This window comes from Mobula hypostoma, chromosome 7 (genome assembly GCF_963921235.1).
Source record: "Mobula hypostoma chromosome 7, sMobHyp1.1, whole genome shotgun sequence".
NCBI classification, from domain to species: domain Eukaryota; kingdom Metazoa; phylum Chordata; class Chondrichthyes; order Myliobatiformes; family Myliobatidae; genus Mobula; species Mobula hypostoma.
Genome location: NC_086103.1, coordinates 145,521,761 through 145,643,127, shown reverse-complemented (window position 1 = coordinate 145,643,127; position 121,367 = coordinate 145,521,761). Strand labels below are relative to the sequence as shown.

Below are 121,367 nucleotides of genomic sequence, written 5' to 3'. Positions count from 1 at the left end.
CTTCCTTCCTAACTCCATGTAGTCTTTTTTCAGGACCTCTTCCCTTTTCCTACCTATGTCATCAGTACCAATATATATAACCATATAATCACGACCTCTGGCTGTTCTCCCTCCCACTGCAGGGAGGCAATCTTGCATGTGATCTGAAACATCCTGGACCCTGGCACCTGGGAGGCAAACTACCATCTGATTTTCTTTCCTGCATCCACAGAATCACCTGTCTGACCCCCTAACTATAGAGTCATCTATCACTACTGCCTTCCTCTTCCTTTCCCTACCCTTTTGAGCCACAGGGCCAGACTCTGTGCCAGAGGTGCAGCCACCGTCACTTCCCCCAGGTAGGCTGTCCCCCCAACAGTACTCAAACAGGAGTACTTATTTTCAAGGGGTACAGCCACAGGGGTACTCTCTAGTACCTGACTCTTCTGCTTCCCCCTCCTGACTGTGACCCACTTGTCTGTCTCCCATGGCCCCGGTGTGACCACCTGCCTGTAACTCCTGTCTATCACCTCCTCGCTCTCCCTGACCAGGCGAAGGTCATCAAGTTGCATATCTAGTTCCCTAACTTGGTCCCCAGGGAGCTGCAGCTCGACACACCTGGTGCAGATATGGCCGTCTGAGAGGCTGGGAGACTCCAGGACTTCCCACATCCGACAACGAGCACAGAAAACTGGCCACACACACATACTTCCTCCTTTCCGCAAATAACAGAGGTAAACCTACCTCACCTCGTCCCGTTACTGCCTAAGCCCGTTGAGCCAAAGCCCTATCACTCTGCTGTCTCTCACTCCGCTGCCCACTGGATATGGCGGTCTTCTTTTTTTGTGGCCACCTAGATCTCCAGGACAAAATGTACCTCATTATTGGTGACTTTAATAGCCATTGCACCAACTGGGGATACGAAGATGACGATGCAAATGGAGAAGTTGTATCATGGGCTCTAAACAACAGCCTTGAGCTACTATACGAGCCAAACGACACCCCTACCTTCACAAGTGCCAGATGTAGAAAAGGATACAACCTAGACCTTGCCTTTGTTACCTTGGCAAGCTCCAACTCTTCACACGAACAGTCCTCCAACATATACCCAAATCCCAACACCGTCCAGTCCAGGTAGAATCCCTTCCAGTTCTGAGACCTGTACCATCAAAGTACCTACCAAGATTTAACCTGAGAAGAGCAAATGGGACATCTTTTGCAAAATCCCTTGATCACTTATCGATACCATACCACCAGAACCTGATCATTATGATGAATTTGTCCGACTAATCTGGAAAGTAGCACAGCAGAACATACCTAGAGGCTGCAGAATCAAATATATTCAGGGATTGACTAGTGATATCAAGCAAAGTTATGATGAGTATGTCAACTTATACGACCAAGACCCATTTGGTCAAGACACAATTGAAATGGGAGAGTCAGTTCCATCCCTACTGAGCCAAAAGAGACAACAGCATTGGCAGGAACTGATAGAAAATACAGACATGACCAAGAACAGTAAGAAGGCATGGGCAACTGTTCATAAACTCAACTCAGACAATAGCCCACCACAGAGAATTGCTGCAGTAACACCCATTCAGGTTGCCCACCAACTAATACTAAATGGTCGACCAAATAACAAGGAACAGAGACAAAAGAAAAAGCAACATCAGGAGATGGAGTCAGCTCTCTCAAACGGGAATAACAACTTCCCACCTCTCACTCTAGAAGAATTAAAGGATGAAGTATCACAGCTAAAATCCAACAAAGCTGCTGGCATAGATGGGATTCTTAATGAATTCCTTAAACATCTTGGACCTAAAGCACTCCACTGGCTTCTGTCCCTTTTTAACTGTTGCCTAAGAGCATTAAAAGTACCTAAAAAGTGGAGAAGAGCCAAAGTTGTTGCTCTCCTAAAACCCAATAAAGAACCCAACATTGCTAAAAATTACAGACCGATTTCTTTGCTCTGCACCTTCTATAAACTCTACGAGAGACTCATACTGAAAAGAATATCCCCCTTAGTCAAAGATCTTCTAGCACCAGACCAAGCCGGGTTCAGGCCAGGCCGCTCTTGCTGTGGTCAAGTCCTGAACTTAACTCAGTATTTCTTTGAAATGCAACAAATTACAGGGGCAGTATTTGTTGACTTAACAGCAGCATACGACACTGTGAATCACAGAGGCCTTCTACTGAAATTATCTAAAATGTTAAAGAATAAAACCACAGCCAAAGTAATAAGAAGCCTCCTAGAAAATCGCAGATTTTATGTAGAAATGAATGGAATTAAGAGTAGGTGCCATCCGCAAAAGAACAGAATACCACAGTGATCAATCCTGGCATCTCTACTATTTAACGTTTACATAAATGACCAACCAACCTTTCCTAAAACATGCAGGTTTATCTATGCAGACAACCAATGCATAGCCACACAAGTTAACTCCTTCCAAGAAGTTGAAGTATGACTTACAGCAGTCCTCGAAGCAATAAAGCAGTATTATGAAAAATGGACTCTGAACCCAAATTCATCAAAAACTCAAGGGTGTGAGGAATCGAGAAGCAGCTTGGAAACTTAAATCTTCTGGTGTGGGAAGGAGCTCGAACACCATCTGACTCCAATTTACCTGAGCATGACACTGGAGAGGACACTGTCATTTGCCACCCACATCCAAAAACTCTGAGGGAAAGTTGACTCTCACAATTCTCTCTTGGAAAAATTAGCAGGCACAAAATGGGGAGCTAATGCTCACACACTTAGATTAACTGCCCTAGCACTCTGCTATGCACCTGCAGAATACTGTGCACCTGTGTGGGGCAGATCAGCCCATGCAAAGAAAATAGACCCATTGCTTAATGAAGCCTGCTGAATAATCACGGGCACACTGCGCCCCACACCCACTAACATCATTTACAGACTTGCAGGCATTGCTCCCCCAGAGATCTGAAGACATACTACAACAAAAATTGAAAAAGGTAAACAGAACTCGGATCCACGGCACCCACTACACCATCATGTGCCAGTTTCCAACCATCTAAAATCGAGGAAAAGCTTTGCTACAGTGGAGGAACTACCGCACGGAACATCCCCCCAACATACAGGTATTGACCTCTGGCAACAAACAGAAGCCAGAACCCCACCAAACAATACAGTGCAAGACCCCACAGCAATGTTGCCAGATGAGGCACTGCTTGACAGACGGAAGTGGTGCACTCTCAACAGAGCGAGAGCGGGAGTTTGTAGGATGGGAGACAATATGGTGAAGTAGGGTTTAAAAGACCAGCAAATCCTGTGAGTTTGGTGGAAGGGTGCAGAACATTGAACACGTTCTGCGCAACTGCCCACTCTCACCTGATTTAGCTGACACTGACCTGCTCAACATCAACCAAACAACACTAAAGTGGCTGGCTGTCGGGTGTGACAAGCTATGATGATGATCTGCTCTCATGGAAACTGATCATCAACTCATCCTTTTGGGAAAGGATCTCAGAATTTCTAAGTGGTGTGACTTTCCGGTTCTTTAGGAATTTGTTGAGATTTCTCTTCCATAGAAGGCATATCCCTAGATCTATAACACATAAACTATTTCTCTATTCTGGTGACATTACATTTCACGTCAAAGTCTAAAATTTTCAAGTATTTCCTGCCGGTGCAAATCCTCTTTTTTCTCCTCTCCATTATACTATCAACTACAATAAATACATGACTGATAGTAACCATGATAACAATACTGAATTTCCCCACCTTTAATGCTTCTTTTGCTTTCTCACAACAGTATAACGCTACAGCTGGAGAAAAACTTATGATGGTTTTGAACAGTGGAACAAATACAGTAATGACACTTGAAGTTTCTTTTCCTCAGTCCTTACACTGTATTTAGTTTGGTGCACTCTGTTCAGTTGCACAAATACAAACATTTCTAAATCTTATGATATAAATGAGATGGTGTTCAATTTCTTGTGAAAACTAGAAGCAACAGCATTTGTAAACCTCTGTACTGAAATTTCAAATCCAAATGCAGTACTATAATCAGAAACTTTAATAAGTCTTAGTGCTAGTTCTGTAAAGTAAAAATCTTAAATATCAACATTTTAATGGCTTTCCATAATGTTAAAAATAGTCTTGCAGTTAGAACTGAACTAGGATTAATTTTACAGAACTGAAATAATATTGAAATTTTCTGTAGGACAATTATTTGATCCTCAAGCATTTTAAAGGCATTCTCCAAAACTGGAAAATGTACTGTAGTTTTGACACACTAATAACCCAGTCAAATTTATTTTTTCTTAAAAAGAAAATAGTACATAGCCAATTTCCACAAGTCCATTGTTATGTTACTATAGTCAGGGAGTGGTACCAGCATCCAAATCATAGAAGTAGGTTTTTGTAGAAATATACAGCAAAACAAAACTTGCAGAAGTTGCTTTATTTTAACAAAATTAACAATTTCCCCCCAAATACAAGACTTCACAACAATTTTCAAATACGTTGTCACATATGTGACCATTTAACTACAGTTTTGGAACAAACATACATAAATAACTTGGAAGTCACAAAGAAAATTATTTTGAAAACAAAACTGGCCTTGAAAAGTTACAGAAAAGTGAATACCAAGTTAAGTCTGCACGAAGCAGCTCCTCATGCACATACATGGTGAAATTCAAGACATCAATGACATTCACTTGCAATCTCATCCAACTCAACATATCTCACTTCCTCCCTTACTAATAAAGGCATACAATTGGAGTATCCTTTAACATTACAAAAATAGACATTATATATTAAAGGAAAGTCACCACTACCAAAGCTCTCACCCAAAGTACCTTGATAACTCAAACTTACTTTCAAAAATATAATCTTCACTGTGAAAACTCATTGATATCAGATTCCTTCTGGAAAATGAGGAATTTCTGATTAAAGCTCACCTGGTCAAATATAAACATTCTATTTGTTGGTAGTTTTCTATCTACAGCTATTAAAAAAAAACATATTTGGGACACAGAACCATGAGTCATGCCTATTTTAAGAAATATGTGCCCCTGTTCAAACTGATAATTCTCTATCTTTTGCCTCGTTTGTTGCCAGCTGGTGGTTTCTTCAACTGAAGTAGCTGTCCCCCAGGATTACTGCTAAGGCCTGATGTTGAAGGATTGGATGCACCAAAGGTCAGGCCAGCAGACGCTGTGATCCCAGGATTATTGAAGTTAAATCCAGATGTGGTTGAGCTGCCAAAGCCTTGCACATGAAAAAGACCAAAAATAACTCATGAACTTTCTTCTATCCATTCTGTTTTTTCAAAATGCAGTCATTTGTTAAGCAGCAAAAGCAAATCACTGTGTTGAATGGACTCTTGGTTTAGGACTACAAATTAGTGAGACTCTTTTAACAAGAAGAAAGACAGATATATTTTCTTTCTACATTCAATGCACAGAATATAAGAATTAATTATAAGAACATAAGAACACTACAGAGTTTAAATCTCTAAAATGGCATTTTTGAACTGCAAACAGGATTCATAAATTGTGTAGTTTTCAAAACAATATCATATAGCTTTAAATGATCCAATCTTGTCCAGTTTAATTATATGAATCAAATATTTTTAGCAGAAGATCGCAAACTGGACATGTCCCAACACGGTAAATTTAGAACCAAAACTCAAGATTGAATTTCCAATCATTTATTTACAAATAAAAGCTGAGGAATTTAAATGCATTCATCCTTTTTTTTTCAAATCCACCCAAAATATAAATAGGTTAAATATGTATTAAAATGGTAAGAAAACAAATATTTTGTACCATTTCAAGCATTATATTTCAAAAGTAATATTTAACTATGCAAATAAATGTTCTGTTTCATCAGGTTATGTATGAATATAATTAATGGATGGCACTGGTACTGCAAAATAATATTTTCAAGTACTATGATGATAATGCTTGGGAAGAGAGCTAACTAACAGACAATCAAATTGCACACTATTCTAGGAATCATTATATCAATTTATAAAAATAAATATCAAAATATACACAATGGCAGTTTCCCAAATAAAAATAATTGTATTTTAAAAAATGAAAATTAAAACCAGCAAATAATCAGTGACATTTCTGTAAAAGAGATGGCTCACAAGACATTTAGTAGTATTTAGCCATGACACTGAGGTTGAAGTATTTGATGCATTTGAGTTGTGTATCATTCTTACAAAACAAGCATACCTGCATGTTAATTTTCACATTTCATTGCTCATGCCGTTCATGCAAGCCTCCTCAAAATGAGACCAATAAGCACAACAGGTAGTAAGAAATAAAATTATGCAAAAAACATCCTAATTAAAATCAAAACATTAGTAGTATCTAGTCAGCTTCAGATAAACTGTATCCATTAACAAAGAGAGCTAAGCCACAAAGATCTGATAGGATCGCTTTACGGATGCCAAAGATGCTGCTGCATCTTCCCAGAATATTAAACATATCCTGCCCCCCTCAGATCACCACCTTCTCAATCCAACTGTTTATTCAGATCAGACATCCCAAATTTGCGCACTGGGATAATGCTATTACTATATCTATATGAAAGGGCAGCATAGTGAATGCAACATCCACATATTGAGGAGGTGACAACTAGCTAAGGTTCCCTCCGCAGAATACTTGAATCTGTGAATCTCAGAATCAAAAGAGATTGCTGGGTGTTTCACATGTTAATAAAAGCCACATGGACTAAAGTCCACAGAAATGAAGAGACGATGAGATCATAAGAGATAGGAGCAGAATTAGTCAATTCAGCTGATTGAGTCTGCTCCACCATTTCATCATAGTGGATATCCCTCAACCCCAATCTCCTGCCTTCTCCCCATAACCTTTGACACCCTGACTAATCCAGAACCTATCAAACTCCACGTTAAATATACTCAATGACTTCCATGGCAAAGAATTCAACAGATTCACCACCTCTTGGCTAAAGAAATTCCACCACATCTCTGTTCTAAATCCAGATCACTCTATTTTGAGATTGTGCCCTCTAGTCCTAGACTCACCCACTATAGGAAACATGCTCTCCACATCCATTCTATCTAGGCCTTTCAATATTTGATAGTTTTCAATGAGATTTTCACTATTTCTTCTAAATTCCAGCAAGTACAGGCCCAGAGCCTTCAAACACTCCTCGTGCATTAACCCTTGCATTCCAGAATAATTTTCGTGAACCTCCTCTGACCCTCTCTAATGACAACACGTCTTTTCTTAGATAAGGGGCCCAAAACTGCTCACAATCCTCCAAGTGCGGTCTGACCAATGTATTATAAACCCTCAACATTACATCCTTGCTCTTATATTAGAGTGCTCTTGAAATGAATGCTAACATTGCATTTCCCTTCCCTACCATTGACTCAATCTGCAAGTTAACCTTTTGGGAATCCTGCACAAGGACTCCCAAGTCCCTTTGCAGCTCTAATTTTTGAATTTTCTCCCTATTTGGAAAATAGTCTATGCCTTTATTTCTTCTACCAAAGTGTATGACCATACACTTCCCTACACTATATTCCATATGCTGCTTATTTGCCCATTCTCTGAAACTCCCTGCTGTAATACTAGCTGCCCCTCCACCTATCTTTGTATATTCTGCTAATTTAGCCACAAAGTCATCAGTTACATCATCCAAATCATTGACATATAATGTGAAAAGAAGAGGTCCCAATACTGACCCTGTGGAACACTACTTGTCACTGCAACAAACCAGAAAAGGACCCCTTTATTCCCACTCTTCAAAGTTCAAAATTCGAAGTTCAAAGTAAATTTATTATCAAAGTGCATGTGTGCCAGCATATACAACCTGGAGATTTCTTTACTTGCGGGCATACTCAATAAATCCAAGAACCATAACAGAATCAAATAAAGATCATACCCAACAGCGCAGACAAACAACTAATGTAGAAAAGACAAAAACTGTGCAAATATAAGAGTACTTCAAGCTTTAAGTTACGTTGCTAGGTGTTCTTAGGCTAGCCTCTCTTCTGCTTTCCCCTGAGGATTTCACGTTAGCGCTTGCCTGGTGATGTTGGTACATGGTGTGTCCTATCCATCTCCATCTTCTTTCCCTTAATTCTTCTGCTGCTAGCTGGTATGTTCTCGGCCATAGATTGGTGTTGCTGATGACTTCTGGCCAGTGGGTCTGGCAGATTTTCTCAGACTGCTATTAATATAGGGCTGCAATTTCCTAATTATAATCTTTGTTCTCCTCCAAGTCTCTGCCCCATACAGAAGAACTGACTTCACAATGGAGTTGAACAGCCTCATCTTAGTGCCCTGTGACAGTTCCCTGGAAGGCCAGATGCTCTTGAAATGGATGAAGGTTACCCTAACTTTGCCGATCCTTGACACCCAGATCGGTTCCACCCTGTCAGTGACACTGCTAGGTAATATTAATAATAATAATAAGTACTTTATTGATCCAGAGTCAGAAATTATTTTGTTATGGCAGCATTTAAAAACACACCTAGCAATAATAATAAATACAATACCATTAACGAATAAAGTACAGAATAATAATATACACAATAACAATTTACCAATGTGCAATAATAATGTACGAAATAATAAAACAGAGACAATTGTATTATAATGTGTGTTCTCCTGACACACAGAGATGAAGTGTTGTATATGCTTATTGCATTTGGTAAGAAGGATTTTCTGTGACGATTCTTGTGACAAAGGAGCTGAATGAGTCTGTTCGGAAGGATGCTCTCGCTGCTTATGCAATAGGTCATGGAGAGGATGTGCCAGATTGTCCATAATGGATAACAGTTTGTTTAGTGGCCTCCTCTCCACCACTAACTCAAAAGAGTCTGGGTTGTAGCCAAGGATGGATGCAACCTTTTTGATGAGTTTAGTTAGTTTTTTTTTGCATCACCAGCACCGATGCTGTTCCCCAAATATAAAGCTGCAAAGAAGACTGCACTTGCTACAACAGACTAGTAAAAGATCTCCAACATCCTGCATCTTGGTAGGTGAAGACTTCTATCTCCTCAAGTGGACGTCCCTTGAGAATGACTGGGTCAATACAGGTTGAGTTGCTCTTGAAGTCTTTAGTTTTCTCATTGTGGATGGTAAGGCCCACTTGTGATGCTGTAGTTGCCAGGTGTGTTGCCTTTTCTTGCATCTGCCTGTGGATATGGAACAGGACAGATATATCATCACAAAATCCTGGGTGTCCAGATGTTTCCATTGGGTTTGACTGGCTCCCATTCCTTTTCTGTGCTGTAGTTATCTTGATGATCCAGTCTATGACCAGAAAGAACAGGAAAGGGGACATCAGGCAACCTTGTCTGACTCCTTTCTTCACCTTAAAATTGCTGGTGAGCTGCCCACCATAGGTGACTCTGTAGGACCTTCCCTTGTATGAGTTCTTGATCTGACCATCTTGCTTGGTACTCCATAGTGCCACAGGGATTCTCTACCAAGTCTCTGTGTACACTATCAAAAGCTTTTTCATAATTGATGAAGGTGATGTATAGAGATGAATTCCACTCAAATGATTGCTCAACTATAATGTGCAGTGTGGTTATTTTGTCAGTTACATGATCTGTTCTTGCAGAAGCCTCCTTGTTCATCTCTTAATTTAGCATCAACATCCTTCATTATAAGACCACCACAGAAAACATCCCATCCAGACGCATCACAGTTTTGTGTGGTAATTACTCTGCCCAAGACCATAAGGAGTTGCAAAGAGTTGAGCACACAGCTCAATCTATCCCAAATCAAGCCTCCCCTCCATGGATTCTGTCCACTCTTCCCCAACTCAGGAAAGCAGCCAACATAATTCAAAGACTCCCCCAACCCCTTTTATCGAATAGAAGATACAAAAGTTTGAAAGCACGCAGCACCATATCTGTATGGATAGCCTCCAACTAGAGAGCATGAATGATTCCTCTAACTTCCAATAATTTTCCTCCTTCCTCTTCTTCCATTCCCACTCTTGGTCCCCTCTTACCACTTCTCCTCACTTGCCTATCAACGGTGCCCATCCTCCTTCCCTTTCTCCCATGATCCACACTCCTCTCCTATCAGATTTCTTCTTTTCCATCCATCACCGCCCAGCTTATTACTTCATCTCCCCAACCCAACCCACCTGGCTTCATTTATCACCTACTAACATGTCCTCCTTTCTCTCACACACCCCCACCTTCTTATTCTGGCCTCTTCTCCTCCCCCACTTCATTTCCAGTTCTGATGAAGGGTCTCAGCCCAAAATGTTAACTGTTTATTCCTTTCCATAGATTCTACCTGACCCGCTGAGATCCTCCATCATTTTGTGTGTGTTGCCACCACGCTCAAGTAAATCTTCTATCTCATTATGATAAGACTCTTGAACAGACCTCTTGGATGGTAGAATGAGAGATCAGGAACTCATTTTTACCTTGTCATGGCCCTTGCACCTTATTTGTCTACGTGCACTACAGGTTCTTTGTAACAGGAACGGTGACACTATATTCTGCATTCTATTATTGCCTTTCCACCACCCAGCAGTATTAATGGTTCAGAATTATCTGAATGGATAGCATGTAAAACAAAGTTTACCCAGTGTCCCTTGGTTAAATAAAGCAAATAGGAATTATGAATGCAAATTCAATTTCCTTCAATTGGTCTTAAAATCTGTTTTTTGAATATGATTAATAATTGCCAAATAAACAAAAAATTTTAAACATGCAGGGATACTCCTGTTGTGCTGCAGTACTTCTAAAACCACCTGATTTAACTCAAGTTGAGCATCTACAATGCTTTGCTTCTATATGGGGGAAAAAACTGGTCATAAATAAGAATTTATTGAATTTCATAAGGGGCCCTAATGTTAAAACTGTCATAAATAGTTCCGTTTCCTAAATTCTAAGGGTGTAATCTTACGGCTCATGAAACTAAGGTTTAATTTTGTGCCAATAGGCAAAGTGCCTAGGAAAATGTTTTCCATTAAAAAGTGTATGATCTTAACCACAAACACAATGTCAAATATTGTGTTCCCACCCCATAAAAAAGTACTGTTTTAACAATAAGTTATATTCACTGAGATATGGCTCTGAAAGTCTGAAGCACTCCAATGAATGGTCCACATAGAACACAAATGTTTCCACAGCATGTTCTGTACCTCAAAAGAGACATCTCTAGTGCCAGAAATTATGCTGTACACTTAATAACATCTGACAAATAGTGAAAGTGAAATCAAAATTATTTAATAAATGGAGCTAATTTGACAAATGTATCTGAAAAATAGTGTATTTTTTTTTAGCCTAAAGGTATGTGGCTAAAATATTCCTTAGGTACGTGATCAAGAATAATGTGCAGATAAAGCAAATAAAACATGAAAATTGCAGAATAATATATGAAACCCAAACAGGTGCTAATGCATAAAATTCTATAGATGAAAACAATAGACAACAGGTGCAGGAGTAGGCCATTCAGCCCTTTGAGCCAGCACCACCATTCACTGTGATCATGACTGATCATCCACAATCAGTACCTTTTTCCTGCCTTCTCCCCATATCCCTTCACTCCTCTATCTTTAAGAGCTCTATCTAACTCTTTTTCGAAAGAATCCAGAGAATTGGCCTCCACTGCCTTCTGAGGCAGAGTATTCCACAGAACCACAACCCTCCGTGTGAAAAAGTTTTTCCTCAACTCCGTTCTAAATTGTCTACCCCTTACTCTTAAACTATGGCCTCTGGTTCTGGACTCCCCCAACATTGGGAACATGTTTCCTGCCTCCAGCGAACATGTTTCTTGCCTCGAGCGTGTCCAATTCCTTAATAATCATAGAAACATAGAAAATAGATGCAGGAGTAGGCCATTTGGCCCTTCGAGCCTGCACCGCCATTTATTATGATCATGGCTGATCATCCAACAACTCAGAACCCCGCCCCAGCCTTCCCTCCATACCCCCTGACCCCCGTAGCCACAAGGGCCATATCTAACTCCCTCTTAAATATAGCCAATGAACTGGCCTCAACAGTTTCCTGTGGCAGAGAATTCCACAGATTCACCACTCTCTGTCTGAAGAAGTTTTTCCTAATCTCGGTCCTAAAAGGCTTCCCCTCTATCCTCAAACTGTGACCCCTCGTTCTGGACTTCCCCAACATCGGGAACAATCTTCCTGCATCTAGCCTGTCCAATCCCTTTAGGATCTTATACGTTTCAATCAGATCCCCCCTCAATCTTCTAAATTCCAACGAGTACAAGCCCAATTCATCCAGTCTTTCTTCATATGAAAGTCCTGCCATCCCAGGAATCAATCTGGTGAACCTTCTTTGTACTCCCTCTATGGCAAAGATGTCTTTCCTCAGATTAGGGGACCAAAACTGCACACAATACTCCAGGTGTGGTCTCACCAAGCCCTTGTACAACTGCAGTAGTACCTCCCTGCTCCTGTACTCGAATCCTCTCGCTATAAATGCCAGCATACCATTTGCCTTTTTCACCGCCTGCTGTACCTGCATGCCCACTTTCAATGACTGGTGTATAATGACACCCAGGTCTCGTTGCACCTCCCCTTTTCCTAATCGGCCACCATTCAGATAATAATCTGTTTTCCTATTTTTGCCACCAAAGTGGATAACTTCACATTTATCCACATTAAATTGCACCTGCCATGAATTTGCCCACTCACCCAACCTATCCAAGTCACCCTGCATCCTCCTCACTGCTAACACTGCCACCCAGCTTCGTGTCATCCGCAAACTTGGAGATGCTGCATTTAATTCCCTCATCCAAGTCATTAATATATATTGTAAACAACTGGGGTCCCAGCACTGAGCCTTGCGGTACCCCACTAGTCACCGCCTGCCATTCTGAAAAGGTCCCGTTTATTCCCACTCTTTGCTTCCTGTCTGCTAACCAATTCTCCACCCACACCAATACCTTACCCCCAATACCGTGTGCTTTAAGTTTGCACACTAATTTCCTGTGTGGGACCTTGTCAAAAGCCTTTTGAAAATCCAAATATACCACATCCACTGGTTCTCCCCTATCCACTCTACTAGTTACATCCTCAAAAAATTCTATGAGATTTGTCAGACATGATTTTCCTTTCACAAATCCATGCTGACTTTGTCCGATCATTTCACCGCTTTCCAAATGTGCTGTTATCACATCCTTGATAACTGACTCCAACAGTTTCCCCACCACCGACGTTAGGCTAACCGGTCTATAATTCCCCGGTTTCTCTCTCCCTCCTTTTTTAAAAAGTGGGGTTACATTAGCCACCCTCCAATCCTCAGGAACTAGTCCAGAATCTAACGAGTTTTGAAAAATTATCACTAATACATCCACTATTTCTTGGGCTACTTCTTTGAGCACTCTAGGATGCAGACCATCTGGCCCTGGGGATTTATCTGCCTTCAATCCCTTCAATTTACCTAACACCACTTCCCTACTAACATGTATTTCGCTCAGTTCCTCCATCTCACTGGACCCTCTGTCCCTTACTATTTCTGGAAGATTATTTATGTCCTCCTTAGTGAAGACAGAACCAAAGTAATTATTCAATTGGTCTGCCATGTCCTTGCTCCCCATAATCAATTCACCTGTTTCTGTCTGCAGGGGACCTACATTTGTCTTTACCAGTCTTTTCCTTTTTACATATCTATAAAAGCTTTTACAGTCCATTTTTATGTTCCCTGCCAGTTTTCTCTCATAATCTTTTTTCCCCTTCCTAATTAAGCCCTTTGTCCTCCTCTGCTGAACTCTGAATTTCTCCCAGTCCTCAGGTGAGCCACTTTCTCTGGCTAATTTGTATGCTTCTTCTTTGGAATTGATACTATCCCTAATTTCTCTTGTCAGCCACGGGTGCACTACCTTCCTTGATTTATTCTTTTGCCAAACTGGGATGAACAATTGTTGTATTTCATCCATGCAACCTTTAAATGCTTGCCATTGCATATCCACCGTCAATCCTTTAAGTGTCATTTGCCAGTCTATCTTAGCTAATTCACGTCTCATACCTTCAAAGTTACCCCTCTTTAAGTTCAGAACCTTTGTTTCTGAATTAACTATGTCACTCTCTATCTTAATGAAGAATTCCACCATATTATGGTCACTCTTACACAAGGGGCCTCTCACGACAAGATCGCTAATTAACCCTTCCTCATTGCTCAAAACCCAGTCCAGAATAGCCTGCTCTCTAGGTGGTTCCTCGACATGTTGGTTCAAAAAACCATCCCGCATACATTCCAAGAAATCCTCTTCATCAGCACCTTTACCAATTTGGTTCACCCAGTCTACATGTAGATTGAAGTCACCCATTATAACTGCCGTTCCTTTATTGCACACATTTCTAATTTCCTGTTTAATACCATCTCCGACCTCACTACTACTGTTAGGTGGCCTGTACACAACTCCCACCAGCGTCTTCTGCCCCTTGGTGTTATGCAGCTCTACCCATATCGATTCCACATCTTCCCGGCTTATGTCCTTCCTTTCCATTGCGTTAATCTCTTCTTTAACCAGCAACGCCACCCCACCTCCCCTTCCTTCATGTCTATCCCTCCTGAATATTGAATATCCCTGAACGTTGAGCTCCCATCCCTGGTCACCCTGGAGCCATGTCTCTGTGATCCCAAATATATCATAATCATTAATAACAATCTGCACTTTCAATTCATCCACCTTATTACGAATGCTCCTTGCATTGACACATAAAGCCTTCAGGCGCTCTTTTACAACTCTCTTAGCCCTTATACAATTATGTTGAAAAGTGGCCCTTTTTAATGCTTGCCCTGGATTTGTCGGCCTGCCACTTTTACTCTTCTCCTTTGTACTTTTTGCTTCCACCCTCACTTTACACCCCTCTGTCTCTCTGCACTGGTTCCCATCCCTCTGTTGTGAACTAACCTCCTCACGCCTAGCCTCTTTAATTTGATTCCCACCCTCCAACCATTCTAGTTTAAAGTCACCTCAGTAGCCCCCGCTAATCTCCCTGCCAGGATATTGGTCCCCCTGGGATTCAAGTGTAACCCGTCCTTTTTGTACAGGGCACGCCTGCGCCAAAAGAGGTCCCAATGATCCAAAAACTTGAATCCCTGCCCCCTGCTCCAATCCCTCAGCCACGCATTTATCCTCCACCTCATCGCATTCCTACTCTCACTGTCGCGTGGCACAGGCAGTAATCCCGAGATTACTACCTTTGCGGTCCTTTTTCTCAACTCCCTTCCTAGCTCCCTATATTCTCCTTTCGGGACCTCATCCCTTTTCCTACCTATGTCATTGGTACCTATATGTACCACGACCTCTGGCTCCTCACCCTCCCACTTCAGGATATCTTGGACACGATCAGAAATATCCCGGACCCTGGCAACAGGGAGGCATACTACCATCCGGGTCTCTGGACTGCGTCCACAGAATCGCCTATCTGACCCCCTTACTATCGAGTCCCCTATCACAACTGCCCTCCTCTTCCTTGCCCTACCCTTCTGAGCTACAGGGCCAGACTCTGTGCCAGAGGCACGGCCACTGTCGCTTCCCCCGGGTAAGCTGTCCCCCCCAACAGTACTCAAACAGGAGTACCTGTTGTTAAGGGGCACAGCCACCAGGGTACTCCCCATCACCTGACTTTTCCCCTCCCCCCTCCTAACCATGACCCACTTGTCTGCCTCCCGTGGCCCCGGTGTGACCACCTGCCTTCCACTCCTCTCTATCACCTCCTCACTCTCCCTGACCAGACGAAGGTCATCGAGCTGCAGCTCCAGTTCCATAACGCGGTCCCTTAGGAGCTGCATCTTGATGCACTTGGCGCAGATGTAGACGTCCGGGAGGCTTGGAGACTCCAGGGCCTCCCACATCCGACACCGAGAACAGCAAACTGCCCTCTCACTCATAATGCCCCTCTCCTCAAATAACAACAGAAAATGAATGTCAAACCTTCCTCGCCTCGCCCGCTTCCACCTAAGCCTGTTGAGCCGAAGCCCTTAGGTCTTCACTCTGCTCCCGGCTCACTCCGCCACCCGCAAACTACGCTGCCCGCTCTATGAGGCTTTGTTCCTTTTAAATCTGCCGCGCTGCACAGCCCGACGTCACACGCCTGCGCAGTCCCGCCTCTCAGAAAGCCGTTGGAGAAAAAAAAATAACGAAAATTTCAAAAATGTCTTTCTCAGCACTCCCACTCAGACTCTCAGACTCCTTCTTCGAATCAAACCCGAAGCAGGATGTCTGCCCTTTTAAATCTGCCGCGCTGCACTGCCCGACGTCACACGCCTGCGCAGTCCCGCCTCTCAGAAAGCCGTTGGAGAAAAAAAAACGAAAATTTCAAAAATTGTCTTTCTTGGCACTCCCACTCAGACTCTCAGACTCCTTCTTCGAATCTTGTATGTTTCAATCAGATCTCCTCTCATCCTTCTAAATTCCAGTGTATACAACCCCAGTCGCTCCAATCTTTCAAGATATGACAGTCCCGCCATCCCGGGAATTAACCTCGTGAATCTACGCTGCACTCCTTCAATAGCTAGAATGTCTTCCTCAAATTTGGAGACCAAAACTATACATAGTATTCCAGATGTGGTCTCACCAGAGCCCTGTACAACTGCAGAAGGACCTCTTTGCTCCTATACTCAATTCCCCTTGTTATGAAGGCCAGCATGCCATTAGCTTTCTTCACTGCATGCTGTACCTACATGCTTACTTTCAGTGACTGATGAACAAGGATACCTAGATCTTGTTGTACTCCCCCTTTCCTAACTTGACACCATTCAGATAGTAATCTACATTCCTTTTCTTGCCACCAAAGTGGATAACCTCACATTTATCTACATTAAACTGCATCTGCCCACTCACCCAACCTGTCCAAGTCACCCTGCATTCTCATAACATCCTCCTCACATTTCACACTGCCACCCAGCTTTGTGTCATCTGCAAATGTGCTAAAGTTACTTTTAATCCCTTCATCTAAATCATTAATGTATATTGTAAATAGCTGCGGTCCCAGCACCGAGCCTTGCGGTACCCCACTAGTCACTGTCTGCCATTCGGAAAAGGACTCATTAATCCCTACTCTTTGTTTTCTGTCTGCCAATCAATTTTCTATCCATATCAGTACCCTACCCCCAAAACCATTTGCTCTAATTTTGCACACTAACCTCCTATGTGGGACTTATCAAAGGCTTTCTGAAAGTCCAGGTACACTACATCCACTGGCTTTCCCATGTCCGTTTTCATAGTTACATTCTCAAAAAATTCCAGAAGATTAGTCAAGCATGATTTCCCCTTCGTAAGTCCATGCTGACTCAGACCTGTCCTGCCACTGCTATCCAAATATGCCGCTATTACATCTTTTATAATTGATTCCAGCATCTTCCCCACCACTAACTGGTCTATAATTGCCTGTTTTCTCTCTCCCTCCTTTCTTAAAAAGTGGGATAACATTAGCTACCCTTCAATTCACAGGAACTGATCCTGAATCTATAGAACATTGGAAAATTATTACCAATGCGTCCACGATTTCTAGAGCCACCTCCTTAAGTACCCTGGGATGCAGACCATCAGGCACTGGGGATTTATCAACCTTCAGTCTCATCAGTTTACCCAACACCATTTTGTGCCTGATGCAAATTTCCTTCAGTTCCTCTGTTACCTTAGGTCCTCTGGCCACTATTACATCTGGGAGATTGTTTATGTCTTCCCTAGTGAAGACATATCCAAAGTACCTGTTCAGCTTGTCTGCCATTTCCTTGTTCCTCATAATAATTTCACCTGTTTCTGTCTTCAAGGGCCCAACTTTGGTCTTAACTAATTTTTTCGTCTTCACATACCAAAAGAAGCTTTTACTATTCTCCTTTATATTTTTGGCTGACTTACCTTCGTACCTCATCTTTCTCCCCGTATTGTATTTTTAGTTATCTTCCGTTGCTCCTTAAAAGTCTCCCAATCCTCTGGCTTCCCACTCATCCTTGCTATGTTATACTTTTATTTTTATACTGTCCTTGACCTCCCTTGTCATCCACGGTCGCCCCTTACTCCCCTTACAGAAAAAAGGTCTGGTGAAGTAATAAGAAAAAGTGAATCTGGTAAAATATAAAGGGCCACAGATCACTCATATAAACATCAACATAAAGCAGTACACAATTTTCTTATGTGTTCTCTTTATCTCCCCCTCTTACTCTTCCTTCGACACCACTAGCATCACACGTTGTACTTATAATTAGCACTTACTTAATGCACTATTTTTCACTACTTTTCTTGGCTTTTATTGGAGCTACCAAGTAACTTTATCCTAAAAATACACAGAAATTTTAACGGTTCTTGATTCTTCATTGTCTAACAGCTTTAATTTAGTTCTCATTAATTAGAAGCAGCCATAATGATGATTTTGTGTCAAGATAAGCTTTTTTTTTGTAAATTATTTCCAATCTTAAATGGGAGCATACAAGAAGAAAGCAAATAGTTAAAAATGGAATTTAAGGAATTACCACCATTTGTATTTTGAATAGTTGGTAGCTGAGTTATAGAAGAGCAATATAGGTACTTCTGACATTTGACAACTTCATTGTTTCAACATTTGTCATTTGATTCAGACTTGTACAAGGGGTGATTAATAAGTTCGTGGCCTAAGGTAGAATGAGCCAATTTTAGAAAACCTAGCACATTTATTTTCCCAGCAACAGACATCAAAGTTGCTGGTGAACGCAGCAGGCCAGGCAGCATCTGTAGGAAGAGGTGCAGTCGACGTTTCAGGCCGAGACCCTTCGTCAGGACTAACTGAAGGAAGAGTGAGTAAGGGATTTGAAAGTTGGAGGGGGAGGGGGAGATCCAAAATGATAGGAGAAGACAGGAGGAGGAGGGATAGAGCCAAGAGCTGGACAGGTGATAGGCAAAAGGGGATACGAGAGGATCATGGGACAGGGGGTCCGGGAAGAAAGACGGGGGGGGGGTGACCCAGAGGATGGGCAAGAGGTATATTCAGAGGGACAGAGGGAGAAAAAGGAGAGTGAGAGAAAGAATGTGTGCATAAAAATAAGTAACAGATGGGGTACGAGGGGGAGGTGGGGCCTTAGCGGAAGTTAGAGAAGTCGATGTTCATGCCATCAGGTTGGAGGCTACCCAGACGGAATATAAGGTGTTGGTCCTCCAATCTGAGTGTGGCTTCATCCTAAACCCAGAATATTCATGCTTAGATTGCCAAAAGCCATAGCTTAACCACTGTTCAACAATACAATAAAACAAGGAAGAAATTCAAGGAGGCTTCAGGGTAGTCATGCTGGTTTAGCAAATGTAAGTTACCATTGGTCTTTTGGTTAAGATGTTGGAGTTCTTATCACTCCTCCTCCCCCTCTTAATAACATCTTGAAAGATGTTCTAAGTTTAAAAAAAGGCAGAAAATGCACGAAGTCCATGGATTCTTAAACAGTGAGTACCGGGTGATAATACTAACAATAAATTTTTAAAAAGCAGAAAAGACGAGCTACATTGGAAAGATAGACACATTTGATCATGCAACAGATATACAGGTTATGTATACTGAATAAATTGAGCAGTACTTTGAAGTAAATAGAATAGCCAATGAGAAATAAGCGCCAGCTTTGCTGCGTGTAATCGGTGAAAGAGCATACAGTGTGCTTACAAGTTTGACTGCTCCAACAGATCAGCCGAAATGAGCTTTGCTAATATCATGAAAGTAATGCAGGAATATTTAGAACCTAAAGCATTGTTGATTGCAGAATTTTTCAGGTTCCATAAGCAGAATGATTTTGTGTCAAGATAAGTTTTTTTTTTGTAAATTATTTCCCATAAGCAGAATCAAAAAGAAGGGGAGTCCATTTCAGTGTATGTTGCTGAACTGAATAGATTGTCTGACCACTGTCAGTTCAGTAATAGGCTTAAAGATGCACTAAGAGATTGTTAAGATAAGAAAGCATTAAAAAACAGCTCCTAACTGAAGCACAACTCACATTTAAAAGACCAGTTTAAGTTGCTGTATCAATGGAAACAACAGAGATGCAATTGAGTTGCAGTCAGGAATGAGTGAGCATTAACAAAAATTGCAACCTCCAAACAGAAACCTGCCTGGCCAATCAAATTGTGTTACCCTTACGGAGGGGCTCACATGCACTGGACCAAAGGAGGTTTAAAGCAGAAACTTGCAGAAAATGCAACAAAGTAGGACACATACAAAAAGCATGTTCAGCAGACTGCACAGGGAAGAGAAAAAAAGAAAAAGTTGCAGTTTCAAAAACTTCTGGTTTAAGATGCTGCTACCGAACATATGCAACAACTCACTGGTAGTTCAAAAGGAAAGAAAATAGACTAAAACACTACTAACAACTTATATGAAGTCAATTGTGACTGAGGTGCAAGGTTGGAACACCCAGAGTGCCAAGCGATTTGGTGAAATCAAGAGTGGCTTCGGGCTGGGTGGCAAAATCTGGGCCTGGAGCAAGTTGTTGGCCAGCATGGTCTAGGCCCAGTGTATTTCGTCACAGCGGTACCTATACGCTATTTTGACAACTTAAATGCTGACCAAGATATACTGGAAAGACAGGGTGTCAGAATTTTGTTCACTCTTCTCTCCATGAGGCTATGAAGACTGCCCTGGCTGCTATGCTCTGCTAATATGATGACTAATACCGAGGCTTTGGGCCTACTCTGGGTTTCAGATTTAAGGACTCATTTTGGTTTGGAATGGTTGTTGTTTTTATTGTTTGCATGATTTGTTGTTTATTTTCCCCTTTCCCTTGCACGTCGGGTGTTGGTCTTTATTTTTTTTAATTGGGCTCTTTGGATTTCTTGCTTTGTGGCTACCTGTAAGCAAACAAATCATGGATGTATAATTTATACATTCTTTGATAATAACGGTACTTTGAAACTTTGAAAAAGAGCACTAATCCGCATGCTGTTGATGAAAATTCTGATAATGATGAGAGTGACACAGAACTCGGTAACCTTGAGAGTTACAATATGAAAACTAACTAGAAACAAGTAATATGGCTCAGACAGAAATGACAGTGTTATGTAACCCATAACTGGGTTGCCAAACCAGCAGAAATGGACCACTAGTTGGAGTCTGGATTACTAGAAACTAATAAAGTTTTATTAAAGAAATAAGTAACACAGTACTCTAATCGTAAGGATATAAATGCAACAGGTTAGCAATGATAAAACACACATGTACACAGAACTAGGGTAATAGGAATCTACCAAGCTCTATTGCAGTCTAGGGGTAAAAGTCTCAAGTGACGCAGAGTTCAGTTCAGCTTAGTACAGTTCGCAGTAATCGCTGTTGTGCCGTTGGGGAGAGAGAGAGAGAGAGGGAGAGAGATGCAAATTTTGATTCAAGCAGATCTTTATGTTCTTCGCAGTTGGCTTTCGGGCAGACCCTTTTATGTCTTCTATCCCGCTGTGGTCACCGTGACCCCTCCGTTCCGGATACAACCGTTCTTCCACGGTGAACCCAGCACCCAGGCAAGGGCGGACACACACACCAGGTTCCCGCCGATCGTACCTTTTCACCCTGTGAGTCTATGGTCGGTTCCCTCCAACCAGACCTCCAAACTCCTACCAACTTGTGGGGGCACACCGCTCTTCCAGGGTCTCGTTATCTCATGAGCTCGTGGTGTGTGTCGTGCCTTAGCGAACCTGTTCTTTTTATCCCCCCTGCTGGGGTATCGCCTGTCCATCAAACTTCAAACAGTTCAGGTTCAAAGCAACTGGTCTGTCAATATTCTGAATTGTGTCTCTTTTTGTTAATCTCTCTCCTCTCTCATTAACATTTTGAACGTTCCTCCATTGTCTCCCTTATCTCTCTCTCTCTCTCATTAGCATCAATCTTCTGATAACTTGGTTTTTCGTCACAACAGCAAATCAATTAAAATGGAATTGGGCACTGGCTCAGTTGTTTTACAGAATGCCACAGAATGACATTTCAAAGATATTGCCTGCAGATATCTAACTAAGAAATTATAATGGAGAAAAGATAACTCCTGTGGGAATGATATTCATAAGTGAAACACAACAGCCAACAGGCCACTTTGGGCCTGTATGTGGTAAAAACAGGAGGGACTGCATTGTAGGGCTTATTGCTGAGACAACCACAACTTGATTGGAGATCCATCCACCATTTGCATGCCACAACCCCTGCAACAGAGAGTCAGCTGAAAGCAAACTAAGAAAAGTGCTGGATGGTCCCACTGCAATGTTCAAGGATGGTATTGGTAAACTCAAACATATCAAGGATGAGATCATGTTAAATAAAAATGCCACAACCACATTTTGCAAAGGCCATCCGTGATAGAGTAGCCAGTGAGCTAGATCGCATGGAGGCTGAAGGAATTCTTTCCAAGACTGACTGGAGCCCATGGGCAATGCCAGTGGTTCCAGAAGCCAAGAAGAATCGGCTGTTAGGATCTGTGTTGATTTTAAGGTCATCATCAACCCAGTACTGAAGTAGATCAATATCTTCTGCCCAGGATACAGGATATCTTTGCAAAACTTACTAGAGGAAAGTACTTCAGCAAAGTGGACTTAGCTGAGCCCAATCTACAGATACAAATGGAAGAATCATCCAAAGTGTTTCTCACCATAAGCCTTATCGCTATAATAGGCTTATTTTTGAAGTAGCGTCTGCATCTGCACTCTGGCAGAAAGCTATGGACTAGGTGCTGCAAGGCTGCCCAGGCATTCAGTGTTACCGAGAAGCAATTTTAGGATGACAAAGAACAACTCCAAACTCCTAAGACAGTGTTAAAAAGATTAGAAGATTATGGGCTCAGAGCATGATGCAACAAGTGTGAATTCTTTAAACCCAACATCACTTGGAAGGCGAGTGAGAGTTTCAGTGCTGAACACCTGCCTTTTCATCGCTGCCAGAGGAGGAGTCTGTGAGCAGCCTATTGGTGTGGCTCGCTGTGGCAGGTGGGTAGGCCCGTCTGCTTCATGTGGTATCCCTCTCTTTCGATGAATGGCAGTGATATCGTAGGATGGTATCATGGTTCTGCATTTATGGATTGGACTATTGCATTTATGTACTGGGCTTTTTCAGACATGGTTTCTATATTGTGTTTTTTTTTAATCGCTCGTTCCTTTTCTGTTTTGTTGTACAAGGGAAGGGTGTTTGGGGGCTAACGGTCTTTTGGGGGGGTCAATAGTTCTGTTCCGTTTTGTGCAGGGGGAGTTGATGATTGGGATGCCATTTTTTTTGTATGGGAGGTTTGATGTTCTCTCTGAACGTCTTTCATGTTTTTTGTTTGTTTCGTGGCTATCTGGAGAATACAAATTTCAGAGTTGTATATGGATACATGCTTTGATAATAAATAAATCTCTGAACTTACTGTGGTCACACCATTGGTGCACAAGGATTACACAAACGTGCTGAGAAAATTCAATCAGTGGTGGATACCCCAAGGCCAAAGAACGTGCCACAGTTGAGGTCCTTTTAAGAATTTGTCATTACTATAACAATTGTTAGAGAAGGAAGGTGTTCAGAGCTGTCAGAACCTCAGAATCAACGGTCACAATTCTCCCCTGCCAAGCAGAGTGACCTCCCTTGTCAGGGGTAAGAAATCCTCCATAGCAATTAAATCTTTAAATTGGACAATTTAAAATTTACTATGTTGTGTGTGTCTATATAGTAGTTGTACTATGTAGTCTACTATATATATGTGTGTGTATATACAAGTTGAGATGTATTCTATATTGAGTTGAAATTTATAGTTGAGTGTTACATATTTAATATTTGAGTAATTTTTTAAATATATTGTTTGATTAAGCATTTTTTGTTACTTACATAAATCATTACCGTTTATTTGTACGAAATACATGAATGACATATGTCATGTCATTATGCCACAAGTGTACACCTACTAAAGAAAACAAAGTAGACAAATTGCTCCCGTGTTTTTCTTTTGATATGTTTTGTAACTCCAAACTAAACACAATACAATTCAAAATGCAGAGTAAAATTGCAGATGAACATCAGAGGAGAATCTCAGGTATTTATTTTGACATCTTTCATTAAAACACCTGTAAATCTAAATGCTTTCTGTTATGCCAGGTAAGAATCAGTTATCTGAAATCACTTCTTTACCAGCACAACCACTTACAGAAACAAAATTACAAACAAACCTGCACTGAGGCTTCCTGAGGGTTTAGTGGCTGATCCGAATCCAAATGAGCTGTTGCCTGAAGTATTACTTCCAAAGCCAGAAGTACTTCCAAATCCTACAAGAATAAGTACTGCACACTTAATATACAGTGTGCTATAAATTTTTATAGCCTTAAAAAAATCCATCATACAACTAAATGGGAATCAACTCTGCTTCAAGATTCCATTAAAAATTGCAGCCACAAACAAACAACATCTTTCATCGCAAAATTTCCAGTAAAATGAAAAAAAAGAGGATAAGTAAGTAATCTGCTACACCACAACATTCACTAAAATGTAGGTCAAAACGAACTAGGTATTTGATTGCCTTAATGAAGCATTTGTACCTTTGAGAATTACAACATGAGCTCTACTGAAACAGAGAAGAGTAAGTGAGAGAGAACAATACAAATTTAATAAACTTAATCTATCAAAAAGATTAAGTTATGATAGCACAACATAGCAGGAATTCTAACTGGAAAGAATAATTTTATTTTTAAATTTATACTCCATTTTCACTTTTAATGTTGTCAGACAATGTGATGATGAATTAAGAACAGAAAATGTAATTAAGTATTTTTTCTCAATGTGATGACTTTTTTCTATCATGGATTTGAGTGGGTGCAAAAATGCAAATAACTTTGAAACAGAATTTGGCACATCATATAAATACTGTGAAAGATTACCCTCTCCAAGTACTCTTTCATAAAAGACCACTAAACAATATTCTTTCTCAAAACAAACAATTATCAAAATTTAGATCATATGAAAGCCCTGGGTAGACATGAGGAATTAGTTTGATATGAATCACTGGTAATTGCTATTCAGCTTCCAAGGAAATATCAATTAACATAATATGATGCCCATATTTAAATAGGGAGATAAAAAGATCCAGACATTCAAACATCCATTAGTCCTATTTTCACTTGGTGTTAAATAATGGAAATAATAAGCACTGAACTAGGGAAGGGGAAGAAGAGGAGGAGGATGAGGATGAGGAGAAGGAGAAGGAGGAGGAGAAGAAGAAGAATTTCATTTAATGAAAAGCCAGAAAGATTTTCCTTGACCAACCCATTCTGAAGAATAACTACCAAAAGTGGATAGTGGAAAGCTATACAGCTATGTTACACTTTACCTGCCTGAGGTTTTGGGCACATGCTACAGAAAAAGACTACTATGACCATACAAAAATGCTGGGCAGTAACAGGCTAACTAATCCATTCCAGCTCATGCATCTAGCTACACGATTCAGATAATGGTCAAGATTAAACTTCAAAACGGAACTTGCTGACTGAAGTGCTGCGCACATTGTTAAAGTACTCATGGAGTAGAGAAACCAAAAATGACTCCATGCCAACAATTCAAAAAGGATAATTTATATTTGTGCTGGTGACACCTCTTATCATCTCTTAAACTATTCTGATAGTATTTATAGCTAATTTAACTACCAACACATATATTAATATTCAGAGATAACAATCTGGCTAACAATCCAAAGCACATTCAGGCAGCAAAATAAGTTGACTATGCAAAGTCATGCTCATAAGTTCATTAGAAGATTACAATTGCAAACTTAAAATAATAGGTTATCTCATAACATAGATATTAGGAACAATTATTTTGCTATTAATAATTCTTCCCATGAAAAGAAGAAAAACAAAAAGGATGAACATCTTGTATGGTCAGGGGTATTTTTACTATAGCATTAATTGAAAATACTATGTCAGCCAGAGAATTGGAAGTGGGTCTACGGCTCACAACAAGTAATAAAGCAACAGAGTTAATTTAATCAAGACATAACACTGTAGATGCTGGAAATCTAATTTGTAAAACAAAATCAGAAAATGCAGGATACTGTCATCTAGCAACTAGGTCTGACAGAACTTAATTGACTTGTAAATATTAACTATTTTGACTCCACAAATACTGCCTGTGCTGCGAAGCATTTCTAGCAATTTGTGTTTTTATTTCAATTTACTCAAGAATCTATTTAAAAAATGAAGCAAACATTATCTACAGTAACTTCCACCAATGAGAACAATAATTTCTCCAAAAATAAATTCAATGAGTGGAGAACAGTTATATATAAATTCTGTTTAAAAAACTCATGCTTGAGTAAGGATTCACTTTATCATTCATCTTGGTGGAAATAGCATTAGCACTCAATGCAGAGTATTTATTGACAATAATGTGTCAGGCAAAGAATTGGAGATAGGGCACAATTGGCAGCAATATGTCAATTCTGTAGCTTTTACTCAGCTCTAATGAAAGGTCTCTCTATACATATTGCCTGAGAGCTTTAGTAAGAAATCTGAGAGTGAAACTATTGGTGCTTGGCATCATTATAGCATGGAACTGAAAGAAACTTCTGGGATATAGATATGCATAATTGATTGCAGTAATACAGAAGACACTATCATAGAAAATTAAAGTAAGAATACAGAACAGTCTATTTCAAGAACAGAAGAAACACACTACAACAACCTCTCCTGGTAAAGCCAGGATTACTTCTCCAAAGAAAAGAAAGTTGCTCAAAATAGTTTGAACAAAAATTAGAGTCAGTCAGCATTTGCTGTAGTGTGGTCACCAAATAGAGTGAGGAAGGCTGACTACAGCACGTCATCATATGTAGTTTTTAATAAAAGTTTACCACTGATATTCACAACTATATTATATGATTATCTGGTGATCTGAATACGAATTAAACAACCTGAATAATAACGTAGAAAATCAAATTACCGACATTGCATTTAAGGGTTTTTAATTGAAAGTAGATTGAATATCAACAGTTAGATAAATAGGAAAATTGCCACAGAATAATTATGAGAACGGTTGAGCATGCCAGTGCTTTTCTCTTTGATGTGATGGAGGACGAAAGGTATATAAGATTATGAGAGGCACCAGAGGGGGTTTTGTGAGTGGAGGAAAGTTTAGCGCAGATCTCAGAGGTAGTTTTTCTTCCACATAAAGTGATAAGTGCTTGGAATGCACTGCTGGGAGTGATAGAGGCTGGTACAATAGGGACATTTAAGAGACCCTAAAGGCTGATTTATACTTGTGCTTATGGGTTACGCCGTAGGCCTGATTTATACTTTTGCGTAGCCCTACGCTGTAGCAAGCATACGTAGTTGTGTCTGCGTCGCTCTGCAATTCACCGCCAAAACGCTAGTTGACGGTGTGGTTTCTATGTCACTGTGTAAAGTTTCTTCGTGAGAGACATGGACGAGAAAATGTATTTCAAATATTTTCGGATGTCGGCAGGTAGATTTGACGATTTGGTTCATCGTCTCCAACCATTTATTTCACATCAGTGTACAGACATGGCGGAGGAAAGCAACCCGAAATGCGTATGAGGAAATGCGATGCTACCAAGCAGAAAATCACAGTTGCTGCGGTCTGCGTTGCCGCGACGCATGAGTTACATTTTTGGGGAGGTGCACGTTACCCTACAGTGTAGGGTACGCAGTACCTACAGCGTACATTTGACACACAAGTATAAATCTGCCTTTAGACAGGTACATGACGTTTTCATGAGCTATATAGGAAGGAAGGGTTAGATTGATCAGTTTATACAGGATGGCACAGTATCTGCCCACACTGTGCTGTATTGTTCTATATCCTAACAATCTAATTCTGTATACAATTTACTGTTCTCAAAGTTCAGGAATCTTGAATTATCAGTTTCCTAGAGAAATGCATGATAACAAATGAAACAAGGTTTAATGCTTAATAAATCTGAAATTAATATTTTATTACACCTTGCAAATGTTCTGTACGCCTATAGATGGCTCACATATGAAATGAATTTTGCTGTCAAAAAAAGGGATAGCAAATCTATCAATATTTGTCATCATTATAGCAGTGAACTAAAAAGAAATTCTGGGATATAGATATGCATAGTTAATTGCAAAAATGTAGATGCTCCTCTCGGAGATACCCTGCTCTTCCAAAAAGAAAATTAGGCTGGACTGTGCCCAGTCAATGAGCGGAGAACGAGAAGAGAGCTATGCTTTCACTTAGATTTGCACCCAAGATTACAAAGGCAGCATTTTGTGGCAGTTTTTCGGATTTGGACTGCACCCAATAGCGAGCAGCAGCAAGAGAAGAGAGCTACGTTTTCACTTAGGTTTGCATTCAAGATCAAAAAGGAAGTGCTTTCCAGCAGTTTTTCAGATTTGGACTGTGCCCAAACAGTGAGCATGATTCATTAGAAAGAGCGAATAAAAATAAGGCGGCAGCAAGTGGAGAGGCCATTGTTGTGAGTGGACCAGGGTTAGAGTGTGGAGGTTTTGGCTCATTAGGCTTTGGCATGGTGGGTATCTGGTATTCTCATTCCATGTCTGTTAGGGCAAAGTGCAGTGAGAACAGATCCTGGGGCTGTGTTTTGTTCTGTGTGTGAGAATTCGAATTCTGGGAGACCTCCAGCCTCCTAGAAACCCACATCTATATCAGGTGCACCTTGTCAGCTCCTCAGAGAACATGTTAATGAACTGGAACAGCAGGTTGATGACCTTCAGCTCACATGGGAGACTGAGAAAGTGATAGATAGGAGCTACAGAGAGGTAGTCACACCTAGGTTGCAGGAGGCAGGTAACTGGATGACTGTCAGGAGAAGGAAGGGAAATGGGCAGCCAGTGCAGAGTACACCTGTGGCCATTCTTGTCAATAATAAATATACCACTATACTGTTGAGGGGAATGACCTATCGGGGTGGGGGTAGCTGCAGCGACTGGGTCTCTGAGTCCTGCGCTGTGGCTCAGAAGTGAACAGAGGTGAAGAAGATTGCAGTGGTGATTGGAGATTCCATAATCAGAGGAATAGAGACGAGATTGTCAGCACGATAGAGACACCTGGATGGTACGTTGCCTCCCAAGTGCCCGGCTCAGGTCCACAGCATTCTCAAGGGGAGGATGAGCAGCCAGAAGTCTTGGTACATATTGGCACCAATAACACATGTAGGAAGGGTGATGAGGCCCTGAAGATAGGCTTTAGGGAGCTAGTTTGAAAGCTAGAAAACAGAGCCTACAGGGTAGTAATCTCTGGATTGCTGCCTGTGCCATGTGCCAGTGAAGGCAAGAATATGATGGTTTCGCAGATGAATATGTGGCTGGGGACAGGGTTTCAGATTTATGGACCATTGGGATCTCTTCTGGGGAAGGTACGACCTGTACAAAAGGGATGGGTTACACCTGAACCCGAGGGGGATCGATATCCTTGCAGGCAGGTTTATTAGAGCTGCTCAAGAGGGTTTAAACTAATTTGGCAGGAGAATGGGAACCAGAGTGATAGTGCTGAGGTTGGGATAGTTGGTTTACAGAGGTAGTATGTAGTGAGACTGCTAGCAAGAAGAGACTGATGCTTGGGTGAAATTGCAGTCAATGGGATGAGTTGCAATGTAAAAAGTGGACAAAATCGAAAAGGTTGAATACAGGATTGAACATATTATATCTGAATTCGTGCAGCATTCGGAAAAGGTAGATGAATTTGTAGCACAGTTACAGATTGACATGTATGACATTGTGGGCATCACTGAATCGTGGCTGAAAGAAGAATATACCTGGGAACTTAACGTCCAAGGATACACATTGCATTGAAAGGACAAGCAGGTAGGCAGAAGAGGTGGGAGGCTCTTTGGTAAAAATGAAACCAAATCATTAGAAAGAGGTGACATAGGATCGGAAGATGTTGAATCATTATGGGTAAAATTAAGAAAATGCAAGGGTAAAAAGAACCTGATAGGAGTCACATAGACCCCCCACAGCAGTAAAAATGTGGTCTACAAATTGCAACAGGAGCTAGAAAATGCACGTCAAAAGGGCAATGTTACAATAGTCATGAGGGATTTCAATATGCAGGTAGATTGAGAAAATTAGGTTGGTGCTGAATCTCAAGAGAGGGAACTTCTAGAATACCTACAAGATGGCTTTTTAGAGCAGCTTGTGCTTGAGCCCACTAGGAGATCAGCTATTCTGGATTGGGTGTTGTGCAATGAACCAGAATTGATTAGAGAACTTAAGGTAAAGGAACCTTTAGGGGTCAGTAATCATAAAATGATAGAAGCTAAAGTTAGATGTATCAGTATTACAGCGGAGTAAAGGGAATCACAGAGACATAAGAAAAGAGGAGGCCATAATTGATTGGAAGAGAATACTAGCAAGGATGAAGGCGGAATAGCAATGACTGGTATTTCTGGGAGCAATTCGGAAGACGCAGGATATATTGCTCTCAAAGAAGTAAAATTCTAAAGGCAGGATTATGCAACTGTGCCTGACAAGAAAAGTCAAAGCCAACATAAATGCCAAAGACAGGGCATAAAATAGAGCAAAAATTAGTGGGAAGTTAGAGGATTGGGAAGCTTATAAAAATTAACAGAAGGCAACTAAAGAAGTCATAATGAAGGAAAAGATGGAATATGAAAGCCTGCCAATATTAAAGAGGATACTAAAAGTTTCTTCAGCTATACAAAGAGCAAAAGAGAGGTGAGAGTACATACTGGACTGTTGGGAAATGATGCTGGAGAGATAGTAATGGTGGATAAGGCACAGCAGACAACAGAATAAATCTTTTACTGTGGAAGACACCAGCAGTATGCCGGAAATTTGAGGATGTCAGGGGGCAGCAGTGTGTAAAATTGCCATTTACTTGAGACAAATTCTTGGCAAACAGAAAGGTCTGAAGGTAGATAAGTCAACTGGACCAGATGGTTTGCACACAAGGATTCTGAAAGAGGTGGCTGAAGAGCTGTGGAGGCATTAGTGATGATCTATCAAGAATCAATTGCTTCTGGCCTGGTTCTGAAGGACTGTAAAATCAAAAATATCACTCCACTATTCAAGACGGGAAAGAGGCAGAAGAAAGGAAATGACAGTTAGCCTGACCTCAGTGGTTGGAAAATGTCAACTATTAAGAATGAGGTTTTGGGGCACTTGGAGGCCAAAGTCAGCATAGTTTCCTAAGAGAAAATCTTGCCTGACAAATCTATTGGAATTCTTTGAAGAAATAAAAAGCAGGATAAACAAAGGAGAATCAATGGATGCTGTGTACCTGGATTTTCAGAGTGTCTCTTACAAGATGCCACACAAGGCTGCTTAACAAGTTAAGACCCCATGATATTGCAGGGAAGATACCAGCATGGATAGAGCATTGGCTAATGGCAGGAAGTAAAGAGTGGGAATAAAGGGAGCCTTTTCTGGTTGGTTGCCAGTGACTAGTGGTGTTCCACAAAAGTCTGTGTTGTGACTGCTTCTTTTTACACTACATGTCAATGACTTGGATGACAGAATTGATGATTTTGTAGCCAGGTTTGCAGACGATACAAAGATAGGTGGAGGGCCAGTAGTTTTTAAGGAAGCAGCGAGGCTACAAAAGGATTTAGACAGATTCAGAGAATGGGCAAATAAGTGGCAGATAGAATACAGTGTCAGAAAGTGTATGGTAATACAGTTTGGTAGAAGAAGTAAAAGCACAGACTATTTTCTAATGGAGAAAATATGAAAATCCGAGGTGCAAAGGGATTTGGGAGTCCTGGTGCAGGATTCCCTAAAGGTTAATTTGTAGGTTGAGTTGGTGATGAGGAAGGCAAATGTGATGTTAGCATTAATTTCAAGAGGACGAGAATATAAAAGCAAAGATGTAATGTCAAGGCTTTATAAAGCACTGGTGAGGCCTCACTTGAAATATTGTGAGCAGTTCTGGGTCCCTTATCTAAGGAAGGATGTGCTGACATTGTAAAGATTTCAAAGGACGTTCACAAAAATCATTCCAAAATTGAAAGGCTTGTCATATGAGGAGTGTTTGATGGCTCTGCATTTCTAATCACTAGAATTCAGAAGAATGAGGGGTGATTTCATTGAAAGCTAGAGTGGATATAGAGAGAATGTTTGTTATGGTGGGGGAGTTTTAAGAGCAGGGGACACAGCCTGAGAATAGAGGGATGTCACTTTAGAACAGAGATGAGGAGGAATTTCTTTAGCCAGAGTGGTGAATGTGTGGAATTCATTGTCATGTGTGTCTGTGGAAGCCAAGCCTTTAAGGTAAAGCCTGATAGATTCTTTATTAGTCAGGGCATGAAGACATATGAGGAGAAGGCAGCAGAAGATTGGAGCGCAGACGTAAAATGGATCACCCATGATAAAATGACAGAGCACACTTAATGGGCCAAATAGCCTAATTTTGTTCCTATATCTTATGGTCTTATGGAAACTGCTGTGCAACCTTCAGAAATCAGTAATCTGATGATAACTTTGTTGCATCAGTAAAAATGAATTTTTAAATGACATACCAAGCTTTAATTACTGCTTCAAATACTGAATAACCAAGAAATTGTATTATATATCTGCAGAAACACTTCCTGTCTGCAGAAAAATAATTCAGAATATTTTGGATTTTAACGTACTAGTAGTGTCGTGAGAATTAAAAAGCTTGTGTTCCTTATAATGTTGGTTAAAAAAAATGACATGAGTGGAAGTTTCACACCACAGAGATCACTAAATCTTTGTGGGCAGTTTTCTTTGATACCAACAGCAAATTCTATTGCATTGTTAATAACTGAAAAATCAAGACATTAAGCACAAAATTACGAACATTTAGATTATTTTTTTGAGGGAATATAGTCAGTTAGATGGTAGGGACAAGGTATGGATTCAGGTAGGAAGGACAAAAACAAATTTGAAACCAATGACCAAATTCAAACTGCACTACTTGTATGTAAATGGACATTGTGTGTGGAATAAGTCTATACCTTGCAGAACATAATCCCACAACTAAGCATCCATCCATTCTTTCCTAAATCATCAGTGACTTCATCACCTCCAAGGCTTAAAGCTCATTTCCTGAATGTCATAATCCCCAAATTTTATAAAGCCACCACAGTATAATCCACAAGTAAGTCTGCATTTGTATGTCTTGTTTTGGTCTACTTCTCTCCCATGGAACTCATACCTTTACTAAGTTGTAGAAACTTTACCCTAATTGTGGAAACTTTACCCTTGGCAGCCGTCAAGCACCTATACAAATCTCGTTTTTCCAGTACTCAGGTCGTAACTCCTATTGAAGGAAAAGAGCACCCCTCCCCAGCCAATACAACAACTCTAAATCTACACTCCCAGTTTCTGAATATTTGTTTAATCTGTTCTGATTCCATCACCCTCCATGTTACTATCATCCCATTTCCTCAATTACTTCCTTCCACCATGACTGACAATATCCCAAAACAAATTGTCTTCACCTCTCAAATTCTTGCCCTTATTTACTGTGTCCCTCCCTGACCTAGAAAAGGATTGTTCCTGTCCTCACCTCCCATATTCAACAGCTCATCTCTGCCATTTCCAGTGGTAAGGAGGATCTCAAGAGGCTTCAGCAGTACAAAGACAAGCTGAATGACTGGGCAAGAACACGGCGGATGCAAAGTACTGCAGAAAAATGTGAAGTAATCCACTTTAGTGCACTATTCAGAAAAGGGTGTACTTTTTAAAATAGCGAAACTGGGAAATGTTGATGTACAAGGATGACTGAAGATTTGTAGGCAAGTCAATGAAAGCCAGATGCAGGTGTAGCAAACGTAAATGAAGATAAACAATATGCTGGCCTTTATTATGAGAGTAAGTGAAAACAGGAGCAAAGGTTTTACAAATGTATAGGGCCTCGCTGAAAATATAATGTGTACATATTAGTTTTCCTTACCTAGAAAGAAAGATATGCTTGCCATAGACAAAGTGCAACAAAGATATGCGAAGCTAGTTTCAGAGAAGGCAGCTTTGTAGTATGTACAGCATAGACCTGCATTCTTCAGAGTCTACATCTCATCAAACCTTATAAGAACCATTCAAGACTCAATAGGCTAGATTAGGAAGTATATTTTCTCTGGTTTAGGAGTCCAGAGTCAGTCTCAGAATAAGAGACAGGCCATTTAGAACTGATATTAAGAGAAATATTTTCATTCCATGGGTGGCAAGCCTTTGAAGTTCTGTACCCGGATGGCTCAGGAGACCCATTCATTAAGTTTATTCCACACAGAGGTCAAGAGGATATGTTTATTGAGGGAATGAAGGCATATGGGGATAGTGCAGGAAAACGGTGATGAAGTAGATCAGTAATTTTGATGAATGGCAGAGAAAGCTCAGTCAGCAGGGTCTCCTCAACTTCCTATTCTTAATACCACCACCAAATATTTTTCTTTCCCCAGGGGAACAACTCCTCTCAGATGTCCTAGGTCACCTCATCAATGCCACCTCCCTTTATCCATGACATTTTCCTTTGCTAAATGATATAACACCTTCCTTTTTATCTTCACCTTCCCATTATCCAGGATCCTGCACAGCTTCCAAATGAACGTGTGATTTATTTATACCCATTTTAATTTAGCACACCCTATTTCCACTTTGGATGCAGTCTTCTCTAAAATGGCAGGGGGGAAAGAGATAGTGGTGAAGTACATGTGCTTATTTAGTTGTCTGTCAGTCAAATTCCCCAACACATATCTGTATTCTAGACTGTTCGTTCCAATGAAATTCAAGGCTTATGAAGAAGAACCCCAGTTTCCATTATGGCACACTACAACCTTCCACTTAATATTGTGTTCAGCAATTATAGATAACGGGTCACACACATGGAACTCAGCAGGCCAGCAGCACCATGGAAAAGTGTGAACAGTCGACATTTTGAGCTGAGACATCAGGACTCAAGTCCTGAAGGAGGGTTTTGGCCCAAAACGTCGACTGATAACTCTTTTCCATCGATGCTACCTGGACTGCTGAGATTCTCTAGCATTTTATGTGTGTTGCTTTGGATTTCCAGCATTGCAGACTTTCTCATGTTACAGATAATGGGTCTGCTACTCCCATGTCCTTTGCTTCTCACTTCATCTATTATCATTTCCCTTTGTTATCATTGTCTATTATTTAATTTCATAAATATCCCAGACATTCCTTTTTCTTTGCTGTCTTCATAGTTAAAATTTGTTTAATCTCTGTTCCAGTTCAAATCGAAGATCATCAACTTGAAACATCAATGTTGCCTAACCTATTGGTAGTTCCAGCATTTTCTTTTGTTTCTGATTTCCAGCATCCCCAGTGTTCTGCTGTTCTAACATTTATGCTAGATCTTCTGATGAACGTATAGTAAAATTGCATTAATCTGACATGCTAGGTATTTTGATGGTGTTAGACCAGAAGAATATTTTTGAATTATTCAATGTTATTCTATTAATATTCCAACACAATTCACTCTTTTGAGATGTTACATGGTGAATAATAAATTTTCCAGTGACCCTGGTAAATTTATAGGGAGCACAGGAACCAGGTGGCCCCAGTGAGTGTATGGGAGTGAAACAAACATTATCTGATGAACCAGATACTAAGCTATTGGAATTTCAGAATAATCAGATAGCGAATTATCAGCTTTACTTATTCCGATTTTGCTGCAGATAGCAGACAACTGGAGATGCACTGTAGATGCATGAACAATGTTAATTAATGCTAATACACTAGGGAGTAATTGTGCCTGCACCTCAACAATTGTTGTACTTTAGATTCTGGCAGACCTAATTATATTCTGATAGACCCACTGTACATTTCTACTGTTTCTTGTTTCTACAAGAGCAAGTAGAGGGGTAATAGGCTGGCAGGTGAAAGAGAGGGTGAAAGGGTTGGTAGTGGAAGAGCACATAAATCAATTGAAAAAAATGTGAGGTTGTGCTATAACTTGGAAACTAAAACAAAAAGTTACACAAAAAGATTTTGTAAATTGAGGTGAAGTGTTCACATATGGAAGTTCTACAAGGGTGAAGGTGCCATTTCCTTACTAGCTTATGCACATTATAGAGGAAACACTACCTGTCAGGGGTTTAGGGAAAATAATAAAAAATAATTAAGACTCAATAAGATTTTTTTTTAAAAGGTATCATACCCAAATACTAGATTTGAGGATATATTTCTTGAAGGTGCATGGCATTTGCTAAATTTTCAAAGCGTCTAGACAGGTTTAAGTCAATATTACAATAACTTACTAATCACAAGCAAAAAATCTTCCTTACAGAACTATTTAAAAATATAAAACATTACATGTAAGGAAATTTTGAATTGGGGAATAGCCTGCAATTATTTTTGGATTGATTTTATAGTCACTTTAACTGACAATACATTTGAATACTATTTATAAAGCATCAACATGAAAACTTGGCCATTAGAAAAAGGTTTTTATAAAATGGTACCTCCAAGTGTTGAAGAACCTAAGCCACTTGACTGCAAGCCAGTGCCAATACCTGAGACGAATGGTGCTCCAAAGTTAACTCCCAAAGCTGGTTGTGGTCCTGATATAGAAACAATTGAGAAAAAAAAGACAAAATTTCCATTACACTTAGAAATATCTTTAAGTATATATTTTAATTAAATGACTCTCCAATGAGAATTTTATTTCAACTACACTTGAAATAATGGACAAAGACATCAAGTGTACGTATTTAGACTTAAACTGATCCAAAAAGAATTTAGCATTAAAAAAAAACTTAACAATATAATTGATCCACATTTATTTAATCTTTTTTAACACTTTTTTTTGCCAATTCAGCCACTCAATAGCAATTAGAGAACACTAAAGTCGCCCAGAGCAAAATCCTACAAAATCCCTTCTTTACTGTTACTTCGGTCAGTATTTTCTTCTTCAATTTCAGAAAATAAGCTCACACTATGATTTGTACAACCAGCACAATGTCATGCCCCTAATTTTGCTTTTTAAAAGTCAGCAAATAGCTTACGTCCTGTCACAAAGCCTCAGATTTATGTTTAAACTTTATATGTACATCATGCTCAAATGAGTCAATTTAGTAATACTTAAAGAACAAAAATACATAAGAAGACAATAAGATCTTTCACATCTCAATTTATTGTTTAGTTTTGAAACATCTCAATTACATGTCAACACAACAATAAAATTTTCATTTTTGTTAATTCATAAATGCTATATTCTTGATTTTAGTGCACTACAGTTTGATATTAGGCAACGTTTTAAATAAACGGAGGGAAAAAAATCATCCAAATTCTAAAGGCAGTTACAACCAGAAGTGAATTTCTTTGCGTGTGCAGTTTTAAAAAGGCACCACTAAATTTACACTTCAAATGTCGGTTAAACACATCCATCCTTTCACAGTTCAAACACACCACTTATTTTGCTATTGCTTATGGTAGTCTGATGTTATAGATGACTTAACTGTCAAAAGGGAATTTGGAAGGTGGAAGCAAAGTATTATAATTATGCCAAAGAAATGCCAAAAACATCTAATCAAATTATGGATCAAATCCTGAAGAGACAGTACCATTTTGTGCGCCTACGTAGGCTTCATTTCAAAACTTTCCACAATTCTCACACAACTATAGACAATATTAAGAACTAAAAAAATGCTATTAACTTTTGAATACACAAAAGTTTATAGCATTAAGGAATGCTAGCATATGATATTGCAAAATTTGCAAATCTAGTTGGAGCATTTACTAAAAGATGGTTTAAGTAGAAAATTTTGAATATATTTGATAATATTCATATGGAAAAATTCAGCCCATGTAGGCCAATTAATTGACACTGTCCCTTTTTATCATAGATTTCAATGAACAATGAAAAGAGACAGATACAGAAATAAGTGTAACATGAGTTTTACAGATAATGCAGTATTATATAATATATAGTTTACAAAGATTGATTTCACAACCAAACTAGTGTTGTAACCTAGTGTTAATAAGGAAGGCAACTGTGGCACTGCACATTTATGTATACTCAAAGAAATAATTTTGTGTAGTGCATTTGGAATTTTACAATACTGGGATATAATAAAACTTTTTGGCAATTGTTTTCAGGGAACAATACTATTGCTGCTCTTTCAGAAAGCAAAGTTAGAAAATTTGTTTTATAAAGATAAAACATAGCACATGAAAAGTGCACAAACTTACCTGCACTTTTTTTCTAGCAGCCTTGTTTTGAGAATATCTTACAAACTTTAATTTAATTAAGTGTTTACACTGCTATTAATTGATTAATAATAGCAAATACACTGGCATTTACTTCAAATTCTTTTAAAATGTCTTTTTAATTCTACATATCCTAACTGGAACCAGTTATACTGGTGGAAGGGTGGGAAAGTTAAGAGGCAAGCCATCAATAAATATTTACTGTGTAAAACAGAAATGTTTCGTGGCTGAGATCAGCAAATAAGATTCAGATTATAAACGCTGCTCTGGAACATGTTAATTAAGACATGCATTCTAAATGCTGTTCATGAATATGTAAAATATAATATTATGGAGCAAGTATAAGAAATTCCAGCTTGCTAACACTTATTAACTACTCCTTGTAAACAATTTCTTTTGTGTCAAATTTCATTTTAAAAAATCGACCACATATTAACGTTGTAGTACTTCCTTAATGTAAACTTTATTATACCTTCATAAATATATCAAGGTATTTTAATTCATTACATCTGTTTATATCCCTGAAACTTCAATTATAAAATAAATTTATACCCCTGGCATCCTGTCTTTATTGAGAATTGCAACTACGATAAAAAGCTGCTATTGTTTAATGCAGGGATTTTTATTCAAATAAGAAGTCATTTTAAAATTTCCCTGTCAATCTAGTCTGCGACTGATAGATTATATATGATCGGTCATGTCTTGTAACAAATTCTCAAAGATACTAGGAGTTGAAAAAACAGATGACTTGGACTAAGTGATTTTTTTAAATTATATTCTTGCAGGAAAACTGACTAACTCCTGTTATTCACCTGTTAACTCAGATCAGGAATGTGCCACATTGGGTACCTTAGCATAAATCAATTTCTTGCAGCGCATTTTATTATACCAGTGTATTATACAATACTGTTTTCCATGATAAAATGAAGAAAAAACACCTCACTGAATAAAGGATATGGTATCTATATCATCCATCAGTAGTTATCGTTTGTAAGCAACCTCACCTAAAACAATATTTAGGGTTATGTGCACCTAAAATTTACCCATTTATCCATTCTTAAAATTTTTAACTTTTTTTTAAACAAAAACATATCAATTTCAACAAATATTTCACATTTTCTGCAAGTTATCAGAATTTAGTGATTCAACAACATTCAAAGCCTTACAAGGTCACTTCTATCTAGAATCTTAGTCACCTTTACCATAGTATAAAAAGTCACTTCACATTTTCTAAATTACCAATTTAAGAAATTAGGTATCTTACAGCTTTAAGATTATTGCTATGTGGATCCTGCATAACCATGAAATAGTACTTTTCTATGCAGGTATCATTAATTTTAAAAAATGACAAAAAGGTACAAGCAAGTCTTGGTTGCTTTCTAATACAGCAGTATGACCACTGAGATGTATTTAGGAAGACAAAATTAAAAGAGAAATATTTGTGAATACTTTATAGGTTTTAACATATGACCAACGTAATCATATATTTGTCTCAGCACTATTCATCTATAACTTGAAGACATTCAGACCTGTAGCAGGCTGTTGCTGCTGTGTTAATGTTGCAGCCATGGCAACTGCCGCTGCATTTGGTATGCTGAAGGGAGTTGGTCCAGTTGTGATACGTGGAGTATTCTGCCACTTCTTAGCTTCAGCACGCCTTGCTTCAAAGACATCAGTGGTATCACCAAAGTATGTCTTACGATAGCTAAGATACTGCTCTTTTAGAATCTGAAGAGAAAAAGTCAAGTTTCATTATGCAGAATGGCAAACTATGACAGACAAAATAAGTAAAAAGCTAATAACATAAACTATATCCATGAAAACTGTTAAATACCTTTAAATCACTGAATGCAACTCACTTAATCAACATTAAGTTGCAAGTACCCACAAACAAAAAGTATTGTACATCACTTTTAAACATATGTTTAAAAATTCATTCAATTCTAAATCAATTATTTCCAATACCAGTGGATTTTGAAAAAACTCCATACAATAATCAATTTTAGGTTGTTGCTACCTATGCTTCAACATTTGAGTGCTTTCACCCTTCCCCCATCTAGACTGGCATTGAATTAGGGACAAATGTATCAAAGCTTTTTTTCTCATCTTAAACAGATTACGCCACCTGTAACACTTGAGATAATTTTACAATCATTATTGAACATTACTTCTGAATACCAACTGCAGAAAACTTCAAAGGAAACTTGAGGATTTACTTTCCACCTAAGTTTAGACATCAGTCTTTTCAATACCTTTTCTTACAGCGCAGTAGAGGTTTTGAATTTAGCATCCAGTGCAAAATATTGTGTCTGCGGATTTAGCAAAGTTAAAAGTGCAGAGGGAACAATGCTGTGGCAGAAAAGAGAGAAAAGAGGTGAGAGAGAGGAGAGCGAGAGAGAGGAGGGGGAGGTATGAGAGAGAGCGGGGAGAGAGAGAGAGAGAGAGAGAGAGAGAGAGAGAGAGAGAGAGAGAGAGACTAGTGGGTGAGAGAGAGGGGAGAGAGAGGGGTGAGAGAGAGAGGGTGGTGAGAGAGGGTGGTGTGAGAGACAGGGTGGTGTGAGAGAGAGAATGCTGTGTGTAAGAGAGCGAGAGGTGTGAGATAGAGGGAGACTGGGGTGAGGGAGAGGGTGCAAGAGAGGGGGGGTGCGCGAGAGAGAAGGGGGTGCGCGAGAGAGAGGTTTGCGAGAGAGAGAGAGGTTTGCGAGAGCGAGAGAGGTTTGCTAGAGAGCGAGAGAGAGAGAGGTTTGCGAGAGAGGCTTGCGAGAGAGAGGTTTGCGAGAGAGGTTTGCGAGAGAGAGGTTTGCGAGAGAGAGGTTTGCGAGAGAGAGGTTTGCGAGAGAGAGGTTTGCGAGAGAGAGGTTTGCGAGAGAGAGGTGAGAGAGTGTGAGAGACAGGAGGTGAGAAGAGGGAGAGAATGAGAAGGAGAAAGGACAACTGGAAAAAAAGAGGGCAACAGAAGGCAATAGCATGATGTAAAGGAGATGAAATTATTTATCTTGCTCTGTCTTATCTACTTAATAATACTTCTTTCCCGCCATCCCACATTTACTGCTCTTCTCTTATGCCAATCTCACCACAACCAAAATAGTTAGCCTGTTGATTTGATATTGACTGGTCAGGTACAAGTTTACAGGAAGTTGATTATCTCATGAATTGAATGCAGTGTAGACCAGTTTTATACACTGCTGCAATACAACTTGGGGTATATAATTATTTTCTTCCTATTACTTCTGATTCTTCTAACAAGTCATAAATCTCTCTGACTGCTCATCTTTCTCATGCTGATAACATTATTTATTTCTTTAAGGCAAGCACGATTCAAAATAACTGAGATGCCTATTCTGAGATGGCAAGGAAATCCTTGGCAATGAAAGTTTCTGATAATTGCTTTTTAGAAATATTATTTGGCTTTAATAAGGCCTTAGAAAGGATAGAGGGACTTTGATGTGTTACACAACAAAGTTTATTTTCCCAAAGGCTAATAGGAGATCCAGACCTTTAAAGAGAAAAAAGGTTAGAACATCTTTCACATAATGAAAGAGCCTGGATTTATTTTTTTTAAAAAGACTGGAACCCTGGTAACGCTAAACAATAATTCTGAAATAGCTTACACATCAGATCATACTCAGAAAAAGGAGTAAAAACTATTGCCGCAGAATTAAAACAAAACCTGCTTTTAGAGCATATTGTTAGCAGCTTAATGAAAACTACCTGATGCACAGTCTCGACAGAAAATGCTATCGAGTTACCTCCACAGATGCTGCCTGACCAGTTTAATTCCTCTTAACAGTTTGTGTTTTGCTACCATTACAGGACCATATTTTACGCATTAAAAACTGATTGGACTTTTGATTTTAAAATAAAAATATGATTAAACAAAATCTTAGTTGCATTTTCTGTGGAGATACTTCTCACGTGTTTAAAATCTGTTATTTTGTATTAAATCTTGCCTCTTTATATTCATGAATGCAGAGAACTGAATATTAAACACAATATTCAATGTACTAACATACCTTTGCACTTTCATGTATTGACTGAAGTTGAGCAGCCAGAGCTACAAATGTCTGGTATACTTTCTGCATTGCAAGAGACAAGTCTGTAGAAATGATAAAAATAAATGAATAGCAAATAACAATTCTGTTGCCATTCTGCAGTGTTTTTGTTACACATCCTCCCTATCACTCTCCTTTGTGCCAATTTCTACATGAGGTATAGACCAATGGATATGCTCCAATAATTCCCTTCAAAACATAAAAACAAGAGATTCTGCAGATGCTGGAAATCTTGAGCAACACACACAAAACATTGAAGGAACTCAACAAGACAGGCTGCAACTATGGAGAGAAATAAACAGTCAATGTTTCGGGCTGAGCCCCTTCATCAAGACTGGAAAGGAAGGGAGGAGAAGCTAGAGTAAAATGGGTGGGGAAAGGTGGAAGTACAAACTGGAAAGGTGATAGGTGAAATCAGATGAGGGGTGGAGGGTAAGGTGGGTGGGTGGGAGGCTGTAGTAAGAATCTGGGAAGTGATATGTAGAGGAAGTGACAGGCCAAAGGAGGAACCTGTTAGGAGAGGACAATGGACCATGGGAGAAAGGGAAAGAGGAAGAGAACAAGAGGGAGGTGATAAACCGATGAGGAAGGGTGAGACGTGAAGCAGAATGTAAATGGATAAAGGGGGAAATCCACTGTTTTCTCTTATCAGATTCCTCCTTCTTCAACCTTTTAGTTTTTTCATCTATTCTCTCCTAGTTTTGTACTTCACCTCTCCTCTGCCACCCACCTTCCCCTGCACCTCTCCCAACCTTCTTATTCTAGTTTCTTCCCCCTTCCTTTTCCATTCCTGATGGAAGGTCTTGGCCTGAGACATCATTTGCTTACTCCTTTCCATATATGCTGCCTGACTTGCTGAGATCCTCCAGCATCTTATGCATGCTCCCTTCAAAAAGGGAGCCTTTTCCTTTGAAAGTCACATAATATTACTTTGTGAATTAAGCTATAAGCAAGATCGTTCTGTTCAGGATGCTAGCTTTTTCTTTAGTATTACTTTTCTGAAGACAAAATCAAGTTCTGCTGTTCCTGCCAAAATGTACAAAATGCATTTTGGACCCATCTTGATAATATTAATAGTTATACGGGGAGACAAAACCGATCAAAAACAGTATTTCTTCACCAAAGTCAATCACGTGCATCGTGTTTTCAAAATTTTTTTAAATTAATTTTTACAGATACAGGTTGAGTACCCCTTATCCAAAATGCTTGGGACTGGAATGCTCTGGAAGTTCTTTTGGATTTTGGAATATATAATGAGTTAGCTTGGAATCGCCATCATTCTCGACTCGGAATTAATGTGCTACCGGTAAGCAGTCTTGGCCAGAAAGCAGGTCCCGATGGAGTACTTGGTAGGGCTCTGAAAACCCATGCCAACCAACTGGCCAGGATGTTCAAAGACATTTTCAATCTCTCAATGCCACTGTCAGAAGCTCCCACCTATTTCAAAGGGGCAACAATTATAGCAGTGCCAAGAAGAGCAGAGTGAGCTGCTCTAGTGACTATCGTCCAGTATCACTCACATCTACAGTGAGGTGCTGAGAGAGGTTGGTTATGGCTAGAATTAACTCCTGTCTCAGCAAGGACCTAGACCACTGCAATAGGTCTACGGCGGATAGGATCTCATTGTTTCTTCATGTGGCCTTGGGATCATCTGGACATACAAATGCCTATGGCAGGATGCTGTTTATTGACTACAGCTCAGCAGTTAACACAATCATTTCTACACTTCTGATCAAAAAGCTCTAGAACCCAAGCCTTTGTACTTTCCTCTGCAACTGGATTCTCAACTTCCTAACAAGACGACCACAATCTGTATAGATCGGAAATAACATCACCATCTTAGTAACAATCAACACTGGTGCACCTCAGGACGTGTGTGTATGCCACTGCTCTAATCTCTCTACACCCATGCTCGTGTGGCTATGCACAGCTCAAATGCCATCTATAAATTTGCTGACGATACCACTATGGTTGGCAGAACTTCAGATAGTGACAAGAGGGCGTACAGGAGTGAGATATATCAGCTAGTTGAGTGGTGTCGCAGCAACAGCCTTGCACTCAATGTCAATAAGACCAAAGAACTGATTGTGGACTTCAGAAAGGGTAAGACGAGAGAACACACACCAGTTCTCATAGGGGGATGAGAAGTGAAAAAATGAACAATTTCAAGTTCCTGGGTGTCAATATCTCTGAGGATCTAACCTGGATCCAACATATCAATGCAGCGACAAAGAAGGCAGCAGCTATATTTCATGTGGAGTTTGAGAAATGTTATGTCACCAGAGACTCGCAAATTTCTACATATGTACTGTGAAGAGCATTCTAACTGGATGCATCACTGTCTGGTATGGGGGGCTACTGCACCGAATTGAAATAAGCTGCAGAGAGTTGTAAACTTAGTCAGCTCCATCATTGGCATCAGCCTCTGTAGTAATCAGGATATCTTCAAGGAGCAATGCCTCAAAAAGGCAGTGTCCATTATTAAGGACCCCCATCACCCAGGTCATGCCTTGTTCTCATTGGTACCATCAGGAAAGAGGAACAGAAGCTTGAAGGCACACACTCAATGATTCAGGAACAGCTTCTTCCTCTCTGCTATCCAATTTCTCAATGGACAATGAACCCATGAACACTACCTCAATGCTTTTTATTTCTGTTGTTGTACTAATTATTTAATCTATTTAATATATACATACATTTGTATATACAAACTGTAATTCAGTTTTATTATTATGTATTGCGTTGTACTTGTGCTACAAAGACAACAGATTTCATGATATTTGCTGGTGATATTAAACCTGATTCTGATCGTCTGACACTTGTTCATCACACATTTGCATTGATGCAGCCGTTCAGCATGCTGGATTTTCATCAATGACGATCCTGGCAAACTCATCAATGAATTTCCCTGCAACTTTGTGATCAGCAGACACTTTATCACCACAAATCTTAAAAAATTTAATGCCATGCATTTTCTTAAACTTCTGCAATCAGCCTGAAAAATATTTACAATTAACTTCAATTTTCAGTTCATCATGATAGACCTTTGCTTGCTTCATAATCAGCATACAGTTTAGCGGCATATGTTCACTCCAATGTTGACAGATCCATTCTTTCAATACATTATAGATTCACTTTATTCAGTGTTTTTCTGTTTTTTCATTAATATCTGTTCATTGCATATGTGAGGTCACTTCTCAGAACTCTCTGTGGTGCACAGAGACCTGCGCAGTGCCTGGGAACCTTCCCATCACCTTGTGGAATTTCCCATTTGTGACGTCATGTCTGTCAGTTTAGGTTTTGAAGGTTTTTCAGATTTTGGAATTTCAGACAAGGGGTACTCAACCTGTATTTACTTATAGGTAATATGTAACATAAAATGTTGAAAATGCTCATGTTTCAAGTCAAAGACCATCAGACTGGAAATGCTAACTCTGTTTCTCTTCACACATGCAGTCTGTTGATTTTCATTTATTCCTACGTTTCTCATTAAGCATCTTTTCTAAGTAACTTCTACATCCAGAAAATCCTCCATCCAACTTGGTACCCAAAGGAGATCACAGAGATTTTGAAAAATGCTACAAAAACTTTAATGTAACTGTTGGTATGTGTCAAAAATGAACAAAATAACCTCTTCAGTTTTTCAAATCTCTAATGTACAAGTAGACCATGGGTGATCAGGTATCTTCTGGTGCCCCATTACCTAATAAAAAGGTACCATTAATTATTGCTATTTGTTTATTATTGCTACATGTACCAAGATACAGTGAAAAGGTCGTCATGCATGCTGTTGTATACGTCTCTACTTCCACAGATAGCTAAAGAAATTCACTATGTCCTTGTCGATACTTGTCAATTATTATTAATGCAGCATAGAAAGCATTGTCTGGATGCGTAACAGCTTGGTATGGCAACTGCTTTGCATGAAACTACAAAGATTTGTGGACACAGCTGAGCACAGAAATCAGCCTTCCCTCTGCAGACTCTGCCTATGCGATTCAATACCTCAGTAAAGCAGCCAGCATAATCAAAGGTCTCACCACCACCCCGCCCCCCCTCCCCCGCAGACATTCTCTTCTCCCCTTTCCCATCAGGCAGAAGATACAGAAGCCTGAAAGCACATATCAATACACCATGCTGAAAAACAGCTTCTATCCTACTGTTATCAGACCTCTTACATGATAAGATGGACTCTTGGCTCACAATCTACCTTGATATAATCTTGTACTTCACCGTTTAACTACACTTTTTCAGTAGCTTTTACACTTTATTCTGCTTTGTTATTGTTTACCTTATTCTAAATCAATGCGCTGTGCAATTATGTGTGCTTGCTACATGTGACAATAATAAACCAATACCAAAAAAGCCAGGCACAAACTAGAGTCCCTTACAAAAATGAGTATTGACGATATTATAAAATGCACTTCCTATTAAGGTACTAAGTGGCTAAACCTAGAATTTGTCATTTGTAAGTTATTACTTCCACCTTTATACCATTCAAACTACATTGCGTCAGTATTTACATGAGTGAGGAAAAGAAGTCAACACATCCAAAGGTAACCTAACACACAGGCGATCTCTATATCAGAGGGGCCGCATTCCCAGAAAATTATCAGTACACTCTCTCCAGTCTAAGGATGTGCGAAGAGACTTCTCAGAGTACAGTACTACCGCGCTCTCTATCTACAAGGCAATTTTTTCAGATTCAGATGGCTAGTGAATTAGGAAAGGGTTGAGAACTGGGGATATCAGGGAAAGAAACTGGATTCGAGAACCAGAATTACTGGGAGAAAGGTGTAAAATAAGTTCTGGAGGCAATGTGTTCACATATGGTGACAGTATAAGTGGTGTAAAGTCCAGGAATTACACCATGGCTACTATGGTTCCCCAAAATGCAGGTTATCAGAAAAAAGGCCTCACAGACGAGGAAAGCGGTAGCTCTGCATCCTAAAGGAGGGACTTGACTATGATGGCTATCCAATTGACACAGTGTTGGTATATCTAGATCCTTTTGCCCCCATGGTATTCATCGGTGAAAAATAAAAACTGACAAAATCTATTATTTCTTTCACATTTATTTCCCTTCACACACACCCCAATGTATTCCAATAGAGTGAATCATATCCTATATGTCAAATTTTTGGATAGTGATGTGAACTCCGTAAGGGAAAATTTCCGTAATCCGAATGTTTCTAACACAGGGGTTGCTTGTGTTCAAACTGTAGAAGCTCATCAAAATTAACATCAAAAAACGGCAGACTGACAAATCTAGAGCCAAATCTTTCCTTCTTTAGATTTTAAATAAAGTACAGAACCATGCAAAAGTCCTAGGCACAGGTAAAAAAAAAGTCTGTAGAGTGAAGATGCTTTCAAAATGATGAAGTTTCTAAATATCAAAAAAATTACTACAAAGAGCAGTAAACAGTAAAAAAAAATTAAATCAAATCAATATTTAGTGTGACCACCTTTAGCCTTTAAAACTGCATCAATTCTCTTAGGTACACTGTCGTACAATTTTATAAGAAAATCGGCTGGTAGATCGCTCCAAGCATTTTGGAGAACATGCTACAGTTCTTCTGCAGACATTGGCTGTCTCGCTTGCTTCTCTCTCCAGGCAATCCCAGACAGCCTCAATGCTGTTGAAATCAGGGCTCTGTGGAGATCAAACCATTTGTTGTAGAACTCCTTATTCTTCTTTACGCTGAAGATAGCTCTTTATGACCTTGGCCACATATTTGGGGTCATTGTCTTGCTGCAGAATGAAGTAGGGAACAATCAGATGCTTCCTCAATGGCATTCCATAATGGATGAGGATCTGCATGTACTTCTGAGCACTAAGGATTCCATCAATTCTCAACAGATCACCAAATCCATTTGCAGAGATTCAGCCCCAAGCCTCCACCGTGCTTCACTGTTGACTAGACACTATTCAATATGGCACTCTCCAGCTCTTCTACGGTCAACCTGCCTCCTGTTTGACCCAAAGAAATTCACATTTTGACTTGTCGGTCTAGAGCTCTTGCTGCCATTACTCAGTGCTTCTATCCTTGTGTTGTTGTGCACAGGTGAGTCTCTTGGCTTTATTTCCACTTTGAAGGAATTGCTTTTTGGCAGAAACTCTTCCATGAAGACCACTTCTGACAAGACTTCTCTGCACTGCAGAGTGGTGTATCTGGGTTCCAGTGGTTTCTGTGAGCTCAGAGCTGAGAACAGTGCTGGACTTCTTCCAGTTTAGAAGGGACGTCAGATTGATGTATCTCTCATCTGCAGAACCACTGTGTTTCTGATCCTCAACCTTGCCCATTTCTTTGTACTTCTTCAGAAGAAATTGTTCAGCATATCTTGCAACTCCTGTCTGCCATGCAATTTCTGGTGCAGGATGACTACCTTGTGTCTTGTTGCTGTGCTCACTCTTGCCATGGTGTAAGAGTTGATAATTTAAACTGTCACATCTGCCTGACCCTCACTTTTTAGCTTGGTTGTCCCTCGCCCAGTTTGATTCCTTCTACACTGGCTTTTGTTTCAGTTAATCAGTTTACAGTTGCAAGAAAGAGTTTGTGAAACCTTTGCAATTACCTGGTCTTCTGTATTAATTAATCATAAAATGTAGTCTGATCTTCATCTAAGTCAAAGTAAAAGACAAACAATCTGCCTAAACTAATAGCAAACAATTGTACTTCTCATCAATACTGAGTATACAATCACAATCTAAATTGAAAAAAAGTATGTGAATCTCTGGGGCACTGCCTTCTACAAAAACTATTTGGAGTCAGGTGTTCCAACCAAAAAGATGAGATTGGAGGTGTGGGTTGTAGAGGTTTTCCACCCTACAAAAAAGACACACGAAGTCAGGTTACTGACAGAGCCTGCTCTTCTCAAGAAAGATATATTGATGTGCACCATGCCTCAATCATCTTTCAGAGGACCTTAGAAGAGAACTGAGAAATGCATGAAGCTGGTAAAAGCTACAAAAATATTTCTAAAGACCTGAGTGCTTATCAGTCCATTATTGTGACTTAGTTGATCAGACCACATTTTATGAGTAATTAATGCAGAAAACCAGGTAATTGCAAAGGGTTCACAATCATTTTCTTGCAACTGATGTTCATTCAGCTCATGTCATTGAACATTAGCATCCTGTTTATTGTCTTTGTTTAATCATGCACTGGGTTATATACCTACAAAGTAATCCAGTTTTTATTTGAAAGCATGTCTATTATTTAAAATGTTACTTTCCCTGTGATATTCAATTTTTTTCAGAAATCTAAATTTACTCTTTTCTACTGACACACTAATGTAGAAGGCAAAAAAATATACAGCTAAAACAAAATTTACATTAAAAAATCTAACGTGCCTAAGACTTCTGCACAGTACTCTAGGTAGAAGTGTCTTACATGTAATTTTCAAAATATTTTGTGATTTAGTAAACATTCCCTAACACTTAAAAAATTTTTTAAATAGTGTGAAAGAAAATATGGAAAATTATCACAGTTAACATGTTAAACAACTGTGTCAAGAATTTATGGCTGTTACAGTTAAAAATAAAGCAGACGAACAAAATGCTATGCCGATGGGTTTAAAACGGCAAGAGTTGGCCAAGAAGTGATTGAATGCTTTAGGAGAAGCTATTCAAATTAGCAGGTGTGCTGGTGATAATCTACAATATTGGTTCACACATATTTACAATTGCCATAAGTAACTGGCTGGGGAGTTACATCTTTGTAGATGGGACATTCAACAAGAGATACAGTAAATGGAGTGAACTATGACAATTTATTTCAATATGCTAAAAATAAAGTTCAGATCTGAAAACGATACATCAATTAAAGTTTGGACAAATTAATAAGGATCAATACATGCCATGGAGAGTTAAGTAGAGTAATTGAAGTAGCTAATGGAATATTGGTCTTTATATGTAGATGGCTAATGCACCAAGGATAGAATCTATTCTAATAGCTATACAAAATCCATGACAAGCTCTTTATGCTCGAAGCAAACAGCTACAAGTTACTCAAGCAGATTTTCCAACATAAGTGCAGAGAGTGGTTGGTGCACAGTTGTAAAAAGCACTGCTTATATCAACTTCTGGACAAAGTTCAGAGATTGCTGTCAGTGAGCAGCACCATTGATCCCGTAGGCAATTTCCCACAAAATCTAGGCAACAGTCTAAATTTAGACTGAATACATTATTAAATATTTCTGCACACTAAAGACATTAGAAATTTGGAATTCACTAAAAAAAAATGGCAAATGAAGTAACGCAAAACATTATATTTAAAGTTGATAGAATTTCAGTAACAATAGATGCTAATGAACAGGATAAAAAGGAGGATATAGTCAGGTTACAGATCATCCTGATCTCACTGAATAGTAGTATGGATTCAAGGAACCAAGTAAGCTGCAGTTATTTACCAAAGGTACATTGCAAACCATTACCTCTCAATACCCAAAAGCAATAAGGACAGAAGGCAAATAGCAATGCTACCATTAAGGTTTCCCTCCCTACTCTGCCTCCACAAATCATACAACATCCAGGCTTAGAAATACAGAAGTTCAAGGTGTCAATTAGTGATGGATAATAATTGCTGGACTCATCAGTGAAGCCCATATTTCATAAAAGATGACTTTAGTCTGTTTCCTAGGTACTTCAAATAGAAAACACCTGAGCTTTTGCTTAGAAGTACGAACCTTGTGGAGTCATATGAGAGCTGTTAGCCTGTGTAGCAAGGTGATTTTCCAGCTCCTCTATTTGCTGTCGATACTGCTGTAACTGAACCTCAAACTGTTCCACCAGCTGCCTGAAATAGCTGTCAAATACACATTAGAACTAGCTGAGCAGTAATTAAATATTTCATAAACATCTATAAATATTATAGCCATAACATTTTAAGTGAAGTTTGAAAGACAGATTTGTCAACTATGCCAAATTACTATTTAGGTGGCAAATGAAGAAGAACCATGGTTGATTTCACCAACTCTCTCTCTCTCTCTTCCCGAGTCATTTAAGAATGAAAAGAGGTAAAACAGGTGAGGGAACAGGGAAGGTGAATGTTCAGAATTTTTCAAAAAATAATTAACTGTACACAGAAAATTATTAATAAGGTTGAGGTTTACTTTTCTTTTTAATGTGGGTGATCTTGGCAAGACCATGATCCAGCTTCATTCCTCATTCCCACAGAGCCATTGCAACATATCCAGATAATGTAGACTGAAGGTGTGAAACAGCTTTCTACCACATTTATATTGTAATTTCAAAATTTGGTAAGTAGTACCTTAAACATTACATTATATACCTGCACGTCCAAAACAAAATCACCAACAAATAAAAATTCAAATAACTATATCCCATAAGAGTACTAATATAAATCAAAGTATCAAACATCAATTATTTGTCAATAGGATTAGCTGCTTAATGTCAACTGACCAAATTTATAACATTAAGCAATAACTACATTTGTTATCTAGTACGTTGTACTGAATATAATGTTGTAAAGTTCTGAAAACAATTCACACAAATTCACCTCTAGATATAAAAACTAGGAACAAAATTCAGAATTTATTGTTTTTATACACTATGCTTCACACAAAAATTGTAAAAATTTTGATTTAAGTACATTTAAAGATCAATTTTTGTGACATTAATAATGGACAGTGAAACAGATGCATAATCTAACAAAAGAAAAACAAGAAAGCTAATTTTATCCTGTTGACTACTTGTGAAATTAAGCTAACTGGAAAAATTACAGACATCACCTAGTCACATCATACACGTAATTTTATTATTCCATTAATCTTTCAGAAGTATACAGCGGGAGCAAATTGTAGCTATTTGCTATAATTCAAATATATGTGGGAAAAGGTACAAAATGGTGTTCTACAAAGATCAGCAATAGGAGCTCTGAAATAAAAAAACACCAAATTTCAACACAGTATGATACCAAATTTGAGAGGTGTTGGTTTGCCATTTCCGAGGAGCACAACCAATCATAAGAGGATATAAGTGAACTTTTGGAAAGGATAAATAACTACCTAAGTTCAACACAGACAAGAGCAAGGTAGTCCATTTTGGTAGGAAGAACAGAACAGTGCCATGCTACTGGAAATATCACTAGGAGTTGTGACTCTGGTCACTAAGATTATAAAATAAAAAGAAAAATTAAACACCATGTATTTTTTCTAGAGGGGTAGACTTGAAAAGGAGGGAAGATATACAAAACTGTACAAAATTTTGGTTAAACTCTCCTTTCAGGTTGGGTGTCTGAAATCAATTATCACAGTTCTGCCCATTCACTTACTACTTCCTTAGTTTAATGCTTCCAACTACTCCACTTACTCCACCTATCTTTGAATTAAGGCCAAACTTGGATATTGTTTTCTATCCTATCATCCAAGTCCTTTATAGGCATAACAACTGATCACATCTTGCGAAGTGTCCACCAATTAGCTCTAATCTTCTAATTCAGAAGTACCTCTAATGAATTTAATAATTAGTATTTAATTCCACGAATTTCAGCTAAAAGGTTCATTAAAAGGCTTCTAGGTGGCCATATAAATAGCAATGACATCTCTCTGTCAACATATAATTGCCACATCAAAACAAAATCATTCAGGTTTGTCAGGAATAATACAATGACATCGTAGGGATGGATTTTCTTTCCCCATAGTGGATTGTGCTTCCTCCAGGAGATGGTTTCTGACACCAGATCTACACGAGTACACTATGCCAAGTCATATGTGGTATACGTGAGATACCGTATGGGCATGTAAGGGAAGAAGGTTACTTGAAGTGTCTCCATGCAGATGTAGTACCAGCCTTGATGGAGGCATGCAACAATCAGAAAACTATGTCATACTATTTCTCATAAATGGCATTCTGCTTTCTGGTCGGCTAACATTATAGCACCAATTCTTTCCACCGACTATGAAACTAGACACAGCAATAATAAACATGCCAAATTTCAATTTGAGCATCTGATTCGTCTGCAAAGTACCTGTTTTGTAATAAATCTTATTGTTTAATTCGTGCGGGAAACATGAAAGGGTATCACTAACATTTTTTAACGAGGAGTATGATTTTAGTTTTAAAACTTTCAATCATATATTGAATGATTTGGCAAATAAACTGCTTAAGAGAAATTCACTGACTTACTCAGTTGGTGCTGTATTTTCATGCTGAAGTCCTGGTGGAATCTTTTGCGTTCTTAGTGCTATTTCAGCATTTTTAAGCTCCTATGTGAAAAGCAAAATATTATCAGATTTAAAGGGGCCTTTCTTCTGAGACTGCTCCAATATTTTGTCAGTGTCAGCTGTTTTTATTTCTCCATTTTTTCTCTGCCTGATAACTCCGAAGTTTTCACCCACCTAAAAAGCACGAGAAACATTTCTTTATTCCTCTCCATAGATGCTGCATGACCTGCAGAGCTCCCCCAGCATTTTGTGTGTGTGTCCCAAAAAAAGTTCTGCTATTTTAGGCCATTTTTCAAGGGGGGAGAAGTGGAAGAGGAAGCAGGGGGAACTCCATTGGCAAGGTTTCCATTCTTCAAAGAGCAGCTTAGTGGGATGGTTTTTATTCCGGAGCAGGATGAGGTATCTGATTTCTGCTCCTTCCCAATGCGAACAAAGAAATGCAATTTGTGAATTTCCCATTCAATTATTTTCCTGGGATAAACATTTAGATTATCAAATACCCTCACCCAGTTTGGACATGTGTGATTCCAGATCTGCCAACATGGCTGAATCTTAACTGATTCTTCAAGTCAGGGATAATTAGACAGGAACAGTAAATGTCAGCCTTGCCACCAGCATCCATATCCTGTGAATGAGTAGAATCTATTGGGAGGATATGAATAAGGCCTTGAAGCCAAAGCCTATTCAGACAACCAACACAACTCAAGAGGGAAAAAAATGCAACTTTTGTTGAGAGCATAATGATTTTCATTTATGTGGTATTATTTTATGATACTATCTCAATCCCTAAATTGTCATCAATAGATAGAAAAAATGTTTAGTTTATTGATTTGAAGTACACTGTCCTCTCTCCTTGCATTCCAATTTCTTCCTTATTTTGCAAGAAAAATCAGTTAAAACTTTTCCTACAATATAAGTTAAGCATTATGAATCTCTAATTTTTACATCTGAAGTCACAAATGTGTTGGGTTTGAAGTGAAATAACATACATGATCGCACTGTACTTATTTCAACTCAATGCTAGAAACTACTGGGACTTTTAAATTACCTGTGCAGATTCTATCTTGAGTTTGTCAATGGCAAGTGAATCCCTCTGAAGTCCACTGGCAACAACAGCCAGCAACTGTTTCAATGCTTTGATATCTTCTTGTACTTTCAGCATAGCTTTAAAAGACATTCGGCTGATCTCTTCTTGGACCTGTTTTTGTTCTTTTACAAATTTCCTGTAGGCATGTGAAGAAAATTCATAATTTTAAATGCTCTCATGCTATAAAACAATGAGTCAATGATTGCTTGTAAGCCTAAGGAAGCAAACTCACTGAAAGTTTTCCACATCCTGACAGATAACAGGTGGTAAGTTTTCATCCTTAAGAGCTTTGCTTTCACTGCAAGACAAAAAAAGAAAAATATTAACACAGCTGCAAGAACTCCTTTGCAATGACTGCAATTTATGAACATATTTGCATTAATATTTGAATATCATCATCTAACATTATGAATACTGAAACTTAATTTCCTTTTTTTTTAAATGTCAGATTCTCACAAATCTGCAATATTTTTACCAGCTGTATTTTTTTTCTGTATTAAATGTGTTTCTTATATGTCTCAGGTTTATTGTCTCTGACATGTTGTGAGATGTGCTTATTTATGTCAGCAGTACAGTGCAATACATAAGAAATAAGTTACAATAAAAAATGAAATAAATAGAGTGCAAAAGGGAAATAGTAAAGTAGTATTCATGAGTTCACAAACAATTCTGAAATCCGATGGTGGAGGGCAAGAAGCTCTTCCTAAAATGTCGAGCGTGCGTCTTGGGGCTCTTGTTTCTCTTCCCTGACTACAGTAATGAAAAGACAGCATATTCTTGATGGCGAGGATCCTTAATGATGGATGCTGCCTTCTTGACACACCGCCTTCTCAAGATGTGCAAATGGGACAACTTACATTGATACAGTCCAACAGGACTCAAAGTAGTATGAAGATCGCTAAGTTGCAATTTAAGTAAGATGCAGACTTGGTAGCAGGCTCAAAGAACTGGTAACGGTAAACTTGAAGAAGGGAGAAGGTTGTGCTTTGTATAGGACATAAGCAATGGGTGAGGAATTTCCGCTACAAGGTCTAATGGAATGTTCGCATATGGCAATTCACGACTGAATTGCATGGCTGAATAATAATAGCAGCTCAATAATAACAGCAATCTATTAGATGTTGGTTTGAATTCTTCCAATGCCACTGGATTCAAGTGGCAGATTGTGCATGCACACTATACAAAGCACATAAAGATCTCTTCAATTAGTAACAAACAGTCAGGTTTTAGACAATGGCTGACGATAATGTGGAGTCAGGTACATTAGAAACTACTTTTGTGGACTGGGTTGAGGTTGTAATGCTCACTGCCTTTTAATGCAGAATGTTTATTTTGTTTCTGAAAATTCAACAGCAAAGACTCATCATATCCTTTGTTCTACTTCTGTCAAAATAGTTTTGATTCTCTTTCATTTACTCTTGTGAAATCTTCTCCTTAGTTCAGTTCCTTATTATTTTTAACATTGGCTTACCAAGGTAAATGGACATCTATAATAGCTGTATTTACAGGAAATATTCACAACTCTGTACCCGTACTCTTTTAATTAATGCTTTAACTCCAAGAAAACTCTACTTTTTAATTACCTTAATAACAGACAATGAAAGAAAAAACTAGCTTAATGAAATCTTTTTCCAAAACTTAATACAGTGAATTCTAGTTAATTGAGCTATTAGTTAGTCAGGGCAGTTGCTTATTTGGGACAACTCTTAAAGAACAAAAAGTAATCCGGAAAATAGCTGGGATTCTCTTCATTTATTTGAGACACTATGCCGTCTAATTGGGACAAGAGACTAATGCTGAACAGTTTCTAACTAGCATCAGTCACGTACACTTGCATGGAAGTTAGACACTGCATTGTGCTTCGAGTGAACGGGTTTTAAATAGTACCAGTTGCTGTGTTTGTGTTCAAAACACAGCGATTTTAGTCATTGATAGTTGGTGTGAAATAAGCAGCAAGACAATGCCACACAGTTTTGATCATTGTGATTTCAAGCATTCAGGCTTGGAGAACCTAGAAATAGCTGGCAGTGAAAATGAAACAATTTCACTACTTCAATAAGTTAGGAACTACAAAGAAGGCATCAACAATCATCTTGACTGCTACAATGAAAATGAAGATTAGGAGGATGCATCGTGTGAAGGCAGACCTTTACCTGCACTAGGCGTCTGCACTGATCTTATTCATTTAATCAAAAGAACATGGCACATACACTGCACGAATTCCTCTATCAATAACTATTAGGAACTAATACAGTTGTACAGTACTATAGTAACATCAGTAATATTCTAATTTGTTCTGTAATTCATTTAAATACACAATTTGTTACTCAGTTAAATGGTAGTCTGTCTTTTTTTATAGCTTTCTAATTATTTCTGTGAAACTTCAGCTAATTGGGACAGCCACTTAATTGAGCCAAAATGTACTGGTCCTGAGGTATCCCAATTAACCAAAATCCACTGTAATATCAAAAGCACTGATAGTCCTTAAAAACTAACCAAAGCTCCCCAGATTTTTGCTTAAAAACAATACACACATAAACCTAAACACTTACTTACTCAGTTCTATTTCCAGTTGAACATTTATCATCTGTGAAGGACAAATATGGTAAAGATTAATGCCTCAATACTATTTTAAAAATGAACGCTATACATGAATAATAATTACAAAATTGTCAGGGAAAACAAAAAGAACCGCAACAAAAGAATCAACTATAGCGTAGAACATTAAGCATGTGAAAATATACGGCTATTTATTTATTTTGCTCGATTGAATAGCTAATTAGAAAAGTCATGATTATTGAGAAATTAGTAATAGTTCATACACCAGTATGTGAAATGCAGAATGTTATCCCGAACATACAGCAAGCAGCTGGCAAAGCAAATCATACATTCTGTCTCACTGTATAGCTGTATTAACTACAATACTAACAAGTCTCACTGCTATTGTACTGATTTTTGGTGTTTACTCCGAGACAACTTTGTGTAGCTCTGATCATTGCACCAAAGCAGAACATATCTGTTTTGCAGGCAGTGCAGATTTGGCAGCTGGATTCCTAAAATGAGGAAACTTTCATACAAATGATACCAGAATCACCCATACTTGCTGGATTGCAGAAAAGTAAGTAGTCTCAATTAAACAATTTTGAGCATGAATGACAGATTGCTTCCTCTGGCTTAATCTCAGATTAAGGGTTAGTCTCATAGAAAACAGAACTTCTTTTAATATTCCACTGTATTGTATTCAATTTATCTTGTTAGAATTTGACAGCAAGTTATTGACAGCCCCTTTCCAAAAGTTTACTTCATGGCAATATAATATAACCCAAGTGGAGGAACTTTGATCTGATGTCCAAGAAACAATATGAAACGTGTACATTAGAATAGGTATTGTTACTTCAGCAGGAAGCTCATGCAAAGAAATTCTGAGACACTCACTTTTCTTATCAGAAGATCCACTGAAGTCTATTCCACCAAGTCCTTCACTAGCTGTAGTGGTGGGAGCAACTGTAGATACACCAAGATTTAAACCTAGTGGCTGTCCAAGTCCTAAAGTTGAGAGAAAAAAAAAATAATAGTCATAAAGCACTCATTTTATTTGTAATCATTGCACAAACTATGAACTGCATAAAACTAATTATATACAAATTAAAATATGAAATAGTTTGCTTTCTATTACTCCAATAATTAAAAAGCCATGAGAATACTGAACACAATGAAGAAGTAAATATAGAAAGAATACTGAATTTCAAACAAACCCTTGTTTTGAATATCTTTGTCCCTAGACATGCTCTTTTTCTCTCCCATTCAAAGCCACCATGATCATACTTTTTTGCTTCTCTTGGTAACCAAGAGAAAACAGATTTCAGTTAATTGGTAGGATTAGAAGGGAATTGAAAATATAAAAATTAGTCACGGGATCATACAGCACAGAAACACGCTTTGGCCTACCATATCTATGCTGACCATCAAGACGTACCTAAACTACTGTTAATTAGCACTTGGTCCAATTACCTTTATGCCTACATATTCATGTGCACTTCAAACCAAAATTTCAACATTTCCTTTTCCAACAGATGCTGCTCAACTCACTGAATTCCTCCAGTAGATTGTTTGTATTTCAAGTGCTCATTTTGTTATTTCTTAAATGTTCCGAGCACACCTGGCTCCACCACCCACTCAAGCAGGATTTTCTAGATTTGAGTCATCCTTTGGATGAGAAAGTTCTTCCACAGATCTCCTTCGAAACTCTTACACCTCACCTTAAACCAATGTCCTGAAGTTTTTAATACTTCTGCTATGGGGAAAAGTTCCCTCCTGTAAACTGTTTCCTACTCTTCCCCGCCTTCCCTTCAGCTTAACAAGCATTTGTGTCCTTCCCAGCTTTGATGAAGGATCTTTGTCTGGAAATGATAGCTTTTTCTCATTCCAAAGATCCAGCCTTTCCTATTGAGTATTATAGGCACTTTCTGCTTTTATTTTCTATTTCTGGCATCTGCAGTTCTTTTTCAATTTTCAGTTGAGAAAATAGTGATGAAGAGCAGTATCAATTCCAATATCCACCCAATACTTAACTGCAGGAAATTTCTGCAAATCCAAAAATGGATGAAATGTATCAGACAATGGAGATATGAATAAAAATTTGGTTCTGCTGGCAAATTAAATCACACATTGTTTTTAATGCGGTCAGAGAGTAAGCATATGGATGTATAAGACAAGACAATGGGAAAGTAAACCATTGTTGATGTTTCTTAAGCAAAAAATGAAATGAAGAAAGGTCAGTTGCACCCAGATGAACAGTGGAGGAAAGGCTGCACCCAGTGCACTTGTAATGTTCCTGAGGGCTTTTGTCTATTAATAAATGGAAATCTCAATGGAGGAGGCTAGTGCCCAAATGAATGAAGTTTTGGAACAAGTCTTCTCTTAGGGTAAAAGAATATTACCAAGCGAAGCATGAGGAAAGTGAACCTCCAGTGAGATACATGAAATTTTCAGTAATTAAGATGCGTCAGTAAATAACAGCATTGAAATTTCACTTTTTATAAAGAAATGGACCCCAAATTGTGCAATCAAATTAGTTTTAAAATCACATCACTCTTCATTGCTATCTTTCGGAGGTTATAATAAATATGGCCAGTATCTAATCAGATCTGGAAACCGCTCATATCTTCATGCTAATATACATCTCCGTACATAGATGGGCATAAACAAAATTACAAGAACGCCATCGGTCAATAACACCTCACCTACCTGCAGTTGAGGCACTTGTACCTTGAAAGAGGTTGCCACCTAAACCAGTTAACGCCCCTCCCAAAGTCAGGCCGGTGGGTACCGATGCAGTGGAAGCAGGGGTTCCGCCTAAATTTAATGCAAATGCTGTCGAACCTGCATTTAACCAAGCAAATAAATTATGAAGAAAGCCATCTCAAAAATAAATCATTTGGTTTTCACAAGCCTTACCCGATAACATCACCATACTGTATATTCCTGATCCAAGCATATGTGATAACTATAAAGTAAATTAATTTTAAAGGGTTTCCACAATCCTTGCTTCCTTAATTAAGTTAAATGTACATGCAATATGCATCACAGCTGCACCCATTTTTATGTCAGGCTAAACAGTATACTTTGTACTTCCCTAAAGACAAGCTACAAGCATGTGTGAATCCCACTCAAAGCAGCACAAAATCATGAATCATGATAGAAAACTCCCCCATCTGTCTTGCTCCAGTTGCTATCCAACAATTATGCAAGATACCAGACTAGTTATTGGTAGTTTTCTAGTTACCCAGCAAAAGAGGTCACCAGTTGGAATGGCTGGATTGTTAAGGTTGAAAGAATTCCATGCACATAAGCCAGCGTGTAAATCATTTTATGACCTTATGTACTAGACAATCAAAATCAGTTTAATTTGTACTGTTGAAAAGTACCATGTCTCTTTGAAACCGGTGAAAAAATTTGTACACAAATAAGTGAATTAATTAAGTTGTGGAATTGCTTATTTCTGTAAGTTACACCCTTCTCACTGCAAAGTTCATTAACATATATTGAAAATGACTTTCTTCAAGTTAATATTGCTTGCTGCTATTATATCTTAATTTATAAAGCACAAGATTTCAGCTAATCATAATAAATTAGCTGAAATGTTCAACAAGAGATCCTATAATTTCTCTTCAAACTAAACCTCTGCGGTCAAGTATTTTTTCATGCTGAAATAAATCTTAACATGATAACCTGATATGAAACATTTTCACATATTTAAAAATGTGCATTATAGGTATCATTCAGATTCAGATTTATTTATCATATGTGAAACATAGTGAAATGTGTTGTTTGCATTTACAACCAATACACCTAACAGTATGCTGGGGAGAGCCCCAGAAGTGTTGCTACACGTTTCAGCGCCAACATAGCATGCCCACAATGTTCAGTAGAATGCTGAAAACACACAGATGAATTATCATCTGTGAAAACCAGAAGAGTTGCAGTTCAAAGTCACAAGGTTCACATTCCAAAACAGATGTTGCCAGACCTAAATATTCCAGCAATTTCTGTTTTTTTCAAAAATATGCATGATGCATATCCTGACTCCAGGAAAACACTGCCTTATGATTCAGCATGATAGATTGATAGTACAAAAAGCTCTCGTTCTGAGATGGCCAAACAAGATACATAATACAGACAAGTTTTTTTTAAATAGAGTGTGAACAACTGATGAAAACAAGGACAAAGCCTGCCAACCTTTACCTGCTGTAGATGCTGGCAATGCAGATGAAAGGCAGAGTCCTCCTGCTGCAGAAGGCACAACAGGCATTGCAAAAGGTGTTGCTGAACCAGCTGGTTTATTGAATCCTAAACCAAAACCAGTTGAAGTTGTAGTTGTGGGTGCTCCTAGGAAATGAAATTAGTTTGGTCAAATTGAACAAATAATAATTTACAACAGAAAATGATGACTTGATAATTTTATAGACAAACTATATTTGAATAAAATAATGAAATGTACTTAAGAATTGTATTTCTTACACTTTACTGATTAGATTGTCAAACTTTTTCCCACTTAATCAGACTTACCCAAGGTTAATCCTGTAGTTGCTGCTGTTGTAGTTCCTGTATTTAGGGGAAAAAAACAGAAGTAATCAAGTAGAAGAAGGCATTCTTCTCTTTCCTAAATCTCAGCATATTATTACCAGTACATCTTTATACGGCCAGAGTCAATAATCCACAAGAAGTCAGGAATGAAATGCAAAGTCTTCAAGTACCAATCAGTAAGACTGAACTTGCTATTTTTTTCTTGTAATTCCAAGACATAATAATTCACAGAAATGTTTCTATAGATAGGCACTAAATGCAAAACAAGAGAATATTCTACAATATGTTGGCTAAATTGTATTAAAATACTTGCCTGCAGATTTAGCAATCTCATTCAACATTTTAAAAATAAGTCTCAAAACTCTTTTTATTTTAGTTTATTAATTTTAATAGTTTGATTTTAAAGATCTTCATTCTCATATGGAAGATTTTAGAATTCAATGTTCATGCAGTATGACCTATCATTTTTAAGGCCAGGGTTTTATCTGCCTCCTAACCCTCTTCCACCATCAGAGTCCCAAACTGATTTCAGAACTTAAACTGTTAATTGCTGATCGACAAATGACCTGTCTGTGTTAACCACCATGCAAATGGACTGGTCCAATATGTCAAACTGCTCTTTTGCAGTGCTCCTACCTTACAGTTGCTTGTTGCACTATAAGACCTTCTGACTATAACATTTCACTAATGCGTGTAGAAGGAATCAAACTGGGCAAAGAACAACTAAACTAAAAGGTGAGGGTGTGGCAGATGTGACAACAACCTCCTGTGATGTCCAGTGTTGTATCTCGGTGGAATACGGCCGGAGTCCAACAGCAAAAAAAACTGAACTTTTTGCTGTTGAACTCCGGCCATATTCCACCGCAATACAACACTGGGCGTCACGGGAGGTTGTTCCTGCCTGTGACCATCGAACTTTGCAGCTCCTCCCGTGGAGGGTCAGACACCCTGAGCCAATAGGCTGGTCCTGGACTTATTTCCATTCGGCATAGTTTGCATTTTGTTGTTTGATTGTTTGTGGTTTTTGTATTGCTATATTTACGCTCTATTCTTGGTTGGTGCGGCTGTAACGGAACCCAATTTCCCTCGGGATCAATAAAGTATATCTATCTAAATCATCTTACACCATGGCAAGAGTGAGCATAGCAGCAAGGCGCAAGGTGGTCATCCTACATTAGCAAGGTATCTCCCAAACAGAAATTGCACAACAGACAGGAATTTCAAGATATGCTGTCCAAGTTCTTCTGAAGAAGTGGACAAGGTTGAGGACCAGAAGTGCAGTGGTTGGCCATGGAAACTGAATGCAGCAGACGAGATACGTCAAGTTGGCGACGCTTCTAAATCAGAAGCCAATGCATTCAGCTCTGAACGCATTGGAACCCAAATACACCCCTCTGCAGTTCGGAGAAGTCTTTTCGGAAATGGTCTTCATGGAAGAGTTGCTGCTAAAAAGGCATTCCTCCAAATTGGAAACAAAGCCAAGAGACTCACCTATGCACAAAAATCACAAGGACTGGGGTGCTGAACAATAGCAGCAAGTCCTCCGGACTGACAAATCAAAATTTAAAAAATTTGGCTCAAACAGGAGACAGGATTTCTGGAAAGATGAACTCTGTTTAAAACAGAGAGATCCTGAATAAAAAAACTGCTAACCTCTGGAAGAAAGCTAAAACTGGGGAGGAAGATTGTCTTTCAGCAAGACAATGACCCAAAGCATACTGCCACTGTAACCACGGAGTGGCTTCAAATGAAGAAAATTGATGTTCTTGAGTGGCCCAATTAGAGTCCCGAACTTAACCCAATCGAACATCTCTGGCATGACCAAGATTGCTGTCCACCGCTGTTCTCCAACTAACCTGGCACAGCTTGAGCAAATGAGAAAATTGTGCTCCATTATGTTGTGCAAAGCCAATTGAGACTTATCCAGAAAGGCTTCCAATTTTGTATTATCTAATAACATTGCTAATGCTTCTTTTTCCCCCGTCACTCTCAACACGCTCCTCATCCAGATGCCACTAATTTCTCTGCACAATATTCAAATCTGATACCAGTAACAAAGTACTGGTAGGAGGTCTGCTTGTATGAAAGGCTATTGAGTATTCATTAATTGTTGCAGTCATTTGTTGATCTTCCCTAACTTTCTCTGGACATACCTGACAGTGGTTTCTAAGTATTTCTACTTGTTTTACGGGTGCTTTGTGGATCTATGTAGTGATATAATATCATACCTGAATTTTTCCATTTGAACATGCAGAGCCATTTCTTTCTACTAGTTTCTAGTTCTGTTGTATCTACTCTTACAAAATCACCAATCACACCTTAAAGGCATCCGTTAGTCTTGCAAGACCATGGATCTGCGCCTGGAAAGTCTCCACTCTCCAAGGCGCAGGCCTGGGCAAGGTTGTATGGAAGACCAGCAAGGTTGTATGGAAGACCAGCCCATGCTGCAAGTCTCCCCTCTCCGCGACACCAATGTTGTCCAAGGGAAGGGCATAAGGATCCATACAGCTTAGCACCAGTGTCATCGCAGAGCAATGTGGGATTAAGTGCCTTGCTCAAGAAAGAACACAACACACTGCCTTGGCTGGGGCTCAAACTCACGACCTTCAGGTTGCTAGTCCAATGCCTTAACCACTTGGCCACGTGCCGACACCAATCACACCGACACTTCAGAAATGTGCATCTTATCCCACAGTTTTCATTCTTCTCCACTGCGGACCTTGATTATTCCTACAGTACATCTCTCCCTTTTCCTCCTATAGTCTGAATGAAGTGATCCTATAATCACTTCCTTTATCATGTAATCTCCTTACTATCCAATACAATGCTAGGAAACACAAAACCTGCTCTTTCGTTTCTTCCCATTCTACTGTCTGGAACGTAACCACTCATAGTAGTCCACAATAATAGTTTAAAATGTGCATGTGGCAGTTTTCATGACAGTAGATGAATCCTAATTTAACAATATTATTTTTTTTAGCAATTTTTGTTTTATTTCAGAATTCTAATACCTGCTATTGTAAATGGTTGAAAAATGACACAGAAGGGGTTGGGTTGGGGGGGGGGTAAAACAAATAGTCTTTTCCTTCTAGGATCACAGTAATGGGACTGTCTTCAAATAGATGTTTGCTTCAGATTTCTCTGTGGACAAGGGAAAATCAGAATCTTTTGTTATTCCATTACTGGATTCTCATGCAAGATCAACATCCTATCTTCATAGATTCTTCGTTGGATCATGATGGAATTTGAGCAAATTTCAGGTCGAGGTGAACAAGTGTGGAAAGCCAAATATGGACAAACCAAAAAGATAAATATAAATGAGTTAACATAACCACAAAAGATGGCCAGAATGATTGGGAATGAAAACACCTATATTAGGAACAAACTGTGCTCTATAACACACATCTACAAAAGCAGACGTGTAGAGGAACATAAATTTAGAGAATAAGTAAACTCTGCATTTGGAAATATAGCCTACCTGTTGAGGTGGCGCCAAACGAGAATCCAGTAGTTTGCTTCTGTCCAAACAGTCCACCACCAAGGCCTCCAAATGCAGATGCTGTTGTGGTTGTGGGTGCAGCAGTAGTACCGAGATTTCCAAAATTAAATCCAGTACCACTAGTATTACTGTAATAAAATTGAGGGCAAATGGTTGGCAATCATAAGGCTAAATTTATTTTGCAAACATTGATTCATACATTGCTCCAAAATCATCATTGTATCTTACGAACACTCTGAGTGAAACAAGAATCTACATGGCTGCTGAGAATGTATTCTACAATCATTAGTCCCTCATACAGATGATATAGAACACTTAAGAAAAATACCATGCATTTACAAATATCTGCAATTTTTGGGAATAAATAGAAAAAATGTTAGAAATTCACCACTATTTCAAAAGAAAGTTTAATTTCAAGAGAACACTTCCACAGAATAAAAAAAACAAGTACAAGAATAAAGGTAAGAACCAACTGATGTTCCAGACAAAAATTAAATCAATAGTTGATGAGCACATTGTTAAAAAGCAAAATAATCTTTTACTGTACTCAGCAGGAAAATATGAAAAACAAATTAGGGAAAAGGTAAGATAATAAGCACTTACAAACAGGAAAAGCACTAAAAACTTAGAATCAATTAAAAAAGAAATGAACAGTTTGTCTCAGCCATTAATAACAATAATTTACAAAGCTACATTATAAAGTCTAAATCCTTAAATCATTTCCACCAGAAGCAAAATCTCTCATACCTGTGACCACAGAACAAAATCAATGGTTGTATAAATGAAGGTTGGGGTAAGTCAAGGAAACCACAGCACATTCTAATCAAGTACACTACCACCAACTCTTCACTAAAATGAAATGTAATTTAGTGCATTCTCTTAACATCGTTACATCTAAACAGCATCCCATCGTTTGTCACACCTGTTCCAGCATAGAGATGCTACCAAAAAATGCTTAAACATTTGCAACTAATGACAGACTGGATCTAGGCATCATAGGTTTGCTTCGATCATTCTGTTTGTGAAAAAAGAAAATTCCTTCACCTAACAGAACTCAGAAAATACATCCAAAAGTATTTTGGAAAAACCTAACATGCTCTTCCCAGTAGCTATGAGTAATACAACTACTTTTTCTGTGATTATATAATGAATACAATCAGCTTGCTGATAAATCCATTAAATTATTTTTAAAATGTTATTTTTTCTTCAGAAAAATCAGTTGCTGGTTTGCACTTTGCAAAACAAATTAGAAATATAAATTACTGACTTTTATAACATCAAAAGAGAGACTATTTATCGATAATCGCAGAGGACCTAACAATAATCAATCTAAAACTGCCTTATGACAAATAAATATTACACCACATAAGTGGCAGAGCATCTCTGAAATCAAACGACCAATCTACATACGGACTTTGAACAGCCTTATTCCACCCAAGTATCCCAAAGGTACTACAAACCAGTCAACCAAGTGAAGACACAAGAGTGCAGATGCTGGAAATCTGAAGTAACACTGCCAAATTGTAGCTAGACTCAGATTAGAAGAACAACACCTTTGTCTAACTTCTGATAATCACTCTCCTTTGTCTTCTTATTCCTCTGGGCCCTTCTCTTTCCCCTCCCCGCCTTCATGACCTACCCATTACCCGCACGACCCTTCCTCTGGTTTTAATAGACAATAGACAACAGGTGCAGGAGTAGGTCATTCAGCCCTTCGAGCCAGCACCACCATTCACTGTGATCATGGCTGATCATCCACAATCAGTACCCTTTTCCTGCCTTCTCCCCATATCCCTTCACTCCTCTATCTTTAAGAGCTCTATCTAACTCTTTTTCGAAAGAATCCAGAGAATTGGCCTCCACTGCCTTCTGAGGCAGAGTATTCCACAGAACCACAACCCTCCGTGTGAAAAAGTTTTTCCTCAACTCCGTTCTAAATTATCTACCCTTTATTCTTAAACTGTGGCCTCTGGTTCTGGACTCCCCCAACATCCGGAACATGTTTCCTGCCTCCAGCGTGTCCAATCTCTTAATAATCTTATATGTTTCAATCAGATCCCCTCTCATCCTTCTAAATTCCAGTGTATACAACCCCAGTTGCTCCAATCTTTCAACATATGACAGCCCCGCCATCCCGGAAATTAACCTTGTGAACCTACGCTGCACTCCCTCAATTTTCAACTCCTTCCTTTTATTACATGGTCTCCCATCAGACTTCATCCTGTTCCGCCCTTTGTCTTTTCCGCCTATCATCTCCCAGCTTTTCATATCATTCCTATCCCACTTACCCAACACTCCCCGTATTCCCCTCACCTGGATTCATCTCATCACCCACCAGTTTGCGCTTCACCCTCCCCCACCATTTTATTCTGGTTTCTGCCCTCTTTTTTTCCAGTCCTAATGAAGGGTGTCAGCACTGTTCAATTCCCTTCACAGATGCTGAGTTCCTCCAGGATTTTTAAAGGGAGACAGTGGGGATAAGCTCCCATTACCTATTAAATGCTCCCAATGGCACATGTTTCAAACAACATCTGACAACCAAGTCCAGCTCCTGGCTTTCATGTGTGGCTTTGATATTAAAACCCATTTCTACTGACAGGAGAAGGGGCACAGGCAGGTTACTGGCATCTTTAAACCAGTCACTTTGGGCAGATGGGGCTTGTCAGCCATAGTTGGCAGCTCATCTAGGAGAAGGAAACTTGTTATCTCAAATTTCTGCTGCCTTATACCTACACAAGGGAAAGGCTTCAAGAGTAAACCCTGAGGAAAATCCTGGAGCTGGAGCCCCTAAGACATAGAGTTCAATGCTGACTTGCAACGCCTGTGAGACTGCTGATCTCAAACTGTATCAGACTCTGCTGTTCCTTTGAATTCACTAGCTGTGTGGAGAGGGGGAGCCTGCTCTCCATATTGTACTGTCCTGGCTTGCATATTACGTAGATAGCTAGGATGCAACATTCACCATCAACCCTAACCAACAGAGGGCCTCAAAAAATATTTATTGGCCAAGAACTGATCATTTTGGCACTCAACTAATTATACTATAGCAATACAACTCCAAAACATGAGTTATTTACTAATTCATTTTATTCTTCCCATCCAGATTCTACCATTCAGGTAAAATAGGGGCAATTTACTACTGACAATGAACCAATCAACCCACACATCATCAGGACATGAGAAGAAGCCAGTGCATCCGGGGAAATCCATGTTGTCACAGTGAAAACGTACAAACTCCACACAGACAGCACACAAAATCAGAAATGACCGGGGGGGGGGTCAATTAAAACTGTGAAGCAACAGCTTTATTAGTAGGGCCACCTTGCCTTCCTATCCATCCAGCCTGTGTGAAAAAAATTCAATTTATTCTGACTCGTCATTTAAGTGATAAGCAATGTTAACGCACTTCTCCAAGTATCACAAGGTCTTATCTTGTGTTCTAGCTGTTTAGGTGGTACCTTTTCAACTGTACTATATCTACAGGTTCCCTTCCATCGACTCTGCTTCTTACCTTTTTAATGAATTCCAGCAAATCTGTCAAAGAAGATTTTCCTTTCATAAAAAAGCAACACACACAAAATGCTTGTGGAACTCAGCAGACGAGGCAGCATCTATGGAAAAAATGTGCAGTCGACATTTCGGGTTGAGAACCTTCGGCAGGACCCCTCAGCCCAAAACATTGACTGTACTTTTTTCCATAGATGCTGCCTGGTCTGCTGAGTTCCTCCAGCTTTTCTGTGTTTTGCTTGGATTTCCAGCATCTACAGATTTTCTCCATTTTGTGAATTTCCTTTTATAAAATTGTATTGTCTTGGTCTGATTACATTCAGCTTTTCTAAATAACTAACTTTTTCCCTGATAGTAAATTCAATTATCTTGTGAACAACAGATAGCATGCCAAATGCCTCATAATTTTCTAAATTTTGTCTCCCTTCTTTTGTGATCAAGGGACTTCAATCATTAATATCTTCCTGGAATTCGGTTACTTACAAAAATTTTCATCAAAGTATCCTGCTTTTTCTGCTTCTATTTCCTTTAAATCCCTTGGATGCAGGTAATTTTGGGTCAACACTACCCATAATTAAACTACTGGAAAGTACACTGTATACGGTCATTAATGAATACCTTCGAAACATTATTACTGCTAGTTTTAGAAACATATCAAGTCAAAGTCAATTCACTCATAATCGGTCGATCTCCATATGGGTAACCCTAGGTAATTTCTAAAGTAAGTACATGTTCGGCACAGCATTGTAAGCCGAAGGGCTTGTATTGTGCTGTAGGTTTTCTATGTTTCTATGTACTTATGACAATAACTTCAACTTTGACAAAAGCACAACTAAATATATTAACTTTAAATGACAAATCTATTCATTTAAAATAATATTTGTTCCATCATTTGCACTTCAACCGAATTAGAAAAATCTGATTTAACAGGCCAGAATATTTGATGTATTAATTCATAAAGGATCTAAGAACTTTAAAATGTTTACTTTTCATTTGAAGATAGTTTTCAAATCAGCCATCAATAACTTTTGTGTTATACCAAAAAGAAATACTGTGGCAAGCCAGGCAACATTTATGGAAAGAGAAAAAGAATGGTCAACGACCTGAAAAGATCATCGGTTTCAACATCCAGCGATGTTGCCTGATGTGTTATATATTTCCCACATTTCTCGTTTAAATGCACAAACGTATTTATTGGCCGGAATGATCTGTGATCTTTTACTAACTCATGCACACCTTAGACAGTTGTCCACACGTCTGACCCGCTAATCACTAAGAATAACTGATGCCGCTTAAAGAGAAAGAGAGGCCCAAGTCGTAGACCGGAACCATGCGGTGAGCGGTACCTGGAAGCTCCGAGGCTGAAGCCGCCACCAGTGGTGGTGCCCGCCGTGCCGAATCCGAATCCAGTTGTCATTCTGTATCTGCTGGTGGTTTACAACCCAACTGCGTCGGCCGGTCCGGCGCAAATCGGACGGCGCTGCTTTCTCCGCAAACCTTCCACCGGCAGATGGAGAACAAAGTACAACCGACGTGACCAGGGGTAAAACGTCTGCAAAAAAACCGGTTCGATTCAGGGGAAATGAATCTACTATACAAGTTACCGTTGTTTATTTTTAAATTAATCATTGATCCAGCAGGTTTCCTGCCGTTCGCCTGAACAGGCGGAGAAAATTCCGGAAATCGCCGTCCTTTCGATGGGGTTTGCTGGGATACTGGAGGACCAAATTGGTTAGAGTTGGGAGGTGGGTTTAAGATTGGATTTGAGTCAGAATCAGGTTTACAATCACTGACATATGTAGTGAAATTTGTTATTTTGCGGTAGCAGTATATTACACTACATAATATTAATTTTTTAAACTATAAATTAAAATAGTGCAAAAAGAGAGCAAGAATAGTGAGGTAGTATTCATGGGTTCATTACAGACATCCCACCCTGCAAAAACAAAGTTCAGTGAGGTAGCAGCACCACCTCCCACCCGGTCGACCTCCAAGAGTGTATGGATACAGGACATTTGATTATGAAAGAACACAACAATTTACTTGATCACGTATTTAAACTATTTACACACACACACATTCCTTGTTGACTATTTTGTTGGCAGTCTCAATGCTGATAGCTAAATGCTAATGCAAATAGCTTTCCTATTTCTTTGGTAAACTTTACTTTTACTGTGATGTGGCTTGCATGGCAGATTTGAGCATTTTGCCAGAAGACTCAACATCATAGCAGCCGTCAATGAACTTGTTAATTTTGCAAGACATCAGATTCACAAGATTCACAATTATGTTTTATTATATTATCATGGAGTCGTTTTTTTATTCTATTACAACTTTAAGCAAGTCTACAGCCAGCTAGTTTAAATAACATTAGCTATGCCAATGAACAAATGACATCCGTTAAACTCACCTCAACATGTATTTTACAGTCATTTAACCCACCATGGGACCCGGCTGGTGGCGTAGTGGCATTAGCATTGGACTTCGGGACGAAAGGTTCTAGGTTCAAATCCAGCCAGGCGGCTCCCCTGCACGCTTTCCATCTGTGCTGGGTTACAAGCTGGTGATCTCTTTGGAAACTCACCCGGCAGAACGCAATGGCAAACCACTGCTGTAACTTGCCTCATACGCACTTTCCCACTACATCAGAGGAGGGAAATCATCCGCTAACCGGAGAGACTCTGGATGCGACGTACCTAACCCACCATGGGCAATAGAAAAGTCACTGTTGCAAACAGTGCAGTGAGCAACACTCTCATTATTTTTGACCCTACCCCTATTAGGCAGGGGTACACTTTAGTGTAGTCTGGGGTGAAGCATGTTTTATATTTTTTTTGTAACACTCTGCCATGGTGCTGCAGGACACTAAACTGAACTGATGGACAATGAAAGAGAGAGAGGTCGACTGTAAAGTAGCACAAAGAGAGCCCAATCAGGATGCTCTCCCCCTCTCTCGCTCTCAAAAAAATCGATTTCAGGGATATTGTATATAATTTGCGGGCATCAGGTAGCCGCTATCAATATGTGGGATACTCCCGGAACTTCCGGGAGAGGTGGGATGTCTGTCATTGTACATTCAGAAATCTGATGGTGGAGGGGAAGAAACTGTTCCTGAACATTGAGTGTGTCTCCTCAAGCTCCTATACCTCCTCCTTAATGGGAGCAATGGGAAGAGAGGGCATGACATGGATGTTGGAAGCCATTTTTTTTTGAGGCATCACCTTTTGAAGTCCTCGATGCTGGGGAGGCTAGTGCTCTGAGTTTTCAACTTCCTGCAGCTTTTTCTAATCCTGTATAGTGGTCCCTCTGTACTAGATGGTGATGCAACCAGTTAGAATATAGCCACTGTTGTGCTTTCTTTGTAATTGCATCAATGTGTTGCACCCAGGATAGAACTTCAGAGATGTTGGCACACAGGAACTTGAAAATGCTCACCCTTTCCACTGTTGATCTCAATGTGGTCTAGTGTGTGTACCCTTGATTTCCATTTCCTGAAATCCACAATCAATCCCTTGGTATTACTGATGTTGTTTGCAAGGTTGTTGTTTCAACACAACTTAACCAGCTGATCTATCTTGCTCCTGTACGCCTCCTCATCATGATCTCAAATTCTGCCAACAATAGATGTGTCATTGGCAAATTTGTTGATGGTTTTTGAGCTCTGCATAGCCACAGTGTCTTGGATTTAGAGAGAATAAAGCAGTGAGCTAAGCACATATCCTTGACAAGCACCAGTGTTGATTGTCAGCAAGGAGGAAATGTTATTTCCAATCCAGACAGACTGTTAGATTAATCATTGTTATGTACACCTGTGCGCACTGAAATTAATTGCTTGCACACAAGCTGACAGGGTGAATAATAGGGGTTTATTGTCGTACGTGAGAGGGATCAGGCTGGATTGTGGAGGGTCAGTCAAAGATGGCTGATACTGGGGCATAGGCAGGCAACCTTGAATATCTAAAATATCACAAGGATTTACAAGTTTTCATTCAAGAATAATCACCACTTTCTACCTTCCTTGCAACCCTTAATTTATTTTTTGCTTCATTTCTTTCTTACTGCTCCACAAATTAACCCACATACACCCTTTTCAGAAGAATACATCAGAGAAAAAAGTTCAAAGTAGGTACATGTCACTGTATACTACCCATAAATTCATTTTCTCATGGGCATTCACAGTAGATAAAAAGTAATACAATAAAATCAATGAAAACTACACACAAAGATGGACAACCAACGTGCAAAAGAAGCCAAACTGTGCAAATACTAAATAGATAGATAGAGAACCTGAGTTGTAGAGTCCTTGAAAGTGAGTCCATGGGTTGTTAACCCTCAACAATTTGTCTTTTGGCTCCTCCCACTATGCCTGCCTTTTCATTGGCTACATTCCAAGTCATATTGGTATTGCTCTCCAACTTTTCCTCTGCTCGACTGACAATTGCATTGGTGCTGTCAGGCCAGCACAGACAGGCACCTCCCAGTCTCAATCAACCCAGCTAACAGGAGTCACCTGCTACTTGTTTCCAATTCATCACCTGCAACCTATTTAAACCCAGCTCTCATCTACAGTCCTTTGTTCACCATCGAACCAGCCAGCCTCAGCCAGTTGTTCATAGCCTTCAGTTACCTTGTCATGTTAAGCATGTGTTCTCTCTTGCTCTGTGGCCTCTCATGGCTTGTTATTTTATATTATTAACATTATCCATTGGGCCCTCTCCACACCCCGCCCTGGCCATTAAAGCACTCGACAGACACTCAATTTTCTGCAACGCTGGTTCTGGTGGATCCCCATGATTACAGATGGATATCAGTTCTTTGCTGCCTGCCCTCAATGGGCACAGCCCAATTCCTCCATCCAGTGGTTCCCTGGGCTTTTGCCAGTCCCCCAAGCCCGTTGTCCCACATTACCATGGATTTCATCAGGGGTTTGCCACCTTCCAATGGGGCCACAGTGATCATGATAGTGGTGGACTGGTTCTCCAAGGTGACCCACTTCACTGCCCTAACCAAACTTCTGTCACCGGCAGAGACAATGGACTTTGTTCTGCAATATGCAGTTTGCCTTCATGATTTCCCTAAGAACATTGTGTCAGACTGGGGCCCCCAATTCTTCTCCCGCTTCTAATGAGCCAGCTTCTCCCTCTTCCTCATCTCAGTGAGTTCGTCCTCTGGATATCATCCACAGACCAATGGTCAATTAGAAAGAGCCAGTCAGCAAGTGGAAAAGTTTCTATGTTGCTTCGCCAACTCTTAATTCTACCTCATTGAAGAAGTATCTGATCTGGCTGAACTGTCGCACAATCTACACACATCCTCTGCCACAGATACTGGTATGTCACCCTTTGAAGGGCTTCATGACGACCAATTCCTGTTGTCCCCCACAAAGGAGTCAACAGTGGAGATCCTGTCTGCCAGGGCCCTGGTTCACTGATGCCAGAATGCTTGGAAGAGGACACAGAGGGCCATCCTAGCTACCATCCGTGCCTACTGCCGCCAGGCTAACCACTATTGGCACCTAGCCAGACTACTCTGGCCCAGAGACTGTGCCGGGCTGTCCATCCGATCTGCCTCTATGCACCAAGTCCCTCAAACTCTTACCTCAGTTCATTGGTCCCTTTCAGATTTCTTTAAAGGGACCTTTAAGAAGATCCCTTTAGGTTCTTGTTTCGTGGTAAGATGGTAGCATGATTGGTCACAGTGGTTTCTATGGGACCAACTAAAGGTGATACTGTCTTTTTTAAATGTTTCTTTCATGATTGCAAGACCCTGCTGGACATTAAGAACTTAGAGTACTGCAGGTCTGCCCCATCAGCGAGTTGCTCATTGGTAGAAGAAACTGAAGGAGCTGGTCTTGGTGTAGATCATGCTCATGGCTGCATCAGAAAGGTGTCGGAGGAGCAGTGTGCAGTCTAACAACGAGTGATTGTCTTAGTTGCTTTTCTTGTGATTGCAAGACCTGTTGGACATTGTTAATGTGGAATGCTGCAAGTCCGATTCACTAGTTTATTGATGTACAGCAGAGAAGCTGTGTAGCCTTAGTGGTAGCAAGGACTAGGCCTCAAGCCGCAGTGTTGCCTGTTCACAACTGCCCAGGAGGAAACATCAGAGTTGGTACACTCCACCAGAGGCGGTGTGGTGTGAAGTCCAAGTTGGAGTGACTGCTGCCCCCGGTGTTCACTCACTAGAAAACATGTTGTATTGTGCTTGACTACAGACTGCTGCAACATTCATGGGCTCAAGGTCTTAGATGATACTTTTGTGCAAATCTATTTTATTGATATATTTCTCACAATATGTGCTTTGTGCTGTGTATGACTGTTGGTAGTGTGATTTTGCACCTTGACCCAGAGTAATGCTGTTTTGTTTGTTTGTATTCATGGGTATTCATGTATGGTTGAATGATAATTAAATTTGAACTTGAATTACCCAGAACATCAACCCACTTACCAGCCCCAGCTGCCATTGTCTCTCAGGATCACAGCCCGTTTCCACGTGTCCTTCCTCAAGCCCATTGTCCATGGACCACACAGCCTACCTGAGCCTGCATCTTATGAAGCAAGGATGGTGGAAGGTGATCCATTGTACACAGTTTGCCGGTCGATGGATTCACACCATCATAGACAGGGTGTGCAGTACCTGGTCAACTGAGAAGGGCGCAGCCAGAAAGAGAGGTCCTGGGTATGCTCAATTACATCTTGGATCCATTGCTGATCACAGAGTTCCATCGGACCCATGCTGATGGTCTGGGCAGTAAGGTGCTGGCCATGGAGGATGGTGGGGGGTCCTGTCGGGCCTCAGCCAGTTGCTCCTAGGCTTCAGTTACCTTGTTGACTCATCCTGTTGAGTATCTGTTCTCTCTTGTATTGTGGCCCCCTTAGCTTGTTATTTTGCAGTGCATTATTGCAGTTATTGCTCACCGCTAAATTGACTCCACTGCTCCACTTTTGGGCCAAGCCTAATCTACATTTCCTGACAAATGCTGCTCTCACATTGAGCTCGTCAATTTCATTAACAGATTGTTTGTTCCTCCTGATTTCTACAGTCTCTTATGTCTTCAGCAATAATTTCACATATGTTTAGTTCCATCAAGTCCATGTGTCAGCTTTCATCAGAGCCTGCTTCACATATGAAAAGATGCAATATTTTCACAGGCTTTGATGTCGAAGGACATAATAAAATGCAAACTCTACTAGTAGAAATCATACCCAACTTTCTTCATGATGAAGTTCCTGGCACCCATATCCCAATATTTTTCAGTTGTTTTATTATTTATTATTGATATTATATTACAATTAGTTTCAACTCCATGCATCCTCTGACAGTGAAACAGTATGGGCTAGACGACTTGGAGAAGTGATGTAATATTTATTCTGTATGTGCCAGCTAATAAACCTACATATCATGAAACAACCACTTTCTACTAACCTTCCAAAGCATCACAATCATTGTTGAAACACTTGCCATCAACTGTATCATTGACCACAGCTTATCCTGATTAGTCCTACAATTACTTTCTATGAACTAAGAAGCTCAGTGAGTATTGGGTACTCCCTATGTACCAAAGCCTCCCCTTCATTTACACATCAAAGTGTGTGATGGATTCTCATCACAATAACCTTCATAAAATCATCACTGTTCATTCTGCATGACCCAAATCAATTGTGAAAAAAATTTAAAATATATATTTTCATTATGGAAATTCTGAACAGAGCAAAGATATATAGAATTCTGTTTTCTTCACTGTTGTGACCTCTGGAGGTACAGTTTATTTTCTATACAGTTTGTTTTACATGAACATCACTTCCTATATATAAGCTGTTTTTTAATGTCCTGTATGGATTAATTTGGATTTCAACTTGAAGCACACAGTGGAAAGACATCTATCTTCATCCACTCTTTATTTGCCCCTGAAACCGCAATATATTTTTCACAAGTAAGATCTCGCTAAAAACCCTGAAGGAAGCTTCCCTCTCAGGTGATTTTTGATAAGGTATTTAACTCCATTGCTTTGTATTACTGCATTGCGAGGGCAACAGAGTGAAAAGGTAAATCATCTTCAAAAGCATTGTCTGCAGACTAGAGACACATCTTAACATGACAATGTCAGTTTCTGATCCGAGCAATGTCGATTGCTGAAACCTGGAAGTGAGGTCAGAATGTGGTGCATCAATCATGTTTTCACTATGCTTGAACAAATCTGTGATTAGCATAGCTGCAGCATGAATCCACACAGGAGCTGAAGCCCCAAGAATGAGAGCAGCTTATGCGAAACGAGAAGTTGAGATGCATACAGAGAAAGCTCTCAGAGACATGGAGAGAGCTCACGTAGACATGGAGAGAACATGTGAAAAGGCTACTCTAAGTGTACTCAAGGAAGAGTGTAAAGCTGCCTTAGCAGAGGCAAAGGTATATGGAACAGCAGCGGACTTATACAGTGGCAAGTCTACAACCAGAATCAATCACACTTTGCCATCACAACAGCCAATGCAGCTTACTAAAGAATATGTCCAAACGTACTTTGGCTAGGAAGAAGACAGTACTCTTGCTCTGCAGGGAGAAACCGTCCACACCACACAACCAACGTGACTTCAGATGGTCCAGGTATTGACAGTCAAGGTGTATAGGCATCAAAGACCCACAACACCCCTTCTGCAGTTTCATTACGGCAAAAACCTCAGTCAAGAGTTGCTACCAATACCAACTCCATCTGCACAGGCTGGACTTCCATCCATCCCAGGACACACGTTTGGCAAACTAGCCTCTGCAATGCCTCCTTCAGGAGTGCAGATGCATTAGATTTAGCTCGGTATTTGACTCATCGAGACCTAGTCACAACAGGACTAAAAGTGTTTGACAACCAGTCTGCCAGTTATCTGACCTGGAAATCAAGCTTTCACAATGCAGTTGAAGGACTAAGTCACAAACCTTCTCTATAAGTGACTTAGTGGGGAGTCATTGCAACACGCAGCAAGGCTTAGGGCAGTTCATATTAATGATCCAGCAACAGGGTTACAAATGTTGTGGAAGAGGCTAGACAAACGCTATGGCTCTCCAGAGGCAATCAAGGAATCTCTTCAGCAGACTCAATCTTTCCAAAGCTCTCACACAAAGAACTGCAGAAGCTACTGGACCTTGCAGATATGTTGTCGGAACTACAAACCAAAAAAAAACTAGGGTTACCTAGCAGAACTGAGTTTCTTGGACACAGCAGTGGAATAAACCCTATAGTAGAGAAACTGCCAAACAACATGTAAGAACAGGGGATAACCAAAGGCCCTAGGCATAAAATGAAGCATCATGCCTACTAATTGTTATTTTCATTCTTTATGGAATTTGTCTGCCACCATGCAGAAATGTAAAATGACCCCGGTTTTATGCCCTCAGCTTCTGAGAGGTCTCCAACAAAAGCAAACAACAAAATCCCTATCACAGTCAATGAAACTGAAGTAGAAAACTCTGTCATGAGCCATGATAAACAATGCCCTGTCCATAAGAAACCTCACCCTTCAAGGAAATGCAGAGGATTCAGAGAAAAACTTCTTGCAGAGCAGAGACATTTTCTAAAAGAGCACTCAATATGTTTCAAATGTTGTACTTTAACAGCACACCAAGCAAAAGATTGAAGAGCTATCATTCACTGCATTGAGTGCAATAGTGACCAGCATACATCAGTACTTCATACAGAGCCACCATCTCAGTCTACAACTAATTCCAGTAAACCTACAGCAGAGCATAGCAGGGAGCCAGCTGAGCATTCATCAGACATGGCTACTTCCTCATGCACAGAGGCATGCAGGAAAGGCTTCCAAGGAAAATTGTGCTCTAAAATCGTGCAAATCGTGCTAGCCAGCATCTACCCAAAAAGACATCTTGATCAAGAAATAAAGGGATATGTGATATTGGATGATCAGAGAACTATGTCATTGGCAAAGTCAACATTCTTGGACACATTCAGTATTCAGGATTCTGTTTCCTGGACACGCTAAAGACATGTTCTGGAACATCAGAAATTGCCAGAAGAAAATCCAATGGATTTGTTGTGGAGTTAATAGGAGGGGCAGTCTCCTCCCCTTGCCAACCCTCATTAAGTGCAACCATATTTCCAACAACAGGGATGAAATCTCAACTCCTGAAGCTGCATGCAATTGCTCACATCCTAAGGAAATAGCAGATAAGGTTCCCCTGCTTGACTCTTCTGCTGAGGTTCTCCTAGGGTTGGCAGAGACATCATCGTACACATAAGATATATGAACAGCGCAATGGTTGGCACGACACACCTTATGCCCAATGACTCAACCTGGGTTGGGTCATAATGGATGAAGTCTGCCTCAATGGTGCTCCTCAGCACAATGTCAGCAAGTTTAAGACGAATGTCCTAGAGAATGGGTGCCCAAGTCGTTTCAGACCCTGTGGGAACAGAATCTACGTGAAAGAGAAGATTGTAGGTAAGCAAACCAAGCACACTGACATACATAACTCTGCTCAACCAGACTTAGGCAAGCTGATCTTCTGTCACACGGAAGATGATTATAAACTGGTACCGTCCATAGAAGAAGAGTTCTTCCTTTGAATCGTGAACTAACAGTTTAGCAAAGAAGAGTCAAACAATTGGGTAGCTCCACTTACTTTACACTCTCCATGACAACTCCTACCAAATAACAAAGGACAGGCCCTTAGTCAACTCATTTCCCTCAGAAGCTTATTGAAAAGGACACCAGAAAAAAAAGATTATTATGTAGAGTTCATGGAGACACTCTTCAGGAGTAATCATGCTGAGTTAGCGCCTCTACCAGATCCCAACAAAGAAAATTGGTATTTGCCCAACTTCAGTGTATAACCACCCTCAGAAACCTGCACAAATACGAATTGTTTTTGATTCAAGTGTGCAGTTCACTGAACAATGTGCTCTTTCAGCGTCCAGACCTCAACAACAGTCTGCTCAGGGTCCTCATGTCCTTCAGAACTGAGACCTTTGCAGTGATGGTGGACACTGAACAGATGTCCCATAGCTTCCTAGTGAAGACAATCATCAAAACTACCTCAGATTCTTGTAGTTTCATGACTATCAACTGGGCAATGAGATTCTGGAGTACTGCATGAGAGTTCATATATTTGGTAACTGTCCCTTGCCAGCAGTGGTAACCTATGGCCTTACGAGGACAGCTATCAAGGGAGAAAAGGAATTTAGGACTGAAGCATAGAGGTATCTGAAGGCAACAGATGCTGTTGGACATAGTGAAGTTGGATTCTTCCTGGACATGGTAAAGCTTACTCAGAAACCAGATCTCACCTCTCCTCATTAGGGTCAGGGGTTCCCAACCTTTCTCACGCCATAGATCGCTACCATTAAACGAGGGGTTGGGAACCCCTGAATTAGACATTGCCTTGAGCAAGTTTGTCATCAAGGACCACATTTTCAAAGTGAGAACAGTTAAAGATAGTGTAGTAAGCCTGCTTTCAAGACTAGCCTCTGAGACTATCCTTCTTTTGCCAATGACTTAATGATGATCATTTGACATTTAGTTTCAGTAGTCAAGTTTGACATCCTATGAATGCCACTCAGGGAGTGTTCTGGTCTCTGGAGGTGCAATTTATTTTCTCTGCAGTTGGTTTTGCATGAGCACTACTTCCTATATATAAACTGTTTTTATATTATTTCCTGTGTGGACTAATCTGGATTTCAACTTGAAGCACACAGTGGAATGCCATCCATCTCCATTCACTCTTTATTTGCCCTTGAAACAGCAATACCTTTTCACAAGTACGATCTCAATAAAAACCCTGAAGAAACATTCCATCTCGGGTGATTTTCCAGAAGGTATTTAACTCAGTGCATAGCTTTCTATATCCACACTGTGAGGGGTGTAGTTTGACTGTAAGATTGACTGTTCTCAAGTTTGTGAATTGACATAAATAGTCCACAATGTTATAAAACTTAATTAAAGTTAAACCATTATTTTAATTAATTTGATGAGAACATGATGTTTGCATACCTAAGTTTTCTCTCAACAGTAAGTATAACCTTTAGAGGAAAGGAAGCAACAAAAATAAATTATAATAAGCAACAAAACAAGTCTGCAATTTCCACACTGACTTTCTACCTCTAACAAAATTTTGCATTAGTGTGTTACTTTTATGGCAACACAATTATGGATTAGAATAAGAATCTAGAATGCATACAACTTCCTGCTTAACAGTATTGATTTTTTTTTCAATGGTGTATGGGGTTTTACTTCTATTATTCTAGCAAGAAATTCATCTAACACATATCAAAGTTGCTGGTGAACGCAGCAGGCCAGGCAGCATCTCTAGGAAGAGGTACAGTCGACGTTTCAGGCCAGGACCCTTCATCAAGAAATTCATCTGTAATTTTAATCATTTTGGGTTAAGAATTTAATGTCATTATCCAGAATATGTTTTACATTACTTTGGACTTATGGTCTCATAGCCAAGTTCCATCTTAAAATTTAAGTGTGGTTCTCATTGGGATTTATTTTTATCTACCATTTGGTATAAATATTATCTCTATGGTTGTTTCATAAGACTAAAAGTTTATTTTCCCATTTTTTCTAATATTTAATCCTCTAAACCGAGGAAATCATTCCTTATCAATGCCACTAGGGCTTCATTTTATTGTGCTCGGTGCCTCTACTTTCTTACAAGTTTGTGTAGATGTCACCCAAAATCTCGACAAATTTTTATAGAATTTATATAGAAAGTGGTGGACATTGCCTAATCTATCACAGGCAAAACCCTGCCCACCATTGAATACGTTTAAATGATGAACTTCCGTGAAAAAACAGCATTCATCATCAAAGACCATCACCATGCAGGTAATGCCCTCTTCTCACTACCACCATCAGGCAGGAGGTATGTGGCCTTGGAGCCCCCATCACCAGGTTCAGTAACAGTTATTACCCTACAACCATCAGGCTCCTGAACTGATGTGAATAATTTCAATCACCAACACACTGAACTGATTCTATGACCTTCAGACTCACTGTCAAGACTCTTTACAACTCACGTGCTGAGTATTAATTTTATTTGCACAGTTTGTCTTTTTTCACATAGGTTGTCAGTCTTTTCTCTGCTTATGTATAGGTTTTTGTAGATTCTGTTGTATTTCTTTTCCCCTGTAAATACTTGCAAGAAAATGGATCTCGAGGTAACATATACATCCTCGATAATAAATTTGCTTTGAACTTTTATGTCATATGGAAAAAATATATGAAACCTCACATACTAAGATTGGTGGTATCTATAAATTTCTTTTCATATACTTTAAAGAATTCTAACAATTTCTTTATTATATCATCCAATTTTTACGTTAAGTGCAATGATTTGCACTTATCTAAAATTGTAATTAGTGAGATCGTGTTCACCACGTACTTGTAGCTTAAAAACCCGCTCAGTAATTGAATACAATTGCAAAAATATTTTAAGATTGTTTCCCCACCGCAGAATCAGTACGGGAAAGAAGGTAGACTTGAGGTGGCTGTCCAACCTGCTCGCTGTCTCCATAGTGATGGAGCCTCAGTTAATTGGGTCGGAACTGAAAGGTCCTCCGGGACAGGAGGCGCTGTACGAACAACCGGGGCTGCCAGCAGGAAGCCGGAAGCGAAGGCGGGAAGTTCCGGCTCTGGGAGGTGGGGACAGTGCAGTGGGAATGGTGGCTTATCAGTTCCTTGTGCAGGGAAGGTTGGACTGAAAATAACATCCGTTTCCTCGTTGTGTGTAATTTTCCTCAGTGAATATGGAGCATATTAGAACTCCGAAGGTCGGTGTTATCAATCTAAACTTTTTTTGGTGTGGATTTGTTTTCTCATTTAATGGTTATTTCGGGCCTTAGCAGAGCCGCTGAATCTCAAGGCATCGGTAATTAGGTCGGTACTAGAACTACCTGCCATAAATGTGTGCCTAGATGGGCGAAGCATTTAAGTAAAACATCCTTCAGTATAAATACCTTACATGTGCTTACAACTTTGTGATTCGAGGTTATCAGGTTCGCTATGTCAAATGCTAAACTACATCCAGACCGCTGGATGTTCCTTCACTGTGGGTAATTCTTGATAAAGAATTTTTGGGCATACATTTATTAATCGGTCTGTGACAAACTCCACAAAAACGAGGCGTCGCTCAAGTTATCTTTCCCGGATTGGAAAGTGGAGCGTTTAGAAACCAGAAATCAGGTGGTTTGTGTGGCTAGCCGGATTTTCGCAATGAGAATTGCGTTGCTTCTTAGAAGGGAGGAGCTACTTTTTTATTCTGCTCCAATTCTCCTATTAAAATATCTTAAGCTTTTATTATTTGTTAAATCGAAGTTAGATTTGACAGGTCAATTCTATTTATATTGAGAACGTGTCGCAAGAAAATTGACGCAGGCATTTTAACTCCACTTTTGATTAATTGCTAAAAGGCGAGTTATTTTTGTGCTTAATTCAGTGGTCTCAGTAACTTATTAGTTAGATTTGATATGTTAATTTCTTCCAAATAGCTGTTTAGTTCTGTTATGAAATGAGCAGAGTGCATAAAGGCAAATTGAACATTGCCTTCCATACCTGTCACAGACCTTTTAATTCCACATTTTTTTTTGTATAAATCTCTTTAGAGCCTTATTAGAGTCAATAGTCATGAGCCTGCCTTTTTATAAAAAGAAAGTACTTGCTGGGAAAGAAACCAATATTCCTGTTTGTAAACGATATTAAATTAAATTAAAACGAAATTAAATTCCTGGCACTGGAAGTGCACAAACTGCTTTTAGATTTCTAAAAGGCAGCAGTATCAGTCTAATGTGGCTATAGATCGTGTTCATAATGATGTAGGAAAATCACGTTTATTCACTGATTTGCAGCAGTAACCAAGAACCAAGCCTTTTTATGAGGTCACTGCACAATGAGGATATCTATGGCTGTAGAACTAGGCGTATTTGAGAACTTGTTGAAGGGCATCATTCTCTCCTCCAGCCGTTATCAGAATCAGGTGTAATAACACCAGCATATATTGTGAAGTTTGTTAACTTAGCGACAGCAGTACAACACAATACATGATAAATATAGAGAAAAATAAATCAATTATAGTCAGTATATATGTATATTAAATAATCAAAATGAAAAGTGGAGCTGTCTAATTTTACAACTTTTCGTTGCTGCTTTCAATCCTGTGCAGTAGCCCCGCCCCACACCAGACGGTGATGCAGCCTGTCAGAATGCTCTCCACGGTACATCTGTAGAAGTTTCCAAGTGTTTTAGGTGACAAACTAAATCTCCTCAAACTCTTGATGAAATATAGCTGCTGACTTGCCTTTTTTTATAGCTGCATCGATATGTTGGGACCAGGTTAGATCCTCAGAGATCTTGACACCCAGGAACTTGAAATTGTTTGCTCTTTCTCCACTTCTGATCCACTTATGAGGATTGGTTTGTCTTCCCTCGTCCTACCTTCTCTGAAGTCCACAATCAGCTTTTTGGTCTTACTGACATTGAGGGCAGGGTTGTTGCTGTGTCAGCACTCAAGTAGCTGGTATATCACGCCTGTACACCCTTTCGTCTCCATCTGAGATTCTACCAACAAAGGTTGTATCATCAGCAAATTTATAGATGGTATTTGGGCTTGGGCTCAGACGGTCTGATTGTCCAAACATTTGATGAAGAGGGTGCAAAGGGCTAATTTTTTAACATAGTTGTCAATTAATACATAGATGCTCAGTCAGTGATTATTTCTATGTTATATAGGATTATGCTGTAATTAGATTCCTTTTGCCAAGTTACCCCTACCCTAGCACCATTTTTTTTTAATATTAGCAGGTTAGAGGCAGAAAATGCTTGAGCAAGGAACTGGCATTACAGGCTGTAGGCAGAGTTGTCTATAGTTAGTTCACAGCATAGGAATTATTGGGATGTCAGTGGATCTAATAATAAAAAGGATTTCACAACAAATGCACCAATTGTGATTTGAATAAAATATATTTTTTTGCATAATATGGGAGTGAACTAGATATTTTTAAATAATCTCAGTGATGAATAGCAAAAGGTCACTCCTCACACCTGGAATACGTGGCTTCCCTTATTTCATGGCAGCAATCCTGATTTCCACCCTGGCTGCTACAACTCTGGGGGAGAAGTGGGACCGGCTGGATTGCTTGTGCATAGTCTTGGTGTAGTCTCGTTCAACTGCGGCTATTCTTGACGCTCCATCATTTCTTGCTGCTACAACCTAGCAAAAGTTTTTATTCTTGTTTTTCCCCTTGCATATAAATTTACATACTATAATGTTGCCACTTCTAGAAAAAGCTGTTGAGAACATTCAGTTGCCCTATTATACCAGTGGTGCCACTCCTGTTAATTGAGTAATTGTGTTTTTGTCTGCATTGTAAGTTAGAAGTATTCACATCTGTGAAGTCCATTACATTATCCTGCAGCAGAGCATTGTAACAGTGACTTTACCTAATGATAGCTTAATTGGCTATAAAATACTGTGTCCAGAAAGATGCAACAAATTCAATGCCTTTTATTCTTCACCTTTTATTTGTCAGATTTTTTTTCCTTGCATCTTTTTTTTAGGTGGAACAGGTGAAGTTATTGGATCGCTTTGGAAGTAATAAGTCAGTTATTGGAACCTTGTATCTGACTGCAAGCCATTTAATTTATAGAGAGTCAACTACAGTCAATCCAAAGGAAATTTGGGTATGGTTCTTAAAATGTGCATATGCTTGATGTTTTTAACTTTTGTCAGAAAATTTCTAATTTTTTAAAACTTTAAGGAAAATTGCAACAGTGGAGTAAAGTAGAAGAGTAAGAGTAAAGTGACATGATAAGTCTACATTTTTTCACTTTTTGTTAGTGTAAGCTGATGAAATACGTTTTGCGTAAACACAGTATTGTAAAAAAAATATTTTTAGACAATTTTCTTTGAACAATGTGTCTGTCATTGCTTAATTTTTCACTCCCTCCTTTAGAGCGCCATGCAATAGACTGTTTCACTGAATCAGAGTTATGGCACAGAAACAAGGCCTTTGGTCCACATTGTTCATGTTGGCTCTCAAGTACCCATCAATATTAATCTCTTTTTCTTGGTTTGTAACCTTTCATGCCCTGTCCCGATGCTCCTTAAATGTTCTGGGCAGCAATGCTTTCAGATTGCAACCATCCTCGGAATGACACAATTCTTCCTTGAGTCACTTCTAAACATCTTCTCCCCACCCTCTTCTTAGTTTTTGATAATTGGGATGTTTCCCACTATATCTATGTTCCCTATGATTTTTGTAACCCAACAAGTCCTCTATTGGTCTGTTCCACTCTTAAGAAAAACAAATCCAATATATGCAGTCTGTCTTCATAAATGAAATACCCCATCTCAGGCAACATCCTTGTAAATCTTCTCTGCACCTTCTCCAGTGCAACCATATCCTTACTATAGTGTGATAACCAGAAGAGCATGCAGTACTCCATTGCCCTAACCAATGTTTTATAAAGCTGACTCTTAACCTCCATTATATGCAATACAATGTCTTCACCATGTGATCTATGCTGCCACTTTCACAAGCTTCTTCGGCCTGTAGGATGAAGTCTCTCAATACGCTCTCGGGGCCTACAATTCATTGTGTATGTCTTTCCCTTATTAGTCCTCCCCATTTTGCATTATCTTGAATTTGTCAGGATATGTACTATTTGCCATTGCTTGCATATTTGATCAACCGATCAATATCTTTCTGTAACCTAAAGCTTGCCTCATTACTTTCACGACATCTGTGTGCTTAATAATCATTTATAACTAAATCAATAATATGTATGACTTTGTAAGGATCCTTGAACTGATACCTGTGAGCCGTTACTGGTCATAGGCTTCAATCACGAAACAATACTCCTCCATTATCCTCTGCTTTCTATCGCAAAGCTAATTTTGGATCCAATTTGCAATCTTGCCTCGACTTTTCGTAAATAGTGTAATGGTAATTGACACAAGTCTGCAGCTTTGTTTTTGGGAGGAACAAGAGCAAACTTTATTAAAGCTTCCAAAAATATTATATTATATCTCATGGCTCCTTGGCCATCATCCAGGACTGCAGAGTGAATGGGTGGCATTTATAGAATGAGGTTGCATTGGTCACTTGCAGATCCAGGCTGGGGGAATAGACTATCCTGGTACTTAATCCATTCCTGGAACAAGTGCCATTAACTGCCTTGACCTTCTACCAAAACACCAAAACCCCTGCAGGCAGTCTGCCGTGTTCACCATTTTCCAACCCACTGGCAGTTGCTGACTTTGATACAATTCTGGAGGCCAACCCCTTTGCTCATTGTCCCCTTTCACGGTCACTACTGCTATTATTTCAACTAGCACTGCTCCCACCATTCCCACGTCTTTCCCAGTCTTGTGCTCTTCTCCCACTCCTTCATGAATAGCTCTCAGGAACAGAGTATGCAAGGGAATCGTGAACAAGAGACATAATACAGATAAGGAGCAGTTACTTAAAAGAGTGGTGCGTAGAAATTTCTTCTTGCTGGGGATGGTAACTCTGGAACTCTTAACCTTGGGAGGTGGAGGAAACTGGATTGTTCAAAGTTTCTAAAGTGGAACCAGGTAAATACTTGATAAATTTAGGAATAGAGGGGCACAGAAGAAGGATTAAGGCCAGCATAGGTCAATCATGAACATACTAAGCATTGGGAAGGGCTTGAAGGGCCAGATGGCATACCACTGCTTCTCTTCTCTTGTGTTCTTATTTCTACTTTTCATTTCTATTCTTCAGATAATGCATCATCACATTGCTGTAGTGGAGAAACTCCCTCTGACAACAGTTGGGTGCCCACTGGCAATTCGGTGTAAGAACTTTCGTGTCATTTATTTCGTCATTCCGAGAGAAAGGGACTGTCATGATATTTACAACTCTCTACTTAAGCTCTCACGACCGGGTATGTATGTTTCCCAAAAGCAAATTGCTTCAGATGCTAAAGCTTTGAATTAAAGGAGAAAGCAAATGAAATAGCCATCGTCGTGTAGCATCAGTGGGTGGAAAGATGGATTAATGTGTCTTTTGTCTTAATGCTTTGGGCTGATATCTTTTCATTAGAACTATAAGGTCATTGACCTGAAACGTAACTCTTTTTGCTCTCTTCATAAGTACTGCCTGACCTGCAAAGTATTTCCAACATTTTTGTGATATTTTTCAGGAATGAATGTTTGAAAATTAAAACTCGGAAAGCATTTAAAGTTATTAAAGTTAAATAAGTCTTGTTATTTATTAGACATATCCATTTGGGGGATCTGTTGTGTTAAGTTTTAAATTTGGCATTGCGCAATATAAGGTTCGTATGCTAATTCTAATAAACCTTATAGGTTGGAATAGTAATTTTGTAATTTGAATTTAGTGACTGCTTTGAATAAGCAATTTCAAACCAAATAAGGATAAGGTTAATACAAGGGATCCAGCTAAAAAAGATCATGCCTGAATAGTTACTCAGTGAACTGCAGTCATTCATGTTTCTAAATTCAAAAATGCACTGTTCACTGAGAAAATCTTCCTATCTCATGAGTTTTAATGAATATCTATGAAGTCACTCATCTCAAAGGGCACGTAGGAACTTACCCTTCTGTGCCTGAACTTGCACCGTCGCCAGTTATACCTGAAACAGCATTGTAAAGTTAGTCATTGTTATATCTTGGTTTTCTCTGTCTATTTTGGTTCCATTTGATGAAAACATACAGCAGTAAAAGAGGTACTTAAGCCCAGCAGATTCATGTCAAACTTCAAGAATTCATTTGTACCAATCCCAGTACGTGATTCACAGTCTTCTGTGACTTGGTGTTTCAAGTGTTCATCCAGATATTTTTTTTTAAATGTTGTGAGAGTACTTGCCTTCACCACCTTCTCAGGCAGTGAGTTCCAGATTGCAACCACAACCACCCTCTGGGTGAAAGAAACCTTCTTCAGATCCTCTTTAACCTTCCATCTCCTCTCATTAAACCTATGCCCATTGATATCAGATATTTCTGTTAAGGGAGAAACTTTATTTCTATCCAGCCCATCGATAGCTCCCAAAATTTTGTATTGCTGTATTGGGTTGGGTTAGACTTCCTCTATTCCAAGAAAACCTAACTCAGCCTCTCCTCAAAATTAAACAACTATGTCCTAACCAATATCTGGTATGTTTCCTCTACAGACCTTTATCTGACAAGACTCTTATTATCCAAACAAAAACAAGATCAGCCTCCAGTCTTTCCCAGCAACTAAATTTGTTCAGCTCTGTTCAGCTGGAAGTCATGTTGAGAATGTTATAGAATACTGGATGGGTGCAACTCCAACAACTCTTGAAGCTCAACAACATGCAGGTCAAAGCAGGCTCTGATAGACACCCAGTCTGTCACCTTAAACATTAAGTCTCACGCCCAGATCAGCAAGGCTGCTGAGTAGACCAACTGAAAGAAGCACTGCTGCATCCTGTCAAGGCTTCTTCTCAAACCCTCAATCACTCCTACTGAAACAGAGGAAGGCAGCAGACCTCCAAGTATACCGTATATTCCAGAGTATAAGCCGACCCAGAGTATAAGCCGACCACCCATTTTCAAGGTTAAAAAAGTGACTTTTTCATGTTACCTTTGTATAAGCCGACCCTTTTTTTTAGACATTTTTGATTTAACCAGAAAAGATCAAGATCTCACATGCCGGTTCTCAGCTTTGCCAGATCCAGAACCTGGAAATTTTGTGAACCAGTACCTGCTAAGAAAGCAGGCCTACACATTATAGGGCGTTATAAGCGAATTAGGGAGGGAAATTTTGGATTAGGTCTCCAATGGTAAAGAATCCTCTGGAATGTAATCCCTGTGAAACCATTTAGCGCCCGTTGTAATCTTGTTAAAACATAACACGGGGTGGCGGGATCAGTACGTGTACGCAATATTGAGTTTACGACCACCATGTACAAAAGATTAAAACAAATGCGATATGATGCTGGCTTCAAGCTGAAGGTTGTTGATTGTGCTAAAGGAATGAATAATTCTGCAGCTGCTAAGAAGTTTAGTGTAAATGAGAAACAGGTGAGAGAGTGGAGAAAGGCAGAGGACACGCTGAAGGAAATGCCAAAGATGAAATGTGCAAACTGGGAAAACGTGCCAGTGGCCAGAACTGGAAGAAAAGGCTGAATCACCAGCGATCGTCTGGATACATTGTTACCAGAGAAATGATTCGAGTTCAAGCATTGAAATGGGACCAAAAACACCGTGAGGTCAACGAAAATTTCAAAGCTATGCAAAGTTGGTGCGCCTGATTTATGAATAGACGTTGATCTTGCATTGAGACAAAAAAACAAAGATTGCTCAGAAAATTCCCACGAGGTGTTGTTTACATCCAAAAACGCGGCTGGATGGACGAAGCGGGTTGCTTGAAGTGGGTTAAAGAAGTGTGGCGTCGATGTCCCGAAGGTTTCGGGAATGAAAAGTCGCCACTTGTCTGTGTCGTGTTCAAAGCGCACTTGTCAGGTGAGACAAAAGCATCATTGAAAGCTGAAAATATGGACATTGCAGTCATCCCTGGTGGTTTGATGTATGTGCTCCAGCCACTGATGTGAGTTTAAACAAACCATTCAAAGAATTCATGCGTCGACAGTGGAACGAATTTTGACTCAAAACAGCCAATAAATACGACCTGCAACACACATCAAAGTTGCTGGTGAACGCAGCAGGCCAGGCAGCATCTCTTATTTCACCATTTTATTTAAAAAACCCGCCAATGAATACGACCTATCTTCCATGTATTCGTTTTTCCAAAATTGGCACCCTCTGTATAAGCCGACCCCCTAATTTTAGGACCAAAATTTAGGGCCAAATTCTCGGCTTATACACCGGAATTTATGGTAAATTCTTCTCCGTTGCTTGGAAGAATATCTATAGCTATTTCTTTGAGTTTAAATGTGGGAATTATTACCAAATGGAAGCTCAGCAGTTAGCTCAACATTATTTTGTGAAGGATAATTAAGGTTAGGCTTGTTAGAAAATCTCATTGTTTCAAAAAATCTTCAAGAATGTTCTTGAAGCATTTAAATATATTCTTCAATTTCAGTAAGGTATGAAGACCTATATGCATTCTCGTTCAATCCTAAGAAGACTGAATACGAAAGAGAAGTAGGCTGGAAGGTCATTAACTTAAATGATGAATATCGTCGTATGGGGATTCCAAATGATATCTGGCAGTTAACAGATGTAAACCGGAGTTACAAGGTAAAGGGGAACTGAAAGTTTAAAATAATTATTAAATAAGAATATTTAGTCATGTGTTAATAAGAACTTTGAATAGGAACAGGAATTTTAGCCATTGTCTTTCACCATCATCATTTCTCTTGATTCCCTATATCCAGAAATCTATCTCTATTTTGAATAAACTTAATGCCTGAACCTCCACAGTCTTCTGGATAGAGGATTCCAAAGATTCACTACTCAGTCTGTAGAAATTGATACAGTGATCCCTGGTTCTAGACAACTTGGGCAGGGGAATTGTCTTCTGTGTTTGCTGCCTGTGAAACCCTAGAACAATTTTATAAGGTTCAATGAGATGTTTCATTTTACTAAACTCTAGAGTAGGGGTTCTCAACTTGGGGTCCATGGACCTGTTGATTAATGGTAGGGGTCCGTGGCATGAAAAAGATTGGGAACCCCTGCTCTAGAGAATATGGGCTTAGTCTGTTAAATTTCTTCTGGTATGGCAAACCAAACATTCTTAGAATCAGTTCATGAATCTTTGCTATCTTCCCTCAATGCATACGCATATTTTTAGGGTAAGGAGATCAAAAGTATGCCCAATATTCTGATGTGTGGGCACGTGGCCAAGTGGTTAAGGCATTGGACTAGCTACCTGAAGGTCGTGAGTTCGAGCCCCAGCCGAGGGAACGTGTTGTGTCCTTGAGCAAGGCACTTAATCACACATTGCTCTGCCACAACACTGGTGCCAAGCTGTATGGGTCCTAATGCCCTTCCCTTGGACAACATCGGTGTCGTGCAGAGGGGAGACTTGCAGCATGGGCAACTTCCGTACAACTTTGCCCAGGCCTGTGCCCTGGAGAGTGAAGACTTTCCAGGCGCAGATCCATGGTCTCGCAAGACTAACGGATGCCTTATTCTGATGGAGATTTAGTGTCTAATGTAAATACAACAAAACATCTTTACTTCTATGCTGACAATCCTTCCATAATAATGTTTGCCTTCCTGATTGCTTGCATAGCAATGTGTGACGAAAATGAATTATTTAAAAATTGCTCTGAAGTAGCATTCTTTCTAGTTTATTACAATTTGCTCATCAAATTAATGTTTATGTTATACCATAAAGCCATTGTTGGTAAAACTATAAAGTAACTTGAATGTTATTTTTAAAAAAAAATTTGTTTCATAATTGCCTTTGTTTTCCCATCAATAGATTTGTGACACATACCCAACAGACCTGTATGTTCCCAAAAGTGTCACCAAGCCTGTTATAGTTGGAAGTTCCAAGTTCAGGAGCAAAGGAAGATTCCCTACATTGTCCTATTTTTACCAGCAAAAGCAGGTATGATTTGTAATACATTGAGGTGTGTATTCACATTCAGGTTAGACTTATTGGAGGATCCCATTGTTTATATTTTCTCCCTTGGTAATGAACCTGTTTTAAATTAGATTGACAAAGCTATATAACAAAATAAAGCAAGAAAGGATAGTGAACATTGAATGAAATGATTACTAGTGTTGCAGGAGTTATTTTTCTCTAAAAAATAATAAACTAGCAAGAACAAAGTAATAACTTTAGCTATAGTTGACAAATAAGAATTTAAAAACATGTATATTTGAACAGGAGGCTTTCAAATAATAATTGAGTGTACTTACTAAAGAGAGCAAAGAGGGTATGAGAGGACCACTTGAGAATGATTAAAACCAGAACAAGAGCAGGCCATCTATCCACAGCAATTATCTGCCATTCATTTAGATCCTTGTTGGTCTTGCACCATTTCTCCCTATTTTCTTTGATTCTTTTTATATTCTGACATCTTTTGATCTTTTTGGGACAAATTCAACAGCAGCAGAGCCTCCACATTCTTCTAGGGTAGTGAATTTATCACTGTTTGCATAAAGGAATTTCTCTGCACTTGCCTTATCCCCTATTCTGTGACTAATCACTGATGCTAGACCTTTCAGCCAGGGGAAGGTTCTAGCCTTTTTGAATTTTGTAATTTACACTGAGATTTCTCATTCTAAACTCAAGGGCGTACAAGCTGAAGCTATTCAAACTCTTGTCCTGCAACAGACCTGGTATCCTTGAAACCAGCTGATGAATCTTTGTTTCAATCTATGGGATGTTTGTTCTTTTTTAGGTAAAACGGTATATAGTACTTCCTAGTATTGTCATATCAAGGCCTTACAAAATTGCAGCAAAACTTGCTTACTTGTATATTCAGATCCCTTTGTAATAAGGAATAACTTACTATTTACTTTGCTTATCATTTATCGTCTCTATGTTTTGGCTTCTAATGACTTGTTTTAAGCACTATGAGGTCTCAATGAACTACAAACCCTATTTGGTCACGCACCTTTTTAACACAATCCTCTGCTGTGTTAGTTTATGAAGCAAACAGATGATCTCACGTCTTTCAATTATGTTGCAGTCTGCCATGTTTTTGTCTATTCAACAGCTTGTCTGTATCTCCTGAAGCTTCCATCTTCCCTACTCCATATTTACAAACCAAATAGCTTAGTATCATCAACAAACGGATGATATTTTGTATTTTCAGCTAAATCAAAGATTCAATGTACATGTATTATCGAAGTATGTATACAGTGTACAACCCTGAGATTGTCCCCCAGGCAGCCACAAAACAAAGAAGCACCATGGAACCCATTTAAAATAAACAAATCAGCCAACAAGCACAGAAACAAAAGAATAAATTGTGCAAACAGCAAAAAGGGTGTAGATACACACAATATTAAACATCAAACCAAACAGTCGCCAAAACATTCCAAGAACCACAGCCATCAAGTTCATTCAATTTAATGCTATGTCATTGACTGCATGTCTCAGCCACAGAGTTAGTTCTTCACTGAAGCTCCTTGATTAAATTTTGCAAACTGCAAAATGGGGTAACCAGAAACACATTGAACATTAGCTGCAGCGTCTTCCAAAAATGAATTCACAACCGCAGAGCGTGTTCAGTGCTGGAGGACATTAAACATCAAACCATGAAGTCCCCAGGAAAAAAAAAGTCCTTCAGCCACAAGCCAGGTTGCCAAGTCAATCAAACTTGCACCTTCCTCTGGCAGCAGCAAAAGGAAGACTGGTCAAACGCAGACATATGTCACTGAACCCCCCTCATCCTCAGATCTCCTCGTCGATTTCAATCTTTCTCAATGTTCTAGTCGGCGAGGAGTAATGGATTCAATCATGGAAACGATGGCTGCACAGTCCAAACTCAACCTTGCCAAATTCTCCGGGATAAAGCAAAAGTGCCAGATCACTCAGTTGGTCCAAAAATAAATCAACAAAATTACCATTATAGGTTGCAATTGATCGCTGTTCAGGGGATGAAGCATATTTAGAAGTAGTAGCAGAGAAATAGTTTCATGAGCTGTTTGCAGAAGGTCGTCAGCACTATCGGCGATCTAGTAAATCCATTGTGTGAGGCTGTTAGAATATTTGGGAGGGGAGAATTGCATTTTAATTTAAGATTTTTTGCTACATTAAGAGTGCCATATAAATGCATATTGTTGTTGCCATGTTAAAAAGGCAGTCTTCAGAATTCTATGATGCTTTTTCCAAGGGGAGAAGGGTCATTCTGTAGTATCCTGATAGCATTTATTGTTTAAACAGCACAAAAAAAAATCAGTAAACTCATCTGACATCTGTACAAATTGGTTCTCATGTCGCTCTTGAAGTTGTGTATTTAAAAAGTAATTCATTCTATGTACTGTATAGCATACAAGCTCCTCAGCTTAGTCTCTCAGCAAATTTGAAACAGGAAAGCAGGTTGAGAATTAAAACAGAGCCACATGGCCATGGCTTTGCCTGAAGAATGTCCCAGATTTAGGTCGTTTGTTCCCTAGTGGGAAGGCAGACATGCTGCTTTTTACATTGGATTAAATAAACTTATCTGACAGCTTCTAGGTTACCATTCTTTCCCTTTTGCACCAGTGAAGCATAATAGACAGCTTGTTTCTGTTTCTATAGTAGTTTTCACAGAAATGATAAACTTGTCCACTAGTTGTCCATTCAAGGTCACAACATAAAGGGCTTTCTTAAACTTCTTTACGCAATAGAGTTTGATACCGTTAGAAGCAAGGTTTGATTCAAGGTCCAGGTTTACAAGAAGGTTCTTTGAGAACTGTTTGTAACCTGAACTATTCATAAGTCAGAAAACAAATGAGTGTGCGGAAAGGAATCACAGAAGTAGCTGTGGGGTGAGAAGTCCTGCGGAAATGCCTTGCAACAACTGGCGAAACCATCCCGATCCACCCCCCCCCACCCTCTTCTCCTAAATGCTTGTTCATATGTATGGGTTTCCATAAGTCGGGTGTTCGGAACTGGGGGAGGACTTTTACGAGTAAAATAGTCATCTTGTATCTGCTAAACTTGTCACATACTGTATGTAAATGAGATGGGACACTTAGCAGAGTAGTGTCTGAATTTGTCTTCTACATTGTTAGATGTTAAACAAGTTGATAATACATTTTTTTTCTCTTCCAGGCTGCTATATGCAGATGCAGCCAGCCATTATCTGGCTTCAGTGCTAGGTGTCTGGAAGATGAAAACATGCTGCAAGCTATAAGTAAAGCCAACCCCAACAGTCACTTCATGTATGTAATGGATACAAGGCCAAAGGTGTGTGTCAATTTTACAATTTCATTTCTCATTTGTTGCACGACCTTGTTTATCATAGATCTACAGCAGGTTTTATGAACTATCACATTTTATTTTACAGCTGAATGCAATGGCAAATCGAGCTGCAGGTAAAGGATATGAAAATGAAGATAATTATTCCAATATCAGGTTCCAGTTTTTTGGGATTGAGAATATTCATGTAATGAGAACGAGCTTGCAGAAAGTCAGTGAAGGTAAGTTTTAGTAACTTTCTCATATCAACATGACAAAATGGAATCCTGTAGGTGTACGTACTTTTTTCCCCTATCTTCTACATTTGAAGATAATGAATTATGCAGTTTTATTCCAAAAGCATTGAAGTTTTTCAGTATTCTTTCTGGCAAGACAAAATGGCAAATTCAAATGTTCTTGAAAAACTCATTCAAGGTTGAATTCAAACTGCAGGCTATTTGAATTCAACCTATTTAGTTTTCCAACAAAGGCCACCAGCCATCATTCTGGAGCTTACCATAATCATTTGTTCAATATTTTGAAATTCATAACCAATCATAGGCAATCTGAAAAAAAATTCTGTTTTTCTTGCTGAGCTCAGCCTGGGACATGGTTGTGAATGACAAAGTTGCTCACCTTAAAATAACACCACTGGGTATTTCAGGTAATGTTAAATTCTCCTCGAAATTTCTCCTTTTCGAGGGAATCATATTCATAAGTTTGCTGTTGCATTGTTATTTGGATGACCTGCTCTTCCTCAAGCCACTGGTTAATTGGTCATTTGAGGGAGATGCAGGAAAGTATGTGATATTCCCCTGAAGGAATATTTTCTTTCAGTTTTCCTCCAGTCGGTTACAACTTCAGCTTTGTTCATTTTAGTGTAACTTTGACTTGGTACTAAATAGAATGAGGTATTGCATCTACATCTTCTCATTTGATGCTACTGCATATTTGTCATCTTTGCATCCAAGTTACTTAGCACTTCATCAGTGTTGGAAGGCATTATGGACAATGGGATTTATTTACATTTGACAAAGCAAGGACTGATGAGGAGTAGTCAGCGTGAGAAACGTGCATGAGAAATCGTTATCTCATGGATGTTAGCAAGGGATTTGACGAGGTTGTAGGCTGGTCCAAAAGGTTAGAACATCTGGGATCCAGACCAATTTAGTAAATTGGATACATTTTCTTGGTGGTAAAAGGCAAAGGGTGGTGGTGGAGGGTTGATTTTCACATTGTAGACCTGTGACTGGCCACAGGCATCAGTCCTGTGTTGTCATGTATATTAGTGATTAGGATGAGATTTTAGGCAGAGTGATTTGTAAGCTTGATATAATGCAGAGTTTATGTTGAGGAAGATTCTCTTGTGTTGCATTGTGAAGGATAAAGCAAAGCTTATAGTTGAAAAGCAAAAAATGTGTTGCTATTATCAAATGCGCAAGCTTAAAAGAAAATTCTGAATTGTACTGAATATAAACTTTTTTTTAGTGTGTGGAACCAAAGCTTTAACTTCAAGTGACTTCCTGAGTGGTTTGGAGAGCTCCGGATGGCTTCGTCACATAAAAGCTATATTGGATGCTGGTGTACAGCTTGCTAAAGTATGTGTTATTTCATTATACATTTTTAACTTCAATTTTTCTTGCAGAAAGGAAATAATTTAATCTTTTAATTTAGCATGAAAGGGAAAACTAATACCTGATAAAATGTAAATGGATGCACAAAAGTTTCCAAAGCTAAAATAGTTCTCTGCTATTTTAAATCTTTTCCTCTTTGTCTTCTTCTTCTTAAGCCTATCACCCCTACTGAGGCAGAGGCTGCCAACTGTTGCTTGCCAGAGTCCTCTGTCATGGACTGATAGAAATTTGATCCGCTCTGTGGCTTCTGCTTTCACTACACAACTTTATACGTCTTCTAGGCAAAGATTTTTCCTCTTCCAGGAATGAGGTCTTGGAGCTTCTGTTGGTGTTTATGTAGCTCTAGGTTTTTTTATGGGATGGGGTTGCGAGTCCCAGTCCCAACCCTCCTCCTTTTGCAGCTGGGCTTGGGGCTGTTCACGGTGGACTTAAAACTTTTCTTTCCTTATTGATTTTGCCCATCTCACTGCTGACAAAATAAGCTTCGCATGAAAGTTGGTGGACCATGCTTCTGTAGCAACATCACAAGGAAGCCTACCCTAATTGTTCCCACACTTCTATATACAAAATAATATTAGGAGCAAGAACTTGTATCATCCTTCTCTCATCCCCACTCTTGAAAAGGTCAAGAGACCCAGCATAGGATGTTGAATGATTCTGGCATCTTGGCTGAGCTATTGCTTTCCATAATTAGTGACCTAAGGAAGCATAAGGTTGTTTAGACTAGAGTGTCACCCTAAACTTGGTTTATGTGACAAACCATCAGTTCTGCAATTCATTTGGTTTTTTCTCTGAAGCATGCACTTTAGTATGGATTAAAATTTGATCTCTGGAAAAGAATATCTCTGCAGAACAAAGACGGATGATATGGTAGTTGCTCTCTCAGTTTACATATCGATATTCATATAAGGATTATAAACGCTAGTTAGGAATTCAAACATATACAATTTACAGTGATTATTATCCATAACTGATAATTCAGTATAAAAATAGCAATTTTTTTGTTCAGACTTCAGAACTATGTGGATGATAGGAGCCCATGCAGTTCTCCTTGTGCACAAGTAAAATAAAAAGAATGCATGAGATTGTAAGAGTGTGTGTGTTCTGACTCTGGTTATTTAGTTATTTTATTATCAGCAACGATACCATGAATTTTGTTTTTGATTCTTGTTCCTCAAACTACCTTTTTGTCAGACAGTCAAGGATAGTGAGCACTAAGATAGTGAATTTCACCATCATTATCTGCCTTCACAGCAAGGTGACTCACGTAGAGCAAGTTTTCAGTGTGAAATTGGATGTTTTGGGTTCATAACACTCTTTATCAATACTTGAGAACTAGCATAGGCTTCAGTGGTGTTGATGAAAACGATGGTAAACTTGATGTTAGAAGAGTTAAGTTTTAAAGATAAAATCTTAAAATCAGATTATTATTATTTTATTAGCTTTTGTGGGTTTGGTGGCATGTGCTTAGAGATTTTATGTATCATTTTTGAGTAAAAAGTCCCTGCGACTGAATATTCATGCTCTTGGTTTAATTGTGATATTAAATTACTACTCTCTTCTATAAAATAGCCCGAAAATTTTGATACCAATAATGCTAAAATGATTAAATATATAAACCTTTGCATTTTATATCATAAAGAAATGTTTGCCTGAATGGTTTCATGATCTGACTATCTCTAATTTGTGCAGGCTGTTGGATATGATGGTGCCAGTGTCTTAGTCCATTGCTCTGATGGTTGGGATCGTACAGCACAGGTCTGTTCTTTGGGTTCTTTGCTGTTGGATCCATATTACAGAACAATGAAAGGATTTATGGTAAGAAAGGCTAATCTTCATCATCTTAGCTCTCCAGATTGAATTCAATTTGATGAATAAGAATTCAGAGTTTATTTTTCCATTTGACAGTGATTAATAAATTGAAGTGGCTTTAATTAGTCACTCAAATGTACACCTTGTAGGCAACCAAATTGTTTAGATTCCTGTTAAATATACTTGCTGTGCCTGCTGCTGCTTGAATGATGGGGCTAAATTGCATTACAGTTTATACCATTTGTTCTTGTATAGTCCACAAATTAGTTTATTTCTAACTTGGTTCAAATTCATGATCTTATCACTGAAAAGGATATTTAAATGCAAGTGTTTCACTTTTTTGATTGCTATCATCCAACACTTTGGCAAGTGCAGTTCATGCATAACACCAGGCTGAATTATGATTCATCCAAAATAATTGAAGATATGGGGACAACCTGGCAATTGCAATTAATTTGTCATAGTCTATAATTTCACAACAGATTAGGAAGGAGTAAATCTAACCCCGTCTCTGCAAACTAAATTAGTCTTGTCCTTTTGCCTTGCCCACCTAAGATAGCAGTTAGTATTTTAACTCATAATGATGGAGGAACTCAGCAAGTCAGGCAGCAACAATGGAAGAGAATAAACAAGTTGACCCATCAGGCCATCAGGACTTGAAACATCAACTATTATTCCCCCCCATAGATGCTGCCTGACTTGCTGAATTCCTCCAGTGATTTGTGTGTGTGGCTTAAGATTTCCAGCATCTGCAAAATCTCGGGTGTTTTATTCAATTCCGTTGTTGTTATTCTTTTTGTGCTTCCTCAACATACTTGTGCCTGAAATGATCTGTCTGTATGACATGCCAACAAAGCTTTTAACTATAGCTCTGATCATATGACAATAATAAACCAATTGTCAATTATTTTTCCTTGTCACAGAGGCCACCTTTGATCCCATTGATTATCAGATTTGGGGAAATTTCAGTGATATTGTTGCTCACTGAAGGAGAAAGGATTGCAGCTCCACCCACAAATATGCTTTTCTATATTTGGTTGCCATTTGTTGATGCAATTCTTTGCTGACCCAGATTGATCTCACCACTATTTACCAAAGTACCAGGAGGCCCATACCAGAGATTGTTGAAGGAGCCGGATAAATTTTTTAAGACAATGTACCTTTGTGTATTATGAAAAGCCTTATCATCTGAGATACCCTCCCTTTGTTGACTTTTTGTTACAGTACATGCGCATATTTCTCCTTTGTATGTAACAAACAATTGTACCTCTTTGTATGTGTTATACAAAATACAGTTTCCTTTGAAAGCAAGCAGGGCGACTTTGGAAAGTCCTGTGAAGCTTGAGAGAGTAAAAGTGTCCTTCACTGCTACACTTTTGACTCTGGTGAGAATGCTTATAATTTTACCGAAGTTATGCTGAATTTTTGGAGAGAGAAACAGATGATATTTAAGGTGAAATACCTTTTATTAGAAAGAGAAATTTTGAGCTAAAACAATGATTAAGTTCAGAGGCACCACATGAATTTGTTTTTGGGGGGAGGAAAGAACAAAAAAGTCTATATTAGGTAAGAGAATAACTATGTTGCCTTACTGTGGTGCAGCTGAAAAGGTGACAAAAGAAGCATAAGGTGGGTCACCATCCTGGAAAAGAGGGAATGGGATGAGAACAGAGCTACCGAAAAGAGCCTATCCGGTCACTGTGTAGAGAAATGTTTGGAGAAATTGGTGGGTGTCTAAAGCATTGATGTGGAGGATTATATTGTTAGATTATATTGAATCAGATGGAGGAACTCAAAGTGGAATAATCCTGCAGGAAGTAAGACGGAGGGAAATGTACTCAAGGTAACTAAAGGAGTATTGGTATTGATTTATTATTGTTATGGACCAACATGCAGTGAAAAGTTTGACTTGCATATTGTTTATGCAGATCAAATTATTCATTACACAGTGCATTAAGCTAAAATGAGTTAAAACAATAGCAATGCAGAATAAAGTCAGGATTGAGTTCAAGAATCGCAAGGTAATTTTGCAGCTCCATAAAACCCTGGTTAGACCAGACTTGGGATATTGTTCTGGTCACCTCATTATAGGAAGAGTGAGGAAGTTTAGAGAGGGTGCAGAGATTTACTAGGATGCTGCCTAGATTAGAGGATGTACCTATTGAAGATGGATTGAGAAAGTGTGGGTTTTCCCTTTGGAGTGAAGGATGATTACAGTTGAATTGATAGAGGTGTACAAGATGATAAGGGGCATAGATAGTGTGGATAGCCAAAAACATTTTCTCAGGGTGGAAATGGCTAATATAAGGGTCATAGTTTTAAGTGATTGGAGGAAAGTATGGATGTTAGAAGTATATTCTTTACAGAGAGTGGTGAGTGGGTGGAATATCCTGCCAGGGCTAGTGACAGAGGCAGATGCATTAGGGGCAATTAAGAACCTCTTGGATATTCACATGATTGACAGAAAAATAGATTGTTATGTAGGTGGGAATGGTTAATTGGTTTTAGAGAAGGTTGAAATGTCAGCACATCGTGGCCAAATGGCCTGTACGGTGTTGTAATGTTCGATGTTCTAAAGTGTGAAAGCTACCAGAAGAATGCAATGCAAGTAAATAATAAAGTGCAAAATCACAAGTGTCCATCTTATTCTACAAGAAGTCTGTTCAATAGTCTTTTAACAGTGGGATAACAGCTGTCCTTGAGCCTGGCTTTTGTCTGATGTCTGAGGGGAGAAGAGAGAATGGGGTGGGTGGGTGGGGTCTTTGATTATGCTAGCTCCTTTGCTGAGGTAGTGAGAAGTAGAGACAGGGACTGGTTCCTGTGATGTGCTCAGCTGCGTCCACATCTTTGCAGTTTCTTGAGGTCACTTGAAAAGCAATTTGGCATACTGAGCCATAAGCATCCAGACAGAGCTAATGCCGAGCCGCTGTGTACTCCTGAATCGACCATTAGCTGTGTTGATAAGAGTCAGAGAATATATAATAGAGCTGGAATGTTGCATCACAGTTTAATATCTTGTCAACATTTTATTCTCCAGGTTTATATTAATAACCACTTGAATGAAACGAGAGTGCTGCTTATCATGAATTTGTGATGGGTCTAGTAGTCCAATCCCAGTTTAGGAAATGTAGTGTAAATGTAATAATTCTCAATACAGATAAACTTATTAATTGCTGATGCTAATAACAAAATTAATATATTGCCATAAAAATATATTAATGGTGGATAATATGTTTATTTTATCTAGATCTAGCATAGCCTTGCAAACTACTCTTCATGGGCAGTAAATCCTGCATGTGCCAGTGATATCCACAGCACATTAATGCATCATTTATTTTCATTAAAATGATTGCAGCATATAAGAATGGACATGGGCAGTAAAAAGCTGAGTGAATTTGGATAGAAGGAAAATTAATAAATCTTTCTAAGTCTGCTTAGAAATAATGGTGGCAGAACAGGGCTATTGAAAGGGACCTGTCATTGCACAAACAGAACATGTCATCCGCATATTAAAAAAAAGTTAGTAATTACTGATAATTTGCCTGTTTGGCATGGTAGTTGCATAGGTTTTGGTGACAGGTTACTGAGCAGGTTTTTCAATATGCTTTTGTATTTTTCTGGAGGTGCAGTGCACTTTTCTGCTTTCTGAGATGGCAAATAAGATGTGGGGAAGCACAAACTCTTTCACAGATGGGATATGTGATGACTTGCAAGGAGAAAGAGTTGGTGGTTTGCCACTTATGCTGAGCCTCTGTGTTCACCTGATTCGTGACCTTTAGGCTCTCCATAATATCTTAAGTGGTTCTTTTCCATTTTGAGCAGTGATGAGCCAGAGTTTCCCAGTAGTCAGATTGTTGCATTTTTTCAAGGAGGCTATAAGTACATTTGCAAATCTCCTCTGTCCAGCTGTAATCTCTTCCTGTAACAGAGTTTAAAATACTGTCACCAGCCATGTGTGGAATGAGGTTTGCTCAACATAGCTAACAGAATATCATTAGGGTCTCACAGCTGGGGATGTTCTTCTGAGAGAGGGTGCTGATAGTGGTTCACTTGTCCTGCCAATAAATTTGGTGGATTTTGAGGAAACAGCATGATTGTTATTTTTTTCCTTGAATTCCTTGAGATGCCTGCTGTAGTTAGTTCAGATCTCAGGAGAAATTTGTGACAGTTCTGAGCTCCTGATCATACATACCTGTTCCCTGAGTTAAGCAAAGGTTTTGTGGGCACATTGCAGGTATTGGTGATTTTCAACGGCTTTGCAGAATGGCTGCTAAGGTAAGGAAATTGGTTGTTGCTTTCCCAGGTCCTGGCATAAACATTTATTTTGGAGAGGATTGTGGTGCTGCAGAGGCAAATTGGGCTTTAATTTTGCAGTTCTGAGTGCAAATATTAATTTTGGACTTTGCTAAGATTGCCTGTGCTATGGACTCATTTGTTGGGACCATCACTTGTATACAAACATGAATGAAATGTAAGTTGAAAGGTAATCATCTGACAGCAGGATTTGAGAAGGGTTGATGGAGTCAAAGGTTTTAGCAAGGTTGAAACTGCTAAGCATGGTGGTTGTGATATTCCCTACTTTTCACTTGTTGTATGGTCTGTGGTGTCTCTAAGTGCAATTGTGCGCACAATGGGCGGAGGTGATTGAGGAGGACTCTGGCAATAATCTTTCCTGTGGTAGACAGCAGGGAGAGCTCTCTCTAATACAGCTGGTTTTGTCCTTCTTGAAGGTCATAATTGTTGTGTTTCTCAGATCCATTGGCATAGCCTCCTGTGATGTATACAGGTTTCCCCCACCATCCGAAGGTAGAGCGTTCCTATGAAACGGTTCGTAAGCCGGAATGTCGTAAAGCGAAGAAGCAGTTACCATTTATTTATATGGGAAAAATTTGTGAGCATTTGCAGACCCAAAAAATAACCTACCAAATCATGCGAAGTAACACATAAAACCTAAAATAACAGTAACATATAGTAAAAACAAGAATGATATGATAAATTCACAGCCTATATAAAGTAGAAGTAGGTTCCCTACAATCATTGCCGCACTGTTCTCCGAAGCGAAAATCTCACGCAAGCGCTCTCGGCAAAAACTCTCTCTCCAGTAATCTTTAAGCTATGAAGCTGCCAAATCATACCAAATAACACATAAAAATACACAGCCTATATAAAGTAGAAATAATGAATGTACAATGTAGTTGCACGGGAATCTGGAAGACATCGAGCACACTGATGATGGTGTGTTAGGCTGAGTCGTCAGAGGTTGGGGTGGTGCAGTGGCCCCCACCCTCCGGGCAGCGAACTGATACCGATCCATGAAGTATGCAGCGGTTCAGCGGTGGCCGGAACGCGCCCATCACATCTTTAAGAACAATGCCGAAATAAACAAGCTAATTAATTAGGTACTGCCTGGCACGTAAATGTTGGCCCAGATCAGAGGCGGCGCAATCGGCAATCTGGGGTGTCATCTCGCCGTCTGTTTCCATCAGGGCAGGTAGGTCATCTTCTATGTCTGCCTGCCTTGATGTCGAAGGTTGAGGTTCGTTGTCTGCTGTGGCTGATGTGGAAGGCTTGAAAAACAACAGTATGTTTGACTGCTTAGCCTCGCGCATTTTTCTATCATACAGATCTTTGTAAGGACTCAAACCATCTTGCAAATATGTCCTAAACCGACGTACCCTTTCAAAATTGAAGTTGTTCTTTTCTGCAATCATTGCAGCGAAAATCTCATGCTTCACGTTCAGTTCCTCGACGACTTCACTTTCGGTCCATTCACTACTGCATTCGGTTTCAATTGTTATCAGCTCTTCATCTATCAGTTCTTGGTCATGGGATGTCTAAACCTCTTCAACATCATCTTCGGCAACTTCCACAAGCCAAACTCACTTTGTCCTTACTTCGTTCACCACGATCGAAATGCTTAATTATGTCTAGTTTTACACTAAGTGTAACACTCTTAAGAGCTCTTTTAGGCTTTTCCGATACCTTAGAACTCATCTTGCAAACGGCTGCTCACAGGCATGTGTTTAAGCAATGCCGGCTAGAATGCAGTTCGGAATCCGGGGGAGAGCGGCTGCTCGGGGCGCGCGCTGCCTTTTTTCGTGCGCTGCTTTTTTTCGTAACAGTGAAAACACCTTCTGTTAGCGAAAACAGGGAACTAATGTAGGTCTTTCGTAACAGGGAGGTTTCGTAAAGCGAACGTTCGAAAAGCGGGGGAGACCTGTATTAAATACTCCCAACTATATTTTAGAACTTCATCAGGGATGATTTCTGCTCTCAAGGCTCCCAATACTGGATTGAAATCTCCATCATGCGTTGAGAGAACCGAAACAGCTCTGCAGGCACCTGAATGCCAAGGTCCAGCAGAAACTCATGACCTAAATAACCGATGGTCTTTGGAAAGAATGAAGAAGGCCCAGTAACAAGCTGACAGCCATGATGTGCATGGGTTCTTCAGTGCTGTCAGGCCTTCTACATAGTCCCTTTTGATAGAGAACTCAGAATAAAGTTCAATTTTTCAAGGTCAACATCCCTTGGAAGGATTACTTCAAAGACTTCCTCAGCCATGACTCTGCCCTTGATCTGAGCAGCTTGTCTCTTAATCATGTCAGCTTCTTCAGTCCAGCTTGGCTGCTATCCCTGGGGCACATTGTGGTAAAGGCGGTTTTCCAAACAAAACAAATGCAAAGCTTAGCAATCAATATAGTGTCTCAGTTCATTATATTACACCAGCATTAAAACATAGCTTCTCTTATTGATGTTGGGTTATCTATAGTGCTGTAAATATGAAGTATTAAGTAAATATTTCATGAAATCATAATTGATCTGTTTTCTATTGTTAGGTTTTGATAGAAAAAGACTGGATTTCATTTGGTCATAAATTTGCTGAAAGGTAAGCAAGTAGTACTTGTGTGAAAATTGATTTTAACCAAATGGAAAATGTGTAATGTCATAGGGTGATGGCACAGAAACAGACCCTTCAGCCCAACTGGTCCTTGCTGACCACAGCATCTCCCTTGCTGGTCCTAGTTACCCATGTTTGGCTCACAACCCTCCAAGTCTCTCATCTCCATGTACCTAACCAAATAACCGTTCACTTTATCCATACCCCCTCATGCCTTTCAAATAGAAATATAGTATCCCAAGGAGGAGCGGAAAATTATAATATCCCAGTGTCCCCTTGGCCAACAATGGCAGAATCTGATTCACTGCCTTTGCTGTTCTTTAATTTACATTACTTGGTGAGGTACATAGAAGATAGTCCTTTTAAAAATATACAGGGACCTGAGGACACGTACAAACTTTTTATTCATGTGAAATGTTTGGCCATTGGATTTATGCCACAGCTTTGAAAATAATCGAATCCAAGCATCTTGTAAAATAATGTTGGAGAAATAAGAAATCAATATCTTGCTCCCAATGTTGAACTGTAATTTTCTACTCTGCTTTGGGATATTTTATGTCCATTTGAACAGGCTCGGGTTTTATTTTGTATGATATCGCATGCTGACATCATAACATAATCATTGTATTAAACTTAATCAGAATCGTAAGTGAATTTTATAACGCACAGGTATAATTTCCAAAATGTGACCAATCTGACATATTTTATCGAGATTCCAAAAGCTGAACAACTAAAATCAAAGTTTTTGGAAAGGGTACGGGCTGTACACCATATGGCTTATTTACTCAAAAAGTAATATTGGTTGGTAAAAACTTGTGTTGTAGTCAATGTTCTACTAATGGCACCTTATGTTACCTGTAGACTTTGAGTTTTCAGTATGCTTAATTTGTTCTTAAAACTATGTATACATAATACTTTAATTTTAGAAATGATGTCTAATTGTAAAACTAATGCCCCATTTATCTTTTAGATTACTTATTATCTAGTCTATATAATTACCAGCTATTTTATTACTATTTCTACATTGAGCAAGAATCCGATTAAATCCAATTTTGTAAGAGTTCACTAATGCACAGAGAGCATATATTGCGTTGAATAGTATCATTATACCCCAGTGGAAACAGAATTGCAAGAAAAGGTTTGTGAACCCTTTGCAGTTACCTAGTTTTCTGCATTAATTGCTCATTAAATGTGGTCTGATCTATATCTAAGTCACAATAATAGGCAAACACAATATGTGTACACTAATAACACACAAATAATTGCATTTCTTCTTGTCAATACTGAGTACACCATTTAAACAATCAGTCTAGGTTCAAAGAAGTGTGTGAAACTCTGGGGTAATGCCCTCTACAAAAGCTACTTGGAGTCAGGTGTTCCAATCAATGAAATGAGATTGGAGGTGTGGGTTGTAAAGGTGCCCTGCCCTATATATTTAAAAAAAAGACACACAAGGTCACGTTACTGATAGAGCCTGCTCTTCTCAAGAAAGATCTGTTTATGTCACGTGCTTTGATCAAAACAACTTTCGGAGCACCTTTAGAAGAATTGTAGAGATGCATGACGCCAGGAAATGCTACAAAAGCATTTCTAAAGACCTGAATGTTCATCAGTCCACAGTAAGAGATATTGTCTATTAATGGAGGAAGTTCAGTACTGTCGCTGCTCTTCCCTAGGAGTGGGTGTCCTGCAAAGATTACACCAAAAGCACATTGTGCAATGCTGGTGGTGGCACCCGTTAGTCTCGCGAGACCATGGATCTGCGCCTGGAAAGTCTACTGGAGTGTCCTCTCCAGGGCACAGACTTGGGCAAGGATGTATGGAAGACTGGCAGTTGCCCATGCTGCAAGTCTCCCTTCTCCATGACACCTTTGTTGTCCAAGGGAAGGGCAAAGGCCAATACTGCTTGGCACCAGTGTCATTGCAGGAGTTGCCAGAACGAGGGTGAAGGCAACGTTGGACTGCCTTAGGGACTCCAGCTCTGGATTTGTCCTCAGAGTTTACTCCCGAAGCCTTTCTTATGAGTGAGCATGGCCGCAAGGCAGCGGAGGTTTGAAATCAGAGTTTTCCCTCTCTTAGATGGACTGCCTTCCCAGGCTGACGAGCTCCATCTACCCAAAGCACTGGTTTTAAGGTGGCAGGACCTGCCTTCGCCTCTTCTCCTGTTAGTAGAAACAGTTCTGCTGGGTTTAGAGGCGAAGCCACACGAGAAGGCCAGGAGTTGGACTTGGTTGTCAGAGGCTATTTGAGGCACATGCCGTGAGGAGCACTTTTAGGTAGTGGGAGCTTGACAACCTTGTGCAATGCTGAAGGAGGTGAAAAAGAACCCAAGGGTAACAGCAAGAGACCTGCAGAAATCTCTAGGACTTTCTAAAGTCTCTGTTCATGAGTCCACTATAAGAAAAACACTGAACAAGAACAGTGTTCATAAAAGGACACTATGAGGGAAACCATTGCTCTCCAAAAAAAATGCTGCACGTCTCAAGTTTGCAAAAGACCACCTGCATGTTCCACAACACTTCTGGGACAAAATTCTGTGGACAGATGAGACAAAAGTTGAACTTTTTGGCAGAAATGCATACCGCAATGTTTGGAGGAAAAGAAATGCACACCAACACCAAAACCTCAACCCATCTGTGAGGCATGTTGGAAGAAGCATCATGGTTTGGGGCTGCTTTACTGCCTCAGGATCTGCTATCGTTAAGGGAACAATGAATTCAAAATTATATCGAGACATTTTACAGGAGAATGTCAGGGTGGCGGTCTGTCACCTGAAGCTTAATAGAAGTTGGTTGATGCAACAAGAAAAGAATAAATCAACAACAGAATGGTTTAAAAAGAGGTAAATTCCTATTTTGGAATGGCTGGGTCAGAGTCCAGACCTTAACCCATTTGAGATACCATGGCATGACCTGAAGAGGGCTGTTCATGCAAGGTATCCCAGAAATATTGATGGGCTGTAACAGTTTTATATGGAGGAATGGCCTAACATTCCTTCTTGCCATTGTGCAAGTCTGATCAGCAGCTACAGGAAACATTTAGTGGAGGTTATTGCTGCTAAAAGAGATTTTACCAGTTATTAAATACAAGGGTTCACATTTTTTCTGCTTTGATTGTGAAGAATTAAAGACATGAAGAGTATTATTGTGTGTTATTAGTTTAGGCAGATTACGTTTGTCTGTTATTGTGACTTAGATGAAGATCAGATTACATCTTAAAGAGTAATTAATGCAAAAAACCAGGTAATTGCAAAGAGTTCACAAACTTTATCTGCAACTGTACCTTGCAGTTCTGCAGTGTTTGTGCTCATGATTTGTTGGTGATGAGCTCACAGACCCTTCAATCTGCCAGGCGCACTAAGTTATATTAACCATTTCGAGAGTTTTCATTTCACTATTGCTTTTATAGGACCCATCTCTCATGTACTACCACATCGTCTTGTAGACCAGAAAAGTGTTTTTAGTGAGAAAACAAGAAGTTTAAGAATGGGGAATTATATTAATGCTGCTTTTCCTTCTTGACCCTTTTTTATTTTATAGATGTGGCCAACTCGATGGGGACCCCAAAGAAATATCTCCGGTGTTTACACAGTTTATTGAGTGTGTTTGGCATCTGACAGAACAGTTTCCTCGCGCTTTTGAGTACAGTGAAGCTTTCTTGCTTGAGATCCATGAACATGTTCATTCCTGCCAGTTTGGGAACTTCATTGGAAACTGCCAAAGAGAACGAGAAGACATGAAGTAAGTGTTATTACACATCTGTATGGTAGATTTGGTAAAGTATCAGAAGCGTATGGTTGTCTGCAATTCACATGGAATGTGCTGATTAATGAAGCAAATTTGAGATTCAAAATGGTATGCACATTGCATAGTTAATTCTTATTTGCAAATTAACAGATGGTATAATGTAATTGGATTCATAATGGGAAATTGTGCTATGAACATTGAGGTATGATCACACAGTAGAGTGAATAACTACCCAAATCAACTTCCCAAAGTATACAATGCAAATCAATAATGTTTGGAACAGGCTTGAACCACTTTAATTAATTGGTGATGAAAGAAGGATACCTGAGGCATGAGGAATTCTTACAAATGTTTGACTTGCCGTAACAAATTTTTCAGAACTTTTAACAGAAGATCTATGACATAAACATTGCCTTAGAAAATTATAGAATCCTGCCATTGACCTTGTGTACTGCCTTCAAGTTCGATCTACCAAATTGAATCACTTCATGTTATCCAGATTGAACTCCATTTGCCACTTCTCTGCCCAGCTTTGCATCCTATCTGTACTCCATTGTAACCTATGTCAACCTTTTACACCATCTACAATACCACCAATCTTCATAATCATCTGCAAACTTACTAATGCATCCCGCACTGCTTTCTCATCCACGTCATTTATAAAAATCACAAATACCAGGGGTCACAGAACAGATCCCTGTGGAACACCAGTAGTTACTGACCTCCAGGCAGAATACTCTCCATCTATTACCATCCTCTGCCCTCTGTGGGCATGCCAGTTCTGAATCCAGGCAACCAAGTTCCCATGGATCCCTTTCCTTACGACATGTATCTTGATGTTAGTAATGTGAGTATTACCAATAAATTCATTGTGGCTACTTAGAGTTCTGTGATTTAATCCTGGATGCAATTAACATGCTCCATTTTAAGTGTTATTAAGAATTGATGGTATGTACATAAGAACTTTAAAATTTGATAAGTATTAATGGAATTTTTATGAGTGTGATAAGGTTTTTAAACACTTAGAGAAGCAATATTTGTAATAATTGTTTTTTTTATCATAGAATTCAACACAAAACCCATTCCTTATGGTCACATCTTTTGGAAGATCAACATAAGTATTTGAACCCACTGTATGATCCGAATCTTCCTTGTGTACATGAAGTGCTTGAACCAAACACTGTCTCCTTCAACTTCAAGTAAGCTTCAATATTTGTTAAAATTCTGTACAAAAATATGCAACTTTGTTTATTTCTTTAATTTCCAGTTCTCAATTATGTTTACAGGTTTTGGCGCTGTATGTATCATCAGTTTGATAAAGTTATGCATCCCAGGCAATCACAACTTGGACTAGTTCTGTCTCTCAGTGAACAGAATAAACAACTGGAGATTGAAGCCAAAAGGCTGGAGGAAGTGAGTTAATACCAGCTGCCTTAGGCACAAAGGTCCACAGTGTAGCTCCACTTGGTGCTTTGCATGATGTATTTGCATAAGTTAATATGTTGCATATTTCACTTAGTGACCAGGAACAAGTTGGCTTCTACCTTGCAGTAATAAAATTAACAATAAGATAGCAAGGGTATTGGTGCAAAAGAAGGTTCCCAACAATTTCTCATAATCAAAGGTTTTCCTTATTGCTGCAAGTACAGTCTTGCATGAAATTAATACAGGATAGTTTTATACCTTTATCTTCGTATCTGGCCCCTGATATACAAAAGTCATCCCAAGCCCAGTAGGAGGAAAGAAATTAATGCATGTTAGGGCTTCCAGCTGGAATCCAATATATTCTTGGAGATTTTATCACATGACCTCCTGCCCAGCTGAACAATATTTTGTTCTCACAGTCCCCTTATCACTAAAATTGTTTAAAGGTAATTCAAATGTCAGACCTCTTATTTTAATGCCACTTTGGTTTCACTTCTGAGCTACTCCATCATATCTAGGAGATTAGTCTTAACTACAGTAGATTTCAGTTAATTGGGACACATCCGTACATTCTGGCCCAATTAATCAGCTACCTCAATTAGGTGAAGTTTCATGGAAATTGTTGAAAGGGTATTAAAAAAAACGACAAACTACAGTTTAAATAAGTAACAATTTGTGTATTTAAATAAAATACAGAATAAATGAGAATGCTGCCAATAGTATGACAGTACTATAAAACTGCATATTAATTCTTAATAGTCATCAACAGAGGAATTCATCCAGTGTATGCAATGAACAACATCAGCACAGGCACCTAGAACAGATAATGGATTGCCTTCATACATGCTATCCATGATCCCAATCGTTCCTGGCATCTCCAAGCCTAAAAGCTTGAAACTGCAGTAAGCAAAGTTCAGAATTGTCTTACTGCTTATTTCTCTCCTTCTATCAGTGACAAAAATCACTGCTTTTTGAACTCAAGCATGCACTACTGACGCTATTTTAAAACTTTGCTCGAAGCGCAGTGTAGCGTCTAACAGCCACACAAGTGTATGCAACTGACACTAGTTAGAATTTGTCCGGCAACAGTCTTCTGTCCCAATTAAGCAGCAAGGTATCTCAAATAAATAAGGGGAATTCTGGCAATTTCCTTGATTAGTTTTTGTTCTTTAAGAGTTGTCTCAATTATCCGGAATCCACTGTTTGCTGATATGAAAGGAATTCTGGATGTATGATACTCTTACTGCATATCTTATTTTAAATGTGTGACATTTGACCATAGTATTTTGTCCAGTGTTTAGTTGAAGCCAAAGGTTATTCCAATTAATTGATGAGTTTTTTGTTTACTTCTTTTACAGAAAATAATAAATTTGGGGGAAAAACCACGTACAGTTATCAAAAGGGAACATTTTCATTCAGTTAGCCAGTTATCACGGATGCTAAAGACGGCTGAAAATGTTTGTAAAGAAAAGCAAACAATGATGGAAAATAACCCGATTAGAACAGTGGAAGGTGGTAATGCTCCTGAAGATGGTTGTAAAGAACTCAAGTCTGGTTTCTCCAAAGCTGAGCCCATATTGGTTAATTTGGAACTTGGCATGGCAAAGATGACCTGCTAAATCAGAAAGAGACAGTCATCACTTACCGATCTTGGGAAGTGCTTCAAGAAAATGTTAACTGAAATGTGCTGTAGTATGGAAAAAGATGCTTGGCCTACAAACCCTTCAGTTCTGTGGTTAATGGCACAATTACGCACTATTTGATTTTGTTTCAAAAAGTATAAATGTCTCGTCATTATCTGATATGTAAAATTTGAATGGACTAAATCCGAAAATTTCAATCTAAAATATGTACCATCTTTCATCTAATTCCGAGCTAAATCAGTGAGGTTGCACTGCTTAAAAATTGTGAATATTGTAGTTGTAGAAAATTTTCATTCAACTGTTGTAGTCTAAATGTTTTGCAGTGTGTTTACTAAAGAAATTACCTTTAATAATTTGGGTAGTGCAATTAATAGTATTGGTTCTTTGAAAGTTAGTAATTTGTGAAACTTTAGCATCTCTGCAACATAATGGGGAAAATAATTGTTTATTAGAATATAATGAATAATATTGTAAATACAGCAGAACAATCCTGTTATGGTGCAGCTACTGTTCAGCTACCAAAGTATGAAAACCGTGAGACTAGCATTGTATTAGATCCAATGTAGCAGGTGTAGCAATAGTGTCCTTCAAATCATGGCCATGGAACCAACTGTAGAAAATGGCCTGCATTTGTCTCATCCACTATTCCTGCAGAAAACTTGATGACATCCTGTAAAAGCAGATTTTTGAAAAAGGGAATTAACCTGAATGTTCTGGAGTTGATTATTACGTTGATATTTAAAACAAATACTTTTATGTAATGCATTCCGGGAGGCTGACTTTGCATTGTCCATATTGTCTCATAGGCTATTTATTCCTGAGCAAGGATATCTGAGAATTAAGTCAGTATTTTGTGGCATCTAGACCCTGGGGGTGAGGGGGAAACTTGCATTGATCTGGCTTTGACAGATTGTCCTTTGAATGTCACCCACTTCTTTTGTTCCTTGTATTTGTTGTCTAGATTGGGTAAATTTAATATTGGAAGTATGTGTGAACTGTATTAACCAACCTTGACTGTTAGTAATGTAGTTCAGGGATAAGCTTGGTTACTGTTCTCTGTCTCTTACCTAGCCTGAGGCATATAAATGTGTAACGGGAGAAAAAAAAATCATCATTCTTAAAATGGCTCTTGGGATTCCAAGACTCTTGTAAACAAATGATATGTAAATATGTTTTGGTAGGTGGGGTAAATTTATTTGTAAGGATTGAAATTATGTACTGAATGCTGAGCTCATCATGCTCCCTATTAGGTTGAAGCCTGCTGAATCATTGAAAATAATTTTGTCTGCCATAGGAGTTCCATACAGCTAGAATCAGCATAAAAGTATTTCTCTTCTGCTCCTTCACCGTAGCTGAAATGTTTGATTTATTTGCAATATTTTGGACTTGATTATATGGTGTAGTTTTGAGGTCCAACAAACACTTCCTGTTACTTAGCTTATAAATAAGATATAAAAACAGAATAGCGGTTCAACTTCATGAAATGTGCAGACTGTTCTTGGAAATCATCTCCATAGTAGAATATCTCCATATTCCTCAGGGTTTATGGCTGTTCCTTGCACTAATAATATTAATCTTGATATGTTTACAGAAGTTGAACACAATCTTCAGAAAGTGTCATTTGAAGGTTACAGGTTTTGAAAAATTAGAAAGCTATTCAAATTGCTTTTTATTGTATATGATCACTGTGCAAATACTAAAAATATTGACCACCAACCTTTAAGCCTCTTTAAAAGTCATTATTTTATATCTATTGATCGAAATCTGAAGATTTCGATCAAAATTACAAATTTTGCAATGTGGGGTGAGGCTGCAGAGCTGTGCTGCATAGAAGTTTGTTAGAATCCGTAACAAAGAACTTGGAGAGATGTGTTAGAATTTCTGTTGTGTGTTTTCTGTTAATGTGGTATCTGCACTTTATTATGGTAGAAGATTTAATTTAACAATTTAGAATAATTACAATTCATGAGAGAACTCTCACTGTAATAATTTACTAACACGTGTACCAGGATACATTCTTTCAGATGTAATCTTAAATAGGGATCTTACAGGAAGTTCTCATCCAGGTGACACTATACAGTTTTCTTGTATTGATACTAAATTATGTAGATTGTGCCTGCGGCTTTTTAATATGCATACTTGGGCAGCTGGGCTTCATATTGGAAGTGAGCATTTAGAAAATTGGCCTTATTAGTACTTTCTGAAGCCCAAAAGCGACCTGCTTGATTCTCTTTTTAAAATGGTTACCATGCCACTAACGGGTAAAGTTATGTGAATTCTATTTCGAATAATGTAGATTTTTCAAGTTAAACTTACAAAGGGATGAATGTTTAAGACAAATGTGTGTACAGCACTTTAACTTACAAGATAAATGCAAGTTCTTTGTCTTTCATTGCAGTGTTGACAGACATTCCGAAAATTATTTACTTTCAACCTAAACTTGTTACAAAAGTTGTGACAAAATGTAGAAAGTTGCATTTTCAGAGTTAATAGGGGGCCTTGATTTTAATGGGTACTACCCATGGATAGTCATGTGAGAACGAGAAATGAGAGAAGACTAAGTTAATTTAAATCAGCCCCCATTCCATCTGAGGCAAAGAATTCTGGAGTTCTCTCCAACATTGCCTCTCTATCTTTTGACACATTGATGGCCATCACTAAGTAGGACTTGATTGACAGAGTAATGGGGAAGAAGCTCAAAATAACATTGGGCAAGAATGATGCTTTAAACAAAGGGGAAACAATCTTGAAGGTTCACAAACTAATTCAACTGTTCGTTTAAATAACATTCACTCATTAATTCATGTATAAATTTATAAAATCTAGTGCACCAGGGACAGGAAAAACTGTTTGATAAATGTGTTTTTGTACATAAATATTTGCATGCACTAGTACCCTTCCTATGGAAGCATTCCACTTTCCTTTGGGGAGTTAGGATAGTCACTGAGAAGGGATAAGTTTTCCCACTGTGGGTGCCTTCAAATCTTTTGTTCAACTATGATCTATAATGGCCTTTAATAAGATTTGGTGCTTTATTTTATGTTTTTAATTTGAATATTATGAAATGTGGTTTTGCTTTTGCTCCATGATCCCTTCAAGATGCAGACCGGCATTTAATGCTGCTGATTTGAAGTTGATAACTGCATTACAGTAACTTATGTTCTGTAATGAGAGAACTGCTTGCACAGATGACCTGACATTTAAGTTGTAGGAAATATCTCTGTTAAAGTAAAATGGTCAAAAAGACATGTTTGAGCTTTTGGATTTTATAGCTACTGGTGCAGGTCATTTAATGGCAATGGTGAGTAATCATTAGTGGTGTCCTTTTTCTTGTCGTATTTTATATATGTTAAAGTTTAGTTATTAAAAATATTTCATATTTCTTGCCTGTGTTTTAAACACAAACATTTCTAAAAAATTTTAAGGCACCATGTGGTGTAACGTATTGCAGGGACCTAACGTGGAAATAAAAATATTAATGGAAGCGTGCTTAAATAGTATCATCACAAATCTGTTTTCAAAGTCAGAGTCTAGTTTTTATTTACACAAAAATCTTGTTAAAAGATTGGAAGTGAACTTGGTGAATGCCAAGTAATATTCAGAAAATAAATTACACAGATCCAAAAGCTTGGGATCAAATACATTTTTAAGTGTCTTTTTAGTCAAAATAATCATCCTACCTCTAATTAGGTATTGCGTATCTATCTGTGTTTGCTATATTGATCAATAAATTGTGGTCCCAATTGTAGTTTTGGAGAAATGCTGTACAACTGTGTGTACCTGTACTGCTGTACAGAGTTTTGCTGATTGTCCTGGTTCATAAATACATCTGATAATTTGGGAGTGTGTAAAAGGCGTGGGGGTTGGGACATAATGAATGTTGGTAGGTACAAAAGGGTAGGGCTGGTGGGAGAGCTGACAACACTTAAAACCAGTAGGAATGCTTGAAGCAACTGCCTTTAATTTTTTAAAGTGCACTAAAATTTCAGCTTTGATGTTTTACTGTTAGACCCAAGGATTAATCATTAACTCTAGTCTTGCTGTGAGTTCATAGTGTGGGGTGGAGTCCTTTGTATTGCTGTTTGAAATGCTTAATGTGAGGTGGTCTGAGTATTCAGTGTAGCTAAAGAAACTCCAGGAAGACTTTTACATAATCTGGACACTGTTGCCTTAAGTCTAAAAACAAGCAAAATATATTTGGAATGTTATTTTGTTTAAACTTTCTGTAAAATAAGGCTCAAAATGTTGAGCTATTAAAATAATCTGTCATTTTCCTTGTATTGCTTGTATTTCTAAAAAAAAACAATAAAATATAGAATCATAGCATCTTGCTATGATTCATAGTAAATAGATCTTTCTACTCATTCTGTCTATGCTAGTTCTTTGAAAGAGCTGTTAGTGGTTCAGCAGCTGCTCTTCCCCAAGAATTGCAAAGAATATGTGACACAGAAAAGGGGGTTAATACTCCATTCAGAGTATGTTCTGTCTGCTCATCAAATCTCTCAGCATAATACTCCATTCTTGAGCATCTCTTGAATGTGCCCATACTTCCTGCCTCAGCCATTCCTCATCATTGCAAGTTCTGAATTCCCAGCATTTTTTGGGATAGATTCGTCTATATTCATGTGGAATTCTTGGTGCCTGTATTATGTATGGCTTCTAGCTATAATCTTATCCACAAGTGCAATCATTTCTCCATATCCTCTATTCAAACATTTCATGATTTTAGAAAATTCTATTGTCATCCTCACTTTTCAGGTATAATTATGAATCATTGTACCCGCTCCACTGTCACAATTCTTTATCAAATAGATCAGCCACTTGTTTCATGGACCTTTATTACTCTGCAAAAAATTGTGTTAAAGTGTTTGAAAGTTCTAATGGGATCTTCATTTCATTACTTTTGCATGTTGTGCATCCAATATTCAGATAACAAGCACTTGGGCCACACTGAGCCCTTATTGACATCAAACACCCATTTACGCCGGTCCTTAATCTCCCCACATTGATCAATACCTCTTAGGTTGTACCACTTTCATAAGGTAAGGAAATATGAGGTCACTCACCCACAGAAACCTGCCCTAGTCTGATCTGCCATTGGCTTTACCTCTTTGCCTTCTCTCATAGCTCTCTGCTCTGACATTTCAAAAATGTAATTTCTCTCCTCGAATACTCTGTGATATAGCCTCCAGTCATCCAGGTTAGAGAATTCCAAAGATTTACGGCCGCCTTTGTGAAATTCCTGTGTACCTCAGTTTTGTCCAAGTCATCAATACAGCTTAATATCATATTGTGCCGCTAGAGAATCTTTGACTTCTCAATAAAATCACTTCTTATTCATCTAAATTTAATATAGATGACATAAACTGCTTTTGATAGGACGGCCCTCAGGTATTAAATGGTGTATTTGGATTGTCGCCAATGCCAATATCTCAGGGTCCCCAACCTTATTTATATTATGGACTCCTATCATTAACTGAGGGGTCGATGGACACCGGGTTAGAACCCCTGCTATATATCCTTTCTTAGCGGAGTCCAAAACTGCAGTAACTGGGTGATACCTCATCGCACTCCCCTCAATTATAAACAAATGCTTTGAGAAGCTGGTTAAACACTACATCTGCAGCATGTGAAAACCATAGAAAGGGGGCAGAGGAGATTTACGAGGGTATTGCCCGGACTGGGGAGCATGCCTTACAAGAATAGTTTGAGTGAACTCAACCTCGGCCTTTTTTCTTTGGAGCGACAGAGGATGAGAGGCATTGATTGTGTGGTTAGTCAGAGACTTTTTCCCAGGGCTAAAATGACTAGAGGACACAGTTTTAAGGTGCTTGGAAGTAGGTACAGAGGAGATGTCAGGGGTAAGTTTTTTTACGCAGAGAGTGGTGAGTGTGTGGAGTGGGCTGCTGGCGATGGTGGTGGAGGTGAATACGATAGGGTCTTTTAAGAGACTCCTGGACAGGTACATGGAGCTCAGAAAAGTAGAGGGCTATGGGTAACCCTAGGTAATTTCTAAGGTAAGGACATGTTCGGCACAGCTTTGTGGGCCGAAGGGCCTGTATTGTGCTGTAGGTTTTCTATGTTTCTGTGCTACCATCCATACTGGACCCCCTACAATTCGCGTACCGACAGAACTGGTCTACTGATGATGCATTAGTATCAGGGTCAGTGTCCTGGGTCCCCTCCTCTACTCCCTTTACACCCATGACTATGCTGCCACACACAGCTCCAATCTGCTGATCAAATTCGCAGATGACACGACTTTGATCGGCCTTATTTCTAGCGGTGATGAGACAGCCTACAGAGGAGAGATTAACACCCTGACACAGTGGTGCCAAGCTAACGACCTCCCCCTCGATGTGCAAAAAAACAAAAGAGCTGATTGTGGACTACAGGAGGAACGGAGACAGGCTCAGCCGATCAACATCAACGGGTCTGCAGTTGAGAGGGTGAGTAGTTTCAAGTTCCTCACCAAAGATCTCACCTAGACTGTACACACCGGCTTTGTGACAAAAATAAGCAAAACAGTGTCTCTTCCACCTCAGGCGGCTGGAAAAGTTCGGCATGAGCACGGAAATCCTCAAGACCTTCCACAGGGGCACGATTGAGAGTATCCTGACTGGCTGTGTCACCACCTGGTTCAAGGGGCACCCTTGATCGCTGGGCACTGCAGAGAGTGGTACCGACAACCCAGCAAATCTGTGGATGTGAACTTCCCTCCACTGAGGACAATTACAGCAGTAGGTGCAGAAAGAAGGCCTGGAAGATCATCAGGGACACCAGTCACTTCAATCATAAACTGTTTCAGCTGCTTCTGTCTGGCAAACGGTACCACAGCATTAAAGCCAGGACCAACAGGCTATGGGACAGCTTCTTTCTACAAGCCATTAGACCTATAAATTCATATGTCTATGACGCAAATATTTTTACTCCCTCGCGTTGTGGGATGGATGTAAGATTTAAATCAATTTAATTCAATTCTCCATACAATTGTAACAAAACTTTTATTACTCTCAAAATGCAATAAAGCCCAATATGCCATTTGCTTTCCTAACCACTTCCTGCACCAGCTTGCTACCTTTATGTGATATGTTACCAAGAACACCAAGATCTGTCCATATGTTGCTTATTTGCAGCTTTTCTCTTTTTTAATTAAGCAACACACACAAAATTCTGGAGGAATTCAGGAGGCCAGGTAGCATCTATGGGGAAAAAGTACAGTCGACGTTTCAGGCCGAGACCCTTCAAAGCAAGCTCCTCCAGCATTTTGTGTGTGGGGCTTGGATTCCAGCATCTGCAGATTTTCTCTTGTCTCTATTAAAATAATCTGCTTTTAGATTCCTCCAACAAAAAAAAAGACATGACCATGTACTTTCCTACATTAAACTCTGAGTTGCCAGTCAATCAATCAATCCATCAATCTATATTCTCCTCATAAACTAATTCGCAGGATCTAATTAACATACTGAGCTACAAGTCATTGTGTCGTGTGAAGAAGCCAGAGCACCCTGGTAAACACAAAATAATCTGCAGATGGTGGGGTCAAAGCAACACTCACAACACGCTGGAGGAACTCAGCAGGTCGGGCAGCATCCGTGGAAACGATCGGTCGACGTTTCGGGCCGGAACCCTTCGTCAGGACTGAAGAGGGAGGGGGCAGAGGCCCTATAAAGAAGGTGGGGGGAAGGTAGGAAGGAGAAGGCTGGTAAGTTCCAGGTGAAAAACCAGTAAGGGGAAAGATAAAGGGGTGGAGGAGGGGAAGCTGGGAGGTGATGGGCAGGAAAGGTGAAGAAGAAATAGGGGAAAGTACCTGAAAGGGGGTCACTGGGGAGGTTAAGCAGACGAGAAAGTTGTTGGAGTGTGATTTATGTGGGAAGTAGTGAGGGCTGGGGATCAAGTGGAATCTCCCAATGTCCACCCATTTTAATTCCACTTCCCATTCCTATTCTGGTATGTCCATCCGTGATGTCCTCCACTGTTGCGATGAGGCCACACTTAGGTTGGAGGAACAACACCTTATATTCCATTTGGATAGCCTCCAACCTGATGGCATGAACATTGATTTCTCAAACTTCCAGTAATGCCTCCCCCCTCACCATTTCCCATCCTCTTTTCCCCCTCTCATGTCATCTCCTTGCCTGTCCATTGCCTCCATCTCTCCATCTGGTGCTCCTCCCCCCTTTTCTCTTGCTTCCATGGCATTCTGTCTCTTTTGCCAATCAACTTCCTAGCTCATTGTTTCATCTCTCCCCCTCCAAGTTTCATCTATTGCCTGTTGTTTCTGTCTTCCCTCCCCACACCTTTCAAATCTACTCCTCAGTTTTTTTTCCCCAATCCTGTCAAAGGGTTTTGGCCCAGTATTCAGTATTCACTACGGAAAAGGATCTTGGTGATTGTAGGGATGACTTGCAGCAGACTGAAAAGCTTGAGCATGTAGATATTACGGAAGAGGAGGCGCTGGTGATTTTGGAAAACATCAAGTTGGATAAGTCACTGCGACCAGATGGGATGTACCCCAGACAACTGTGGGAAGTGAGGGAGGTCATTACTGAGCCTCTAGCGATGATCTTTGCATCATCAATGAGGACGGCAGAGGTTCCAGAGGATTGCAGGGTTGCAGATGTTGTTCCCTTATTCAAGAAAGGAAATTATAGACCAGTGAGTCTTACTTCAGTGGTTGGTAAGTTGATGGAGAAGATCCCAAGAGGCAGGATTTATGAGCATTTGGAGAGGCATAATATGATTGGGAATAGTCAACATGGCTTTCTCAAAGGCAGGTCATGCCTTACGAGCCTGATTGAATTTTTTGAGGATGTGACTAAACATATTGATGAAGGTAGAGCCATAGATGTAGTGTACAGGTGGCCCCCGTTTTCTGAATGTTCACTTTACGACACCTCACTGTTACGAAAGACCTACATTAGTTACCTGTTTTCGCTAAC

General features: G+C 39.3%; 2 protein-coding genes across 4 annotated transcripts; one reads left to right on the top strand and one right to left on the bottom strand.

Annotated features, from left to right (window-relative positions):
* Window positions 1-4,208: 4,208 nt before the first annotated feature.
* Window positions 4,209-70,129, bottom strand: nup58 (nucleoporin 58). Of its 3 annotated transcripts, none has more exons than XM_063054223.1 (16): window positions 69,793-70,129; window positions 64,919-65,067; window positions 61,423-61,458; window positions 61,099-61,242; window positions 59,602-59,736; window positions 57,790-57,900; window positions 56,911-56,941; window positions 54,587-54,652; window positions 54,316-54,490; window positions 53,230-53,309; window positions 50,769-50,887; window positions 42,042-42,124; window positions 39,558-39,756; window positions 36,333-36,380; window positions 24,055-24,150; window positions 4,209-5,212 (listed from the first exon to the last, which is right to left on the bottom strand). In XM_063054223.1, exons 1-16 carry the CDS (start codon window positions 69,861-69,863, stop codon window positions 5,037-5,039), a joined length of 1,719 nt encoding a protein of 572 aa, XP_062910293.1. In that variant the 5' UTR covers window positions 69,864-70,129; the 3' UTR covers window positions 4,209-5,036. The 3 variants fall into 3 exon arrangements, with proteins under 3 accessions (XP_062910293.1, XP_062910294.1, XP_062910292.1); XM_063054222.1 differs by having other exon boundaries at window positions 4,212-5,212; window positions 36,282-36,380; XM_063054224.1 differs by lacking the exon at window positions 24,055-24,150 and having other exon boundaries at window positions 4,211-5,212; window positions 36,282-36,380.
* Window positions 70,130-82,085: 11,956 nt separating this feature from the next.
* Window positions 82,086-116,760, top strand: mtmr6 (myotubularin related protein 6). The gene is made up of 14 exons (XM_063054221.1): window positions 82,086-82,223; window positions 85,006-85,128; window positions 87,195-87,357; window positions 90,501-90,658; window positions 91,848-91,976; window positions 95,139-95,273; window positions 95,374-95,506; window positions 96,753-96,862; window positions 98,591-98,716; window positions 105,550-105,599; window positions 109,151-109,351; window positions 110,422-110,556; window positions 110,644-110,770; window positions 112,141-116,760. Exons 1-14 carry the CDS (start codon window positions 82,200-82,202, stop codon window positions 112,399-112,401), a joined length of 1,875 nt encoding a protein of 624 aa, XP_062910291.1. The 5' UTR covers window positions 82,086-82,199; the 3' UTR covers window positions 112,402-116,760.
* Window positions 116,761-121,367: the final 4,607 nt, after the last annotated feature.

What these genes read in the sequence shown, in the direction of transcription:
- nup58 (XM_063054222.1), bottom strand. Translation starts at nt 69,863, where the DNA reads ATGACAACTGGATTCGGATTCGGCACGGCGGGCACCACCACTGGTGGC. An exon ending in TACAAGTGCCTCAACTGCAG is followed by an intron (nt 57,901 to 59,601) that starts GTAGGTGAGGTG and finishes TCTCAACTTTAG; the next exon opens with GACTTGGACAGCCACTAGGT. An exon ending in CAGGATGTGGAAAACTTTCA is followed by an intron (nt 54,491 to 54,586) that starts GTGAGTTTGCTT and finishes ACATGCCTACAG; the next exon opens with GAAATTTGTAAAAGAACAAA.
- mtmr6 (XM_063054221.1), top strand. Translation starts at nt 82,200, where the DNA reads ATGGAGCATATTAGAACTCCGAAG. An exon ending in ATTTTTACCAGCAAAAGCAG is followed by an intron (nt 91,977 to 95,138) that starts GTATGATTTGTA and finishes TTTCTCTTCCAG; the next exon opens with GCTGCTATATGCAGATGCAG. An exon ending in ACTGTCTCCTTCAACTTCAA is followed by an intron (nt 110,557 to 110,643) that starts GTAAGCTTCAAT and finishes TTATGTTTACAG; the next exon opens with GTTTTGGCGCTGTATGTATC.